We start from the raw sequence: 141410 nt of genomic DNA on the forward strand, positions 1-141410 counted from the left end.
AACTCTCTTTATTCTGGTCTCCCTCAATCTTCACTATCGATTGCAAGTTGTTCAGAATGCGGCTGCAAGACTTTTGACTGGGTCTAAAAAGAGGGATCATATTTCCCCTGTTTTAGCATCCCTTCACTGGCTTCCCATTAAATTCAGAGTTGATTTTAAGATCCTTATGTTTGTATAAGGCGTTGTCCGGCCGTGCAACAAGGTTAGTGGTCTTATTGTGCCATATTGTCCTGCTAGGGCACTTATCTTCCAATCACTTCCTCTTAAATGTGTCTCAGTGTCGCTACAAATCAAAGGGTGATCGGGCCTTTTCTGTGGCTGGGCCCAAGCTTTGGAATGGTCCCCCTTTTCATGTGAGGTCTGCTCCTTCATTGGACATCTACTCTTAAAACTTTTTGAAAACCTGTTATTGTTGTTGTATTGTTTGATGTATTCTGAACAAATGTTGTAAAATCTGATAATCTATCTGATGATTTCCAAGGAATAGTCATCCTCAAATAAAACTTAACAGGGCTCCGCCCCTAGTCACTCCTTCCAATAGTATCCTCCTGTTTAGGTGCAAACAACAACACATGCATTTAAAGAGCAACAAATCCCCCATACTTAGATATAGAAACGAATGTAGCCTGCAGAAGATACCAAGAGCTGCTTAAGAAAACAGGATGACAGAGAAAAAGAAAGGTAATAAGATGACACTAGAGACAAATTGTAACTTTTCAACAATATCATAATGAAAAAGCAATATGTCAAGCTTAAAAATAGTTCTGTTGGTAGGCTATTTAATTTTTTTAATTAGCAAGTTTCTAAATGTAAATTATTTTTGTTTTAAGAGCTTTAACCAACCAATTAGTTTACAGTAATTTATACAATACAATTGTCAATAAATAAATAGATTATATTATGCGCCAGTAATATGAAATTATTATTTTTCGTGCAACATTGAAGAATCTGAGCTTGATAATAATGTGCGTAATGTGATGCTTGAAACGAAACTGTCCAAAACAGTGATTTTGACAGTTGAGCAGCGGCTGCCTCTAGTGGCTATAAAGCGCTATTGCCGTCAGTGAGTTGAACAGCAGGAACGACTAAGTTCGCGAATCGGTTCTTTTGAACCGAACAAAGAACCAGTTAAATTCTTATGCAAATTACATTTATTCCGGAGTGACTTTTTTGATGCTGTACTGTAGCCTACATGTATTGCGTTTTTAAACTTCAATAAGGGTGTTTATTTTCATTTCATGTGTCCCATTTCAGGTTGTTGCAGATGATTCATGTTAATTAGAACCTTAATATAATTTGCATTTACATTAAACAATAGGACTACTGAATTTAAGTTTAATCTCTCTGCGAAGATTGCCTTTGGCTTGCTCAGTTGGGGATATTTTGGGGATATTTAATTTTATTCTATCAATCAATAAATTCCACTAGAAACAAACCTTGTTGTATTATTTTATTTTAATTTAATACTGTGAAGCTGCTTTGATACAATCTGTATTGTGAAAAGCGCTATACAAATATACTTGATTTGATTTGATTAAGCCCTTATTTCATGTGTGTAATTGATTGATAAAACTGTCTCGTCGTCGTAAATGTTTTGCCATTGAGATGACTGGGAAAAGTGTCCCAATAAACCTGAATTTACCCTATATTTCAAATAAATTCTCGGTTCAGTGAGAATTGACTCGAGAAACGCTCGAGTCCGATCTTTGGACGAGTCGTTCGAACCTTTTCTCAACCGGTTGATTCTTCTCAAAAGAACTGATTCGCGAATCGGACGTTCAGGAAAGTCCTGAGCAAACACAAGTTGCAAAAAAGACATGAATCATAACAGAAATGTCCACAACACACCGCGTGGTCATTTAGATATGAATTTAAAATGACAAATCCTTTATTTCTTTTCCAGAGAAAGTGAAGTGCGTGTGTCACGCGCACGGGAGCCTGAGAGCGATTTGTTTCCACTCAGAAGTGAAGGGTCCTCTGATAACGCTGAGTGACGGGGGTCGTCGCGTGACCAGGGACGGTTCGTCATTCTGCCACGGACTGACGTTCAGCGGGCGACAGGTGAAGATACAGGAGAAAGTTTCCCTGAGAGTCGAGCAGTGCGTGCGGGGTTGGCACGGAGCACTGCGGGTTGGATTCACGCATGTTTTACCCGAGCAGACAACTTTACCCCCTCTGGCCATCCCAGACTTGACCCACTCTCCACTGTTCGCGGCGGTGGCGGTTCCCGTGGACAATTGTCGCCCTGGCTCAGAGATTCAGTTCTGGTTTAAGAAGAACGGCTGTCTGTGCATACGGAGTTCTGATGGCAGAACACACACAGAGCAAACCGCTCTGAACGCCAAGTGGCCCGTCTGGGCGATGGTGGACGTCTATGGACAGACCACGTCAGTGATGATGCTTGGTGAGGCTTCAGATGTATCATATTTGTGTTCTGAGGGCATAAAAAAGTTTCTTTTTTGTTTGTTGTTGAAAAAACTGGTTATTTTTGTGCTATATTTTGATTACTTCCAAAATGATATACTGTAGCACAAAAATAACCTGATTAGGATCTCATATCATTGCACCACCATAACACTTTTCTGTTAGAAAGGTTTTTTTTTTTTTTTTTTTTTTACTTTACTTTTTGATGTGTAGGCTATATATATAGAAACGCTCGAGTCCGATCTTTGGACGAGTCGTTCGAACCTCTCTATATATATATCATTAGTATCTTAAGTGCACGTGTTATTTGACCGTTCTAAAAATACATTTTGTAAAATCTTTTTTTTTCTTTCAAGATTTAACAGAACCCTTGTGGCTCTGAGGCTTAAGCAAACCAGGGACACAAATATATGCCTAGTTCTTTTTCCCCCTGCCTAACAGTGTATGTGATCTGTGTATCTGCGTTATAGGCTCCAAAAAGAGATGTTGCATCTTCACCAGGAGGTCCTGTCCTGCTCTCACACACATCAAACACACTGAAGATAAAGAAATGCTACAAATAAAGAAGGAAAAAATGAGCACGCTGGAGCAGAGAAACCTGAGAAACCCTAATCTCGTCAACACAGGTAAGAATCTCATAAGTGCATGACAGTCATTGTATGATCGAGCACATGGAGTTTCAGCTCCTAATCTCTTCTCTTTTCCCCCTCAGATCATGAAACTCCTGACTGTGAGGAATGTGTAGTGTGTTACAGTGATGTGGCAAACATTCGTTTGAGCTGTGGTCATAAATGTGTTTGTACTCCGTGTGCCATGAGGGTGTTCATGACGTTTGGGACCTGTCCTCTGTGTCGTCATCCCTTGGGTTCCTTACAACCATATGACTAGTTTCATCCCATTTAAACTGGTGGCCTATGGCCTGTTTGTTGAATGTATTTTGCACAATTAATTTCAGAATTGCTTTAATGTACAAATCTATCACTGCACTGTGCACATGTTTTTTATTTTTATTCTCTCTAGTTGCACTATTTCTCATTTGTAAATTATTTTACATTCTGATTATTTATGAATATATTTGCGAAAAAATAAAATATATATGTAAATATGTATGTAATAGGATTTAAATATATATTTGTATGTATTGTAAATATGTATGTATGTAATATGAACAATGTTTTTTAATTTTGTATTAAATGCATTTTATGTAAACAGTTTGTAGGACTGACTTTTTATGCACTGCTGAACATTTCCGCCAGGTGTCAGTATTGTGTAGGAAAACAAAAACTCCCAACAACACAGAAGAAACTGACAAAAGTTTGGTTAGCCGTTATTCTAATTCTAATTCTTAACAACGCTCATGTTCAACATTTAATATGTGAGGCTCAGTGCTGGAGAAGAAGTCTACATATAAAGTGGGTGAGCTCTTTCCTTTAAAAGAGTAGCGTTAGTTGAAAATATTCAGGAAGGGTGGGGAAGAGGAATTACGGATTTGGGCGTGAGAAATGCAGTGTAGGCTAATAAGAGAAAGTGCTATATTTGGTTTCGTTTGTTTGCATTTTGGCTGGCTGTTAGATATTAAAGTCTAATAGTTAACACTATAGTTTTCTTTTAATTTTACTGAATATGGAGAAATACTGAATAAATGAGGAGGAATTTGATAGTATAAATCTACATTGTCAACATTGTGATACATGACATTTCAACCTTAAAATATAAAAATACGGTAGTACCGGGGCTGGTTGACACCAGTTGACACCACTCATAGTTTTTGAGTTTTTATTTGCACTATAGAAGTTGGTTTATTATTTTCAAACATCTAGTTCAAAACCCTCTTAAATTAGAATAATATTTGTGAATCATGTCCTACAAACTACAATTCCAGTATCATATTTTTGTTTTAGCTGTTGGGTTAAAAGTGAACTTAATAAAACCACACTGACCTTCACACAACAGTCAGCTATACCTGAAACATTTTAATTTTCAAAATTAAAGATTAAAAGTGCGTTCTCAGGGCAAGACTTTTCCCACAAATGTTTAGGCCTAGTATTAAAGGTATATGTATTTTTATTGCATATACAATTTTCATTCATTCGGTCAAATTGTTTTAATATAAACTAATAAACTGGGGCATATATTTGTCAGAAATATAACCAAATTTATAGAATTTAATGAATTATATCTCACTTTTTAAGTGTCCGTAAGTGTTTTAGAATCTGTATTGTTATTTTTTTTAATATTTCCATTAACGAGCAGTTGAACAGATAGCATTAAAGTGGCCGGTGATATGATGTTATATGATGAACCAAAACATTATGACCACCTACCTAATATGCTGTTTGTGCTCCACCTGCTGCTAAAACAGCTCCGCCCCACCGAGGCATGGACTCTAGACCCTGTAGGTGTCTTGTGGTATCTGGTACCTTAGCAAGCAGAACCTTCAAGTCCTGTAGGTAGCGATGTGCAGCCGCTGTGGATCAAACTTGTTGGTCCAGCACATCCCACAGATGCTTAATTGGATTGAGATCTGGGGAATTTGATACCTTGAACTCTTCATCATGTTCCTCAAACCATTCCTGAACATTGTGTGGCAGGGTGCATTATCATACTGAAAGAGGCCACTTCCACGAGGGAACACCAGTGTCATGACGGGGTGTACCGTGTACCTGGTCTGGAACGATGTTTAGGTAGGTGGCATGTGTCAAATTTCCTTCCACATGAATGGCCAGACCCAGGCTTTCCAAGCGGAACATTGGCCAGAGCATCACACTCCCTCCATTGGCTTGTCGTCGTCCCACAGTGCATCCTGGTGCCATCACTTCCCCAGGTAAATTGCGCGCACATACATGGCCCTCCACGTGATGTAAATGAAAATGGGACTCATTGGACCATATGACCTTCTTCCACTGCTCCAAGGTGTAGTTCTGACGCTCGTGTGCCCATTGTAGGCACTTTTGATGGTGGACACTCTGACTGGTATGTGACTTGTGCCATAGCAGACCTTCTCTTGGCTCGGACCAGACAGGATAGCCTTCGTTGTCCTCATGCATCGATGAGCCTTGGGGGCCCAACACCCTGTCACCGGTTTGTGGTTTGTCCCTTCTCAGACCACTGTTGGTAAATTGAGAGCAACCCACAAGCCTTTCCATTTCAGAGACACTCTGACCCAGTCGCCTTGCCATAACAATTCGGCTCTTGTCAAAGTCGCCCACGTCTTTATTTCTGCCCATTTCTCCTGCATCCAACGCATTGATTTCAAGAACTGATTGTTTGTTTACCCTCTACCCAGACATTGACATGTGAGTTTGTTAGGAGGTGATCAACCATATTCGCTTGACCTGTGACTGGTCGTAATATTTTGGCTCATCAATTGTTACCGTACAACCATTTGTTACCTTGGAATATTTTTGTGTTTCCATTTTTACTGCGCAAGTATAGCAGAAAAAGCTTCAAAATAGGTTGTTTAATGGCCATTGTGCCATCGTGACAACTTGCATAGTGTCACAACAACATGCCCCACAATTGGAGAATGTTTTTGCTAAATTAAAATATAAGCATATGTTCAATGAACTATGTTTTTTTACTGGGCAATAATGGCAGAAGTGTTCAATAGCTTTTTTGCAGTCGAGATTTTTTATGTCAAGAAATGCAGAAGTGTTCTACGGTTTGTCCAAGTGTTGGGTACATCAGATCATCAGAATGAATCTGAAATTCACAGAGGGTCATTAGTACAGTGGCCTTAAATGAAGCGAAATGTTTACTTAATTCTAATGGAAATCTTTTGTACGTTTTCTTGTATAGAGTGGTGCAGGCATGACGTCAGAACCTGGAAGACTAATTAATTTGCTGCTGATTCCTTTGAGATTTTCCTATTGGGTTTTATAATGTTTTTTTTTAATGTATGAGTAAAATAAAGCCTGTGGTAAACATAACTTGACGATACTTTGATGTTTTGTTTTACAACATACAGCACACTGCACACACTCACTCCCCAAGCTGTCTTATCTGGTTACTTATTAAAAAAGTTTGTTTTGAAAAATGCATCAAAATGGCATTTTCACGATGGGAGTGTGTGAATTTACGCTGTAGAACAAAATGTTTATGTTTACCACAGGCTTTATTTTACACATAAACCAAAAAACCCCATTATGAAACCCCATAGGAAAATCTCAAAGGATCCATTGGCGAATTAGTCTTCCGGGTTCTGATGTCATACATGCACCCGCTCTATAACTTGTTCCAGTTGGCTTCTGCAGTGGGCATTGAGTCCAGTGAGTTGTTATCAGCATTAAATTACATTTACAGTAACACCCCAGAAATCTAATTATACGAGTGGGAAATTCATAAAAAATTAGAGGGAGGAGAATGGCGTAGTGAGCAGTATGTGACCTTTGATTGTTGATCACGTTATCTGACTGTTAAATATTTATTTTGGATGGCAGAAGAGAGCTTGAGGAAGAAGAAAAGAAGCGAGGAAGGGCTTACTAAGCCATTGAGTCAAAGCCGAGTGGGGGGGGGATAGAGAATGTCTCTGAGTGAACTGAAGATTGCACTTAAAGGCTGCTCAGCTTGATGAAGAAAACAAACATCCTCATCATCAGCAGACGTGCAGCACGGTAGGTGTCCTTGGCTCACTACTAAACAGTTCCTCCAGTATTTTTGGTCTGAATGTCTTACAATGGTTGATTTACCCTAAACTACCATTCAAAAGTGCAACTATATAATTGCAGTAATTTCCCATCTTGAATGACTCTTCATTCATTTGAACGACATTTCAACCACTCATTACATACTGTTGTGAGATATCAGAGATATAAGGAAAGGAAGGTGGTTTAGTTAAATAAGGATGAATGATCTCATCCACGTCAAGCTGCCTTTACCTGAAATAAGACTGTGATAAAGGGTTCTTCAGAAGTGTGCATTACTAAACATTACTTTTAATGAGTCACTGTGTGTAATAATTCGTTTCCAAATAATTATTTCCAACAAGTTCTCAGAATAAAAAGCAAAGTCATTGTTTTACAGTTTATGCTCAATTTTACAGTTAACCTCAGCTCTATCCACATTTGTACAAAACTAGCTCATCAAAAGAGGCATGTTTTAACATCACCATATGCTGATTACTCATTTTGTGTATATCAGTGCTGGTTTAAACAGTATTGCAAGTGGAATATTTTTACAACCTAAAAGATCCGGCATTGTTTATCTTTACTGATAATCTTCCAACTGCAAGTGGATTATTGAGTTTAGTGATTTTTACACAGTTCAATGAAAAGATCTGACTCATTCATGAATTGAACATTGCCACTTCAAAGAAAGCAGGCGGATGTGAAGATTTTCTTTTTATGCAACCATAGACAGTAATTTGAAATGTGTTTTTTAGGTTGATGTTAATATAGAGTGTCTCATTTTAGCCAGTCAGCCCAGTAGTTTAAGTATCCTCTAATTTAATGGACATAAGTGGTCACTAAACCTCATTGCCTGTGGAAATAGTCAGAAAGCATGTTGTATGGCTGAACTGGAAGGACATCGTGATGTTATTTGATTGTCTCATTTCATGCTCTAGCAGAGGGCACATCTTCATCTCAGGCACTGACAGTATGACTGGAATAAAGGAAGCCACAAGGCTGTGTTCGGTTGAATGACAGAAAAGACATGAAGGCATGAGATAATTGTATGTCAGAGAGAGAGAGAGAGAGAAAGTGATGATCTGTCCTCAAGTGAACAATGAGCTGATGTATTTGCAGATCAAACATGCCGTCTGTGTGTGTGGGAAGGGAAATGCACTCATTTGTTCTTTTGATTTTAACACACAAGAGGGTGTTTCTCCTCAGCCTGCATGGGACTTTCTATTATTTCCAGCTGTGCATGTGTGTGTATATGTATGTGAGTATGGGATGGAAACTATTACGGAGCTTTGGACTCGTTAGGCGCAGAGAGTTTCATGTATGATCCTGGCTTGCCCAGAATGGTGTATTACACACGCACACACATACACACACACAAAGGCTGAGTCACAGAATCGGAGTAAATTGCAAACGCCCTCCCAGCAAAAACAGAGCTGGCTGTAATCTGTTCCCTCTCTCTGCTTCTTTCTGTGCTACTCATTCCAGGGAAACATCTCCTCACGGTAAATACGCCTCTTTCAGTTCTCTTCAAACTTCATGACTGTCTTTTACTCAACAGTATGCTTCTGTTCTGTTTTGAAGTAAATATTTAGGTGATCTTGAACATGAAACACCTATAAACTTTTCTGTCACTTTCCTTCTTGCTGTAACATTTGTGGAGACGCATGCTTGACGGTTTGCACCCAGGGAGTGAAATTCACACCCACCAGCCATCAAATGTTGGTACTTTGTGTGAATTGGCTGGTAATTTCGATTAGTAGCCTGTAAGACATCTTATTCTGCTAAAGTGATTGGTACTAATGTTGACCAAAAACAGATCCACTTGGGTCAGCGACAAAGTGAATGCAAAGAGAACTGGGGTTTTATATTATGGTTCTCAGGATTCTAGGGTTCTTTGTCTTTGCATGTTCGTCCAACTAATATAATGTACAGTAAATATAAAAATGTAAATTCAAAAATCTGGCATTAACCAGCTGCTGTGTTTTAGTGGGCAAAAAAGTCACCTTATTTAGAGTACATAAAGAAAACATCCAGTTCTCTGAAGTTGTAATATTACAATTTGCTGTTAGAGGTGTTGTCCCATGAGAAGCTGTTGAGCCTGATCTGCTAGATTCCTGTCAGACTGTGTTTCCTGTCATAGCCTACTTCCCGTGTGACAGGTTGATAACGGTCATTTATTCATAAGGTAGATACAGTTGGCAAGGAGGCCTTGTCCACAACGTGGGGGAAAACAAATTTACTCATTTAAGGAAAAATTACAAACACAATCATGTAATTATCATTCATCTGTTGATTTTTTAGATAGAATAGCATATATGTTGGACAGGAGGTGAAATGGGAGAGAGAGGACCATGAGCTTGGATTTGAACTGTGGTCGCCTGAGGTGCGATTATGCTACAGTACATGTCCAAAAGCTGCTGATATTTCGCTTCTTTTTCCTCATAGAAATGGGGTAACTATAACCATGATTTGTTTTCCCTACTCTAAACCAGTCCATGTCTCCACTGAATGAGTCTGTGTCTATTGAAGCATCAGATGGATGTGCTATCTGGAGCATTGTCTGTTGCTGTTGTCGTTTCATAGATTTGAGGCTGCTTGAATGGTATAGGCTGTAGTTCTTGCACTTGTTTTAATATCTTGCACATTGTATGCACAGTAGCCACCCCTTGTTCCAGAACATTCAAATGTTGAGGTCACAAAGCAATCAATCCATTTTAATTGAGTGTTATATTTCAGCAGTGCGGTCTGAGACTTGTCAAGAGTAAATATTTACCATCGTGGTGAACTTAGTTTCCTCTTACGCAACACTGAGTCATGCCAGTCATGCTGTTAATCAGCAGTGGTTAGCTGCCATTCACAGTATCTCTTAAGCCCTTGGTTATATTTTGTCAGTATTGGTGCAACATGTTTACTCTATAATTTAGTGTAGAAGTAGTTGACAAATCACAGCCATTTCAGAGTGTAGTTTCATTATAGAGAAGGATTTGTGCTTGTTTGGGATGTTGTTTAAAGTAGGGGTTGACAATCTTTTTTAGGCCAAGGACCCATCAGAGACATAGCAGAAGACCCCCTGTTATATTATATAAAATGTATTGTATAAGTCTGTAATAACATGTATAGTACTATATTAATGCATTTACTTTACTGTTACTTTACAATGTAATGTTTTTGAAAGAAGAATCTTATATTCACAAAGGGTGAAGTTATTTGATCAAAGATACAGTAAATAAAACAGTAATGTTGTGAAATATTATTACAACTTAAAATAACAGTTTTTTTATTTGAATATATCTGAAAATATATTTTATTTGTGTAATGGCACAGCTGAATTTGCTCATTTGGTGCTCAAGAAACATTTTTTAATATCATTAATGTTGAAAACGGTTGTGCTGCTTAATATTTTTTGTGGAAACCATGATGCATTTTTTTCAGGATTCTTTTGATAAACAGCATTTATTTGAAATATAAATATTTTGTAATATTTGTCTCTGCTGGCACTTTTAATCAATTTAAAGCATCCTTGCTGAATAAAAGTATTAATAAAAGTATTAATTAAAAAATCGTACCGACCCCAAACTTTTGAACGGTAGTGTACTTTTAACATTTCATTCATATTATCATTATTGATCTACAAAGCCATGTACTTTACTGTAATGCACATTACAGTTACATTTTTCTTGATACATTAAATGTAGGAGGGACTCTGAAACATTAAACTGAACTTTAGCTGCTTAACACTGGCTTTGGTTGAAGTATTGTGCTTTTTTAATGCAAATGAAATTTTTTCACAAATGCCTGGTTTAAAGGCCTTTTATGTGCTTGCTTTCTTTAAATGGGGTTTATCTCTACGTTTAGTACAGAACTGAAAAAGAATGGTAGATTGTTTATCAGGTTATGATGAGGTTTCTTTCGGTCCAGTGATCACCATACTGGCAGACAAAAATATCTGCTCGCTGCAGGAGACCGGCCATTAATAACATGCCTCTCATTTATTAAGCCCTCTCTCCTCTCCTCTATAGTTCATCACTCACTCTTCTCTGCCTTCTCAATGGTTTATTTCTCTTTCCTCAGTCTCATGCTGAACTTTCATTCCAGTATAAGACCTCTGTATTCTCCTCTCCTCTCGTCTGGTCTCACCTCATGCATTCTCCTGTTTAAACTGTCAGTTGTGAAATGTATTTTCTTCTCTCCTCTGTTTTGCAATAGTCTGGTTGCTGCACACACACACACACACACACACACACACACACACACACACACACACACACACACACACTGTAAGACTATACCATTTAAGACTGCTTTGCCCTACTGAGCCAAACCAATGAATTATTAAGAATGAGCTGGCTTCCCAAGATCCAGTGGAAAAAAGCCAGCAATGGAAAATGCCACACATGCATAAACGAGTTCAGGTAATCAAGAATTCACTCTTTAAAATTCATAAAAAACCACACACAGAACTAAGGCAGTTGTGCCCGATAAATTTTATTATCGTTTTGTTGCTTTTTATGATGGTGGTGTGGCTTAGTGGTTAAAGACCTGATTGTAGGTTTGAACTCCATAAGGGGTGATTGAAGAACAATAACCGTTGTGCTCTTGAAACTTCAAGTTGCTCCACTGAGACTTCAGATCAATACGATAAATTACTACTTATGAATGATGATATGATAACGTAAAAACATCTCGTTACGACTGTAACCCTGAGAAGGGAACTCAGCACTGCATCAGAATGTTGATGCTATGGGAACACTTCTGCCTAACTACATCTGAAGCACGTGTGAAATCAGTGTGAAAGAACGTGTGAAAAGTCCTGGGACAGATGACGGTGCACCGTTGAAGCTATAAAGTATTGGCTGAAGTAGATCACTCTCAGGTATGCAGGAAGTTATGGCAAAACAACACAGTTTCTCGTTCCCTTCTACAATTGTTACTGAGACGTTCCCTTTTGAGGGAACTCAACACTGCATCAGAATGTTGGCACAAACGGAATGTTCATACCCACTACGCCATACTGAACAAATGCCTGTCCAAGTGTGAATCATAATAAAGTCACAAGCATTTGAGATCCTGCTGTGGACTCTATATCCTGGCTATAAAATCTGATGAAGGCATGTGGAGAGGACCAGCCTACCGCATCACAAACCTCTTGAAGGGAAACCCCTGATAATAATGCTGTAGAGGGAGCCATACTTCTCGTAGAGTGGGCTCTTATGACTAGAGGCAAAGGAAGACCACGCGTCTAAAAAGCCAGAGAGATAGCATCTACAATCCACTTGCTTATTCTTTGCTTAGATGCCAAGGAGCCCCGCATGGGTGAACCAAATCAGACCAACAATTGGTCATATTTACACCACTGAGATGAGCAGTGGATGTAACAATTAAGTGCAAAGCAAATTGAGCTTCTCTTGGTCCTCCATCTGAAAAGGAGGAGGGTAAAAAGCCTGCAAAACATAAGTGTGTTACATTTGTAGGCACATTAGGCACATAACCTGGTCAAGGGTAAAGAAAAGCTTTTACCATGCCGGGAGCAAACTCTAGGCAGCAGGAAGCAACAGACAGCGCCTGCAGATCTCCTACCCTTTTCAGTGAAGTAATTGCAAGTAAGAACTCCATATTAAGAGGAGTCAGAAATTTCTCTGACGCTGACTCAAAAGGCTCAAATGGTGCCATAGACAAACCCTCCAATACAATTGACAAATATCATGCTGAAACTCTTGAATGACTCCACTTGAATGCATACAGTTTCCTCATGGAGGGGAGGTAGAGGGCTGTAGAGTTTAGTATGGTTTCAACAACCTTGGTTGAGAGGCCAGAGTTCAAGATTTGGTCCCTTCAGGGGCAAACCCACAGATGGAGATCCATATCGCCAGTCAGGGGTGATAAATGGGGCACCCCAATGGGGCACCATCAACTTGAGACAGAAGATCTCTCCTGAGGGAAATCTCCCATGGAGAGCCATCCAGGAGAGACATCAGGTCTGAGAACAATACTTGGGCTGGCCTGACCGGGGGTATAGTAGCAGATGAACCTTGTCCTGGCAAACTCTCTCCTGAACTCCCAGGAGCAGAGCAACCGGGGGAAATGTGTACATGTAAGATATTTTGGATTCAAATATCCCAAAACCACTAAAAAACGTATATACATTTGTTGTCTACATTATCCCAAATGTTTCTAACAATGTTTAAAGAGAGTAACGTTATAACCGCTTTCAACATACTCAAACATATTTAGTATGATTGTTTTGACCAAGTAAAACAGTGCTGCGTTACCCCACAATTTTAATTTGTCAAATGAAGTGACCTGTAAGAGTAGTTCTAGACCGTGTCTGTCGTCTCAGCCCCCTAAAACTATAATCACCTATCTGAAAGATCGGGCCAGTTTTGCTTCAAGAAAGTTTACAATTTTCACATATTTTTAAGTCTTATCAGTTTAAACATTCAAGTGATTTTAAGCCATTCATGCGTGAGATGCCGTGAAAGTAACTTCAATTGGTATTCGCATGCTGTGATAAATTGTTTCTGTGCGCACACACAGAAAGCCACCTCTGAGACGACACGTGAGTACACACAAAATTATGTCAAAATGCCTTGATGAGTATCCACGTAAACACAGTCGGTTATGTCTTAAGTGAACGAAAACGGTTAAGGAACTATCGGATGTGTGTCAATATAACGGATCCATGCATTAGGTCTTAGAGTGAAAGCAGCCTCATAATATAAGCTAACTAGCCTACATGGTTTACGGTTAGGTTTAGGGATAGGTTCAGGGTTAGTACCTAATTATAACCCAGTTATTGTAACTGCTATATTAAGTACATAGTATGTACATGGGGAACAGGACTGTAAAATAAAGTGCTGCAGTTTTCTTGTATTTACTTGTGCTATTGCATTTGTTATTATTTTATTATTGTCTTTTATGTTTATTATTGTCATTATATTAGTTAGGCTAGTGCTAGTTTTTGCTTGATCTGACCTGGCCAGAAGAAAAAATCCTTAGTGTTGAGCCCTGAGTCCATATTTTTGTTTTTTAGCTAGTTAACAGAAATACTTGTTAATAATAATGATATGATGACAATTTTCTGTAAGTCAAACCTAAACGTGTACCGATTTGAACTATATTGCAGAAAGATTGGTGTCATTATGTAATTTATAAAGTTTTTGTATTGACTTACTGGTAGGGTACTTTTGACTTACTATAAAGTAAATTAGTACTGCCAATTTAGAAGGGCATAGAAAGAAGGGCATACGGCATTATAACAACACCAGGGTGAGTAAATTATGACTTAAATTTATTTTTAGGGTAAACTATCCCTTTAAATCTTGTAAATCAAATCATACTTTGTACCTGTACTGTGATAATCCACAATTACCCTCAGTATATCTTTTAGCACAGTTCCTAAGATGATGACAGGACATGTCTATGTACAATGTCTAAGTAGTCATTTATATAATGATAAGGTTAACATCTATAAAATATGTTTCTTGAGAACCATATCAGCATATTAGAATGGTTTCTGAAAGATCATGTGACAATGAAGACTGGAATAATGGCTACTGAAAATTCAGCTTTCCCATAACAGGAATTACATTTTATAATATATTAAAGTAGAAATCAGTTCTTTTGAATTGTAATAATATTTCACAATATTACTGTTTTTACTGGGGTTTTTTTATGGTGTGCATAAGTACACCATAAGTGTACTCAATACATTTCAGAGTAGGCCTACTTTTTTCACAAGTTAGGTTTTCCTGTAGTTTGAGACCATTCCACTAAATCTTACACTTTCTTGACATATTGAATTGGGCATGTTTCTCAATTCAAGCCCTCTGCCTCAGTTTATTTGTCAATTATCTGTTCAAAAATTTCTCAAGCATAAGTTCACTATTCACTTACTCACTTCTGTCCTCCTCTGGTTGGCCATGTATGGCCAGACACACATAAGCAGTGGCTCGTAGAAAAACAGTGGGGTGGGAGCACAGGAAGGACAGAACAGAGCGAAATGAGAGGAGAAACGTCAGGAGGTGGATGTGGTTTGGTCTTTGAATTCTCCAGTCTTTAACCCCGTGCTGTGAAATATCACCTTATGGCCACAAAAGGCTGACTGCCTATTCAAATGCTCTTTAGTGAAGGCAGCCAAAAGTGAGCCAGGCCTCTGCACACAGTCTGTATGTTACCATAGTAACCCTTGTCAACCAGGAAGTCCTGTAGTGGTGGAGTGAGAGAGAGCGCGAGAGAGAGAGAGAGCGAGAGATCGAGAGCATGTGTGTGTCAGTATGTGAGAGGGACTTAACAGAGGTTATAGACGGGAGCAAAAACCAGTGAGGGAGAGAGAGAAAGAACTGACCTTAAAGCAGACAAAAAGAGAGAAAAAGTACAGAAAGAGCAGGCTGCTTCTACAAAGCAGACCAACCAGCACGTAGGGAATTGTGTGTGTCATCCTGGGAAATCTGTGCGTGTCACACACATACGCACCCACACAAACCGGTGAGTTGATTTTTTCCATCTGACAGCCATCAGCCTGTTAGCGTGAGTATTGTAAAACAGTAAAATGATATTGTAAACCAACTCATTTATTCATGCAGTTCTTTCTGGCCCAGTTTTGGCCCAGGGTTGTGTTGAACTGGTGGACCGCTTTACTTCTGAAGTTGATTCTTAACTCTCTTTGAAGGATTAAGGGTCTTTGGTGCGAGTTTTCAAAGCAGTGGAAAAGAGCATAAATGTTGTAGAAAAGCCACAATGTGAAGTCCATGGTGTTCTGTGTTTACACTGATATTTCTATGTAGCCTATATGTTGGAAATAATTTGGTTTCAAGTGGCTGGACCTTATTGAGACAGAGGTTCCTGCTTAGAGAGTGGTGTGATTTGATTGACATTTTATTATTGTAGTTTGACCCTAAATGCATTATGTTCAGAGTTTGTTGTATTTACGATGAAATGAAATACTTTTGTACATTTATTCTGTTTGATGTCATGATTTAGTGTTATTAAATCATGCAATCATTTTGGATGCACAAAATGCAATTGGTTTATGTTATCCAACATTGAAAGACTGGACGATGCGGATAAACCATTAAAAATGAGGTGATATTTAAAATTCTATACTATTTTATATAAATTAAAAATAAAACACCGAAAATTTAAATTGTAATGTATTTAAGTGAACTTCAGCATCACAATAGCGTATTACAATGTACAGTATGAAAAGTGGATTATCATTCTGAGATCTTCTCAAGATTACATTTAACAGTAGGCTAAAAAAAAAAATAATACAAAAAAAAAAAATATATATATCTCGATTATAAACAATTATAAAATGTCGATCTTCAGTGAAATGACAGACTTCTTTATTTAGTCTGCTTAAACCCTTCCCTTTCTTAAAATAGACTTCAACCTCGCTTTCATATTTGTCTCCATCCAATCAAGTCCCTGCCCTAAATTAACTTTTTCTTTTTCGATAACCTGTTACTTGGATGTAAATCACAATACAGAAAAAAACTGTACATTGTGTTACATTGCAACTTTAAGTGAGCGTAAGATGACCAAAAAATTTTATAAATGTAAAAAGGGGGAAATGATAATGTACAATATCAACTGATATTGATGAATAAAAAAAATAATTAAAAAAAACAAGATCTCAGATAACCAACATATTGTGGTGCAAATATATTGCGCATCCATAGTATTGGCCTTAGAGATATATAATATAATACATCAAGATATCAAGCTAATATTAAGACTGAAATAAATGTATAATTAGTATAATCAGACTGCTTTTCTCAACCTCACATATTCCCATGCTATAGTTAATGCTAGTTAAAGATATTTTCCCAGAGTGCTCCTCAAGTCAGTGACTGACAGCTTAATCTCACTGAATATGTCCTGCATTTTTACACGTCTATCTGGGTGTTTCTCACCGTTGTAAGGCAAATGAGTGCAAACTTCAGTGTCAGCTCCATTAGTGCGTGTTCCAGTGACAAAAGCATGGAGGGAAGGGTCTCCTTTCTTCCCTCTGAACCCGTCAGGTCCATGAGAATGACCTAAGCAACACACACTGATCTCTCTGAGAATATTCTCACATTGTATGTGTGTGCGTGAGTGTGTGCACGTGTGCTTTACATAAGCATGACATTCTATGGGGACCCTCATAGTATGGGGCATTTCCCAGCCTTTGATACATAAGGGTACAAAAAATTGCTGATTTGAATCATCTTCAACAGGTCCAGACAGGGGTTTCACAGTCTCCACACTTTAGAGTGTAGTTGATTTTGGATGGTGCACAGAGTCCATCTGGAGGAGCCCATGTTGACTCATCGCTATCAAATTGTTTGTGGGATCCATCCCTCCTGAGTCGAGCGATGGACGACCATACATGGTGATCAGATGGACCCGCTGCTGATTAATGTGTGTATCATGTAATAACAGGAGATTGTAAACAGACGCACAGCAAAGCCTTGTATGGCGTCTGCTTGCATTCATCAAGAAGTCAAGAGCAACAGACCTGTAAAAGAGAGAGAGGAGAAAAGTTAGCAATGAAACATATGAGGGGGTCATTTGCTTTGTTCTGCTGTTTTTGTTATTTTTAATTTTAGAAAGCTTTCCCTTATTTCAGCATGTAGAGACTCCCTTGAAATGTGTAACTTAAAGTCTTAAATAGTCAATAATTGTATCCTTTTAAAACTCATCTTTGATCACCAAAATGAAATTTTTAACATTTTTCCGGTGAAAAAAATGCATCATGCCTTAACATAGCTTGAATGCAACTCTAGACCCTTGCTTCATTTAGTATACGCGGATCTATGAATATGCTAATTAGCCCCGCCTCCACCCACGCCAGCTCACAGATTCACTCGGCCAACTCACTGAGGTAAACGCTGCACAATGGTATCGCTCTTTACAACGTCGGACACATAACGGTTATTAATATGATTAGCCTTTTGCTTGACTATTTTATCATCCAGCTAATAATGTGTTGCTAATGTTACAATCTAACAATCATCAGAAACACTTTGAACAACTCAGAACATCAATGGAGAAAGGCATATAGTTCATCATAACTTTGTAATATACATCATACACCCGCTATATTGCTAAATCCACCCGATTTTTCATATCAACAAAAAAATATATCGGGATAACCTGGCATCTCTCAAGACTCCCCTGCTAGTTCGCTGTTAATGATATGCTAAAGCCTGCCGGCACATTGACGTGATTGGTTACAAGGAAGTTTGTGACGTCAGAAACACCAGCGATTTCGAAACCGCGTTTTTGAGACTGTCTTTTTTCACTGCAGTTTTAAGGAGAAAATATTCAGGAATGGTGCTGACTTAAGAATTTGCACATGGTTTGTCTTAAAGCACGTTAAAAACCACCACATAGACATTTTAACAACATTAAAAACTTGATTTTCACCAGAGGGGGACTTTATCTTCATACAATATCCCTCATCTGTGGCTTGGGTTGTCTTCGTTTCATTAGGGACTGTTTGTTTGGACATTTCTGTGTTATCTAAACATTGTTTGCTTGAACATCCAAACAGCCTAGCACAGCAACAGCTTGGCCAATGAAGTGTTTGGGGTGGGGCAACCTGTTTTTTCAACCAATGGCAGAAGTGAGGAGTGTTAAAAAAAATCTGTCTGAAAACAATCATTATTTTTGCAATTATGTTATGCACTGAAATGACACTTTTCCACTTTAAGTGTGTGTCTTTAGATTTTGTCTCTGTCTGTGTTCTTGCCTTAGTTTCTAAAGCCCAAATCGTACTTAAAGGGTTAGTTCACCCAAAAATGAAAATTCTGTCAGTAATTACTCACCCTCATGTTTTTCCAACCCCGTAAGACCTTCGTTCATCTTCAGAACACAAATTAAGATATTTTTGATTAAATCTGAGAGCTGGATCACTCCTCCATAGGCTTCTAAGACATTATAACTTGCTGGCCCAGAAAATGTATTAAAGAGATCGTTAATATAGTCCAAGTGACTACAGTGGCTCAATCTTAAGTTTATAAAGCGACGAGAATACTTTTTGTGCGCAAAAAAACACACAAAAATAACGACTTAATTCCACTTTTCATTTCCTTCTCTCTGGGCCTCGAGTTTTTTCACGTAGTGTAACTGCGCAGCGCGTCTGTGTTGTACGTCACACGTAGGCTCACTATTGGCCGACGCTGGTCATGTGTGTGATGCGTGTGATGTGCAACACAGATGCGCTGCGCTAAAACACTACGTGAAAAAAGGAAGGAAATGAAAAGTGGAATAGTCATTATTTTTGTTTGTTTTTGCGCACAGAAAGTATTCTCGTCGCTTGATAAACTTAAGATTGAGCCACTGTAGTCACTTGGACTATATTAACGATGTCTTTAATACATTTTCTGGTCCAGCAAGTTATAATGTCTTAGAAGCATATGGAGGAGTGATCCAGCTCTCAGATTTAATCAAAAATATCTTAATTTGTGTTCCGAAGAAGAACGAAGGTCTTACGGGGTTGGAACAACATGAGGGTGAGTAATTACTGACAGAATTTTCATTTTTGGGTGAACTAACCCTTTAAGGTTTGACAGAAATGCTAGTAAATGCTTTCAATACTTTAGTTTAATGGTGTTCACAAACACACACACTAGAAAGTTTCATCTTTGTCTAGTTTTTGTGCTATTTCTTTCCAGAAGTCATGAGCAACAAAAAATCTCTATGTACACATTTAAACTAGAGTTGCGAGTAACTCTTAACCACTCTGCAACATGGTCATTTAATGTTATTGCGTCTCCAGTAGTTTGTTGTTATCGTTCGATCTCATCCGTTTCTTTTTCAACATCAACGCAAGGACTAAAGTTTTGGCTGCGATGTGTTCAGTTTGACCTAACTGGTTGTTGATGTCGCACAATGTGCCATTGATTTTACCCAAGATCTCATTCATATCGTCTAGTCAGATTCGATTAAGCGATATAATCTAATCATGATGTTGAATCTTTTGGCTCAATCTCACCTCATACTATGCTTTGTCTGTCTACTCTCTTTTATCTCTATAACCTTCACGCACACATAACATCTCTACAGAAAAGCTCTCAGACATTTACCTTTTTGATTTGATTAACAAAGTAGCAAAAGATTGATGTGACTCATTCAGATTTTATCAGACAATGAACTATGAGGATTAATAAAATACATGAATTACTTGCAATGAAATAAGCTTTTATTAATATAGTCTTTTATGTCTATATGTTGCTGTAGCCTATTCTGTATAGAGTGGCCACCAAAAACTATTTGAATACTTAAGCCACAAGTAAAATGTATGAATTCCATTGTGTTACATACAAAATATGATCTGCAAATTCTTTCAGAGCTTTCTATAGTATTTTCTTATATAATGCAAAGACAGTGATAGATTTGTATATTCTGAGCGTCCAGATCGTTTTTGGGGTCACTGAATGTAGGATGTAGATGTGTATGGTATAAAATATTAATTATATAATAGATGTGAATCTAAATGTGTTCACCGAATTGAAAGGCACAGTTAATTACTCATCATGAAAGTATGCTACATACTGTATCTGCTGATATATTTATATAAACTACATGATTGAAAAGTCATTTTCCCCATTGCAACAAACAAACCCGCCCACGCTCAGGACATTTTCCAGATGCCGTTGTGAAAATAAATGGAGATGCAGGGTAGAGTTCATTTGATCACTCGCTGGGGAATGGTGTGCAAGCGCTCTTATTTGGACAGTTGGGATTCACAAAAATGGCCAAAAATGTACTGAGCTGAGAGAACGTTCTTAGTTAAACAAAATTGTAATTTCATGACGACTATAAACTGTAGTTAAACACATGATTCCAATGACTCACATTAATCCAGTGACTGAGTCTGTTAATGATTGAATGGACACTTTTAAAGGCTCTGAAGATTTCTAAAGGCTCCCTTACTTTGGTACCTTTCCAATAAGAACAATAAGGTGTGGTCAGTCAGTTTAATTCTTGAATCAGATCTATTTTTAGTCATTTTCAGTGTGCATTACCCCCACATGCAAGTCATTTCCAGTAAGGGGTTTTCTTCTCACACCAAAGAATGAACTTGCTATTGTTATCAAGGTCAGCCGGACAAATTTGACAAGTTTTTCCTCAGCATTTTGACATAGAAACATGAAATCTTGTCAGTACAGTTCTATCTTCGGCTTGTCTATTTTGGCTTTTGATAAAAAGGTCTGTGCATAAATTAAGCTTGTCCTGAAAAGCAGAATGTTTAGCCTCAAACTGACCTGTGTCTCTTTTGACCTTTGATCTTTAGACAATGATGTAAAGATCCAAACTGCTGCCAACAAGACAAATGAATCACCATTCCATCCCCTCACTGATCATAATGCTTGCATGTTCAACGTGCTTCACTGCAATATAAGCATTTTAAGTTTTAGTTTAAGTGTACATTCTTAAGTGGCCTTTTATTTAATTAATATTATATTATCTGCTTTCAGCATGATTGAGGCAGCAAAGAGGAAAATAAAGAGCTGGATCTAATTACACATTTTCTTTAATAAAACAAACTCAAAATAACACTTCTTAGGGTAACATAAAACCAAAACACGATACGATTTCAGACTAGGCTAACTAAGGCCTTGTTCACACTTTCGTTTGAAAACACATCTTTTTCTCTCTGTTTTGGCCTTCAGTCCACACTGAAACAGCTCTCAAACTTGAATAAATTTGAAAATGAGGTGTGGACTGTGAAAACAGAGGTATTTGAAACCAATGCACGTTTAGTCATGTAACACATATTGTACAAATAGGTATTCATGTTTATACCAGTATTGTGCCTGTTATGTGCTATTTACTTTCACACAGTTGCTAAAATGTTACTTTGCACACTCTTCATACCTGCAAAGATGACAGAATTTACTCGCATTTGCTGTCCTGCGGCAAAACATGAAAGCAGTTTTTGACCAAACAAGTGACTGAGTGCAACCTGGACGCATCAGTGAATGGTGAGATATTTTTCTAAATGAAATGATCCTGCCAGAAGAATTGCGTGATAACTTGATTGTCTTGTTCTGTCTGTATCATCTCAGTGAGGGTTTAAGCATGCACAGTTAGAAGAATTTAGCATTTTTCGACGTTTCAGTATGAGCGAGAAACTTTTGGAAAACGCTTGAAAACGCTAGAGTGGACTGAGAGCGTTTTGAAACGAAAATGCCGTTTTCAAATGTATCCGGATTAACGTAGACGTAGCCTAAGTGGCTGTTTACACGACACCATTTTCAACTAAAAACGTAAAACTTTTTATGCGTTTTGGCCATTCGTTTTACACAACAACGGAGTTTTGGGTGCCTGAAAACGCAAGTTTTTGAAAATGGTCTCCGTGTAAATAACAAAAACGCTATCTCTGAAGATGATGACGTCATGCACATGTGTATTACGTGTTCAGTCTATAGTGTTTAATTGCCATTCATTCTGGCAGAAGAATACGTTTTTAGTATTTTTCGCGGATCCATATGAATGGGGATCGTTTTGAGAATGGTGTCATCTGTAGACTACATGGAAAAATCAAAGGAAAAACGTCTCAGTTTTAAGTATATCGTTGTTGTGTAAACGTACCCTAAAACTGAGGGAAGGTAATTAAATAAACACAGGTTTGACACATAAGGGTAAATCAAAACCATGGTAACAAAAGAACACAGACAAAGAAAGGAAACAGTGAAAACCAACTCAAACACAGGCCAAACGTGACATCTGCAAGTATAGTTTTTATATACAGTATATATATATATATATATGTATATACTTCAAATTCAACATCACTCAAATTTAAAGTATTCTCAGATATTCTGGTTCGTTGAAACAAGTAGCTTTAAACACGCAGGCCTTGATCACTACACAAATTACAGATTGTCTTTATCTTATCAAATGCAATCATGTGCAAATGTGCTTGTGCATGCTAAAACAAACTGTCACGTCACAGCTGGCAGGAGCACTAGCAGTCATTATGTTTGAGGAATGATGTGTCTCCTACAATAAATTCAGTTTGCACTCGCCAAAATATCATGCTGTCTAAAATAAATAATAGATAAATTGATAAACATTGGCCAAAAAGCATCTGTAAAACCGTATCATACATGTGACTCAGTATTATGTAAGAGCTGTTCACATGTGTTTACACTGTAGTGCACTCCTTCCCTACTGAAGTCAGTGGATCTGCTGAGTAGACGGGTGGAGCTCGTTCATAAATGTTCCATAGGTCACTCCCTCATATCAGAGACTGGAACTACAAATACCTGGTGACGTTGCCTTTAAAGGATTATTCAACCAGAAATGTCATCATTTACTCATCCTCATGTTATTCCAAGGTTTCTGTCTCCAAAAAAGGAAAAATTTACTTCAACATGCAGTTACAATTAAGGGGGACCAAAGCCTTAAAAGCTTCAAAAAGGACCCAAAAGCACCATAAAATCATCATAAATGTGGTCCAGATGACTCATGCACTGTATTCCAAGTCAAACTATAGTTTTGCATAATAATCTTCCAATGTGTCATTAAATCTGAAAAGATCCAACTCAAAAGAATTTGAATCTGACATCGCTACTTCTCCCAGAAATCATATTCCATCAGAAGACTTGATATATAACGCATATGAACTACTTTTATGGCCATTTTGAAGCTTGACGGCACCCATCCTCATTTACTTTTATTATACTGAAAAAAATAATGTCTCCAGGATTTCCTTCATAAATTCACTTTTTGTGTTTCACGGAAGAAAGAAATTCATATGCTTTGGAACGACATGCGGATGAGTAAATGATGACATAACTTTGATTTTTGTGTGAACTATCCCTATAAAGTTTCCTGTGGAAAACATGATTTCACTTTTCTACCTATTTCCTAAAAGTCTTGGAGTCTTCTCAGAGTTTGAGCATGTGGATAATTTTCAATGCTATTTAAAAAGATATAAAAGAAAGGCCATAAAAGAAAGATGTAATAAGATTGGGTTTTCAATTGTTTTCTCTAAAATAAAACCACCCGAAGGCCAATGTAACACAGGGATCGTTCCAGCCATGATGTCATTGGGAGTATGTGCTTTAGAATTGACTACAGACAGGAGAATGCGAACGGATACTGTTCTGTCAGAGCTTGTCATGGGTCACTATGAACATCTTGAATTTGTTGCTTAATATAATACAGCGTAGATGAATCAATATAACATTGCATTGCAGGGCGAATGCAGGCTATGGGTTTAGTAGACCATCTCATTGATGAAAACTAATTCGAATTCAATTATACAATGAATGGAGTTTGTGCTTTATAAGGTTTTATTAAAAACAGTCTGACTAAAGCAACACGCCTGAATAGAGCATCACTGCAGCTTGATTTATCATCAACATGTGCAAGTGATTTGACCGCAGTAATTAACTTGCTGACCCCTGCGGTCTCCCAGACATTTATTAAGCAGACTTTGTGTCCTAATCAAACTTGTTTCTCCTCACAGATGGTATGCATGTTCGCTGCTTGGAGCAAAAGGCCGTAATACTTAATAATGTTGGTGCCGGAACTCTTAGTGGATCGTAAAAAGCAGAACCCTGATTAAATGTTAATGATTTTTCATTTACGTGTCACAGATTTCCTGCATGTCTGTTCCTATAAAACAAGATGAAACGCAGATAAGAACTAAATTAAGAGCAGAGTAACAGTGTTTTGACAACTCTTAAATTGCTCTTTTCCCATGAAACAGGCCAGCCTTTAACCTTAGAGCAAAACTTTGGTTTATCCTTGAGTAGTCGTAGCCCAAAAGAGATATTTACTCACCTTCATGTCAAAGGTTTTTTTTTGCAGAACACAAAAGAAGATATTTTGAAGAATGGTTCAGCTGTTTTTGTACATTTAATGAAAGTCAATGAGGTCCATTACAAAATTGGACCCCATTGACTTTCATTGGATGGACAAAAAAAAAAGAGACTTTTTTTTATTATTATTCTTTTGTGTTCCACTGAAGAAAGAAAGTCATTTGGTTTTGGAACAAAATTAGGGTGAGTAAAAGATGACAGAATTTAAATATTTGGGTGAACTATCCCTTTAATTGGACATTCACAGACTGTCTGATACATATTGCACACTTCAAGCTTTTCTAAAATCAGAAACTCTATTGTAACAGGCTGGCTCATGTACAGTTTTCCTAAAAGTCAGGATGCACTGGTGTTTATGTTGAACCAGGATCCACTTTACTGTGTATTGCAATATGACGCTCCCTTCCTGTCTAAGTGGACGATTGTCAATTTTTAAAATCTATTTTATCTATCTAAACCATATAAAGGTTTTTAAGACTTTGAATGGCCAAACTTTGTTTAGATCATCCCTAGTAAATATTGTGAAGGTGACAAACACATGGTGCAATGTGAAGCTTCAAAGACTTTTCAGATCATTTCTCAGAGGACAGGCCAGTGGTCCCGTCTTGTGCCAGTGACCTCAAAGTTGTGGGAAGCGTGTGTGATGTCATTGCCAAGTCCTCCGCAGGGACATTCCTCATCCCACTTCTCCACATCATTCCAATACCTCCCCCCTTTTCAGTCCGTACTGGCTGTTCCAAGCAAAACTCAGAATTGTGTGTTGTATACAATTATACATCACTGTTCAAAAGTTTGGGGTCAATATAATTTCTTTTAAAGAAATGAATGTTTTTATTCAGCAAGTATGTATTAATTAGATCATTATCGACAGTAAAGACATTGATAATGACAAAAGATTTCTATTTCAAATAAAATAGAAGTAGTTCTATTCATCAAAGAATCATGTTCATCAATTACTGTTGTACATTTCTGATCAAATAAATGCAGCCTTAGTGAACAAAAGATTTTTTCTTCTTTTAAAAAATCATACCAACCCCAAAGTTTTGATCGGTAGTGTATAGTACAAGTACAAGTAGCTCTGATCTACTGAACTGCTATCTAAAATCAGATTTTTTTCAATATTGATGAAGATGAATATTGTGGGAAAGCTAGTCCCAGATCAGTGATTTAGTAGATATATACTTCTAATGTATGCTACACCTTACACAATCCAGCACAGTATTTCCCAGATGAAAACACAGGATAAATCAGGCCTGTTAGTCTGCAGTCAGAAGAATGTAGCATTTATGCATCGCAGATGCTTGTTTAAATTTTGTAATCTGAAAAAATTGCTTGGAGCGTAAAACAAACAACTTTAATGCTCAACGTGTTCTTAGGAGGAATCTGAACATATTTTACCAACGGATATCTGAGAGACGTGACCGTATTAGGTTGTGTTTCAGGAGTCCTCTAACTATTCCAGAGAGAATGTTGTTGGGTGCTCTCTCTCTCTCTCTCTCTCTCTCTCTCTCTCTCTCTCTCTCTCTCTCTCTCTCTCTCTCTCTCTCTCTCTCTCTCTCTCTCTCTCTCTCTCTCTCTCTCTCAGAGTGCTCATTTAGGTAATAATGGTCTAAAGTGCCAACAGCATAGTTGTCCAGTATACAGTCTCTTCACTCACATGTCAAGGTGTAAAGTAAACTGTTTTGATTTAAAGACTTTTTGTTTAAGAATTTCACATTTACTTACCTTGAATTTACTAGTCAGTAAGTTTACTTAACAACTATTTGACTAATTGGTCTTTAGGAAGCCCGCATAATTAGTCTGATTGTGGGTTTACCTGAACATGATCGGTTGTTTGTCTTGGGGGAAGCTTATATTAGACACGTTATTGTGTTAAGAAACAACTAACCTTCCAAACACACCTCTTCCATGAGGGGCCTCAATAAGTCTTAAAATAATTAAATTGTACACTACCATCCAAAAGTTTGGGGTCTTTTTTTGTGTGAAAGAAATTCTTTTAAAAGAATACTTTTATTCAACAAGGATGGATTTAATTTATCAAAAGTGATAGTAAAGACATTTATAATATTTAAATATTTATTATAATTGTTTTAATATTTAAATTATTTAATATATATATATTTTAAATCTAAACGACCCCAAACTTTTGAATGTTAGTGTGTATGGCTGCAGCAAGATGGTTTTAGAGTGCAAACTAAATAAAAGAATAAAAAGGCACTAAAAAACCTCTAAAAAAAAAAAAAAAAAAAAAAAAAAAAAATATATATATATATATATATATATATATATATATATATATATATATATATAAAAATAATAATAAAATAAAGTAAAATAAAAAATCAGTAAAAATATAAACTAGTCAAACTCAATAATGACCACCATGACCCATCCCTAGTTTAGTGTGGTATTATGTGCAGGATGTAGTTCAGTGACAGGTTCATACACATGTATAATTACACACACACACACACATACACCCACATACACAAATCTCTTTGTTTCCTCCATACATGTGGAGACATACAGTGCAATAAATCAACACTCCTTCACTCTCTGTTGTACCGTTTCTGAATTGGCTATTGAGTGTCATGATTCTTTCTTTTATCTTGACTAAATAACTTCCCAAAGCACGCCAGTCTGCAACAAAAGCTTTTCATATTTTTAAATGCAAAAACAGGCAAAAGGTTGGGCGTCCTCATCTTTATTCTAAAACGTGCTATATGAATGAATGGCCTTAGTGTTTAATTCAATGAACTGAAATATTTTACCCTTTTACAAACTGAATTAAATTGACTGCTGAAGAGAATGAACATGAATAATTTGTTTGTAACATTTCAAATACATGTCAAATACAGCTGTGATCCTTGCGTGTGTCACATGACCTCATGAAAGGAAAATAGACACACTGGCATACAGGGTATTTGGCGTCTGCTATGCTAATTTATTTGTTTTTTCAAATGTTTTTGTAATGTTTTATGTTCACCCTCACATTCCAAACCCACATTCCTTTTACTGTGTAACACAAATGGAGAAGTTTAGCAGAATGTCCTGGCTGTTCTTTTCTATACAATGAAAGTGAATGCAGATGGATGCAACCAAACTCCAAAAATGCTTTAGAAAAGTCTTCTGAAGTCATATGATAGCTTTGTGTGAGAAACAGTTAAAAAAAAAAATGTATTTCAATGCCTTTGCGTTCTCTCAGAAAAGTGTTGTGTTCCCTCGCGAAAACTTGTGCGTTCCCCATAGAAACTTTGCATTCGCAAAGAATTCAAAAGGTTTGCAAGTGAACACAAAGTTTCTTGGGGGAACAAAAAACATTTGAGAGAGAACGCAAGGTTTTTTGGTTGGAACGCAGAACATTTGTGAGAGAATGCAAATTCTTTGGGGGAACGTAAAAAATTTGCAAGAGAAGGCAAAGTTCCTTGGGGGAATGCAACACATTTGCGAGAGAACGCAAAGTATCTCAGGGGAACGTAAAAAATTTGCGAGAGAAAGCAAAGTTTCTCGGGGGAACGCAAAACATTTGCGAGAGAACGCAAAGTTTCTCAGGGGAACGCAACACATTTGTGAGAGAATGCAAAGTTTCTCGGAGGAACGCAAAACATTTGTGAGAGAACGTAAAATTTCTTGGGGGAACGTAAAACTTTTGAGAGAGAACGCAAAGTTTTTTGGGGGAACGCATAACATTTGCGAAAGTATTCAAAGTGTCTCGAGAGAACGCAAAATGTTTTTTGGGGGAATGTAAAACATTTGAGAGAGAATGCAAAGTTTCTCAGGGGAACACAAAACATTTGCAAGAGAATGCAGAGTTTTTCGGTGGAACGCTAAACATTTGTGAGAGAACGCAAAGTTTCTCGGGGGAAGAAGAAGAAGTAATGCTGAGGTCCAAATATATACTTAAGTATGGTTGTAAGGTTGACTTGTTATTTTTCCTCCCATCTCATATTTTTTTCCACCACCATGAACCTTTAGGGGCTCTGTATGATGGAAGTAAAATGAGACTGAAGGAAAACGTTATTTTAACGCAAAGTTTGTTGGGGGAATGCAAAAGTTTTGTGTGAGAACGCAAAGTTTTGCGAGTGATCGCAAAGTTTCTTTGGGGAATGCAATAGTTTTGGAAGAAAATAAGTTCCTTGAGGGAACGCAAAACTTTCACGACCAAATGCAAAAGCAGTGCAATATCTTTTTCTTTTTTTTTCAATCAGATGAGGTGAGATGAATAAATGACAATGTAATTTTTGAGTGAACTCTTTCTTTAAAGTTTAATGTATTTCACTTATGTCTCAGATTTCACTATCACTAATTGATACAAGACATAACTATCTATGTTAATAAGCAAATAAACACACCCCCATTGTGGGACCCTCACATACCGAGAGAACATTGTGAAGCACACATACATAAACCCACACTCAATTGTTGTTTTCTCTGTTATGTAATGGAGCTCATTCAAGACTGGTGAGTCATCTGGGCCAAGAGAACGAGAGACCAAGAGAGAGAAAGAGAATAACCCAACATATAATCCCCTGTGTGAAAAGCCCAGTGTTCATAGCAGTGGATACAACATTCTGGAAACTGACGGCAATCATTATGGTCTCCTGTTCATAGTTAATCATCTCACATGGAAAACACATCTCTAGGAGTGCTGGGTTTAGGGTTTTGCTCTCAGAGCGGGAAACATTGATGTCAAATGGAAAGCTAAAGTCATGTGAAATATGACAACTCACCGGTTGCTATGATAACTAAATTTTTTTGTGGTTTATAAACACCGCTTTTTGTAGAGCAGCACATTTTCTTATTTGAAATCATTTTGCTTGTTTTAAACATTTTTGGTTCAGTTGTTTGTGAGGTTTTTTACACCAGTTATTTTGATGGGTCTTCTCGTTGTGGTTTTCACACGGTTATGGCTTGTTGGAAAGTTTGACCCCTGGTCATTGTTTAGTTATTCAATTGCCACAGCAACAGGGCAGGAATGTCCACATCGTTGGTTTCAAAGTCCTGGGGTTTTTGTAGTTGTTTCAGATTTTTCACAATTAATTTTTATCAGACAAAAAATACTAAAAAACTAAGGGTTGAAGCAGTGAAACAAACTCTAAGAAGTCCACGCCACAGATTGAGGTTGAATGGTTGTACATTGAGCACAGAGTGTGAATATAACAAAATCATCACAAAAAGCTTCCGGCCAACCAAATGCTCAAGCTCTTTAAAGCAGGATGGATTTATTCATCAGCTGGGAAAATTTTTCTGAAAGTGATTCCCACAATATCATTTCACTGTACCATTTTATTATGGTTATAGTTGTGGTGTAGACTCTTAGACTCTATTCTTTTATATTTAGAATGATTTGAGAGCTATTTTAGAACTCTTTATTGTTATCGCTATAGTTCACACATCCTTGGTGTGAATGGGCCTTAAGAGTGCAAAACATATATATGACATAATATATATAAAATATATAATATATATTAAAAAACATATATAAAACATATATGTAAAATATATAATACAGAAATATATATACAAATTTTAGTGCTGTCAAAACAATTAATTGCGATTTAATTGAATCTAACATAAAAATGTGTATATATATGTACACACGTATATGTGTGTGTGTGTGTGTACATATATATTTATAAACTTTCATGTTAGATGCAATTAATCGCGATTAATCGAATCTAACATAAAAATGTGTGTGTATATATAAATTAATTGCTTTGATCGAAATTAATTGATCGATTAATTGCTTTGAACATAAAAGTTTATAAATATGTACACATGTATATATATATATATATATATATATATATATATATATATATATATACATGTGTACATATTTATAAACTTTTATGTTCAAAGCAATTAATCGATCTGACAGAATGCAAATACAACACAATGACATGCATATACTAATTATTGCATGACGTCATCTATAGCAACTTTTCGAGCAGACTTTAGCTACTTTCCATTGAATGTAGTTAGCAATAGTTGTAGTGATTTAATTATTTTATGTAAATAACAGGACAGTTTGAAAAGTATCCCAGTTATTAAATGCTGTTGTCAATCACTGATTTAAATCAAATAGAAAAAAAGAAAAGAAAAAAAAAAGTCGTTTTCCCTCCCTAAACGGTGCTTCATCACAATATGTATTTGAGTTGAAGTGTGTACATGATGGCTGCATTGTCAAGGAATAACAGTATTTTTAATGCATTATGATGTAATGTGTGTTGTTTTTAGGCAGCAAGTCTAAGATCTGAGAGATTACTGACTAGAATCCCTGCTGATGACATGCAGTCTCAGGTAAGACAAACTTTCAAAGCATCTGTTGAAAATCAAAGCTTGTTCTCTGCATTTCTCTAACTGCTTAACTTGTGTTAATGTGAAGTACTTTGCACTTGTACCTACTTATGATCCTTGGCAGCTCCTGGGCCGTTCAGCATCACCTCGAAAGATGCCCAGGAAACACAGAAAGAAAGAAACGTTACAAACAACCCATTACACAATGACAGGAGGAGAGAAAGAGAGAGCTATTTATGGACTAGACTTGGATTTCCATGAAAAAGCCCCAGTCCCTGTTCCCCCAGCTCACAAAGGCATCTCCATGATTTAACAATATACAGTTTCACCATCTGTGAGAACACGGGGATCTTCCCATGACCCCTAGAGTTCAAACAGAGAACAGGAGCATTATTCAGGTCACAGAGAGAGCAGAAAGTGAGGTATGGTGGGGATTGAGTCAAGAGGGAGAGGAAAGAAGGTCAGGCAGACATTTGGGAATGCAAAATATATCCAGAAACGCTAACCTAACCTGTTATCACCACTCTGGTGACCTCTTCATGACCGTGTTGGTCTAGAATCATTCCTTAGTGAGATTGAATGAGGGACCTCACTTAAACAGGGCATTATAATGAGGTAGTAATGATGTTGTGGCACCTCTAACGAAGACCACAAATGGCCCGTTTTCTGTAAGAAGGTGTCTTAAATGGTCTTAAATCTAAAATGGACTTGGATGGTAATTTCATTTTGATACTTAGAAAAGGTAACAAACTGACAAGAGAGGATTTTTTATGATTGCTAAAGTTTGGCCAAAATCTCAAAGCCCTTCTAATTGGTCACAGGAAAAAACATAATAATAAATATTACATAACACAACATAGCACAACATGCACAAATGCTAAAATTTTCTATATATCCTAATCATTTGTTAACAAACCTGTATTCATTACTTCAATGAGCTAATTGTTTCTGCCTTAAATTAATACATTTTTAATGTATACATAAATACATTATTAGCTAACTGTCTGATTTGTATATGTACATTTCTGAAATGCATAACTAAGACAGTTACCTCTGATAACAGATCACTCTAAATTGTAATGTAGACATGCATTTTCTGTAAAGCTGCTTTGAAAAAATATGTATTGTGAAAAGCGCTATACAAATAAATGTGAATTGAATAACATAACATAGCATAACATATAGCATAGCATAGCATAGCATAGCATAACATAACAACATAGCATAGCATAACATCACTTAACATTTAAATAGCTATCAATAGTAGTGATGCACAGAAATGCCGAAATTAAAGTTTCACTAATTAAATTGGGGTAATTAAGTAACTTGGGTGATAAATTAAACCAGTTCTTCAGCAACAAACTACTTCAATATTCCAGTCAAACATATTTTACTATTGCTTCTGTAGCATTATTTTAACAGCACAGTGAATTGTGTCCACACTGCTGACATGTTTACTTGTTGTATACTGTAAAAAATTAAACCGTGATTTTTACGGTAAAAAACCGGCAGCTGTGGTTGCCAGTACTTTACCGTCAAAAATACGGTAGCAACATTATTGGTTTTACAGACTTAACTTAAAATTTACAGTAATAAACCATAATTCATTATCTGATATAATGTGAATTTACCGTCCTATTGAAGTATTAATATCTGTTTTGTACCATTGTAATACACTGATAACCAACAATCACAGCAGTGATGAGAGTCACATGATCAATCAAAGCTCATCAGAAGCAGCTCTTCCACAAGAAATGTAAAACTAATAGAAGCTGCACGGTGTCATTCACACAAACATTAAACACCATCACGGTAATTTTAAAAATGCAATAAACATTAAATGTAACATAAAACCCTAATGTACATAACTGATTAGAACAAACTAAGAAAACTATGAAGAAACATAGTTATTTTAACAAAAATAGATCAAATGTGAAGTGTCACGCAGGGAATTGTGGGAATGTCAATTTATGGTTTTTCACTGTAAATTATACAATGAGTTGTTCTTTTTCACTTTCAAAAACTGTAAATTTAACGGTATTTTACAGTAAAATTATATTAAATGTACCATTAGATCTATCACAGTTATTTACCGTATACAGTACGGAAACTTTCTGTTAACCAATTAACAGTTTTTCTTTTACCGTTAAAATCACGATAATTTTTTACAGTGTAGCATTTCCACATTGTGTGCATAAAATAGACACTGAATGTAATGCTTTCGGACACTTAGGGTGGCTTAATACTTGTAGTTCAGTTCTCTTGGTTGGTTATTTTGATCCAGACTAAAAAAGAAAGAGATACATTTAGTCCATTTAGTTCGCTTAGCGTTCACACTGTCATTGTTAAAACCAAACCTAAAAATACAAAACAAACAAGCAAAAACAAAAGGCGTATATTTTTTACGACAGAACATCCAAAACAATGCTGTGTGCTGGGCTAAATGCCCTTGTTGTATGTGCGTACATGTGATGATATTTTTTCAAGCTGAGAACTCATAAAGTAAAACCCAGGTATGCTTGAGCATTCTGTCCTCTTTAGGGTCGCATCTTGTGTCATCACATCCTGTTTTTGGTTTGTTTAGATGTCTTTGGTCCATGCTGCATTCATATTTCAGTCGATCCGTACCATAGTTTGTTTGGAAGTGGACTGAGACCAACCTTTTCTCAGTCCGATTGTTTTGGATGTTTGGAAGGTTTGGATGGCAGCGTTCACACTTATTCAAATGACAGAGCAATCGTACCAGAGTTCGCTGTAAATGTATAAATATGGTAAAGTGTACAGCCGAATGTACTAACCAGCACTAAAATATACTTTAATGTTATTTCTTTTGAAACTTGTATGTCATGTATTTAAATATATATTTAATTGCACGTTTGTAACGATTAAGTAATTTAGTACAATTGAAATAGTTTAATTGTAATATTGAATAACATTTATAATCTATTATAATCAAGTATTTACATGTGCTTTAGTATGTTAGTCAACACATGAAAATAAGTGTGCTGCTTTAAAACATGACAAAGGATTATTAAAGCATAATGATTTAAAATGTACTTTCAAAATAAAACTTTTAATTTGACATTATTACTTTTTTAAAAGTACTTAAGTGTGTTAAGAATCTAACTTAACTTAATTCTTATATTATAATATCTGGTATAAAGTAACATTTTTGAAAAATACACTTTTAAGATTTGGTAAACTACATGTGCACATTAAGTGCACTTCTTTTCCACAAGTGTAGTCAACAGAGGAATAAACATTTAGCCCAGAGAGTGGTGTAGTTACAGTATCTACCAGTAACTGCTGAAGATAATCAGCTAAACCTTCACTTCATGTTTTTAAAAAAAAGACTGAGGGCCCTATCTTACACTCGGCGCAATGCAGCGTCAAGCGCGACGCAATTGTGTTTTGCTAGTTTCAGCCCGACGCAGTTATCATTTCCACATCTTGTGCCATGTTGTTTAAAGCAAATGCATTTGCGCCAATTTGTGGTGTGTTCAGGCACATTGTTGGCGCGTTGCTATTTTGAGGCAACTGAATAGACTGCGCCATTGACCAACTGAAATGACGCAATATTTATTTTGTTATTTAAAGAGCGCGTTAATAATATGAGCCTATAGGTGGGTCCACAACGCATGTACACTCTGCTTATTACACACACAGGGTCACGCAGCAGCACACAAACTAGCCAAATATTAAAAATAAAAGGATTACAATGTAAAAGATTATTATTGTGTACATAAAGATATGGTGGAATCTTGTCCCGTAGATGGTCTGCTTGCACACTTAAACCTCGCGCAAGAGCAGATCCGTTTGCGCTCTGGAGAAGCGTTCAGTCTTTCCACTATCAAATTCCGCCATGTAAATAGCGAATGCAACTGGCTTTTAAAGGGAATGGGAGATGAGACTCTGATTGGTTTATTGCACGTAAAGCCCAAAACACACCCATTACTCATTAAGAGAATAGGGACAACCCTTTTAGATCATGCGCCGGGCACGCCGACCATTTTCCCCGTCGTTAAACTAGCAAAAGTGGATTCAGACACGCCCTAAGTGAACTTGCGCCGTGCGCTTTAGACAATGCGCTTAGATCGTTAAAATAGGGCCCTGAATGTCTCAGGCATTATTTAATTTCACAGAAATTGTGATTCTAGGTCTCTGAAAAAATGTTTTGTTCTTCTCTCAGAAAAGTGTGGAGGTCTATGATCATCTAAATGGCTCGCGGATCATCTTCTCAGATGAGGCTCTTCCCAGCAGTGGATCAAGACAGCACTTCATGACTCCGGATATGAGCCAGGAAGTAGTAGTAATCTCTCCTGGTCTTCCTACACCTCCGTTAAGTCCGTTCCACAACAGTTCAGCCTCTTCGTCTTCATATCACAAGGCAAGAGTACATCCGTAACACATTACTGTTGCAGACTTAATGACTTATGTGTGTTTGGAACTTTACTATTCATATACACTGAGATGTATTGAAAATCTAGGATTCAAAATCTAACTTAAACATATATATATATATATATATATATATATATATATATAGTACAGGTCAAAAGTTTGGAAACATTACTATTTTTAATGTTTTTGAAAGAAGTTTCTTCTGCTCATCAAGCCTGCATTTATTTGATCAAAAATACAGAAAAAAATGTAATATTGTGATATATTATTACAATTTAAAATAATTGGTTTTCAATTTATTATACTTTAAATTATCATTTATTTCTGTGATGCAAAGCTGAATTTTCAGGATCATTACTCCAGTCTATCACATGATCCTTTAGAAATCATTCTAATATGATGATTCATTAACAAATTTGGAAACAGTTCTGCTGCTTAATATTTTTTCATAACCTGTGATACTTTTTTAGGATACTTTGATGACGAGTAAAAAGTAAAAAAAAAAAAAAGAAGCACATTTTTTAAAAATAGAAATCTTTTGTAACAACAATATACACTACTGGTCAGTAATTTGGGGTCAGTCATTTTTTTTCTTTCTTTTTTTGAAATAAATCAATACTTTTTATTCAGCAAGGATGTGTTAAATTGATAAAAAGTGATAGTAAAGAAGATTTATGTTGTTAGAAAATATTTTTTTATTTTGAATAAATGCAGTTCTTTTTAACCTTTTATTTATCAAATATATTAGGCAGCAGAACTGTTTCCAACACTCATAATAAATCAGAATATTAGAATGATTTCTAAAGGATCATGTGATAGACTGGATGTCACATGTGACACTGAAGACTGGAGTAATGATGCTGAAAATTCAGCTTTGCATCACAGGAATAAATTATTTTTTAAAGTATATTCAAATAGAAAACTATTATTTTAAGTTGTAATAATATTTCACAATATTACATTTTTTTTCTGTATTTTTGATCAAATAAATGCAGGCTTGATGAGCAGTAGAAACTTCTTTCAAAAACATTAAAAATAGTAATGTTTCCAAACTTTTGACCTGTATTGTATATATATATATATATATATATATATATATATATAGAGAGAGAGAGAGAGAGAGAGAGAGAGAGAGAGATAGATAGATAGATAGATAGATAGATAGATAGATAGATAGATAGATAGATAGATAGATAGATAGATAGATAGATAGATAGAAATTGAATTAAAAAATATATTAAAAAGCAAATATCTGACATTGATCATAGATTGTGTTTATAGATTTTCTTGTTTCCATTGAAGCACAAGATGCTCTTTAAGAACATTCTCAAATTATTCTGGAGAACATGGTCAGGTTTTACTCTAACATGTGTTCATGCTGTCATTAAAGCAGAAAAGAGACATACCACATAAAAATAATTTCTTACACTAAACTGTTTTTTTGTTAATTGAAATAAAATATAAATACTAGATGGAAAAATGTAACTTAAAAACCTTAAATAAAAATAAAATATAATAAAAAATAATATAAATGTTTTAAAAAGAAACTAATAAAATGACAAAGCACATAACAAAAGTAAACAAAAATGAAAACTGAAACTATGAAAATAAAAGCTAATTTATAAAATAAATACTATTATAGTAAATAAACAATACCAAAAAAATCACTGCTTTGACTGTTACAAGTTGACTTGGACTGAAGGTTTTCAGGCACATCATTTGTATTGTTCTGCCCCCTTGTGGCATTAATTTAAAAAGGACTCTTAAGATACAGAATTCATCCTTTTTACAGTTTTAAAGATAGCACAAGCATTTCTTTGCACACGCCACTTGGATTGATATTTTATAATGCAATGAAATTCAGATATTTATAAGTGCAACTTAAGTGTCCAAATGTGTTATGATAACACATTAAGTGTTACTGATTTAATGTTTCCTATTTACCTGGATTCTCTTTAATTTACTGTTAATTCACTGTAATTTTAATATATCCCTGACTGTGAACTAATGTTTCATCAGGTCTCAGATGTCAATGGAGGTGGATTCCCGTCACACAGTTTCGGATCCTACTATGGAACGACTCAGACAAATGGTAAATAATCTACTTGATTACAAGACTCAATCTGTCATGTTAAGTGCATCAAAACATTTGATTAGTGTTGGTGTTGACTGAATTAAAATAATTATTATGTGCATCTTATCTGTGGTGATAAGTACATATAAGAATAGGTTTCTGTCCTACAATTAGAGTTGTAAAATTCGAATTTAAATTCGAAATAAAATAGGCACTATGCAATTCCATCCATGTTTAATTCATAATCTCTCGTCCCTTTCAGTTGGATTGTCCAATGGTGGAATACAGAGTGGAGGTTCTGCCACATTGCCCAGGACTTCTGCTACCCGAGAGGAGCGCTTAATAAAGTTCTCTGGAATCGGTCCTGTAGATGAGACGGGCATGCCAATCGCATCCCGATCTGTGAGTCTCACCCAACATACTCTCTCTGAACCACTGCAATCCCAGAATGCATTCATGCTTCACACCTTCAGGGAGCTGATAATTACAATAAAAACACATGGCCATTTTATCCTGTTGTACTGTATGGCTGTATAAACCAGCCATGCATGCATGCATACTAGTTATCACATCCTTAAACCAAGACTAATGTACTTGAGAAGCAAAACTGTGTAAGATAATCTAAGGTAATCTTTATCTGTAGGTGTAGATATTAAGAACATCTCTTGTATATTGTTTATTTTTCTTAACCCATTAGCAAATTGTTTGTCTTGTTTTAAATAGAAATCTTACTGACAAGACATATTCAAGATATAAAATTATATATAATATATTATATAGTAAAAATATAGTATTCTGAAGATGAATGGTAATATTTTATGCAGTTTTGCTTCTTAAAGGGGCAATATGTAGAATTCAGAAGGCTTTGTTATTAGCGACACCGGTGGCCGTTAAGTGAACTGCAGACAGCAAATTATTGCTTGTGCACATGTACAAGAGACTGAACATGATTCAGTGTTGTCCCGATATACTCACGTCGACGTTCCTTTTCATTCTTAGCTGAAGTAAAAAGAATTTGGAAATACATTTGCAGCATTATACTGTTAGCAAACATCCAGACGCCATCCATGCTGCTGAGAGCGACGTTTAGTTGAATATGTAACGTAAATGTGACCCTGGACCACAAAACCAGTCACATGGGTCAATTTTTTGAAATTAAGATTTATACATCATCCGGAAGCTGAATAAATAAGCTTTCCATTTATGTATGTGAAATGTATGTGATTGTTGTTTGAATAGGACAATATTTGGCCGAGATGCAACTATTTGAACATCTGGAATCTGAGGGTGCAAAAAAATCTAAACATTGAGAAAATCGCCTTTAAAGTTGTCCATTCATGTTCGTGATTGTGCTGCATTCACTCACAAAAATAAATGTTTTATATATTATGGTAAGAAATTTACAAAATATCTTCATGGAACATGATCTTTACTTAATATCCTAATGATTTTTGGCATAAAAGAAAAATCAATAATTTTGACCCATACAATGTTTTGTTGGCTATTGCCACAAATATACCCGTGCGACATGTGACTGGTTTTGTGATCCAGGGTCACAAATACAGTATGTGCTGCACGCTTTCCTCTCAGTAACAAAATAAACGCACAGCAGAGAGAAAACAGCAGTTCAGAATGTGTCAGAACGAAAGTGAGGCTCTCAAGAGCGTGCCTAATCATATCCTGGCCAAAAATGAAAATCAGTCTACAGGCAAACCTATGAAATCGGGGAAGGTCTCGTCTTTTTAAAGTTCAATTACAAGCTGTGATTAATACATCAATTCTTACATATAGGCCCTTTAAATTCATTATTTTAGTTTTAAAAACAATAGAACATTGTTAAAATAAATGCATATGTTGCACTATGCATTCTTTATTTTAATACTCAAGTATTTGATGTTTAGAACTTTATTAGAATGCATTGTTGAGCTTTTTTTATTCTGTTGAGACATTTTACTTGTAAACAATACAAAAACGTTAATCACAAATATTTTTTACAGAGTTTATGCCATTTATATGTTTTATTTTGAACAATGCATTTTTGTCTCTGTCACCAGAGCGTAAACAAGCCTAAGGACTGGTATAAGAGCATGTTCAAACAAATCCACAAGAAACCAGAGGGTATGTGCTCTCACTCTCTCTCTCTCTCTCAGAAACAATGAGGAAATTCCTCTCTGTTATTGTCTGTCACATTTTACATGGTCCAGAAAGAATAAAGCCAAACTCTGGCTTAGAAATGTTAGACCTCATTTCTCGAACATTGTTAAACCTTTCACCACATGTGGAACTCAATGAGAAAGTGCACAATCGACCCCTTTGAAAGTGGAACCAGATAGGCTTTACTGAGCATGATGGGATTTAGGATATACCACACTGTGCCTCTCCTTCATCAGTGGACATTCTGAGTTAGAAGATACCGATTTCAAACTCTTAAAAATGTAAAGAGCACAAACTATAATTGTAAATAACAAATAAAACAGGACAACAGCAAAAGAACAGCATCAGAAATGTGGAGTGTTGCTGTAACACAAACTCCTGCTGAAATTTAGACTGTGCTTTACCACTAATTACTGTTACAAAACTTCACAAAAACCCTCTAGGATATTTGGCCAGAGTCCTGAGCTTGATTAATGTTCAGAGGTTTGCTGTTGCAGTTTAATAACTGGAAAAGCACCTGATGTAGTTGAGTAATTATGAACGGCATAATGCAGTGTAACACAGCTTTCTCAATGTATTTCCATAGACACGTTGTTTGACTCAGACTTATTGAGCTTATAGAGAGAAAGAAGTTAAGAGCGGGCTGTCATATGATAAGCTTATGGTATCTGGTCTTTAAATAGTACAGTAAGTAGTTCATTGAAATGACACTTTTATCCAAAGAGACTTACACTACAATGATTACACAGACAATCTGCCTTGTGATAGTGGAAATAAATCATGGATTGCTCTGTGCTAACCTATTGCTTAAAGCTTATGTCACTACACCACATCAAACCTTAGATTATTTTAGCTAATAACTATAAAGATAGTACAGATAGAACATGTTTTCTTAGTTTCATGCATTTAATTGATTATAGGGATATAGTGATTTGGCATTCAATATAATAATTCTGGCATGTTTCATCTTTTCTTTTTTCTTTTTTTTTGTTGTTGTTATGGCCAATAACTGATACACAATTATGTTAAAATTCTATGCTAATCAATCTATGATACCGGTCAAAAGTTTAAGGTTGAGGAGGTTTTTTAATGTTTTTGAAAGACGTCTTTTCTGTTCACCAAGCATAAGAGATTTTATTTGATATAATGCATTTATTTTATAATGCTGCATTTATTTAATCAAAAAATACAGTAAAACTAGAATATTGTTAAATATTATTCGATTAAAATTGTTTTCCATTTATAATTTTTATATTTAAAAATATAAATTATTCCTGTGATGTCAAAGCTGAATTTTCAGCATCATCACTCTTCAGTGTGATCCTTCAGAAATCATTTTAATATGCTGATTTGGTGCTCAAAAACATTTCTTATTATTATCAGTGTTGCAAGCAGTTGTGCTACTTAATATTTCATATATTTGTAATTTTTTTCAGGATTCTTTGATGAATAGGAAGTTAAAAAGAACAGCATTTATTTGAATTTTATAAATTATAAATACTCAGTTTTGATAGATTTTCAGTGTCCCTTTTATACATGTTGCATGTACTAACTATAGTAATAACAGTAAATTATGCATAATTAAATACAACTAACATTAAACCAAACCTATAGTAAGAACAAGTTGTTAATTAATATTATTGCTTAATTATATACCACCTTAAATAAAGTGTACCCAAAAATTTTTAACAGTAGTGTATACAATTCTATACTATTTTGTCTAAATAAATGTAAAATAAGTTTAAACCTAAAGATTACATTGATATTAAATCATTAGTGTTTTGTAAAGATTAACTTTGAGTGTTAAAAGACAGCAACGCTAACTTAAATGTAGAAATAGGAAAAATTAGCCTTTACTATTTAATATCAAATTTAATATAATATAATACCACTACATTTTAAAAATTAAAATATCGGCTCATAACTCATTTTTAATTTCTTCTAATTTCATTTTGTATGTTTTTACTCCTGTAGAGCCTGAGCTTGACTGGAGAGAAAGTAAGTAGCAAAATAGTTATATTTTATATGAAAACCCTATCCTTATTTCCTGTGGCCAGTTGCATAAACTGTTAAGACTAGTCTTACAAGTTAGTCATCCAATTTTATTCTTTAAAACTGTTAATAACTTTTTAAAGTCAGTAACATAAAAACGTAGATTGGTCTAATTTGACACCGAACAGTAAGACTGATTACCCCTAACTAACTTCTAGTTGATCATACTAGTTCTTAAGACACAGTCTTAACATAATGGCTATGTTTATGCAACTGGCCCCTGGGCTCTGTATTCTGTAACTCAGCCAGACCGAAGCCTGAATTGGGCTGCAGTGTTTTACAGTTATTTGTGTCTAATGAGAATGTTAAAGCGTTCTGTTTGATGTATTCGGATAAAAGACAGTATTCTTAAATTGAATAAAAGTGTGAACCATCTATTAGCTGTCATTGATTCGCATTTTTTAATGCCTACAGGGAAGCTGTCATCATCATCATCATCACCTCCCCCGGATTCTGCCCAGCAGGACGTGCGCTCAGACCCCTTCACTCTCACCCCTCACGGAGCCCTGCCTGACTGGTGAGAGAGAGAGAGAGAGATAGAGAGAGAGATAGAGAGAGAGATAGAGAAGTTACAGAGACACTGGGCAGGTTAGAATCTGTTGCTGCAAGAACCAACAACGATTGTGTGTGTGTGTGTGTGTGTATGGGGTTTTGTTACAGGGCTGATCTGGGCGATACAGGGAAGCATCCAGAACCAAAGAGTATTTTTGACTTTGAGCCTGGAAAGGGAGAAGCGGTAGAAGATCGTAACAAGGTAAGATCCAGCTGTCATCCACCATCACCTGAGCATTAATGCAGTTTAACAAGAAATATTGTCATTTAAACGTGCAAAAAGACTGGTGGGGTCTGTAATGATTTCTTGGAAAAAGTATCCTGATTTTTTTTAGTTTGCCAGTTCGTCCACAGCATTATTGTGTCTGTTGAATGCCTTTTTGTCACTGTCCATTGGTATTTGTGAGTGGGTTTGCCTGAACACTAGAAGTGGGAAAAAGGGCGAGAAGGTGCTGGGGAAAGTACAGTAGTTGTGACTGTTTTGCTGGGCAGAATCTGAGTGAGGAGATGATGACAGCTTCCCCAAAAGCATTAAAAAAAGACAAACTGTATCAATTGCCCCTTTCAAGAAGCAATCCTGGTATATTACCGTAAAAATGACCAGGATTACTTTCCCGGTTAATACATACGCTGTTCACACAAGCCTTCCGTCTTGTTCCAGGTAAGATTCCATTCACACGTCAGTGCCAAAATACCGGTGTTGTGGGTGTTAAAGTAACCCAGAGTTAATTAGATACTTAAGTGATTAATTGAGTGATGATTGTTTGATTATTGAAGACACCTGATGATAATGAGCAGAATCACACAATTAAAGTTGCCAATTTATTGGACTTTCTATAACAGTGCTATCCATGTGTTCCCCTTGCACAAAAATATATAGATTTGTTGTATATTCCTCAAAATGCATAAACACAATAAATCAAGTCAAGTCACCTTTATTTATATAGCGCTTTATAAAATACGGATTGTTTCAAAGCAGCTTTACAGTGACAACAGGAAAATTATTCAGTGATGCAAACAGAGTTCATTTCGGTCTAAAAGAAAATAGTGTCAATGTTCAGCTGAAGTCAGTTAGTGTTGATTCCGTTCTGTTGTAAATATCATCAATTATTCAATTAGTTAATTTAATCTATTGTAAAGAATCCACTGGAGGCAAGTGTAAATGAGAACCCAAGTGCAGTTTATTATAACTAAAACAAAACATGAAACAAAAACATGGCTTGGCATGAAAACAAAAACCAGAACATGAACATGAACTTACACTACAGCAGACTACAGGACACAATACCTGACAAAGACACATGGCAAACATGAGGGCTTAAATACACAGACTAATGACAAGACAAGGGACACCTGTGAACAATGATCAGACAATTAACCAATGACAAGACACATGGCAGGATCACATGACAAACAGGGAATCACATGACAGACATGGAACCATGACAAGACACAGAAGCATGACAAGAACAAACCCAAAATCGTGACAGAATCCCCCCCTCTAAGGGCGTCTCCCGACGCCCAACAAAATCAAAAGACAACATAATACCAGGAGGGTGGTGGAGCGGAGGAGGTCTTGGGGGAGGGATGGTGGGCCAGGCCCATGCAGGGGGACAGGACATGGGTCGTGGCATGGCGTGGACGGGCCGGGGATGTGGCAAGGCGTGGGCAGACCTGGGCGGGCCGGGGATGTGGCAAGGCGTGGGCAGACCTGGGCGGACATGGGTCATGGCAAGGCGTGGGCGGACCTGGGTCATGGCAAGGCGTGGGCGGACCTGGGTCGTGGCATGGCGTGGGCGGACCTGGGTCATGGCATGGCGTGGGCGGACCTGGGCCGTGGCAAGGCGTGGGCGGACCTGGGTCGTGGCAAGGCGTGGGCGGACCTGGGTCATGGCAAGGCGTGGGCGGACCTGGGTCATGGCATGGCGTGGATGGGCCTGGGCCGTGGCAAGGCGTGGGCGGACCTGGGTCACGGCAAGGCGTGGGCGGACCTGGGTCGCGGCATGGCATGGGCGGACCTGGGCCTTGGCAAGGCGTGGGCGGACCTGGGTCGTGGCAAGTCGTGGGCGGACCTGGGTCGTGGCAAGGCGTGGGCGGACCTGGGCCGTGGCATGGCGTGGGCGGACCTGGGTCGTGGCAAGGCGTGGGCGGACCTGGGTCGTGGCAAGGCGTGGGCGGACCTGGGCCGTGGCATGGCGTGGGTGGACCTGGGTCGTGGCATGGCGTGGACGGGCCTGGGCCGTGGCAAGGCGAGGGCGTGGGCGGACCTGGACGGGCGTGGGCCGTGGCAAGGCGTGGGCGTGGGCGGACCTGGGTCGTGGCATGGCGTGGACGGGCCTGGGCCGTGGCAAGGCGTGGGCGGACCTGGGCGGACCTGGGCCGTGGCAAGGCGTGGGCGGACATGGGTCGTGGCAAGGCGTGGGCGGACCTGGGCCGTGGCATGGCGTGGGCGGACCTGGGTCGTAGCAAGGCGTGGGCGGACATGGGTCGTGGCAAGGCGTGGGCGGACCTGGGTCGTGGCATGGCGTGGACGGGCCTGGGCCGTGGCAAGGCGTGGGCGGACCTGGGTCGTGGCATGGTGTGGGCGGACCTGGGCCGTGGCATGGTGTGGGCGGATCACATGACAGACATGGAACCATGACAAGACACAGAAACATGACAAGAACAAACCCAAAATCGTGACATCTATAAAGCAGTTCTGCATAAAAACAGTGATGTCGTCTTCCAGCTCAGTTCACTTCTCATCCAATAGTGTCAGTGCAGTCAAATCAATAAAATTGTTGAATACTGAGTATCCCCAACTAAGCAAGCCAGTGAAACCAGTTCTTCTCTGGCCAATGAACGAACACAGTGCGTTTATGATTCAGGCTGCATCACAAGTCAGAATTCAGATTGTGGATCGGTAGCATTCAAATATTTAATTTGAATGCTAGTTATAAATGTACAATATATGAGTTATTTTTAATGTCAGGATAATATGACACTATAGCCGGTTACAAAGTAATTTGTTACTGTAAACAAATGACCTTTTTAGTAGTGTATTGTAGTAGAGTACATTTTAAATATCTGGAGACTTCAGTCTTGATTACATTCACTCTAAAGACACAGAGGTCTATAAAGTGGTGTCATTCAGGGGCCATGAGAGAATTGGGATTATTAAATTCTCCAGAAATTCTCAGATTAAGATGTTTGTCAGGACTCCTGATTGTTTATGACTGACTTTATGTCTGGCTTTGTGTGAATAAGAGAATAAAAGAATCTATTGTTTCATCTCCAGTTGTGGAGCTGTGTGTAGGAGGGCTGTCTTGTGATTCGTATTAAACCTGTTAACCGCTTGTGTGATTTAAAAGCACCAAGTGCTGTTTCTTCTTTTCATTTTCCCTCATTTGCCTTAATGTGACAGCTATCATCTCATTTACTAAAGACAGCTTTGCTTTGTTAAAGTCCCCCTGTGTTGAAAATCCAACCATGTTTAAATGTCTATGTTGTGTTTTTAATATGCTTTAAGACAAACCATGTGCAATTCATAAGTCAACACCATTGCTGAGTATTTTCTCCTTAAAACTGCAGTGAACCAAAGACGGTCTCAAAAACGCGGTTTGAAATCGCTGGTGTTTCTGACGTCACAAACTACCTTGTAACCAATCACGTCAAGGTGTTATGGTAAACGAGTGGATCTCTGAGCTGGTGTGAGTGAGTGGAGGCGGGACTAATTTGCATATCCATTGAACCGCATATACTAAATGAGGCAAGGGTGTAGAGTTACATTCAAGCTATTTTTTTTTTATATGTCATTTTGGTGATCAAATATTCATTTTAAGGGGGACAGGGGGACTTTAACATATTTGAAAGATGCATTACTTATCATGTCTTATGGTGTTCTGGATGCCTGACTTGGCTTTAGTAAGGTTGTTAGCTGCCATTCAATTCTGCTCTTTAGGTAACAATTAAATGTGTCTAAATGTGGCTTAATTGCATTTTATGATGTTGTAGTCTCAGTTGGTATTTGATTTGTTTTTAGTCTCTGAGGTCTGCGTCACAACTGCCTTTATATCACACCCCGGTTAAACCTCAACCCAGATCTCCATCTATAGAGGTGAGTGTCTGCACTTCTACATCAGACATCAATCTGAACACATCTCGCTTTCTGTTATTATTATATTAATAGCGAATCTATTACAAATAAATGTAATACTGTTAATATGGTCATTTTTAGAGGTACTTTTGTTACAATACACAAACATGCCCATCATTTTCTGATTAAAGGTCCATGATCTGGTTAAGTCTTTATTCTGAAGAAAATATTTTCATGCTGTCGGACTATTCCTGTGTACTCAGCATAATCTGAATAAATGAAGGCTATTCCTTTTCTGCCATTCTCTTCTGCAAATACTGGAGACGCTCTTTATCGCCAAATACCTTGTGATTTTTACACTGTCAAAGTTCAATTACCATGAAATCGTATGAAGTCCCAGATTACATTTAGATTTGTGTGTTACACCAATAGTTTTACATAAAATATAAATAGCACACCAATAGTTTTAAATGTCATGCTGTTGTCCAGGCGACACTGGTGTCGGAGCTGAACCGCTTTGAGGCCGAGCTGGACTCAGACATTCGTGGTCTGGAGAGGAAACTGTCACAGAAGCAGCAGCGGCGAGGCAGGGGTGAGGTACTGACTCTCCATTCTACGCATTTATATATATATATAATTCAAAAAAGTACAACCAAACAATTTCAGTTCAACTTCATGTGGTTTGTGGCCTGTTCATTTCAATACAAAACAAATACTTTTCTCAAAGGTTTAGAGAGTGAGCGTCAAAGAAGAACAGACACTGCTGTTAGATAAGACATGGAGATCATTTGAGAAGTTGTATTTGGCGTGCTGTATCAATCGCTCTAAATGGTTTTTAAATCTTTTGGACTTCTAGTCAGACTTTAGTCATCCATTATGACCTCACCGATTTCTTAAAAATTCCCCCACCCTTCAGACAAGGTATTAGTCTTAAGCTCGTACTTGTTGTGCCAAAAAACACACAAAAAAGTCAAAGGCTTTTTCTGTGTTTCTGGCCACTGCTGTTACCTTCCTGCCAGCGTGCTTCAGGTCGCTGGATAGGCCCTACTCTGACAGCTGTGCATGCTGATCCTCTCTATCACTTCCTGTCATGCTGAACAGACAAAGTCTGCAGCCGCCCACCGCTGATCTTGCCTTTGAATCACGCCAGCCTGCACAATGTCTGCTCTTTAAATCCCAGCCGTGTTTATTTAATCCTTTTCTTGCCATGACTCTCTTTCTGTGATTCTTAAAGAGACAGTTCACCCAAAAAGGAAAATTATGTCATTAACACACACACGCACGCACACACACACGCACGCACACACACACACACACACATAAATAAAATACAAATTTGTGCTGGGCAACGATTAATCGTGATTAATCGCATCCAAATTAAAAGTTTGTGTTTACGTAATATAGCCTATGTGTGTTTACTGTGTATTACTGTGTAATTTGTAACACATGCATGTATGTATATATTTAAGAAACATGTGTTATTTATATATAAAATATTTATATTTATATATAATATACATTATGTATAAATATATATACAGTATATATACAAAATAATTATACACAGTACACACACGTATATTATGTAAACACAAACTTTTAGTTTGGATGCGATTAATCGTTGCCCAGCACTAATAAAAATACATAAAAAACTAACAAAGACACATATTAGACAATATTAATAGACATAAGTTCTCTATATCATACAATAAAAACAACACTGAATCAGTTACAGCTTCAAAAATAACAAAATATAAATCCATAGATTTTATGTGAAGAATTTAAATTGCTGTTCGCTAAAATTTGAACAATTCATTTAATCTAAAAGGAGCTTCTGGCTCAACGAATTCTGCACCTTTAATTGTTTAAGGCTTTATGATTCCCCATGTGCTTGTGAATTACAAACTGTGGAAATCTTAGCTGATGACCTCACAATCACCAGTTCCATCTGATTCAGATTTACAATAGAGGTCTAACGGGCTTTAAACTGAAACTCGAATCCGGCCCTCGCCCGAGAGCGTTTATCCCCACCCGACCGGACCGGTACGGTTACTTTTTGAGCTTGAACCCGAAGTCCGTTTCTCACAGCAAATACCTTTTTATAATATGCTGTATTTTAGGATTGCATGCAACGATTAGTAAACAAATACATGTAAACAAACACAGTTTCATCAAGACACAGTGGCCCCCTCAGCAGTTAGCAGACAGTCTAATTTACAATTGCAACCTAAATATATGGAGTATAGGACCCAGGGGAGCAGTGCAGCTCTCTGTTCAGGAATGGTCACCGCCTCTTGAGATTGCTTTCGAGCTACTCCCAAATACTCCTGTTGAACTGTGTCTTGAGGAGAGTTCATGTGTGTTAGAGGTGAATGAAATAGTGATTTCTATTTTCAGGGAGCTAAAGCTAACACAGCAGCCAAAAGAACAGAAGAGAACAGACAAGAAAACAGGTAAGTCTCTGAGTTTACTTAATTATACTTTGGGGGAAATCTGGTCCGAAAAGTCAACAAAATATAACAAAACCTCATAAAAAAATAAATAAAAAAATTATTGAAAATTCACTCTTAGGAGATAGGGTCAGTCTTAATCTATAGTAATAGTATAGCTTTATATATGTTATATAGCCATAAATGGCTAAGTCATGGAAATATAAGTAATGTTTGAAGTTTTAATATAATATAATATAATATAATATAATATAATATAATATAATATAATATAATATAATATAATATAATATAATATAATATAATATAATATAATTATTCTGCATCATAAGTTCTCTGTATCTGTCTTATATGTACCATTATGTTACAATATTATGTGAACAGGTGGAATGAAGTAGTTTAATCTTTTGACAAGGCCAGAGTTACAAGTTTCGTCTTTGGAATGTTTTGTAGAAATAATATCTGATAATGTGTCTGTCTAATTAATTATAATACAGTGTGACAAATGCAGCAGATTTCCCTGTTGTTTTCACTCTCTTATTAAGGTCATATGACATGCCCGGCCTGTCTCCTCGTCTGATTGGTTAATTGTTGACTCTTTGGCCGTCGGCCCACATACCCGACCCCATGCTGAGCTCTTTGTGTGCCTGTTCATGTGTTTGTGTATTTGTGAGAGTGTCTAAGTGTGTGTGGCATTCAAATTGAGGATGTCTCAGTCTTTACTCACATGCTTGACCTTGTTCATCCTGTTAATAAAGTGGTACAGTATTGGTTCTTAAACTGTATTAGACACAGTTTTTCTGCCCGCATCGCTGCTCCACAAGCAGTTATCCCCCTCTTTATGTGCTTTGACACAGCAGAGCTATAAAAGGCAAAGTTAGCTCCCTCCAGGCCTATACTTCAGATGTTCATGCCCATTCTGACACCTTAAGGTTCAGTATTTGCTCGCCAGGGGCCCATATCTCACTGGATCTGACACATTCTTGAGTTCTCCCTCTGTTTTTCTGTGGCATGTTGATGTTTTCTGCCCCCTTCAGCCCCCTGCTGACTACCCCCCCCCACCCTCAAAATGCCATAAATGCTACAAAAAGGATACAGAGTGAGGACAGTTTTACAGCTTCCCTCTTTCTGGAATGATTATCAACCCTGGGGCTGAAAACCTGTTAACTGGTTGTTGGGTTCAAAAATTGTTATGCTGCCATTTCATCAACATCATTTTTTTTATATATATATATAACACATTATACAGTTCATTGTCAAACATTCATCCCCACAAGAGAAAAAAAAATCAGCAATATGTAGAAATATTGTTAAGAAGGCACATTTACTTGAGGAAAAGTATGATGTTTATGCTTAAAATGAGTAAAACTATTTGGGATACATGGGATAAAAACAACTTAATTCAAGAGATATTTTATATATACAGTGTTATCTTGCACCGTATTATATTTTAAAGATGTTTAGAGCAGCAGAAACCTCTACCATTAGTTAAATCTCTCAGGTCTGTCACATATTCATAAATATTCCCATAATTCTGGGTCCTCATAGCTGAGACAGACCATCTGTTGTGTTTTATGGAATTCTTCCTGTCTTCCTTGAGTCTCCAATGTAACTCAGAGGAAGGTTTTTTTTCAAAGCTCAGGAGACTGAGATGTGTGTTGTTCATTTGTGTATCAGTGTTGTCTCCATTTATTCATTTAAAATAGGAATAAATATGAAATTGTTGAATATAGTGCTGTAAAATGAGCGTGAATAGCTTAAATTGTTGATGACAAATGTTGGAGTTCATGTTCATCTCGATTGCAGATTTTGGTGTCTTGCATGACAAATTTGTTGCACATTTTGAAGCATTGTTGAGATTTAATCTGAAGTCACACCTGAGATTATTGGTTTGTTTCTTTGGGGGAAAAACATGAGGAGACTATAGAAAAGTCTCTAATTAATCTCCATTTAATCTCTGCTGTCCAGGCAAAACATCTGAGACGTGAAATAGATCTTGTTATCTTTCTTACATACTAATAACTAATAATTGTTTTTAAGGAATGAACTTTCACCTCACTGTTTTTGACTTCAGTGTTCTTCATTTAAATGGTATAGATGTGTCACATGATAATTTTGTTTTTCTTTTCCAGCTATCCCATAATCCCCTGCTCAGCTGTAAAGCAGGGCACAACAGCAAGCTTCATGCATGCTGATGGTAAGATACAGTCATCTTCCTATCCCCTCCTGTCCTCTATTTCCTATTTCCTTGAACTTCTCGCCAATCTTCTCCTCTCCTCTCATTCCCCAAGGCACAATTTGAACAATTAATACAAAGTAAACACGTTTCTGTGAAATGAGGAAAACAAATGAAGTCAATCACTATTCATCAGGACAGGAAATGTGTAACAAGGAGCAGGATGGAGGTCTTGATTGCAGATTAGATTTTTCCAGTTGTTTTTCCTGGAGATTAATGCAGAATGAGTCTGCCACACTAAACACATTAACGTGCGCAGAGCTGGAGGCCCATTGAAATGGTCAATGGGCCATTGAGCAAAAAAAAAGTTAATTTGGATTAAAAAGAAGGCCCTGTCCCAAATGGAACCCTAAGCCCTCATGATCTTCCTCTGAGTTCGCACTTTCGTGATGTAATTGCGCTTTGATTTTGGTATATGATGGGCTGATATCTGTTCCTCTACAGGTCGCACATCCTCAGACATGGATTTCCCACCTAAGAAAGAAGAGAGAAAGGTACAGCATTTGATCTTTTTCCTTGAAGTTTGGATGGAAAGTACATATTTGACACAGACTTTGAGAAAGAACGGCTGTTTTTTTTCTACACAGATGAAAGCAGCCCGAGCCAAATTTAGTTTCCAAGCACAGTCACCAAAGTAAGTAGAAACAAAAGACACAACACAGATTTCATTATTCATAATTATTTTCAGAACTGGATATGGTAGAAGGTTACGGGGAAGTCGTAAAAAAAATAAAATAAAGTTCTCTGATTTGTTGTTCAGTATGATTAGTTTTATACATTTTACCACATTTATAATCACACACCCTATCTTCCCTAATCCATTATTATTGTCTCTGACCTGTCATCCATAGGGAGCTGACCATACAAAAAGGTGATGTTGTGTACATTCACCGACAGGTGGATGCCAACTGGTATGAAGGAGAGCATCATGGGAGAGTGGGAATCTTTCCCACCAGCTATGTGGAGGTTTGTCAAGTCAAGTCACCTTTATTTATATAGTGCTTTATACAGTACAGATTCTTTCAAACCAGCTTTACATGGGATAAACAGGAAAATGATGATCAGTGATGTAAAGCAGCTCAAAAAAGACAGTGTCATTTTTCAGATGAAGTCAGTTCAGTATTGATTCAGTTCAGTTCAATAACTATGTAAACTTCATTACTAATGAAATGAGTTCAATTCAGCAATAAAGCAGCTGTGTAGAAAACAGTGATGTCATCATCCAGCTCGATTCAGTTCAAGTTTATTTCACTTTCGGTAGTGTCAGTGCAGTCAAATCAGTGTATGCAAATGAAACACTGCGTCTCGTCGTCTCTTGTCATTAGCATCCCTTCCTATCTTTTCTTTCCAGATTATTCCTCCAACGGAGAAGCCCACTCCAATAAAGTCTCCTACCATCCAGGTGTTGGAGTATGGAGAGGCTGTTGCCCTGTTCAACTTCAATGCCGACCTGCCTGTGGAACTGTCCTTCAGAAAGGTGCCATACATATCACACACTCTACCATACACTACAACTAATTTATCATGTTCAGTTCATTATCATAAAATATTTTACTACAGGCTAATTTTCTCGCTTTTTAAATGAGCCGTGGAAACCTTATTAATACCATTTGCAGCTGGTTTGAAATGTATAAACAGTTTGTGACCTTTCATTGCCTTTAATCATGCTCTTGTGTTTATGGTATTTCAATCATGAACAAATCTGTATTTAAAACAAATGTAATCAACTTGAATCACTGTAATGAATCAAAATCCCCATTGCTAGATGTTAAAGAGATAGTTCGCCCTGCCCCGTACAGGTTTGGAGACATGAGGGTCTCCAAACTTAACAACTTAAACTGTCGTAAATCTTTGAACGCTTTAGAGCACAGACTTGAGTTTGATCTCTTTTTAAAGACGACACTTGACAAATTATTGCTGGTGAAAAAAGTTTAATAACGTGAACTTAAAAAAAAGTTCGAATTTTATGTTTATTATAAAAATATAAAAATGCACAAAAATACTATTTTTTCAATTTTGAATATAATATAATATGAATATATATTTTCAAAAACACATTTTACTCTAAATCTGCACTGAAAACTAAACAAGTTGTGTTCCAAATTTGAAGGTGATATGAGCTTTCAGGAAGATTTTGTCGGGCGCAGTACCAAAAGTTTTCACTAGATGAAATTCGTCTCCCATTCATTTCCAATGCGGTCATTTTTGACTGCAAGGAGTACAGGTGTGACTATTTTTTTCAGGACCATTTAACCTTTTTGAATCATGCCCATGTTTTTTTTGTGTGTTCACATAGCAAGTGCCAAAACCTATACAAAGTAAAAAAAATAAAATAAATGTTGGTCAACAATGACCAAAAAGCACCAGAGGGTCAAACAGTGGTCCGGGGCCCACTAGGGGTCTCAGCAACATTCGAAGGTGACCTCAAGATGACAAAATGAACATTACAAATATAAAATATCTTTAATTAACACCCTCAACCAGTGTTTTTTCTTTGAAGAACCAGGAGTCTTGAAAAACTGAATATATGAAATAGCCTAATTATTAACCTAATGTATATAAAACATCAATCAAATTTAAATATTAAAATCCCTTTCCAGTAAATCATGCTTGGATGAGCCTTGGAGTCAAGAAGGCTGAGAACCACTGCTTTAAGGCTTAAGTTTGGTAACTGGCGTAATGAATCTTAATCATGTCATGTTCAGACATGTAAATCAAGTCTTTGTGTTTGACTTCCAGCCCTAACTAGCACAGCTTTGTAGAGAAAATGGTTGCTTGGAACAATTATAGTCAATTATACAGTTTCACCATTATACACAAATATCCAACCACAGAACGCTACAAATGACCAATCAGAGTCAAGAATTCCAAAGAACCGTGTAATAAGCGATGAAACAGCTTCAACAGCTTTCTTCTCTCTTCTGTTCGGTGTCTCTGTCTCAGGGCGAGATTATCTCAATCGTCAGGCGTGTTGATGATCACTGGCTGGAGGGTCGTATCGCCGGCACCACCCGAAGTGGAATCTTCCCCATCAGCTACGTCCAGGTCAACAAAATGCCCCGCACTAAAAGCAGTGATGACTTTCCATCTTCTCCCACTCTTACCCCAGAGCCCCTCAGTCCCGGCCGGCCACAGCACTCCCCCCTGTCTCCCCTGTCACGCTCCCCCGAACCCCAGCTTTCACCTCACAAACACTCCAGCCAATCACGCTCCCCTCTGTCACATGCACAGCCCATCTCTCCAAAACCATCAAACCACTTTTTGTTCTCGCCTGGCCCCACTTCATCCATCCCACCCAGCAACAACTGGACGGGATTGCAGCACCCTCACAACCCACTGGAAAAGGACACCAGATCACCTGTGTCACCCTCCAATCATGTGCTGACATCTCCGCAGGGCCCGGGACTGTCAGCGAACACCGGCGCAATGCCAGCGCGCCCTTCGTACATCACACAGGTTTGTGCAGAGAAACAATACTATACTGTATATTTACATGTATGAACTTCTGTATCAGCCAGGCCCTATTAAAGCAGATGTTTTGGTAACACTTTACAATAAGGTTCATTAGTTAACATTAGTTAACTACCTTTGTTAAACATGAACTAAGAATGAACAATACTTCTACAGCATTTATTAATCTAAGTTAATATTAATTTCAACATTTACTATTACATTATTACAATCAAATGTTGTATTTGTTAACATTAGTTAATGCACTGTGAACTAACTATTAACTTTTAACTAAGAAGATTAACTAATACAGTAACAAATGTGTTGCTCATTTTGTTAGTTCATGTTAGTTAATACATTAACTAATGTTAACTAATTAACCTTATTGTGAAGTGTTACTGATGTTTTTTTTAGTAAATACTTAGTATTGTGGTAAATAATGTGGCCGATGTACAATACATTGGTACACTACCGTTCAAAATAAACCCCATTTATTTGGGGTCAGTACAATTTTTTTAAGAAATTAATATCTTATTCAGCAAGAATGCATGAAATTGATCAAAAGTGTCAGTAGAGACACTTATGTTACATCAAAAAATCCTAAAAAAAAGTTATTAATCCAATAAAAAATATAAAAGGTGCAGTAAGCGTTTTCAGAGAAACACTGTTGATATATGAAATTGACACCCAAACAAACCCCTCCCTTCATTTCTCCGCGCCCAAAATAACAAACACACCATGCAACACCAGCAACGACTAACATCAGACATCTCACGCAAATATGCTGTGATTCAACAACAACAAAAGCATAACTTGGTTCTGTGAAACAGCAAAATAACCAATAGCTGTTTCTCAATTCCAACTTAGAAAGCAAAGAACGGACTTGTGTTAACCTTGAAAGAACGAACTCGGGAGGACGCAAGGACACAGAACGCATCTTTGTGAGAATTGAGATGTGCTGCGATCTTGCTGCTCAAGTGACCGTCCCAGCTAATGCACAACAAATACAACATAACATCACAAACAAGCGTCATAACCTGATAAAACATTTCTGTTCTTGAGAACTGGAATTGAACTTCAACGGTTGATGATGTGTTCTAGTTTGAGAACACATAATTAGAAACAGCCAATGTTACTCTAGTATCGAGCAGAAACAAGCAACCTTTCTGCTCTCTAATGTCGCTCCAGCGCTGGAAAGCTTTTCTAATATCGTAACCCTTCCTTTCCCAATTATGTTCCTCTGACATTGTCTTCTTTGGTAATATCTCAGCCATCTCTCTTTCTACAAATATCCCGCTCTCTCACTTTCTCTCCATCATGAGCAGATACGCCCCCTAGTTTTTTTTTTTTTCAGCACACACAGAACAGACATCTAGCAAATAGTCACAAAATGGTTTGTTTGGTTGTTGATTTACAGTGTTTCTCAGCATTCACTCACTGCTTTGCTCTAGAATGTCACACTTTTTAGCAAAATATGATGTGCATTTCATAGCATTTTAGCTTTTGACAACAATTTGTAAGGTGAAGGACTCTTGTATTATCCCTTAATTACAAAAACATGATTCCTGTCTTCCACTGAGACAGGTCACATCTGTTTGTTCAATTCTCAGCCGATTTTCACATGTAGGCTATGACATTATTTTATGCCTAATCCTGATTTCAAGGTTTAGAATTATGGCCAGTGACAGAATAAAATGCAATCACATCCAAACAGTGACAGGAAAAAAAATCTTATTTATAAATTGGGTTTATGTAAAGTTCTTTGCCATTAAATGGGTATTTGAGCTTATTTTTCCATTGCAGATTGCAAAAAGATAAAGTCCCCCTGTAGTCAATAATTGTACCTCTTAAAACTCATCTTTGATCACCAAAATGACACATTTAAAGTTTTTTCCTTAAAAAAATTCTTCATGCCTTAAAATAGCTTAAATGTAACTCTACACCTTTGCCTCATTATATGAATATGCAAATTAGCCCCGCCTCCACTCACTCACTCACACCAGCTCAGAGATCCACTCGTTGACGATCACACCTTGACCTGATTGGTTACAAGGTTGTTTGTGACGTCAGAAACACCAGCGATTTCAAACCCCGTTTTTGAGACTGTCTTTGGTTCACTGCAGTTTTAAGGAGAACATAGCAATGGTGTTGACTTATGAATTTGCACATGGTTTGTCTTAAAGGTGCCTTGTGTCAAAAAAAATACATTCATACTGCACATTCCATACCAGATGGGGGCAGTATACCTCCAGAAAGTGAGTTGGTCTACTCTAGAGTATGAATATGACATCTTCAAGCTACTCCCCTTCACCTTTACCAGTGAATATGTTCATATTCGTTTTGTTCATATTACATTTTTATTGTTAGTTTGAATTACATTAATTTGACAGACAGCATTCGCTGATGTTGACCAAGCTAGCGCCAACGCAACCAGAGCTGCCAACTCTCTCGCATTCACCGTGAGACTCACGCAATTGACACTTCACACGCTCTCACGCCACACATCAATTTTCTCACGCACAGAAAAATCGCGAAGCAAAGAGGACACGGAGACCGACAGACTAGACAGACAGAGCAGGTTAGTTATGATATAAAAAAAAAATCTCAGCTCTCAGATTCTGTCAATTTTATTACGCAATTCAAACAATACCGTTTTGGCGCTTGTAAATGTTACACGACAGATCCCTAGCGCACGTGAACCGATCATCTCTACTAATAGTAAAAAAACACGAACACTGTTAAAAGATACAGTAGGCTACAACTTACCAAAATGTATTCCTCATACATAATATCGACCAATCAGTGTTTTTTATCAGCGTGAAGAGGTCAATAACACAGTTGGAGAACAATTATGTCAGATTTACCTCAGGAAAGCCATTTAATAAACATAATATAGGTCACGTAAGTTAGTTGGCAAGAAAAAAAGAGCTATAGAGATTGTGCTATATATGTCAAGTCAAGTCAAGTCAAGTGTATTTATATAGCGCTTTTCACAATACAGATTGCATCAAAGCAGCTTCACAGCATTAAACCAAAATAACACAACAAGGTTGTTTCTAGTGTAAATTTATTGATTGATAAAATTAAATTAATATCCCCAAAATATCCCCAAAATATCCCTTTATAAAAAACACATATATGTGTACTATTACAATACTATATTTATGTACGTTATATATACGTTTATCGAACAGCCTTCAATACATTTCTATGTTATAACTTCCCGAAAAAACTACACAAACATATAAAACAAACTTCTAACGAAATACTAACAGCATCTTACTTCCCAATCCAAAAGAAATGTTGCAAGTTAGGAGTCGAACCTCATTTCTTTCATGTCCATTAGTTGTCTCCAGCGATGAAAAGCAGTGCCAATGTTTACTCTGGTTCTGTTCCTTTTTTTTATCAGATTTTATTTGAATGTAGTAGTGGACAGTAGGCTACTTTCCACACGATTGACATCAGGTTCAAGTATGCCCACAAGCCGTGCGAGTTATTCGTGTATTGCATGTTTGACTGGTGGTTATGTTGCCCGCATACCGCCTCCCATGGCCGAAACTGGTATTACGACACCTGTCGGGCCGTGGCTAGTAATGCTAATGCTAATTCAGGTTGATATCTCTGCAGCACTATAACTTGTCATTTTTTTAATGACATCATTGCCCTTATTTCTTCTCATTCTTTTGATGCGTGTAGCTCATTTTTTGGATATTTTTACCTCAATTCTGACACATGGCACCTTTAAAGCATATCAAAAACACAACATAGACATTTAAACAACATTAAAAGCTTGATTTTCACCACAGGGGGACTTTAAAAGATTTTGGATAGCCTACTTCTTTTTGTCATTAAACTTTTTAAACTTTGTCACGGTTTGGAATTTTTTTATTCTATTTTTAGTTTGTGTTTCTCTGCTCCATTGATTATTGATTATCTCCTCGTTTGTTTCTATGATTACGTATAATTATCACCTGTCAGTTTTGTCGTTTTGTATGTAAGCCCCCTGTTTTGTTCAGTCCCTTGTCGGTTCTCATTTCAGTTTATGTGGTTTGTGTTTTTGTCTGTGTTTCCTGGATATCTCCTGCGTATTTATTACTTGGAATAAAGACTTTGTTTGTTAACTCGGCGTTATCGCCGTGCGTGCTGCATAACATTATCAATTATAGGCTGTATAATACTAAGAAATGTTTCTTAAGCACCAAATCAGCATATTAGAAGGAAGGATCATGTGACACTGAAGAGTTGAAAATTCAGCTTTTCTATCACAGGAATCAATATGTTTTCAGAATATATTAAAATAGAGAACAGATATTTTATAGTAAAACAAAACTAAATTTTAACAATCATTTTTAGGATGGGACCAGAACACAATCTCCACAGCCCAACGCACAGGTTAAGATTCCCTCCACATCACGGTCTCCTGTGAACAAGGGTCATTCACAACAACTGTGAGTACATTATTCACTACTTCTGACCTAATTCAAGCAGACATAGATATATCATTTATTAGTTACATTAGTTACATATTACATTTATTAGTTTTATGATTGATTAAAGGGAGAATTAAGTCAATTTCCTTATTTACTCACCAACGTTGTGAAAGAAAGTCATAGTTTGCTGAGTAAAACATGACAGGATGTTAATTTCTGGACGAACTGTTCCTTCAAATATGTGCAAAAAACTGTACACAAATCCAGCTATATTGTACTGATATCATTCTTTTTCATTCACTCTTTCTCTTTGCATTCAGGTATAAAGCGGTTTACAACTATAACCCCCAGAATAAAGACGAGCTGGAGTTGAGAGAAGGAGACCTGGTTCAGGTCATAGAGAAGTGTGATGACGGCTGGTTTGTAGGTAATCGTCCTTTAAGAAAACTCTACTTACACTATTAGCATAAAGTCTGCTCCACTTTACAGCTTATTCTGGCTACTGTTTTACAGGTAAAGAGACTAATCATAGTTTCTAGGGATGCATGATACATTTGTATTATATCAACTATAGCTTGTATTATAGATCAATTATATTTGATAGATATATATTGATTATAAATTTTGCAATGCAATGCCTAAATTGAGTTCTAGCATTTTAAACTATTGATATTATTTTTGTGTTGTAGAAGAGAATTGTAGGTGCTTTTTAATCTGAAATTGGCAATAATAGAATATTATACAGTATTATAGAATTTTATTATGAAGAATATAAATATAAATATGTGTCAGAATTTACAGTCCAGAATTATTATAAACACTACCGTTCAAAAGTTTGGGGTCAGTAAGATTTTGTAATGTTTTTGCTGACTCTCTTATGCTCACTAAGGCAGCTTTTATTTGATTAAAAGTCACATGATCTTCTGAAATCATTCTAATATGCTGATTTGGTGCATTTCTTATAATTATCAATGCTGAGCAGTTGTGCTGCTTAATATGCTCATGGAACCGTGATACAATTTTTCAGGATTCTTTGATGAATAGAAAGTTCAAAAGAACAGCATTTATTTGAAATATAATTTTTTTGTAACATTATGGGCCCTATCACACACCTGGCGCAATGCAGCGTCAAGCGCGACGCAAGTGTTTTTTGCTAGTTTCAGCCCGACGCAGTTATCATTTTCACGTCCTGCGCCACGTTGTTTAAATAGCAAATGCATTTGCACCCATTTGTGCGCCCATGGGCGTTCTGGTCTGAAAACGAGGTGTGTTCAGGCGCATTGTTGGCGCGTTGCTATTTTGAGGCAACTGAAATAGACTGCACCATTGACCAACACAAACCTGGTCTAAAGTCAATGGTGCAATATTTTTTTTATTTAAAGAGCGTGTTAGTAATGCGCCTATATAGGCGGGTCCACAACGTGCGTACACTCTTGTCGTAGATTTTTCCCTAAACCTAACTAAGTCCTATCTCATCTGACTTAAGTCTACCTGGGCCTATAATACTTATACTCTAGCGCGTCTACACATCGACGTCGGCTGAGTACAACCCTATACTCTAGCGCGTCTACACATCGACGTTGGCTGGGTGCTAATCCTATACTCTAGCACGTCTACACATCAACGGCGGCTGAGTCTAATCCTGTACCCTAGCGCGTCTACACATCGACGTCGGCTGGGTGCTAACCCTATACCCTAGCGCGTCTACACATCGACGGCAGCTGAGTCTAATCCTGTACCCTAGTGCGTCTACACATCGACGTCGGCTGGGTGCTAATACCTGTTCCCGTAACTAGCTTATTTCCTGCGCAGGAACAATCGACAAACAGACCTTAGCAAATGTCCTTTAAATGCTTTAATCACGGCCGGAGGATCTCTCGAGCAGTTCTCAGAGAATCTCCCCCAAGAAGAAGTAAGGCCGGAGGATCTCTGACAAATTCCATTGAGAATCCCACCAGCTAACACGAATACAACAGTTTTTATAGAATAGGGAGGTATGGCAAAATGATATGAATTTGATTGGTTCTTCACATGCAAACCCTTCTGTTACTAGGTAAAGCAAACTTTGTTTTAATGATTACTTCATTGTTAATCACAAGGTTCAAATTCAGTCATCTGTCTAGTTTCAATTCCCAAATGTGTTATTTATACACTCACACAACCAAAGTAAAAGGGGTATGGCAACACAACATACAGCATTCAAAAACACAGGACAGAACGTTTTAGTACATTGTGTTTCAAAGTGTTATCATGTTAGGCCTGAAAAAGGAAGTAAGGTTAGATGTTAGAGACATGGTTAGTTTGATATACAGTTTACTATTTTATCTATTAAAAATCCACCACACTCTGCTTATTACACACACAGGGTCACGCAGCACACAAACTAGCAAAATATAAAAAATAAAAGGATTACAGTGTAAAATTGCGCACGAGCAGATCCGTTTGCACTCTGGAGACTCGTTCGGTCTTAGTTTCCACTATCAAATTCCGCCATGTAAATAGCGAATCCGCCATGGCGCCAGCGCATCTGGCATTTAAAGGGAATGGGAGATGAGACTCTGATTGGTTTATTGCACGTAAAGCCTAAAACACACCCATTACTCATTAAGAGAATAGGGACAACCCTTTTAGATCATGTTTTCATGTAGATCATGCCGACCATTTTCCCCGTCGTTAAACTAGCAAAAGTGGATTCAGACACGCCCTAAGTGAACTTGTACCGTACGCTTTAGACAATGCGTTTAGATCATTAAAATAGGGCCCTATAAATGTCTTTACTGTCACTTTTGTTTAATTTACCGCTTCCTTGATAAATAAAAGTTTTAATTTCTTTCAACAACAAAAAATCTGAACCCAGATGTTTGAATTGTAGTGTATATAAATTGTTGCAGATAATAACACAGCGGAATATACAGTTCTACTCATAAACAGCATGTGACAAAACTGAAATATGTATCTTTTAAAGACTTTCCCTGTACTGCCCTCTATTGGCCAATTGTGACGTTACAGTAACTTCCACCATCGGTGCATCTCATAATCAACAGATTCTTTTTTTTTGGTATGTTTTAAGCGGTAGTTATTTGTGCCATCTGTTTTCTTGCTTAAATGACATTTATTTTCTCTTCCTGTCAGGTACGTCTGGAAGGACCAAAGCTTTTGGAACATTCCCTGGCAACTATGTGGCACCAGTTTAAGAGCTTCCACCAATTCTTCCTGGCAGATTCTATTTCACTGACACTACAGGCTCAACCACTAATCAATGCAATATACATTCTGTCTGTACTGTCACTGTACACTATTTACAAAACTACTGCCCCTCTTCACACACAAATATATACTTACAAATTCTTCCTTCACATCATCCACCAAGCATGTGCACTCCTCACCTTATTACTATGGTGCCCATGTTTCCCATAGTAACTACTCTTACAGATGTTGGACACAGATGGGTTTGTCACAGTATGATCACTCACATGTGTGTATTTGTGATGAATCCACCAACACTATTGACGTTATCTTAGCTTACTTACCCAATGTCTTTGTAAAGTTTACCTCCATTTTGGTTTCAGATTTGCTATGAACACTACATATCCTGAGGATCTGGATCTAAGACATGGTTAAAAAAACATCAAGGTTCTTTTTTTTTTAAACGATCATCACAGTTGTCATTTACCTGCTGGCTTAGCTGATCACCACATCATATTATTAACACCGCCGCAGCCTTTGCAATCATTATCAAGTGTATGTAAACGCTTAATGCAATTGCCTCCAAATGTTTAAACTGGTTCACGTTTATTGTGTAACAAACCCAGCATGCAACATTATCTTAAGCTTTAGGAGAGGGTTGAAAGTGTTGAGGCAGTGCTGTTTCAAACTCTTTTGTATGGATAAGTCTCCTGCTCAGTGAAAAATCAGTGGTGGGTTCCATCCAAACTAGATTAAACATGGTTTCTGACTATATAAACTATTTTAATCCATAGGGCTATCTAAAACCATATTCAAATGAACATACATTAATGCAACTGAGGGCAATTCACACCAATGAAGTTAACTATAAAGGCCCGTTCACACCCAGGATGAAAACTATAAAGATAACGATAAAGATATTCTGTCACTTTAAATACTCGAGCTTATTACAGCAGGATGGATTTATTTATTAAAGGATAGCCTCTTGAGATGCAACATCTCATTGAGGCTATCCTCAATGAGATGTGGATCTCAGGATTCTGATTGGCTGTCAGTGTTTTTATCGTTTATCAGCTGGATAAAATCGTTCTGAAAGTGATTGCAACGATATCGTTTCTCTGCTGTTATCATTATAGCTTTATTGTGAACTCTGATATTCTTTAATACTGAGAACGATTTTTAGAACTATATCGTCATCTTTATGGTTATCGTCCTTGGTGTTAATAGGCCTTAACGATAAAGATACAGTTAGTTATAAAAATCGTTATATATATATATATATATATATATATATAAAAGAATAGCAGAGTCACGACAAAAATGGTAACGGCACAGTAAACGATATTGTTGGAATCACTATTTGAATTGTTTTTCCAGCTGATGAATGATAAAAACATTGACATCCAATCAGAATCCATCCGGCTTTAAAGAGCTCGAGCATTTAAAGTAACAGACGACAAAACTGCAGCGCGCGCATAGTATAAACAGACCACTATCGTTTGCTAGTGTGGACGCTAATAAAGTTATCATTGTCGTTATCTTTATAGTTATCGTTCTTAGTGTGAACGGGACTTTTAGTCTTGATCAAACGAACATCATGATTTGCAGTTAGTCATTCACAGTGCAAAAAAAGAAAAAAAGCCGGTGTTCATTCTATTCATTTGAATTCCACCATTAACTCCTTTTGTCTTCTGTTTTAATTTTTCTGGGAACTGAAGTAGCTGATTGCATTTTGTTGTACAGATTGTTGAATCGTTATCGCACAGTTATCGAATAATGGGAAAAAAAGATAATATATTTTTATTGACACACAATGTATTGTAGTAGCCTATGTAAGGTACTCACAGATTTTGATAATGATCAAATAAATAATGAAAAAAAAAAAAAAAACATTGGTTGCTTGTTACTTTCATTAAGAGCTTAATTCGAATCATTGCAATTATTTACACAGTCCAATCTGAATACCTTTCAGTGTCTGGTCTACAGTAAATGGTTCTGCTGTTATTCATAAGCTGTCTTTCATTAGTCAACACACCTACGGAACAAATTACATCATTAGCCTTGAGAACATGATGAGAGACGTCTATCTTTCAGCGAAAGGCAATTGTAATTTTCCAAAACACATACGCAGATGAACAACCTTAACTTAATGTGTTTTTGAGATTGTACTGATTGATTTAGAGTAGACTGATTTTATGAGATCTGGAATGCCGAATGAAACATAAAGCATGTTTATGTTACAAAACAGACAAATAATAATACATCTTTTAAAAACTGCAGTTTTTTTAAAATACATTTTGGTAGATTTGCGACGCTGCTCTGATAAAAGCTTTATACTCAGCCCTTTTTATGATGCCATAACCAACTAATTCTTGACATAAATTTATATAAAACATAGGTTTTAGTACCTTAGATTTGTATAAATAATTATCAAATTATTGCAATTAAATAAAATTACTAACATATATATGTTATAATAAAACAGAATTAATTCATTCATATATATATATATATGTATGTATATATATATGGCTAAATACACACTGTATATCTACTGTAAATCTGTCTGTCTAATCTATCTATCAAACTTTAAGCTTCAAACTACTTCATCTATATTATTTCTGTGATGCAAAGCAGAATTTTATGCATCCTTACTCCAGTCTTAGTGTCACATGATCCTTCAGAAATCATTCTAATATGATGATTTGATACTCAGTTATTATCAGTGTTGGAAACATTTGTGCTGCTTAAAATTTGTCTGTGTAGCCTATATATATATATATATATCTATATATATATAAATATATACACACACACACAAAATAATATATATACAGTGCGTGCAGAATTATTAGGCACGTTGATTTTCTGATCATATTTTTTTTACAGGTACATTATACCAATTCCAAACCACATTAACTACAATTAATTTTGTATTAAATAATTTATAAGTGATATATAATTGTTCATGAAGGCTGGAAATGAAAAACGCCTTATTTTCAGGTGTGCAGAATTATTAGGCACGTTTTCTTTTACAGATAAAATAAGCCAAAAAAGAGATTTAACTCAGACTGAAAAGTAAAAAATTATTAAATGCCCATGAGAAGAATGCAATACTAAAGCAATACTAGAAATTGAAGTTAAGGCATGACCATTGGACAGTGAAATACTCATTAGGTCAGCAGGGTCAGACAAAAACAGGTGGAGAAGAAAAGACACATGCAAATGAATGAAGAATTAAGGTGAAGAATTAAGTGTGAAACCATCAGGAACCCTTTAGTGTCCAGTGCCACCGTTTTCAGAACTGCAACCTACCTGGAGTCTCCAGAAGTGCAAGGTGTCAGGAAAAGAATCCTAAAAATGACCCCCACTTAATAAGAGTCACAAGCTGAAGTGTAGTAAAATACATGAAGACTGTTTTTTATAGGCTTTGTAGACAGACAGATTGAGAGTGACTCTTGAAGGACCAGCACCACATCCTCTTCTACCACTATTTGAAGAATTCATCTTCCAGAATACGTTTTAATAAGTTTTGGGAGTTTATTTTTAGTCCATCTCCTACCCTGAAGTCCATTTTGCAGAGATGGACTAAAAATGAACTCCCAAAACTTACTGTCAGATTCTGGAAGATGAATTATATATATATATCAGGCTTGATAAGCATAAGATACTTAAGATAGTAATGTTTCGGTCAAAAGTTTGTGACAAAAATATTTTTTTAATGTCTTTGATTGAAGTCTCTTATGCTTACCAAGTTTGCATTTATTTGAACAAAAATACAGTGCATCTTTACCAATAATGAATATACATTCAAATATAATTTATTTCTGTGATGCAAAGCTGAATTTTCATTAGTCATTACTCCAGTCTTCAGTGTCACAAGATCTTTCACAAATTATTCTAATATGATGATTTATTATCAACGTTAGTTCTAACAGTTTCTAAACAGTTGTGCTGCTTAATATTTTTTATTAATGATGACTTATAACATGACTTTTTTAAAATTCTTTGATGAATAAAAGAACAGCATTTATTTAAAATATAAATATTTTTTAATAGATATATTATATTTGTATACACACACACACACACACACACACACACACACACACACACACACACACACACACACACACACACACACATATATATATTCTGCATATATAACTATAAGAAGCCTTTATAATCTTAATTCTAAATGTTTATTAGGTATTAAATCACTGTATTTTAAACAGAGAATAAAGCACATTTCCATTTAGTTATCATCGTCAGCAGGTGGCGCACTAGCACTGAGTCTCATAATAATTGCTTTTAAAATCATATTTCTGTTTCATCCCACCTACTCGACCCGCCCCGCGTGCCACCCTCGCGTGCCCACCCCCAGCCTTTATTTTGACAGCAACACGTGGCATGTGAGTGAGGACCGCGCGCATGATGCTTCATCATCTCTACAGCGGAAACATTCTTGGGAAAAGTTTGAAAAAAACCTGGGCGGTGTGGGAATTTGGTCACATGGAGTGCACAGCCTAAAAACTGACGCGCTGAAAGTGTCTCAATCAGTTCTGCATTAGGAAACTGACAGAGTGAGACTGTGCAAGAAGAGCGGCGATTCTCCGCGCTCACACAGAACGCGTGCGTGTTTTTGACGTCATCCGCACAGGTGTCAAACCCAGCGTTGTGATTACACTCCTCACCGCGCGCCAACTCTTTACCAGGTAAGCGCTTTTCCCCTTAGGTTCTTCAAGTTTATCAGACATATACCGGTATTATGTTGTATTTTTAATATTTAGAAGTGCTATCTATGTTCATACTGTGCATTTGCGTACTTCAGGTGAGAAACATGGCATCAGTTCAGCATCCTTTAGTCTTTCACTGTTACCACTGCAGCAACGCAACTGTTATTGCATCCGGAGTTTTTTTCTTGACAAGTCTAACTATCCTACGCAGAAATGGTCGAAAAACTGAGTGTTTCAGCTTGTTTAAGTGATGAATTGCGTCTAATGTGCCATGTAAATGTGGACACAACAGCTGTGACACTGCAGCTTGATTCAGAGGAGTATGAGCATGTAGTTCTCCATCACTCAAAAGCCCAGTTTTCAATGGGATTCTTTACGGTTTGTAGACATTTTTTAAAGCAGATTTTTAAAAACTTCAAAATTAGACCAAACTACTGTACATTTAATGAGATAAAACTAGACAAACTTCATAGATACAAATAGTAAATGGTTCAAAGGTTTCTTTTGTCTTGCCCACTATGCTCTCACAAAGACCAAAGAGAACAAATAAGACTATGTGGGTTTTAAACTAGTTAATGGAGGTGGAGGTCCTAGTGGATTGTGAAAAACCTTGGGACACCCTTACACTTTGAACATGACTAAGGAGTTGACTTTAGAATATAACCAGATGTCATTCCATCTAAAGCTTTAAAATGTGTTGCGTTATAATGGACTCGGATTTGAAACAGTAGTAAAGAGAGACTATGTATGTATGCATGTATAAGTATTAGCATTTTATTTTTATTTTTTGCGTGATAAACATTGAGATTCTGTATGTCAGTGTGCACTGCATTTGCTAAGAACATTTCATTTGTTCTGCCTATGATGCCCAAAAATGTTGTCAGGCAGCTCATTTGGTTTTGAGACATAATTTCTTCAATTGACAGCGTTGGGAAACGAGTGTATACACAGTTGTTTTTACTTTTTGAGGGTATGGAATTTCTTGTATCCTGGTTGAGGTTTTACCCCAGGACAGACTGGAATAATTAGGATTCAGTTATGCAGAATAATGTGAAGGGTTACAGCTTAACACGTCAGTCATCAACACTGTCCAAAGGCGCATGGTATAGCCTCAGAAATGAATATAGATGTCTGGCTTGTATCAAAAAAAAAAAAAATCACCAGTTTCTACCAGCTGCTGTTGTATTGTTGCTATAACACAGCTCTCTGTAGGTTTAAAGTGAGCAGAAAGCAGTTTTGAGGCTGGGCACTGAATGCGAATGATGACTGAGCAGTGCTTTTGAATGGATGGGGGGAAAAAGCCAGACATGTTTCTGTATTCACATGACCAAACCCATTGGAAGTGCTTTTGTACCTCTCTATTGTCTCCACCTGTGCAATTATTCTCTGTCATCCCTCGATTTTACCTTCTCCCTCTCTGTTACTCTACCCAATTTCCATCACCTCAAAACACACATTCTTCTTATTCATTTGTTTTGTTTACGTTTCAATTCAGTGTACTTTTTTTGGCGTGGCAATTAATTGGCACTGCAAACAACAGTGTAAATTTCAGTCTCGGGATTATCGTTAACTACTTCATTTTTCTTAAAGTAAAAATCCGGGTATTTTTTGCTGTGTACTGTGAATTCGGACATACTATTTTTGTCACATACTGTTTTTTGCCTACTATACAGTAGGGAAGTATGCGATTTCGGATGAAGCCTATGTCTCTAAACCCCTCCCTTTCGTGAACCTACTCTGCTCTGATTGGTCAGACGGTCCAGTTAGTTGTGATTGGTCTACCACTTACAGCGCATATCAGAAACGAAACGCCCATTACCAAACCTGAATTTCTGCTCCGGAGGCTTTCTTAGTGAATGATGCACAGTGATATGAACAGCAACAATGGCATTGTTTTTTTTCTGTATCAATTCCAGCGTCGATCCTTATCCTTTTAAAATGCATGGAAAGTGGATTTGCAGGGCTGAAAACAGCGATTTCTTGACATTTCGACAACATGAAACCAAACTCTTTCAGGCATCAGCTACAACTAGTGTATTAGGGTGGGTCAAAGTAGACGTTTACCAGCAGTCAATGAAGACCATTGGCTGGCATTATGCAAATTTGTTACATTGTTACGTAGGTATGTGCTTTGTTCTTTAAAACTCTCCAGACCTTTTATATTCATAAACCGCTATATGCTGCATGAAAGGTAATAATCAAAAAACATAATTGGGCACTTAAATGGTAACAAAAAACTAAAACAAATAAAAATTATGAAATAAAAAATAAGCTAAATAAGAATGTATAATATAAAAATACTAGCTAATTGCAAATATCAATACAACTGGTGATGCATGCTAAACTAGCTCAGTCAGTAGTGCTAAAATAAAATGAAAAGTAACCATACAGAGTAAACTTAAAATAGCAACTGGCATATTTCTACCAATAAGACTTCATTAGAGGTAAAATAAATAATATTTATTATACATTTCATCTGGTGGGTCAGACCTAGACTTGGGACTGGATTCCCACCCAGTGAGCTTGTTTTTCTTTGAGAATGATGCCTCCTTGCTCTTGCTCTCTATGCTGATGTACTCAGTGCTAACAGGCTGTGGAAGACATAACATCCACAAACATGTCTTATAATTGCACTCAGCCTCTGCACTAAAACCCTGTCAACTGTACAGTAAATCAGCCGTGTACAGAGACCGCTAGGCACTAAGTAGTGCAGTACCGCTTATGGTTTTGATAGTCAACTGGACCACAAAATAGCATCCCATGCAAAACAACAATTCCATACAGTTCCATATTCAGATGGTTATTTCATAGTGGGCAGCAAACGGAGCGTTTTTTCTTTGAAAACTGCGGTTCTTGGATGTTTTCAGCATGCAGTATGCAAAATTTTGTGTCTCTCTTTGGATTAGCAAGAATTTGCACCATGTGTTCAAATAGAAAGGAAATCGCACACTCTGATATGATCTGTTATCTGCTGTTGATGATGAAAACCCTTTTTCAATTCATAACTGTCTTTTCTTTTATGTGCAGAAAAGTTTCTCACGCAAGGAGGTGCACAGGCACAAATTTGACTTTAAGCCTTGTTCTAAAAGTGAATAATCCAGATTATACAAAGGTGCGTTCACCCATAGGCCTATGCTTTGAGCAAATGAAGCTCGCAAGGAATTTGACATCATGATATATCACGACACTCTAGGGATATTTTGTAATAAATCACAAATAATAAATTACAAATGTGAAAATATACCATCTACTTTCCCTTTAATCAAACAGGGTAAATGTTTGAGATTTAGATTCTCATTGACTAAACATCATCTTGCTGTGTGAATTTGCAAGTCGCGATTGCAACATAGTTGAACTTTCGAAGACGAGACACTTCTTTGCATGCCTTGCATTTCCTCTTAACTGTGAAGTTAAGTACGAGTGACTGCATCTTTAATGAGGGTGCACAGTTATTAGCATAATATACGCCCAAACGATCTCCGTACAAGGGCAAAAAAAAGATGCACTCACTGAAGATCACACTCTGCATGATGGAGAGTTGTTTCTCATTTCTAGTACTTTGTTGTTTGTGCTCACAATGTGGTATCTTGTTGCTGGTTGTCCGTGTCTCTTACCACATTTCCTGTGTGCCGTGTCTCTGTTTTGTAGCAGTTAAAAGGCTGTCTATGTTCTTATTTAAAGTCTGTGAACAGGATAATATGGTAGTCGTAATGATGGCGTGTCTGTCTGCACCACCACAGTTTCTCTCTTCAGGGAAAAATCTACCCTGTGTTTTCTGTAATTGAACTTGTGCTCTATTCCAGCCATACTTTACCAAAAACTTCTCCTCTTACCACTTCCTCTGCAAAAAGAGTCACGACAGTTTAACCACTGCCTATCATTGCTATTGAGACCGTTCAGATGATCTGAACTCATGACTGTGTCTGCATATATAAATCATTGCAATCCCTTCCTTAAGCTTAAAGGAGAAACCTGAACACTGGATCTGGATTGAGATTTGATCTATATTGTGGTGAGCTCAGTAGTCACTATTGTTTTAAGTTTTAACTTCTAACCCTTGGTATTCAACTTTAAATGTAACTTAATTTGAATTAAATTTAACTTTTAATGTAGTTTAATTTGATTTAAATTTGATTTAGCACAATTACCGTTTTAGTCATTATACAGTAGCATTTTATATATATGTATATGTATATATATGTATGTGTGTGTGTGTGTGTGTGTATATGTGTGTGTGTGTATATGTGTGTGTATATGTATATGTGTGTGTGTGTGTGTATATGTGTGTGTGTGTGTGTGTATATGTGTGTGTGTGTGTATATGTGTGTGTGTGTGTGTGTGTATATATATATATATATATATATATATATATATATATATATATATATATATATGTATTTATGTGTGTATATATGTGGAATATTTGAATGTTGTAACGAGAAGTGTGAAATCTGACTGTATTGGAATAATATTTAGGCTACTTGTTGGTATAAACTACTGAAACTTTGCTGTCGTGACAGTCTTACATTATGCTATGTCTTGTAAAGCAAAGGACCACCATTGTAGCCTATTAACTAATTTTCTTTTCTTTTTTTAAAGCTTTTTGTGACTTTGTGGCCTGTGGGGAAGAATGTATCATACTTGTCAGAACGTAGAGCTTGTGAATACCTCCTGCTCTTGAGTCATGTTCATAATATCTTTCTTGTTCTGTTTCTATGACAGCCAAACAAAACATAACAGCTGAGGAGTGAATCCTTTAAGCAACCAAAACCGAAAATTCACCGTAATTAGCCGATACTGGAATGTGGGATTGTAATGATTCATTAGGTGAAATTTTAAAATACCAAAACACAGTCCATTATTCAAACTAGCTTCTATTGTTCGTCCCCAACCAACGCCCTTTGCGTTCTTTTCTTGTCTACTGTGTTGTTTGATTTTTCTACATCATTAAGATGGAAGGTAGCAGAGTTGACTCACTGACATTGAATGTGAGGAATGTTTTATTTTGGCTTTATTTTAACCAGAATGGGGAGGTGTTGATGTTGCTGTACTGACTGGGTGTGTGTTGGGCAGGTGTGACTGTTAAGCTCACTCATGGGAGTGGATCATGTGAGAAAAAGCACAGTATGTTCAGTAGGTTTTGTGTGTGCTGCAAGACTAGAATCACTGTATGGATTTGCTACTGTACTGCTCATTCTTTAAATCTTTTTTATTGTAATACTAAATATGTCCTAAGTCTGTAGAGTAATTTCAAACTCAGAACACACCCTGGTCACATTGTTTAAAGGTGCTAGCAATGCAAGGTCATGAACTTGAATGCAGTGTACAGTATGTTGCTTAGGATAAAAGCATCTGCCAAATGTTTAACTGCATTTAGTTGACACACTTTGCAAGTGAGACTTTGAAAAGTCACAAATTAGCCTGTGGTGATGGGAGGGGAGTGTGTAGTTTCACACTATTTCACAATTCTTGATACCAGTTTCACATCAATAGCAAGAGCTAGGCTAATAGTATTAAGTTAAATATTAATAAATAATGGCAGTCAGTAATAAATAGAACAGGAAAAATTAAAGCTATAGAACAAATCCTCTATTATCACAAAAACAAAGTAATAGCAAATCAACATTTAGGAATTGAAAGATTTAATCAAATGCAAGATAAAACTACTTATTGACTTAGTCTTCATTCCCCATTGCATGACTGTCAAATGTAATAAATTGCTGAACGTTGTTGAAGTTGGAGTGAGAAGCAGGTCTGTAACTAAAATAATTTGTAAAGTAATTTTTCTTAATTGAATTTAATGCTAAATTTTGTGTTCATGGTCAATTGTAGGGGACTTATTAAGGTCTTTGAAGTTTTTCTGCTAACAGCAATGTTTTTAATATTAGAAAAACTGTCCACTTCCTTAGATGGTCTGAATATGATTTGTTCTAAAGTTAATTTAAAAGCCAAAATTTATGCAAACTGCTCTCAGTCCCAGTGAAATGAACCAAATTAATAGTGATATCAGTTTGAGTCGAGTGTAAACGAAAAATTCGGGCTATTTTAGAGCTGTTGGAGGACTTTGAGTTGTGTGTGTGTGTGTGTGTGTGTGCGCGTGTGTGTGTGAGAGAGAGTGAGTCTATGCTAATACACCATGCCATATCTAATTTTGATCATCTCATGTGGTATTGTTATACTGGAATTCTCTTTCACATCTTCCACCAGAATTGTTTAATTGTAATCCAAAACAACTCCAGTCAAATGAGGGCAAAGTTTAGGAATAGAGCCTCGCACAGGCACTCAAGCACCCACTGAAGACATTCACTTCATTGAATCAAAACTGTTATATAACTGCTTCCGATTTAATAACTTTCCCACAGATCCGAATACTGAAATTGGCATCTTTTCCCGTTACTCTTGGAGAACAGCTTTTTTAGCCCATGATGAGTCACTCAAGGTGTTTACTGTGTGAAAATAGAATAATAATTATGCTTTATTTACCATGTCACAACTTTTTTTTTAATTAAATGACAGAGATGTACCTCAGGGTAAATGTGTGCCAATTGCAATGCACAACAGTTTCCTGAACTCAACACTAATTTAACTTGTTTAAACAGGATGCTATGCTTTGATTTGGGAGAGCATTATGATGATAACATGAGGTGAAAAACACTTTTTGCAAAAGTATCTTGGATAATTTCTGATGACTGTAGGCCATAAAGAAGTTTCAGTTGGAGCGGTTGCAGGAGCAGTAATTACTGCAGAACTAGGCGTTCAGACTTACAGGGCACCTATTATGCCCCTTTTCACAAGATGTAAAATAAGTCTCTGTCCCCAGAGTGTGTATGTGAAGTTTTAGCTCAAAATACCCAACACATAATTTTTTACAGCATGTTTAAATTGTCACTTTTTGGGGCTCAGAAAAACACAACGTTTTAGTGTGTATCCCTTTAAATGCAAATGAGCTGCTGCTGCCTGCACAGGGGGCGGAGCCTCACGAGACCCCGCTCAGTGTCAGGACAATCTCATCTCACGCAATGATATTATTAAAACATAAATTCTCAGTAGTGGTGTTCATTTCGACCCGGAGTCGAACAATAATGCCCGCAGAGCCAGAGAATAAATGCTGTATGGAGATAGAACAGGTATAGATTAGTTTAATTACGGTTATAACTTATTTGTCATCTGCTTTTATCCACTATTAATACAAGCCTGCTGTAGCAGACCCCGTCCAAATGATGGCCAAAAATATACTGATGAGTTCAATGAAGTGCATTGTACATCTCACATAAGATGAAGCGTCAGTTTTACTCCAGAAAATCACCCTAAGAGATGAATAAACACTGTATAAGAACTGTAAAGCCTTATCCATAAACACTCTCTCTCTCTCCCTTTCATTGTCATCAACATACACAGCGAATCACACAAAACACTCATTACAACTAACAGTAAACAAATATATACACAGCTTTTCAGGGGGTGCTTAATAAACCGGTAAACTTTATATCCATAAAATGACTCAGATGAACTGTAATAAACTGCCGTGGCCAGTAACGTTAGGCCTATCGCTCCGGAGACTGTAAGCTGGATCACGAACAGTTGGTACAGATCCATCCTCGAGTAACAATGAGAGTAAATGAAGGCTGCTATGTTCATTCTTACATCTTATAACAAAACACCTTAATCGCTTAGGAAACATTCTTGTCTACAGCTGCTCCGGCGTCGAAACAATGGAGGACTGTGTGTGTGTGTACTCAGGGCAGGTCTATGTTAAAACTGCAGTGTCAATCAACAGTCGTGGGAGGGGCTTGTGCAAAAGTACGTCACACTGCCCAGAATCTGAGAACGGGTTGTTCTGAGACAGTGCTTATGATTTATGGGGATTTTAAAAAAAGTACTGGGTGGATTTTTATCATTATAGGGTGGTTGTGTACACACACACTGCCAACACACATTTATGTTCAAACGCCATGTAAAAGTGAATTTTGCATAATAGGTGCCCTTTAAAGCACTAGATATGATGCTTGCAGTGAATATATAGTTCATTTCAGTTTCAGCCTTATTTGTTTCTTTTTAGAGTCTTGAGAGCTTCCTGGCTGACCTTACTGTCTGGTCACTTAGTTTTTACTGTAAATGAATCAGAGTAGGATTTCTGTAAGCATTTCTGAGCAGCATCTGAGAAGACTGATTTGCACCAGGGTGGGAAAGAATTAAAAAAGCTTGACAAGGTTTTAATTTAGAACTAAATGACAAAAAACTGTAGATGGGGAAATCAAGATAATATGGATTAATCTCACAGAATTTGTATTTTCAAAAAAATATATTTTGCTTAAAAGATTATTATGCATGGTACCATTACTTTCATGACAGTTATGCAAAATTAGCAAAATTTCGTATCTAAATCTCATTTAATTCATGCAAAATAGCATTTGAGTTTTTTCGTTCCTTCTCACAGTTGCCTTTGGCTTGCATGCTAGTGGACAATAGAAGTTACTGTTACTGAACAATGTACAGTGTTTTTATTATAATTATGCCATGGCAATTAATAATCTCCTCAGTTACTTAGAGGGTTGTGATATTATTGAAATTTTAACCCTGTCATTTATATGCATTATTTAACCGTGGTGGTGATATAAACAAATAGCAATTAGGCTTGTCACTACACCAGAAAAAACGTCCAAGTTTCATAACCCTCAACATTACCACATAACAAACTAATACTTCCAGCCTACAACTATAAGCAGATAACTTTACTAGTATACATACTGTACTGTATCACAAAGCGATATATCAGAATATCTCAGCTGCTTGATTGTGAACCATATAATTGCAGTTGTAATCTGCTAAACCATTGTTCTAACCAGACGCAACACGACAAAGCAACACAAGTTATCTCAATCAGATTTTTAGTCCTAAACAGCTGTGACTGCGATATGCAACAATAGACCTATACTCTGTTTAGAAACTTTTTTTTTTTTCTGCAATGTTGTGGGAACAACACGCAAAGTATGACATTGATAATACTAGGTACTGTTTATGTGATTTATTTAATGTTAAAACCGTCTAATGTGAGTTTAAATATCATTTTGTGTGACCTTTATGGTGGAAGCAACAACGGAAATTCCACCTCATATCTTGAAAATAAATGGAAGGAAAGAAGAACGTTCAATCTGTAAACCTAGTGTGAACAAACAAGTATATTCTATGACAGATTGTTTGTCACTCAGTATGTATTTTTAGTCTATTTGTTCTGAGAATTTCACAATGCAAAACATCATTAGTACTAAAATAGGCTTAAAGGATTAGTTCACCCCAAAATGAAAATTTCCTAATAATTTACTCACCCCGATGCCATCCAAGATATCCATGTCTTTCTTTCCTCAGTGGGAGAGAAATTATGTTTTTTGAGGAAAACATTTCTGGATTTTTCTTCTAACAATGGACTTCATTGGTTAGCATTGTTTTTAAGTCCAAATCAATGCAGTTTCAAAAGTCTTTGAAGTGTTTAAACGGGCTGTACGCGATCACAGCTGAAGAAGAGGTTGTTATCTAGCGAAACGATAGGTCATTTTAATTTTTTTTTAATAATTTATAGACTTTTTACCTTCAATAGTTCGGATTGAGCTGATCAACAAACGGACAGGGAACTACGTCATCATGTTGAAAGGTCACGCCGGCGCCGGCGGAAGTACCGCCCCACTGTTTACAATGCGACCGTACGTAGGAGGATAGTTCAAATAGTATTGTTTGCTATTATATATATATAGTAATAGTATTCAGTGAATATGAATATGAATAGTATATGAATAACATTCTGATGAATATGAATAGTATAGTTCAAATAGTATTGCCGGCGCCGGCGTGACCTTTCAACGTGATGACGTAGTTCCCTGTCCGTTTGTTGATCAGCTCAATCCAAACTATTGAAGGTAAAAAGTCTATAAATTATCTTTTTTTTTTTTTAAATGACCTATCGTTTCGCTAGATGATAACCTCTTCTTCAGCTGTGATCGCGTACAGCCCGTTTAAACACTTCAAAGACTTTTGAAACTGCATTGATTTGGACTTAAAAACGATGGTAACCAATGATGTCCATTGTTAGAAGAAAAATCCAGAAATGTTTTCCTCAAAAAACATAATTTCTCTCCCACTGTGGAAAGAAAGACATGGATATCTTGGATGGCATTGGGGTGAGTAAATTATTAGGAAATTTTCATTTTGGGGTAAACTAATCCTTTAAGTTTCTTTTATTCTTTTGCTTTTGGGGTGAAATACGACTCCTTATGAACCTTGACAGGTTTTGTGAGATTCTACCCTTTCTCCATCCTCAATCTAACTTATGATAGGTGCTAAAAACTAACGTTTGCTATATAATGTTTCACTAGCTCTTTAGCCTTTCCTCAGAAATCCTCTGACCTTCTCAAGTTTAAACTGAGTGCCAACGTACCATACAAAAAAGGCAGCTTTATGGGTTCCAACACCCCCTCACTTGGATGTGAAAGGGTTGTAACTACGCAAATGATTTTGACTTATGTCCTGTGAGATTCAAACTTTCAGCCTTGGCCAGTTCCTGCTCAGAATGTTTTCTTTCTTCATGATGTAGTTCAGAATACAGACCTCCAGGCACTGGTTGATACTTAGAGCTTGATGATGATTTTGATTTAGGGATGCACTGAAATTTCAGCCATTGTAATTTAGGTTTAAAAAAATGCCTTAACTCTCTACTTTGAGATTTTAAATTGGATTACAAAAAAGGTTGAAAATATGAGCAGAAAAATACTAGATTACAGAAACTTTGAGTTTGAGGAGACGGTGTCTATTCTATTCTAGATGTCTATTCCTCACTATTTCTTTACCTGATTCTGACATACTACCTTAACATGGTGTAAGCCGAATATTTTTTGTAAACTTGAACTTTTTTTGTTGTTGACATTTTTATGTATTTTATGTATGTGTGTGTATTTTTGTTTGACTTGTTTGTTGCATTGACTGCTTCAAATTTAGTTAGAAACTCTATTAAATTGCATGTATTTGTTTAGGTTTTGTGAATTACTAAAATAAAAATGTTTTTTTGTAAGAGATTTGTGATATAAGGGAAAAAATAGTTTACTACTCATTTATCCAGAATCATGTGACCATTAGACTAGTCAAGACTAGACAGCTTCTGCAAGTCAACACTTACATTGTTACATTGTCATTTACAATGTCTTTTTTGCACATTTTTTACTTTACATTTTTACAAAGGCTATTTTCAAATTATTCTTGTGTTGATGTTACAGTTTAAAATGCATTATTGTAGGCTATATCTGTTTTCAAACTGGCATATGACAATCATAGCTTGCTTATAGGCTTGTTATACTACCAGTTGTAAGGGAAAATAGCCTGCTGATATAAAATTTTATACCAATTTAAAGGGGAACCATTATGAATGAAACTACTTTACAACAACAGCCTGCAATGTGTTGTACAGGTGTTTTTCATACACTTTCAAACCTGGATGCTCTAACGGTGGTAACGAACAACAATACCTTGATGTACCTTGAGTGACTAACTTTTATTTGAGGCATCCTGTTCATAATAAGCTATTAAGTTTGTATTAATTTGTCCTGCATTGATTCAGTTGATTTTAGTTGACCAAGTGAACACTTAAGTTTAATGTACAATAATCATAATGCCAATATAATGGAATAATGCCAATAATGCCAATAAAGGAAACATAATGCCAATGAAAAATATATGCCATTCTTTATGGCATTTGACTGTTTGATTTCATAGATTAAGTAGACCAATTCAAATGGATTGCATATTTTAGTTTCGATGTTCATTTTAAGAATTAAATTTATAGACTGAAAATGAAATGTATGGATAATATCTATATCTATATCTATATCTATATCTATATATATACACACATATACACACATACACACACATATATATATATATATATATATATATATATATATATACACACACATACACACACACATATATATATATACACACACACACACACACACACACACACACACACACACACACACACACACACACACACACACACACACACACACACACACACACACACACACACACACACACACACACACACACACACACATATACATGCATATATATACATGCATATATATACATGCATATACATACATATATATATATATATATATATATATATATATATATATATATATATATATATATATATATATATATATATATATATATATATATATATATATATATATATATGCATATCGCAACAGCTTGCAATAACTGGGGTCATGAGTAAAAGACAGAAAATCACTGATTGCTCTTAGCTGAATAACTTTTGTAGCTTTAATAAGAATCAGTGTGTATATATATATAATATTCATACAGTAAAAACTAAGCAGTGTTTTATTTTTAAAACACCTAGGCCTACCTGAAATCCTAAACCCCTGGTTTACACTGATGTTAAAATAACACTTCTTATGCTACAATAAAACACTGCAGCAAAAAGAATGTGAAACATGTAGGTTATAGCATTTTAAATATATTTGAAAGATAATTTGTTTATTTTACACACTTTAAGCATTACCATATCGCATATTGAATTTCGCATTATTTAATGAGATATCACACTTTTCTTCAATATCGTGCAGCCCTAATCACTTGTACAACAACGTTCTGAAGCCGTGATTCATCCACATCACCATTCCATTCCGATCCTCTCACTAGCTTTTAAATATATCAATTATGTTTATAAACATAATTGATGTAGTTCTGAGGTATTTTGATTTATCCCTGTATTGCCATAGCATTATGCCTCACTAATAAAAATGTCATAACACTGGCCACTGTGAGTAGTCTGTGAAAGCATGAAAGATGTGGGAAAGTTGGCAGTGTCATTTGGCCAGTTTGAACCAGTAATACCAGTCTCTGATGGCCCTAACCTGTGATCTTTTGTTTGTGGTGGAATGTGTCGTATTGTCTGCTAGTTTAGATGGGCTCATGCTGACATGAGCAAAATCAGACGTGTTGTTAGGAAACAGCTGCTCAATACTCAAAAATTTGCCCAAAGACGACACAATTTCCTTTCACAGTTAATAAATAAGAACAGCAAGAGGATCAGCTTAAATCCAGTGTGCCGTTACTATGTATTTAAATGGCACAACTGCACATTACAGGTTCGTTTGCCAGTTTTCCGTGCTCACATCTCCTTAAATTTCCTCCCGCTGAAAAGCCAAAGAAACTTAAACTAATGGACTTTCGGCAAATGCCAAAAGGGGAAAATGGAAACATGGACTCCCCTAAACTTGCCATTTATTTTTGAGATGCAAATACTTTCACTTTCCCAGTCAGCTGAACAATGTCTATTTTTATCTTGCATAGTTACTCTCCCTCCCTGCCTTTCCTTCCCTTTGTGATTGAAAATGACTGATTTGAAAAATGTAACAGAAAAACCAGGTACATAATCATGGTTGTTGTGGATTCCCCCCCCCCAAGTGCTAAAATCCATTTGGCAACAGCTGTCAGACTAACTTTTGTGCATTAGTTTACGTACTATTTTAATGCATAGAACATATTGATTATTCATATGCGGGAAAATTTCTAATGGTCGGCTCAAATATACAACCGCTCATGTGTCGGGTTGGTAAGATTTTGTAATGTTTTTGAAGGGAGTATTTTATGCTCACCAAGACTGTATGTTTTTGATTAAAAATAATAGTTTATAAATGTAAATATTAAAATTTAAAACTGATGCAATCAGAACAATCCAGAAGAATTTGTCTTCTACATCCAGTGCAAAAAAAAAACATGATAAAAGTGCACTGATTGTATGTGAATTTAGTAATGTTCTGTTCTGTTCCGCTGGTGCTAATGAGAGCAGCCGAGGATCCACTCTAACATGTTGGATTAATTGAGGTTCTGAAGGGAGGGAAATGTGGCTGCCGCCTCCTCTGTGATTACATAAAAACTCAATAGCTACGCAGAGCGGCCCGAGTCTCTGGAGCCCACAGTAATTAAGAGAGATCCTCCCGAACAGAGGCCTCGTTAAGGCTGCTAATTGCCTGGAGAGCTAATGATGGGGTAGATTTGCATTCCCTCAGACCAAACTCTCCAAGAATGCAGCGACATCCGTAGCCTCAACTGGGTCATGGTGGTAGGGGAGACTGCACTTGGTGTGGGTTTATGTTTGTCCCGTGAATGGAGCCAATTTCAAGCTTTCACACACTTTCTCCTGTTGCTATTAAATTCAGGACAGTGTGACACAGACGGTGACCTATCTACGGTGTTTACATGTCCAAATTCTTTAAATTCCTCCTTTAATTACATCATTCTCAGGGTTGAATGAACCATGTGGTCCTTTCAAACCCCAGTTGATACTGTAAATGCAATAAGGTCTGGTTTTATGACACCATATGCCGTGTAACTTTACAAAGGTGTCAGCTGGTAGAGATTATGCTTATTATATTACAGCTGAATATACTGGATTTGGTGTATGCCATTAGTAGTCATCATAACTACTTTACACGTAAGAGTACAAAGATACACAATACAAAGGTGTGTTTCAAATGTTTTAGAGTAGTTATATTGTCTCTTAGTTTGTAACCATTCTTTTTAAAGTATTATATTTAGGGATGCGCTGATAATTTAAAGGGTCATGATATGGATTTTTTTTTTAAAACTCTTTCAATTATTTTGACATGTTCTTTGAGGTTCACTTATGTTATTTTTTTGCACAAAATATATAAAACAAATATATATGTGGAAAATATATCTTTATGAAATATATCTTTATTTCACATTCGCTTTTAAATTCACAATCACACGTACTCTGTGTATAGGCCTATAATTTGCGGGCATCAGGGAGCCGCTATCAGTATGAGTGGTATTAAAATGCGTGCTCACTTTTTACTTACATTTTTTTCCGATTTTGCGAACAAGTGTCAGCTTCTTTGTGTATAGGCTGAAACAACAACAACACATGCTTATGTAATGTGAAACATTTTGCTGTGGAATTTCCAGATAATTATGATGTATAAGATAAAAGTGCTAAAATATTTGTCATAGCTCTCCTAATGTACAATATCAGATACAACAATATCAGATCAGAATAAATGGCCGGTTTAAAATATGTATGATGGACCGGCCCTTTAATGACTGGAGTGAGTAAGCCCTGTAATCAGGGTGAGTAAGCGGACAAACAGGGAGAGATAAAGACTGTAAACCTTAGTTAAGTATCAAAGAAACAGTAGTTTTACAGCGTATTCCTAATCTGAGATACAGTATTTACAATAGCTAACTACTTTATTTTGCAACACAGAAGTAAGATATTTTCTGTGCTGCACTTCTGAGTCATTAGCTGCTATAGGTCAGTAACTAGAGGAATAACAAAGTGCAGTACAAGTTATTTGCAATACAAACCAGTACGTTTTATAATTATAACAAGACATTAAACCAGGAGCCTCGCACATTTAATTTACAAATGGCTGCATCTGCTATTGCATTAAAAACAAGGTTGATAAAACAATTATAGATAAAATTTCAGAGCCAATATGCAAATAACAAATCCGATTCTCATACAGTACGTCACTTGTCTTGGTTTTTGAAGCGTCCAGGCATGTTTTAGCTGTAAGGTAAATAGTTCAACACCTTGGTGAGATCTTGTACAAGGCTGCTGCAGGCCAGTGCTTCACTAAGTCTTCAGTATTCTTTAAGGGATCATACAAAATTCTTAGAATATTTCTTAAAACAGTGTTTTTGTAACGTGAGCCCTGGGTCCCTAGTGCCAGGATTGAAAACCACTGCCTTAAACATCATTTAATCCTGTATTAAAGCTACAATGCACTCCCATTGCAGGGCTCGACATTAAGCCTTATGTGCTTTTTATTTGGTGTAAAAAAAAATAAAGCAATATTCTTATCAGTAATCTCTATCGGCTCTTATTTGCCCCCTTGAATTGATTTCCCAAGCATCTTTAATCTTTTAAAGGAGGGCTTTTTCCCTAAATGTTATCTTTCATGTCAAATTCTTAAATTTTATTATTAAATTCAATTAGAATAAGATGACACTATTGGGCTCTTTCCAGTCAAATCAGTACTGAAATCAGCATCTTTCTACTTTAGAGGAAACAGAAGCTGCATTTGAAGTGGCGTTTAGATGCATTTAGATGTTTAATGAAGCTCAAGAGACTCCATAATGTTTTGAGATTTAATATTTTATATATTTTTTTTCAGAATACACAAATATGAAATATTGGAATGATACTTTTAAATGAAGTTCTCGTCACGAAGCTCAGTGCAAGTAGTCCATTGCATATTGAAGGGCAACCGGGAGCAGTCTTGGCCGATCATGGAATTTAATTTATCCTTTTATGTTCTATGGAAGAAGGAAAGTTTTGTGGTTTTGGAACGACATGAGGCTGTGTAAATGAAAATAATCTGCTTTGGTCCCAATGGCATTCAAGTGGGAACTATGAACCATCATGTCTCCAAAGAGCTCAACGTTGAATGTTCAAGATTCAAGATGTTCAAGAATGTTCAAAGATGTTCAAGATCAACACTAGGGCTGGCTGAATTTTTAATATGAATGTTTGCTTTAGCTGCAATATTATTTTGTTGATATAACATTGCGAACATTGCGACGAGTATGGTTTAATGCACTTTTATTTTGCCATGAAGTTTTCTTGATTGTGTAGCTCTGTAGACATTCATGTCTATGAATAAGTACATTTAAAACGGATTTCATCTATTTATGTTTAAAACAAACTCTAAAATGGATTTATTTTAACATTGTAAATCTACTTTGAGCTGTGTCAGACTACTTGATGATGATGGCTCATCAGTGGAAAAAAGGCTAATAAATTAATTAATACACATTTTAACACTCAATTATCTAAAATAGTTGTACAAACATTTAAATTACACGAGGCACTTTTTATATCAACTTTTTATAGCATAATTGTTTCTACTCCAGTTTGTGAAATATAAACGTTTAAACAACAATAAACTGTTATAACTTGTTTTCATGACAGATTTATTCAAATATGAAGACATCACTAACAGATTAAGTAAAAATATGAGTATGTAATACAGTGCATATAGCCTATTTAGAAAAATGCTCTGAGTTCATGGACATTAAATAGCTTTCATGAGGAAACAAACGTTAAGTGACATTGTATAGCCTACAAGCTGTTTTATTGATGTCTTTCCCCAGTTTAAACACTGATTGAGCGATTACATGAGGCAGGATTAATTTTGGTAAATTGTAATGTATCTTTCAACATACATATTGGTGTTCAGCCATGTTTATTTCGAGCTGTAACTAATAAAGAGATGAGATGATCAGTTCATTTATGTTTGATCCTTGATGATGCCACTTAAACTGAGGCGCTGATCTGTCACACCATTTTAAAGATCGCCAAAAAGACATTTGTTTGAATTTCATAAAATCGTCAATTTTAAAGTTGAGACTACTTATTGGATGGCAGGCTCGCTACAAATGTTTAGTGAAGTTTTGTTCACGCATCAACAGAAAACAGAACAGACTAAAAGGTTTTCGATATAAGAAACCATATCATTACAGATTAAAATCAATAAATTAATATTGTCATATTGACTTTGATCTTTTTGTGAGTGGCAAAATGACAAAGCGTGGATATAATGGTTTAATAAACGAAACTACGGTAGGCTACACACACAACTAAACTAAGCAAAGATTGTATACAGAATCAAGAAGTAAAGAAAAGTGAAGAAAGAAAGAGAGAGAGAAGAAAAGAGAATGGCAATATTACAATCAGTTAACCACAACCTACAAGAAACCTCAAAGAATCAGGGTCACCTTAAAGGGGCACAATAACTTAGAAACGCATCTAAAGGCTGAGAACGGGTACTTGCATTGACTTCGGTTGCTGAACAAGTCCAGATGCAGGAGGTTCTCGAGATCCTTGATGATTTTGCCAGGAGTGCGCTGAAGCGTTTGTTTGGGTTCTTGGGGTGGTCCACGTTGAATCCAAAGAAGTTAACTTGAAGTTGCCGGAAGGAGACAGGAAAATGTTGTCTCAAAGAGATTGAGCAAAGATCTGAACTAATCAGACACTATTAAAAGTCCAATCAGTTCACACCCATTTGGTGAGGTGACCAATCAAAGATGACGGAGAAAGTCTTTGTTCCATCATATCCCCATTTGCATGTTCATGGTGGCATGGAGAATCTGTGCAGTCTTTACACAAAAGTATGGTAAAAATACACATTATATTATGCAATTTATCATAACACATTGTACACCATTGATTATAAAATCAAGAGGATTCTTTTGATACCAAGAAAGAGGGGAGTTAAAGACATTAAAGCAGTGATACATCATCTTTGGATATCAACATTTGAAGTTACTTATAACTAAAGAATCATAACTAGGCTAATAAAACATAGGGACATGCATAAAACACAGGAGAAATACTATAAACATTTGGGAAAGATTGTGGGTAAGAATGGAGTAAATGTCCTTGTGTATTGGAAGTTTATCTCAATGGCTAGTGCCGTCTGGTCTTCTCTGCTGTCTTTGAGGGTTGCAGACACAGTCTCTTGCTGAGATCGTTCAGGGAAGCAGAGGTGATAACGGTCCTTGAAGAGAACTGGTTTGAGGGCCAATGACAACGGGAGAGGGGGAAGGTTTTATGATGTCTAGAGCATTTTGAGCATCTATTCGTTACACAGCTGACTGTTGTAGCTTATCTATGAACAGTCAAAATGTGCCATCGGAGAAGCGCTAATTAAACATCCGTTTCGGTCATTGATTCAAACCATTTCAGTTGGCCGAAATTTCAGTGCATCCCTAGTTAAAATGATTTTTTTTTTTAATCATTAATAATGAAGACAACATTACATTTTAGGATTAAACTCAAACTGACTCTAGAGTGCTTTCACATTCTCCTTATGGGTGTTACATCTTTAACAACACACTCCAGGAATGTCAGTCATGTGGCACCTTTCTATGATTCTTGGTTGCTTGCTACAGTGTCGGTGGATTTCAGCTGCAGTCATGTGGAATGGGATGAAAGGTGTTCTGAAGAACAGGTGAAAGCAGTTTACCTTTCAACAGCAGCCAGTTGCTCAGAGTTGTGGAAACTATGAGACACATCTGTCAGCTTGATGTCAAATTAAACTTGACTGAATCTCTGCATCTGTTGGTTTTTTCCACCTTTTTTTGCCCCTCTTCTCACATTCATTTTTTTTATCATCCCACAGCACTCCTGAGAGCATTGGGTAGCAGCCTGTCATCACATGATGCCATTTACAGTGAATTTGATTGGCCCGTCTCCCTGGGGATTCAGAATATCCGGAGGGCGAGACTTCAAGAAGGCCATAACCGTTTCCAAGGTAATTTTCATCCCTGTTTACCAAAGTTAACCAGTCAAGTACATGGTTCATCTCCTGGGTTTTTTTTTTTTTTGCATTAGTGATCAAGGCAATGAACCATCATACCTAAATGCTTAATATAACGTCTTACTTTGGGTTATTCACTGGTGTCTTACTGTTTTGCATTCTGTCTCCTTGACTCCTTCAACCAAACAAGAACGGGATAATTAAAGAGGAAGTTCCTGGTTATTGTATTGCGGATGGTCAAGCTATTGTTTTCCCCTTCTTTTTCCTTGCTGGTATTCTCCATTCTCTTTTTAGAATAATAGAAAATATTTTGAACTTAAGCTACAGTTAGGTTTAGCCACAGTATGAATCATTAGGTTCACATTTTTATGTGAATCTGAGTCTCTCACAACAGGTTTATCAATCCACTTTTTTGCGTTCAAGCTTTTAAGACTCTGGCATTTTTGAAAGACTGTTTTTCATTTGAGAAGTTTAGAATCTGCTGTACTTCTGCCACCTAGTCTGGAACCCATTTATTTTTGTTTTTCATGGGCTTTGGGACAGTTTTCCAATTAAATTAAAACAGTTCCTCTCAACAAAATTTTTTTTTTCTCAGTTTTTACAAAAACTAATGTTGTGATCCAGAAATACACCACAGTGTTTCTAATTTAAGGCAGCTAATGGAACCTTTCATTTCATATCCTGGTCACATCTGCACTGTAATCCAGATTACCATTGGATTTAAACTTAAACCACTTAAAACATTGAGACTTTAAAATGTTGTGCCTTTTCAAGTCATCTCTATCTCATCACATGATGCTTGAAATACATGCTTGCTTGATGCAATTTTCCCTTTTAGGTGAACTATCCCAAGTCAGAGTGTAGTGGCAGGAGTTTGGCATGGGCACAAATATTTTGCTCCCCTCCTTGCATTGTTTTTGTCTGAACTAACCCTTCCTGACCCTCCATGATTCCTCAAGTTTTTCACGTTTTGGATTGCGTGAGACAAACCTCAGAAACTGCCTCCTGAAAACTACCAATTGACTTATATTCCTATAAAAAATACTTGACAACACTGACAGTCATTGCATAATTCAAATTCTGCAGATAAGTATGAGGGTAATCTGTTTCTCAGGTCATTTTTGCCATCATACACTGAGGGCAAGTATATTCCAGAGGTATAGAGTACCTGAAAACCATACTTGAGTAAAAGTACAGATACAGCGAAAATGACAAGTCACTAATTCCAGTAATTCAAGTATGACAGTATGACATTAGGAATTATCGTGAGGAGAAAGATGGCAGCTGGCAAGTTTGGTGTGCTTGTGATGTTTTTAGTTTACATAATTATAAGAAATGTCTTAGACAATGGCCCTAGGAATGACATGGATGAGTGCTTACAGAGCAACTGTGTCCACCCAAACAAATTTTTAGTTACTAAACAGTTGGACCTGTTTAGTAACTAAAGAAAACTCTGTTGGAAACGTTCCTGCTGGTATTCAGCCAGGCGTAAAACAAAGGCTGGAGTTAAGTGGCAAATTAACGGCGGGGTTTTAATCATCTGTATGTGCCTGCTATTTTCTGGGGATATACACCAATGTCCCCGTCCGATGCCCGACTTTGGACCTAGGAATACGATGGAAAGTGCGACAGGTGTGATGGTATGTAGGCTTTCCAGTCGACGCAGTAATGGGCGCAAACATTTGTCCATGAGTGTAGATGAACTGGGTGGAGGAGTGCATGGAATCATTGAGAGAACAGAGCTGGGCTTGGGAAACACAACGGTATCCCTTGATGAGTGCAAACAACCCAGGAATTCAGACCCACTGCTCCGTTCAGTTCAGTCAACCTATGCGGTTTTGGAGGATGCCTGCAAGGTTGAGCCAAATGTGGATTCATTCCTTTCGATGAGGGGACTTCACTTGCTTCATTTTAACATCAGAAGCCTTCTCCCTAAAATCACTGAGATGCGTCTCCTCAGTAACAGCAATAAGGTAGGACTTTTTTGTTTTACCGAGACATGGCTGGACGACTCCTTTAAGGATGCCGAAATTGAAATCGAGAACTATTTTTTTAATCAGGAGAGACCGAAACCGTAAAGGTGGAGGTGTGCATGTCCATGTGAGATCGGACATTGTTTTTAATCAGAGAACGGACTTTAATAATGACAAAATTGAAGCAGTCTGGTTAAACATTCTGTTGCCGAAGAGCAAGCCTATCTTAGTTGGAGCATGCTTCAGGCCACCTGACCAGACAATGTTTTATGAAATTCTGGAAGAAGTCTGCTCAAAGTGTATGGACTTTGTCAAATCGGAAGTTATCATGATAGGAGATTTTAATACTGATACTCGAAATACTGACCTTTCCGGCTATAAGGCGTTAATTAATTTTTGTCGCTCATTTAGTTTACATCAGCTGATCAAAGAACCAATGCATGTATGTCCTTCCACTCAAACTATTGACCTTGTTCTAGTGTCAGAAAAGTCTAGGATAGCAGAAAGTGGGGTAATTAATTATGGACTGAGTGATCATTCTATTGTTTTCTGCTCTCGAAAAATAAGAAAGCAGTGCTTAATTGTCATAGCTCTATAAGAATCAGGTCGCTGAAAAGGTATAGCAAAGAAGCACTTGATGACTGCTTGAATTTAATAAACTGGTCTGCTGTGTTGCAATGTAAGGATGTTGATAAAGCATGGTGCTCTTTTAAATGTATGTTTTTAGAAGTTGTAGACAAATTAGCCCCATTTAAAGTAGTAAGAGTTAAACAGAGGACAGAACCCTGGATAAATGATATTCTCGAGGCAATACACATTCAAGAGAAACAAGGATGATCAGAATTGGGCAGAGTACAAAAAGGTGAGAAATGAAGTGAGTAGATTAGTGGTCAATGCTAAAAAAGGCCTATTTTAATGAGAAAATTGTGGAATATAGAAATGATTCAAGTAAGTTATGGAAGTCCCTCAAGCAGCTTGGCTACAGTAACAGGTTGAAAACAAAAACTAGTAACATAACTCTTGATTTTGGGAATAATGTCACAGCAGAAAAGGTGACTGGCAGATAGTTTTAACAACTACTTCTCATCAATTGCTAGTAAACTGGTGGAAAAACTACCTGACCAGTCAGGGCAGTACGGTGAAAGTCACATCTTTGACTTTTATTCTCAGCAAGAGGTCAAAGCAGATGGCTTCTCTTTTGAAAAGGTATCAGAGGCAGTTGTACTTGAGAAGCTTAAAAATCTAAATAGCTCGAAAGCCACTGGTTTTGACAATATTCCATCTAGATTCTTAAGAGATGCTGCTGAGGTTATCACCCCATGTATCACCCATATCATAAACATGTCTATTGAGCAAGGACATTTCCCCAATGATTTCAAGCTTGCCAGAGTAATTCCACTTTACAAGAAAGGGAGTAAATTAGACCATGGAAACTATAGACCTGTTTCTATCCTGTGTAGTCTGTCAAATATAATTGAAAAGATTAGGCTGTTTTTTAACAGATTGACAAATATTTAGCATCACACAGTCTACTCTGAGTTCCAGTCTGGCTTTCGTTAATCACATTCCACTGACACCTGATTATTGTATCTAACTGACCACATTTGAAGGGAGGTAGATAAAGGTCATTTTTGTGATATGGTCATGTTAGACCTACAGAAGGCCTTTGATACCGTTGACCATGGTATTTTGGTACGCAAATTAAAAGCCATTGGTTTTAATGACTTAGCAGTCAGATGGGTGAGTTCTTATCTGAAGGATAGGAAGCAGGTGGTGGATATTGGAGGAACAATGTCTCAGCCACAATGTATATAATGTGGGGTCCCTCAAGGGAGTGTCTTGGGTCCACTTTTTTTCTTTCTATATATAAATGACCTTAAGTATGTTCATGTGAACTTTTTTTATATGCAGATGATTCTGCGTTATTAGTTTCACATAAAGATAAGAACATATTTGAAAGGACTCTCAGTGTAGAACTATCGAATGTCAGCAGGTGGATGTCAGACAATAGGCTATCGCTTCACTTAGGGAAAACGGAAGCCATACTGTTTGGGTCAAAAAAACAGTTTTTACTGTTTTGTCTTGGATCCATTTAATATATATATATGGATGTGATGATTGATGCTTGATTTGCTGCCACTTGCTCTGTATATTCTTCAAAAAGTTCTCTTCAATTTAGCAGATTAAAAATAAAATAATGTTTAGTCAAATTAAATTAAAGCCTACTTGTACTGGAAGGTTTAGCCTCATTTGTCCTCATCTCGTGTATATAAGGGTGCTTTCACACTTGCTTTAATTCCCCCGTTGGATTGTGTTCACATTATATTATTTGGGTCCGAACCGCAGTTCATTTGCGTCATCAAAGCAGCAGCTTTTTACCCCTGTTGCTTGGTAACGACGAGGCAGAAGGCGGCAAAATGCATAGCGTTGCTCACATCACTTTTATATTTAGTTTTATCTTTGCTTTTGTTTTCAAAGCATCATTGCTGTCTCTATTTGCCGTGAATGTACTGCAAATAGTCTTAAGAATGTGGGAGTCTATTTCTGCGAGGGCGATAAGGGCGAGCATAAATGAGATATACATTATCTCTCTTTGTAGTGCATCAGTCACGCTTCTAAGGAAAGTGAGTGAGATGCACACAAACACACAAGTTGTTGTTTTTTTACCGTAGGTGGACTGAGAAGTAAACTCCACAGAGTATTCCGAAATACTAAAGTGAGATTAAATATTTAAGTGAGATTCCAATCCAAAGGGAGCGAACATGTTCAGTTCGAAAGGCATGAGTTAGGAAACATCGATGCATCACTTCACAGGAAGTGGAGAGTGAAAATCAACCAACTGTTTTTGCTCCATTGTTAGTGTTTGTTCAGACTGGTGACGCGATGTGCAGAGCTGTTGAAACTGAGTTTTTTAAACGGCTCTGCAATGGAGTTTACGTATGCATTTGAGCATTCATAAATATTTTATTATACAAACTAAAATATTTATGAATGGTTATGACGATGAATGGTACATGTGCGTATTCTATTGAATGAATAATTATGTAAACTAAGTGTTGAGGCAGCTGAGGCGTTGTCATTTTTTATTTAACTTTAATTACCTCAGGAATGTTTCGATGCAGCTGTCCGTGGGAAAGAAAGCGCACAAGATGAGACGGCTACAATTATTACGACCATTAAGAACAAATTTGTACATAGTTAACCAAATCAAAATTTATTTTCATATTGAATGACAGTTCAGCTTTAGTTTAGAATGACTGACTATTAACAGATTTGAATCTGTACTGTCAATTAATAGCAATAGTCAATTAAATATACAAGTAGTCAATGTAAATTGAAAACCCGAGATTCACAACCTGCTTAATGCAGTCACATTCGTAGCCTTTTTTAAAAGTTTAGGAGTTTTAATTACACTAATATCTTTGATTCTCAGTAAAACAACAAAGTAGCCAAAAAGATTTTCAAGTACAGTAACTAATTACATTTGCTCAAATACTTTACACCACTGGTATATTGACGCTCCGCGTGAAGCGAGGCATACTCTGATTACATAAGGCGCGCTCCATGCGTCTCTGTAGCAACAGTTAATTGGCACTCGAGCAGGTCCTCAGACATGGCACCTCTGCCCTACTGCTTTCAGCTAACATCAACAGCTGACTGGCAGTCCTCAAGGCCTCTCTGTGCCATGCTGTTTGAGTGTTTTGAGTCAGGCTGCTTTCCTCTTGTGCTACTAATGAGGTTGTGGCCTTATTGACTGAGTCTTGAGGGAATTCTAAGCTTTGCTCAACTGACACCAGTCCTTGTAGAGTTGTTTTTAAGATTCTGTCAACTATAACACAACTATAAGTAAGCCCATTGGTAGGTTGATATTGTAAAAGTAAAAAGTCTGTGGCGCTAAAACTAAATTTGCACACTGTAAAACAAAATACAATTTATTTTTTTGTAAATGTACACAATAAAAAACATTACTGATAATTCAACCCACATGTTGGTAAGTTACATATTGTTACCTTAGTATAAGCAGAATTGGCAAAAATAATTGCATATATTATGGAATACCTTATTGACACCAATTCAATAGCTTTCTTCTTATTGGGCCACATACTTTGAAGGTCTATTAGCTATTAGACTAAAGTCCGAGTTCTAATTGGTTGAATGTGTTTTTTTTTTTTTTTTTTTTTTTTCAAGGTGAATGCTGGCAGTAAGGCAGAGATGGCCTGTCTTCAGCCCAGTGACATCATCATGGAGATTAATGGAGTCAATACTGGCGAGATGCTGAATGTAGAGGCACAAAACAAAATCAAGAGCTGCACGACACAACTGCAACTGCTCGTAGAAAGGTAAGGGTCCCTTTTTTCTTTATTTACATTACATTTACATTTTTATTTTCAATACTTTCTCAGGTGGTCAGTAATGGGTATAAGTGCATTAGTACTGGACTGAAATGACAACAATGGTTGTATTTTGAAAAATCAAAATCTTTTCATTCAAAAGTGACTTCAGTACGTTCAGCGGCCATATTGTCAATTCCTCCAGGCAGCTCTTTTGGACATGCAAAACTCCTCTATACTTGTATTTTGGAATACTGAAGTCTCAAAAATGGCTTGCCAAACTCACATTTAAACAATGTTTTAATTAACTAATCGCACATTTTGCATGTGTGATTAATCGCACAGCGGTTCAAAGTGCACTTGATTTGACCCTTGTAAACAGTGCTTTAAGATGCTCTAACAGGTAGATATACAGAAATTGAATAATCAAACATTGCACAGTCTTTACTGCACAAATTATAAATTGAGTATAGATTAATCCTTATTAAAGGTAGAAAAGTTATTCAGTCAAGAGCAGTGAGCTATTTTCTGTCTTTTGTTCTTTGATTAATATATGACTGACAGCAGCAGGTTTATTTGGCTGCTGTCACTTTAACACCCAAGCGCACATCTAAGGATACTGACTTTTCGATTGGCAACCAGAGCTTCTAATAGCAGCTGCAGTGCTGTTAAGACTTGACCAATTGGCTCTTTTATTTAGGAGGCAGGACTTATTCTGCTGTATTGCACTTTCTCCCATTTATAGTAATCCGTCTTGGTATATATACTGTCTTTGTCAAAATTCAGTAACAACTGAATGTTTGAAGGAGCTAGAAATTTGTTCCATATGATTAAACTGCTCCTAAACACCAGTTCCATAAACACCCCCTAAAACACATTGGGGTCAGATGAACCCAAAGCCAGTCTTATTATGCAGGACTTTCTTAAGAGCAATTAGTTGACTAGTTTTTCAGTAATCTTACTGACTTCATCTTTAGATGCCAGCACCAGTAAACAAAGTTTTGGCCTCAATTGTACCTTTGCTCTTTCATACACATGTACTTTGTTCATGTGAGTACATTTTTCCCTTCTGACCTCATGTCTCTGACCAGGCCAGAAACAACACTGGGCCGACAATGGCACTCTTGCTGTGTGTGTGTGTGTGTGTATCTCCTGTAGCCCACAGTATTGGAGGAATAGGGTGTGTGTCTGCCCTAAGTTCAAATTAGTATACTTGGATACAGAGTTATAGAAGTTTCCTGCTCTACTTGTTCCTTTAGTTTTCTGAAAAATCCATCCTACCAAAAAACTTGCCTACATTATGTAATAGTGGAGGGACATTGACTCGTGTTTTGAATTCAGTTTGAAGAATTTGAAGAATTGTTGGCATGAATGAGAGTTTCCTTAAGCTGTTTTTAGAGTTTCCTCTTGCATATCAGACTGCAACAAATCAGTTAATAGCACACCTACTGAAACTCGCACAAAACATTGGCCTGAACACCATTAAACCTTTTTACTGCAAAAGCTACTGTACACTGTTTTGAAAGTATCTGAGCTACTTTCACACTACTGAAAAAATGTAGTTGGTATTGCTGTTAGAGTTGGTTTGTTACTCCCAACACTGGTCAGGAGGTCTTCATCTCTTTATTGTCACGAATAACTCTTGGCTTTGGGTTACAGAGTCTAGTATTAATGGCTCCTGTGCTAACTCTCCTGCTGGTGAAGACCCTTTGATGTCTGTCTCATGTGGTTTTACAGGGTTTTTTTCTTTCCTTTTCTTATTTTGTCTTACATTTTTCTGTGACATTCTTATGTAGATTCTATGTAATGATTTAATTTCTAGTGAGTTGAAAATATGACCAGAATGCTGCAGTACAAGTAGCGCATTAAGACGCTCTGATGCAACGCCTTCCAAAGAATAAATGTCTAGCAAGAAGTTGCTTCAGAAACCATGTTGCAATATGGAAGAATTTGCTAAGAATTTTGCTGGGAATTTCTGCATGATACTGTATCAGCCATGCTGCTGCATTTGTCTTTCAAAGTGTAGATCTTTGCACAGGAGCATCAGAAGACAAACTGTTTTAGTCCTCTTCAGCAATATCATGCTAAACTTTAGTCTGGGGCTCATATGTTGACACTCAGTCCTTGCTGACGGCCTTGCTGAGGACTGAACGGGGCACACAAGTGAATGTCGTCAGTGTAAAAATGCCTTGCTGTTCCAACAGAGTTAAAGCAGTTGGAACAGGATTGTTATTTTCTGATTTCACAGAATTATAGGGCTGGTATCGCTGTATGTATCTGTAGATTGTTGATTAGGGGTGTAATGTTTCAAATTACTCATGGTTCGGTTTTTATCACGTTTTAGGGTCACGGTTTCAGTACTGTTAGGTTTGTGCCATGTCAAATAAAAATAATGAAAATAAAAACAAGTAATCAAACCTCAAGTACAAACAGCACAAATAAATACAATAAAGCAAAAATATACAAATAAAATAACATGCTTTTCAGCTTTTTTAAGGTATCTAATAGTAGTTTTCAGGTACAGAAATTGAATAAAGTAATCAAATGTAAAATAACACTGCATATAATCTTCACTATAAATTATAATAAAGTCTTTTGTTGTTTGATTAACATTAAAACACAGTAGGAATATTAGGCTGCGGTCACTTTAAGACATAATGCATGGATCCAGTACACTGATACAGAACACATGCGCTGCCTTTCACGACTGTTTACGTTCACTTAAGACGTGTTTGTTAGCATACGCTCTAAGATGGGCATGTTGAGAGAATTTTAGTTAACTTTTCCGTTCAAGTGCAACTGTCTCTTCTCAGAATATCTCTTCTCCTGTCTCTGAAAATGTCTTTTTAATGGGGACATATTATGCAAAATTCACTTTTACATGGTGTGTCGGTAGTGTTTTTTTTTTTTATTTTTTTTTTTTTATCACATCAGAAACCATGGACAATAGTGTAGATTAGATAGACTGTGCTAGTATAATGGAAACCATTTAGTTTTGTAGTCTGATGTGCAGTCAGGCGGAGAAAGATTTGTGTGCATCAGCACAGTTCAGTGTTTTACAAGAGCTTCAGTCATGTTTGTAATGTATTCCCGTACTGTTTTGAGTCTCTTTTTTAAAAATACCTCCACACGCATCAGCAATATTTCTGCATTTAGATGCTTCCAAAGCTCAGCTACAGACCACCTCAGCTTTGAGCCAGAGACAGAAGAAACTGTGAAGGGGGAAAACGGAATATCCAATAGGAGGAAAGAATAAATCAAAGGGAGTTTGACATTAGGATGAAATGGAGTGAGACAAAGTAAGAGAGATAAAGCAATTGGAAGTAGAAGCAGCAAAAGGTAGAGGCTGAGTCAAATGTATGTGTCCGCCAGGGCTGTTCACGTCTTGTTTTTGCTGGCATCACTAGGAGGATGTTCTCCCTTAGCCTCGCAGTAAAACATCTCATTAACAGGAATGGAAACACTCCATTTCTTTAGTTCAGGATTAAATCTGACTGTTTAAAGCACTCTTAATGAAGTGTGGATTTCAGGAGTGTCAAGCATCTTCATTTGAGTTTCATTTAGTTTGATGCGGAAATGGTTAACAAATAAACCAGATTTGTGGCCTGAGGGAATCCATTTTCTTAATTGATGAACTTTTACTTTTAAGTAACTGGCAGAGTGAAGGATTACAAGTGCAGTGGGTGTTTTATATAGCAGAATTTTCAAGAAATAAAATGACACTTTCCCAAAACAGATCTTGGCTTCATGAGAAATAAAGCCTTCCTGGGTTTGACTGGTTTCTGAAGATGCAGAGCACCAGGTCTGAATCAGGCCCTTGTGGCATTCCTTGCTCATGAAGCTATAAAGAGCTTTCTGTAGCGAACATATGCCAGGGATTAATTTTAAGATAAATAAACGTTTTCAGACATGTGCTGCTTCCTGGTCACGAGTTCTGCTAATGTATTTAAACAAGTCTGTCTTTTCTCTGTTGAATTTCATCAACTTGTATTCACGCTCATTATCATTCTGCATTTTGTTAAATATACCAGTATCTGCACTTCCAGATGAGAAAGAAAATGTCACTACCTTTAGTTCCTGAAGAAAGGCAGTGGGGATTCCAATGTGGTTCTTTCAGTCAGTCTGTGTCAGATTTACTTGGTAGCCGAATAAGTCTCAGGATAACGTGAGATTTTCTTTCCTTTTGAAGGAAGTTTTAAGTTTATCCAGCTACTTTATCACAGGATCGTACTGTATCTGACTTATAAAATATGACTGCATCTCCTGGTTGTCAAATTTGTCCAGAAATGTAATCATAAAGCTATGCTTAGAAAGTGACCCAGATTAACCGTGCACTAAAGTTACAGATTTTGGTTTTAAACACACTGATCCTTTTAATAGTAAAATAAAATGCCTTGTATTAATGTTTGAATCTTTCCACACAGACCTGCTCCTCCTACTCCTGGTCAGACAAATGGAATCACAGAACAACTGGTTGGCCGCTTCCAGGTCAGTAAAAAAGCAAATATCAAAGGGTTTGTTTACCAAAATATGTGAATTCTGTCATTTACTCAGTCATTCCAAACCTGGGGTGCGTTTCCCGAAAGCATCGTTGGCCAACTATGGTCGCAAGTTCCGTCGTTACCAATAGAGTTCAATGGACATTGCGATGAACTTGCGACCATAGTTGGCCAACGATGCTTTCGGGAAACGCACCCCTGTATGACTGACTGACTTATGTGGAACATATGGTACGGTATACAATTCTTGCATAGTGTGCCTTTAAGAGGTGTGTGTGTCCATACAATGGAAGTCAAAGGGGACCAAAAAAATTCAAATGGTTACCAACATTCTTCAGAAAAAAGTCAGCAGAAGAAAGTCATACAAGTTTGAAACAACATGATTGAGTAAATCCAGAATCATTTACATTTATCCTTTTTGGGTGAACTATAACTTTTAACTGTTGATTTTTGACTCATGCAAAGGGGCTGTGCTTATGATCAGAGGTTGTAAGAGGGAGAGGAGTGGCTAAAATAATAAATTGTATTATTATTATTTAAATGTAGTTGTTCTTCAGTCACAGATTTGGTGTTCGCTTTTTGTAGTTTTTAATTTAAATTTAAATTTGTTCAAGTTAATCTTGAATATTTGTTTATGCCCTTGTGTCTTTATAATTATATGCTGGATTTAATTCTTCATCACCCACTGTTGTACTGGTAAATCAGAGGGCGATATGCTGCATTATATTTTCTTATCTTGAGGCTGTCTACTCTGGACGCAACAAAGCAACGTTCCAAATCCATTTGTCCTTTGTCCTGTCAGAAGTTGCGCGAGTGCTTGGAGTTCATCAGAATTGGAACGGGGCATCAGTTTACTGTCGCAAATTTGTCATGTCACCTCGCGCCGCATCCTGTAGACAGCATCAATGATAATGAAGGGTTTTATCTGCTTTGGTTCCATCGTACCGCTCAGTTCTGATGTTGTTTTGGTAGTTGTGACGTTTGGAGTAGATTCATCGTCTGCTTTACGTTTACCTGGCATTGACAGTCCTTTTACAAAATTGTTCATGCTTCGTGCAGAACCACGCATCATTCATTTGTATTCTGATTCTTCAATTGCGCCATCTAGTGGTCCATTCCACGACAACCAGAAATACAACTGATAATAGACTGCTCAAGCTGGTACTACGAGTCATCTTGAGATGATAAAATGTCAAGATGATGTAAAATGTCAAATTTTGTGCCACATAAGCAGCATAATTTCGCAGTCGGCTCTTATAAGTTTCTTTTCTATAGCAATCTGGTGACTGTACACCATCCCTTAGCCTTATCACGCCCCCATTTTTATAACTCTGCATGCACCGCATAGTTTGGAACCACTGACTTATACAATATTTTACGGTTCAAAAGGTTGGGGTCCGTACGATGTATTTTTTTTAAGGAAACTTATTAATTAAATTTATCAAGTTACAGTAAAAACCATTTATAATATTGCACAAAAATTCAGTTTAAAACAAATGCTGTTCTTCTGAACTTTCTATTAATCAAAGAATCCTGAAAAAAATTATTATGGTTTCCACTGGAATATTAAGCAGCACAAATGTTTTCAACATTGCTAAAAATAAAATGGTATGTTAGAGTGATTTTTGAAGGATCACTAAAGATTGGTTTAATGTCTGCTAAAAATTTCAGCTTTGCCATCACAGGAATAAATTATATTAAAAAAAAAGTTATCTTTTGTGAGACCGGTAGTGTATACTATATTGAAGTAGCATATCGTTTTCTTTTTTCAAAATGTTGCTTTGAGTGCAAGAAGCAACAAAACAGCAGTCCATCGCTGCTACAGGCCTGTCGTGAGTGTGCTACTCTACTAAACCACTGACTCAAGGCTTAGTGTTTGGATCTCTCAGATTTGAAGCATGCCTGGTATCTATTAAGAGAAGGTGGACCACTATCTGCTTATCAAAGATTTATAGTTTGAGCTCAAATAAGACACTTTTTCTTTCATTTTTTTCAAGAATAATTTTTCTTTTTTGTACGGCAATAATTCTGCATTTCTGACGTGAGAAAGGAACTTGGGAATGTTATAAATCAGACAGAGTTCCTGTCTTTTAAATGCTGAAGGGGCTGCTGACAGGTCTCTGTTGTAACAGATACTATGATCGGAAGGATTGGGAGCCCCATAAGTCTTGTAGTCCTTCCATACGATCATGAGAACTTGTAAAGAAAGAACATTGTGAAGGCACACATGAGGGTTTAACAATAAGCAAGACCTGAAGGCCCAGGGCTAGAGATGGAATGGTCATAATAGTCGTCACCACATCATGTTCACATTTGATCAACATATCCCGTGTTTACCAGTCAAAACTATGTGATTCAAAGAGGAGGATCTGTTACTGATCTGTGTTTTTCCCTTTGGATGTGCAGGAGGCTGTGCAGGTGAGTCGAGATGAGAACCAGAACTACAGAGAGTACACCATCTCCAGCCCAGCGTCTCTGTCTCCTGGCCCATATTCACCTGAGCCTCCATCCAGCCCCGACCGCAAAGGGGGCAGGATCACACCCACCAATAAGAGGTACAACTGAACAACTTTAGTAGAGTACTGAGGTTTGCTACTATAGCAGTAACACAATAAGATGGATTTACGTTTATACAGGATTGCTTGCTGGCAGTGCTTTTTCCAAACATTGTGTTTATATACTTGCATAGAGTTTTAGTATTGTACCTTGACCCACTAATGGACATTTAAATAAGCATGCTTTTTTTCTCTTTGTGGTCCTTCAGTATTATTAATGTAAAGGACAGCACTGTAGAAGCATGCGTAATGCAGTAATGAAATGCGTAATGAAACATGCATAATGCAGACTCCATTAGGATTAATGTTCCATGAAGATTCTAGGGAATCATGTTCTAGCACTCGGCTGATGTTTTCATGACTGATGCTTTATACTGTGCTTTTAATTACTTAATTACTTCAAATGTTCAGCTGTACAAACAGAGAGAGTATTTCTGTAACAGAAATGTTTGCTAAGAAAATACAATCCATTAATTAAGAGTAGATTGGATGACTGAAATTAGTTGACATTAAGACTTTCAGCAAATGTTTTTTTTTCTTCTGTTGAAAACAGAGATATTTAGAAGAATGTATAAGGTGCTTTATTACATGCATTGAAAGTGGATTGTAACCACGGCTTTCAAGCTCCAGGAACACTAAAAAAGTGTGCCAAATGACTTGTGTGCTGTATTCCAAGTCTTCTGAAGGTATATGTTAAATTTGAGTGAGGGATTGACTAGAGGTCTGCACAGGCTTTAAAATGAAGCCTGAACTCAGCCCGTACCTGAGATTGGTTCATCTGACTTGACCAGTACAGTTACATTTAAAGCCTGACACAAACCCGAAGTCAGTTTCTCACAGCAAATATCTTTTTACAATAAGCTGTATTTTAGGATTGCATGCACCGATCAGTGAACCAACACATCAAGTTTCATCAAGACACAGCACACTGCAAAAAAGCAACTGCAAAAGAGATAAAGCACATGCATACCAATTATGAAACTTTGATGGATAAACAGGTGTAAAAGTGACATAAATTCCTCTCGAACTCACTTCAAAATACATTTTGTTGACAGCAACGGTAAAACAGCAGTTGTTTTTCCACCAACCCATACAATATTTTCTCTTTAGTTACAGACCCGAAGCTATTTATGAATTTGAAACATTAAACTGAAAATGGGCATCAGACTGAAATTGAAGTCATTATTGACTAAAGGCCCTGGTATACTTAGGAATCAAAGAACAAACTGGTCTGATGTCATTTTGAACAAAATCAGTCCAAAACAGTTCATTTGTAGTTTTTCTAGAGTTCGAAATTGCCTGCCAAAGCACACTTTCCAGAAAAGTTCACTATCGCTGGTAAACACCTTCAAACTACCATTGGTCTGTGATTACGTAACGGGGCTCCGCATTTGATGTGGAAATCTTCTCTGGTTTAATTCTCCTGTTCAGTCCATCAAGGTCAGATGTGATTAAAAACATGAACACACTGGAGAGCTGCTTTATAGTTGTAATTCTACTTGACAGCGACATTGGTACGTTTTTTTTTTTCATGTTTAATACTATAAAGCTGCTTGCTATAAAGCAATCTGTTGTATAAAGTGCTATCGTGGTATCAATAACATCACCTGACTTGACTGGATAGTGCCGAATTGCAGAGCTGGTGCAAACATATCGCTGTGATCAGATGCTTTCTTAACAGTTGTTTTCTCACTGCTGTTTTTTTTTTTTTGTTGTTGTTGTTGTTGTTGTTGTTGTTGTTCTTTTTGTTACTGAGAGGAAAGTGCGCCGCACATATTTACTTATCTAAACGTTGCTCCGCAGCATTGGGATATTTGCTAACAGTATACCGCTGCTCAGTTATTTTTAGCGCAAAGAGAAGAGAGAAAAATAACTTTGCAGTGAGTATATTGGGATTTAATAATATTGCCTTTGACAACCTCTGTCATCATTCTCTTCCATTGTATGGAAAAGAGCAGCTTGGACATTCTCAGTCATACGGGTTTGGAATGGTATGAGGGCATGCAATTTGCTATTTTCATTTTTGGGTGAACAAAATAGATGCAGTTTCAGACAGTGCAGTTTTAAATACAACTGACAAAGGGAACTTTGATAAGAGCGTAAAGTTATTCTACAGGAGACATGTTAAGACTCCTCTGCTTCCTCAAGAAGTTCATTGTGGCGATTTTTTTTTTTGTACCAGGTTTCCAGTAGAGTCGGCACATGGTTGATGAATGGGTCATAGCTCAGTGCTTGACTGCAGGTGAAATGTTCGCTTGTCTGTTTCCTGAAGGCCCCCCCCCCCCCCCACACACACACACACATGCGCGCACACACACTCTCTCTTCACCTGTTCTTCTCAGACTTAACACTGCAAATGTCTGACCCCTGACAGACTGCACCACATTCCACATGTCACTGCTGATGAAGGCCATTTAATTAGATTTAGCGATGGATTATGAACTAGATTTAATGAATTTTGGATTAAGCAGGCAAATGCATTACAGCACAGCATGGTGTTGAGACAATAACTTGTTGCTTTTAATATCACCCAGCCAATAAGATCATTGTTGTACAGGGTGGGCCATTTATATGGATACACCGTAATAACATGGGAATGGTTGGTGATATTAAAGTCCTGTTTGTGGCACATTAGTACGGTATATGTGAGGGGGCAAACTCCTCAAGATGGGTGGTGTGTACTAATATATACTAATGTGCCACAAACAGGACTTTAATATCACCAACCATTCCCATGTTATTACGGTGTATCCATATAAATGGCCCACCCTGTACATTACAATTAACGCTGTATGATTTTTTTATTTTTTATTCTATCATTTCAAGGCTAAAGGGATAGTCACCCATTCTGTCATTTGCTCACCCTCGTGATGCTCTTTTAAGTGTGTATTACTTATTTTCTTCTGTGAAACACAAAAGGTACATTTTACTTAATGTACTTAATTTGCAAGTGCACTGGTACTAGAGCAGGCTCCAAAATTAGAAAAAAAGTCAGTAAAAGTATGACTAAAGTAATATTTATGACAAATGAGCTTGATGATCTCATACTCTTATTATTATCAATGTTGAAAATGGTTGTGCCTGCATCTTTTTTTTTTAAGAATTCTTAAATTAATAGAAATAAAATAAATTCACACATTTGAAATATAAATATTTTGTAACATTATTAGTCACTTTTGGTCAATTTAATATATTGCTGAATAGAATATATTTGTTCTGAATAAAAATATTATTAGAATTATTTTTTATATATATATATATATATATATATATATATAAACTTTGACCCCAAACTTTTGAATGGTTGTGTATATTATACAATAATTATGGTAGAGGTAAGTGCCTGTGACTCATGATTTTTCTCTAACACGTCTGTGTAGTTTCACATTCTTGTTTACTTCTCTTGAGTTTCTTGGTCCAGTTTCTGCCTGCTGAATTGTTTAAAAAACTTAAACTATATGGCTCAAGTTCATGTAACTGCAACCAATTTCATGTCAACTGTAGTTTGCTTCAAAGTGTTCTTGAATTCAACACCAGTTCAGAAATGCCCCATGTTCTTTGTAGGGTGTACTTTTGCTAAATTATGTTTGTTTTTCAGCCTGCAGCTCTATTCCTGGTCCTCAGAAGAGAAGAACGTACAGAGTCACAGACTGTCCCGACCCCTCTCTCAGGTACAATCACTCTCTGAACTCTTTTATATAAACCCAAAGAACAAATGACAGATGAACTGACAAATTAACCAATAATGTTTCCATGAAATGGTTTGACAAGTATTCTTTTGTGTTGATGTATGTCCTATTGAAACAAAGTCAAGGCAGGACATTCTGAAGGGCTTGTTCTTTTTTTAAATAGCCGGTAGCCTTCACACAAGTGAGGAGAGATCTGGAGCACTGATTGCACGATGTCTTAGGTTGTGAAAAACTGAGGGTTCTGCTTGTACCAGTTTCAATCAGACGTGAAAAAGACAACAACACAGTGACCTAAACAAACACAAACACAACACATATACATTTAGGAGGATGTGACATTCTCATTTAGAAGACTATTTTATTGGACAAAATGTGCATTTACACTTATGAACAAGATGAGTCATCAATATATTTTCTAGGATTATACATTGTTAATATAAACACATATTTTGCAGTTCATATTAAATTTTACTACTACTCGTGAATCTGTACATATAAGTTGTCAGAAACAAGCAAGTGGAGTTGGTGAGATGAGGTCTGATTAGTCTCAATGTTGATGGGATCTGCGGTGGAAAATTGATGTTAGTTCTGCCTAATGCTTCTGAGGGGCTTCCATGTGCGTTCATGTTCGTAGTACATAGTACATTGAGTCTTCTCACGGAATAGGATTGCTTTGCTCTGCTCCTGAAATGTGGCCCATAAATCCCTTTATTCGCTGCCTATATATGACTTCATGGGAAAAGCAGGGTTTCAGCGGTACAATTTAACTGGGATGCCTCTTCACAACAAGCTCCAGGATCGCACACTCAGGAAATGAGATTACGATTTCCATCCGTAAAAAACTTTTGCAATAAAAGGGTTAGCATTTCCAATATTTTCATAGGGGGCGGTGAGTACATAAACTCAAAAAGGTCACCTCACTATGCTGATGTTCATGGGAGCGCAACCTGGAAATGGTTAATCTAGAACATCATTGAAACAATGTGGTTGACCTTTCTTGTAGCTTCTTTTAACCTCAGGTTTATTAGCATCATAAGTAGTGCAGTGCCCATGAGATCTTTATTGTACTTATTAGTGCTGCCCCACTATTCTCTGCTACACTGATTCTGTAGCATCTTGCGGGATATATCAAAAATGGGATGGGAGAACGGGCAATAATCTGAAGGGAAAGCGTTCCAGAGCCTGTCCCAAAAACTAAAATTGAGTAAATAAAGTTTGTGGGAAAGTTATTGCGAGATATGTCAGCTATTTAGTAAAAGGCTCAGTCCCACAGATGTTTCTACAAGGCAGATGTCAGAGCAGGAAAAAACAGCCAGGACCTTTGATGGTTGAAGACATTCCAGTCATTTTATCATTGCAGTAGATGTTAAATAAACATACATTCATGACACAGCTTATTAAACTCAAAAACATCCCAATTCCCCTGTCAGAAATGTTTGGTCCTTCTAAAGATGACCGTTTGAATGCTTCTAAACGAAACTCATGGGAGGTCTGGGAGAAGCCAGCATGATGATAGTGAAACAGAGCACTGTCCTTTGTCAACAAAACGTCTCAATATAGATGCGTTATGCTGTGAAAATATCCTTGCAAAACTAGGCAGGGAGAAAGAATGAGAATTAAAGGAATAGTTTGTCCAAAAATGATAAAGCTGTAATTTACCTGTTCTCATGTAGTTCAGAGGGGATTGCCATCTCATTTGGATTTATACTGTCCTGCATGCGTGTGTTGCCAAGATGTCTAATCTATGAGTTTTCATCTGGACACAAGACACACTCAACAGATTTAGCAGTGTAGACATAACATGGAGACACCATTGCAATTGAAGTGGACCAAAAAAGAGATTTGTTCATTTTAAGGTCCAGGTACATGTGAACAGTGAGTCCAAGATCATATTTTTTTTATGACTAGTCAATACAGCTAATTCGAGTCTGAGTCCAGGACGATGCTCCTGAAAATATGGTCTTGGACTCAGACTTGAGATGGACTTAAGTCGGACGATGCTTCCCAAATGGCATATCCGCCATGTTGTCATTGTAACCTACTGCGTCAGTTGTGTCGCTTTACCGCCATTCACAAATCCACTCCTGTGACATAATGGGATATTTAAGTGTCCATTGAAAGCGCACTTCAGAATCTCGACAGAAGTAGTAAGCCATCCAGGTACTTTTCGCCTACTGTTTTCTTGGGGTGAAATAAACATCAAAGATGCTTTGCCACAAGCTGCTTCTGCCACTGTAGGAACTACACTAACTATGGTGATGCAGATCTTCTTCCAAGATGGTATTCCTTGGAGCATCCACATTGTTGGAACCCTTCCACATCATCAGCAGGGATCTCAGGGTCTCAGGTGTTTCGCCCCTTAACCTGAACACCTCGCCTGAGTGGGGCCATGAAGACTGCCTAGCCTTCACCTGCAGAAGGATTCCAACTGTGGGCTCTCTTCAGCCACAGCCATCTTGAGCTGGACTCGGCTGCTGCAGCTATGTCTCTGGTGGCTTTCTTCAGCTGTTTCGGCTCCAGGCCCATCTTCTGGAGGAAGTAGCGCATCGATTTTGCTGGGAACCCGCGGCACCCGACTTCAATGGGGTAGCTGGTTGCATGCCACCCCTTTAAAGTGGCTTCGTCGACCAGGTCTTGGTACTTGGCTTTTTTCAATTGGTGTGACGTGGCTAGCCTCTCTTCCCCTCTTTTCTAACTGTATGTGGACATCTACTCTGTTGGCGTATTGTTTTTCGCATACTGTACTGTTTGGGAAGTATTAGATTTTGGATGCAGAGTTGTCTTGTCTGAACTTGTGTACTACAACACTGAATGCAAGGAGAACTGGTATGTTTTGATTTGGTAGGCGTGAACACCTGTAAAGAGTAACTTTTTTTTTTTTTTTTTTTGAAAAAAGGCATTTCTTTTTTATTTAGCTTTTGCGCATCTTATTTCAATTTAGGTTTTTTTATTCTATTTTTCCTGGATTTTTAGACATCAGCAATATGAGAGGTTTATCATATTACAATTCAAACCACATTATATGACAAAATAATTGCAATAGGATTTTTGTTGGCACAATGGCACAGCCCTAATCATACATTCTCTGACAGACATCCCACCAGTGGACATGTGCTTACTGGGAGAGTGTGGTGTAGACGGAGCCTTAACCATCATGTTCGAGACACCCTACTTGCATGCCACTGTTGAAGTATGAAATATCTCAGCTATTATTTTGACCCACAGACATCCAAACTTTTGGCCTCCCAATAAATCTAAGCCAGCCATCCAGTTAACCCTACTAATTTACTGCCGAAACAAATCCAGTCCAAATTAGGGTCGTCACCTTCTGCTCATAGCCCTCAATTCTTTCTCATGCTCTCTCATAACATGTATGATATAGGGTACAGCAGCATCTGTTGTTTAGATTGTTTTGCTATAGAGCAGGCAGTTTTAGTGGAGGGATGAAAGGCTGGAGTTAGCCATGCCAAACAATGGATTAGATGTTTAAGGGAAATTCTGTATTAAATGATGCTGAAAGGCAGGAACAAGGAAGCAGCCAATGAGGTGTAGCAGCAGGGTTGATTTGCTGCCACGTCTGTGGTCAGATACACTGGACACACAAACATGCACATAAACAGTCGGCTTGCTCTTTACTATCAGTGGGCTCAGAGTCTTTTATGTTTGTCTGTCATGAAGGTCTGTTGTGGGGGACTCTAGTATAATTGTGGTATTTGTTAGATCCCAAAAGGCACTTTGATGCCAGAGAGGGTTAGGATCTTTGCCTCACATATTTCTACTGGAATTTTAAGATCTGTTCAAGCTCTCTCCTCGTTTTTCATCCTCAGACTGGAATCCCTTCAGTCCTACTCCTTCCTCTCTTCTTCTTCAGGGAAAACTTGCATTCTTCTAGTCTTGGGTTGCTCCAGCATTTAACACTGAGCGTCTTGGCATAATGTCTGTGGAAGGATGTGCTTTGAGTGTGTGGGGGTGTGTGGTGATCTTTTCGACATCTTACACACATTATTTTGAAATTGTGTGGCATGATTGGTGCAAAGAGTTCTTTCGTTTTGTGTGGTTTGGCTGTAGAAATGAATGGAAAGCACATTGTGCACCAAATGAGTTTTCTTTCTCTGTACTTTGTACAAGTACATGTTTTTAGCAGCATAGGAGGCGTTTCCTCCAAGGAAGCAAAAAAATTGGATGAGAAAATCCATATTGCAAAATTAAAACACAAATATTACAAAATGTGGTATTAAAAAGTGTATAAATCACATTTATTTGTGATTTATACACAGTCCAGCTGTGTTACAGTCCAGCTACCTTTCTGTAAAAGAAGTTAGCTATACTATGAGCTAATAACAACAAATACACTGAAGCTACTGTATCTAAGCACATTAAAGTGAAATTATGAAATTGCTGTATGCTACCTTTGAGCTGTTTTTGTGATTGAACATGCCATATCAGATGCAGCTTCTGTACGTCCTTTGCAATGTAAAGATGACTTTTGGAGATCATTTTATTGGCAACAATCTATAGTGTTTTGATTGAGTTAATTAAATAAATAAATACTATAATTTAATTATAAGACAACATGGATATATTAAATAAGGAAATTCAAAAAATTGCCCCTGTAAATCAAATATTGCCCCTTGATGGAAAAGTTCATTTCTGACCTTGCCACCATTTATTGGTCACTTAGTTAATCTTTAAAAAAACAAATGTTTTCTGTACTTTTTTTGTATTTTAATATGATACCTAAATTCACTTTGAAAAACATTGATTTTAGGTTTTAAACAACTTAAATACTGTCACGCTACTGAAATACTTGGTAGCGTCTCCACTTTTAGTTACTCCACAACACTGTCTGTTACATTCATACTCATGTATACACACATCTGTACACCAGTTGTGCCTGGCACAGGGGGTCTTTTTCCTCTAATGGTCCTTTGTGATCTTTAAGTGTGGTTCAGGTAGAGGTATAATCTCCAGAGAGTGAGCTAAGGGAGGAAAAGATAGCAGGAATATCCATTAGTCCTGCTTCGGGGGGTGTAGGGTATCCTGGGAAAAGTGGCGTGTACAATAAGGGCTCTGATGCAGATCGTTCGAGGTGTGTGGTGTTGGTTTTCTCGCCCTTCTGAGGCACAGGCTTGTCCTTGTCCGGCTGAGCCTGGTGGAGATGGGCTGAGGAGGCCTTATTCATCCCGTCTGCTTGCTGTCTCTCATTTTCACTTTCTCTCTCTCTCTCTCTCCCCCTCTCTCCCGCCTTTCGACACTGCTCGTTTTGGTCAGACCCTCCGCTCCTCCCTCCTCTCCTCACGTTCAGGCGGCTGTACAGGCACAGAGGCGGCCATTGTACCACTCTCCTCTTTTCCACTTCTCTCTCTGTTGCTCCCTTTTCGTCCTCCATCATTCTGTGAGAGTGATAGACGATGAGACATGAGTGAGACTAGAAGGGTTGTAAGGAAGGAGGGAAAACTGATCATGTTTCTGTTGAAAGACTGCACAAAGTGCCTTTGAATCTACTTCCTGTTCTAGCAGAAAAAAAAGTTTTCCAGAAGCTTGAACATAATGGCTACATCACTCTTAGGCCTGTTTTGTGTATTTATTCTGGCAACCATATTACCAGGTTACAGTATTCATGCTTCCCGTATGAGCAGAGTGGCGCTGCGTAGTTGGAGCACGTTTCAGCTGACTGTTGAAAATTATTAACCTTTTATTAACAGTCTTTTGCAACAGAAGCTTTTATAAAGCATCTAAAAATACTGGAGTGAACTACTCATTGTTTAAAGTTATCTGTCGGGTGCGATACAAGTGACAGCCACACAAACATAAGTTTCTGTTCAATAAATCTGACGGGAACGATATAAACTGCTTTAATTATCTGGATTCAATGTAAATTAAATGTAACTTTTTTTCCCTGAAAATTTGGTTTTACAATGATCAACTTTGTAACAATTCTTAGTGGCAAACGGATAATTATTTTATCCTTTATGGCTTTATAATAATTATAGTAGTAACCTATAGAAATCACTTATTCATCTTTTTATTTTTATCCAGAGCTCTGTTATGCCTCATAAATGTGTAGCTGCTATGTTTACATAAAACCAAATTGCAACTGGACTGATGACTCAATCTGACTTCATATTCTTCATGTAAACGTGATCTGTCTGAGCTCAATCCAGATACAATTTTGACAGTATTGGAAGGGGTGGTGTAGACCTGAAGAAAATGTGATCAATAGGGAGAAAAAAAAAACATGTAAAGACTGGAATCCAACTATTTTTTAAATCCGATGCACTCATGCACAGTGCATATAACACTGCAAAAATGCATAGATGCATTCAAGACTTGGTTAGTAAACACCCATATGATTGTGTAACAGTTTTTCATATTAAAATAAGTACTTGGAGTTACCACAGTTATAATTGACCAAGATGTCTTATGGTGTTTCGTGTAAACAGATTTATGAACATTGTTCTTTTTGGCTATTTATTGTTCATCCTTTTCGATTAAGTGAAAAAAGTATACACTATCATTTGCTGTCATGTTTTAAATTCAATTTAAGTGTAATGTCTTACTGCTGAAACAACAGATGTTGCTCACTGAATCTTTTATTCAGGATAACAGCAAATGGCTTAGATCAGAACAACAAAAGCAGAATTCTCTACATGCTTTTTATTCAGTATCTGATAATCCAGTGCATTAACCCCATACATGGCGAAACAAAGGAAAGAACAGCGAATCACAACTATTAAGTTTGACTGCGGCGCTACGGTATAAATACTCAGTACATCAAATTATCTGTATCAGACAAAGCAGTAGTGGTAAACTACACATGGTAAAAACACAGTTACACTTGAGTATTACGACATTACTGTCTGATCCAATGCATCTTTTATTTTAAGTCTCTCTGTAAAGCCTGTATCGAACTGTCTTGTTTAAAAAACAAATCCACACTAAAATGTAGTAGATAAACGGACAATGCCTTAATGTAATCTGACTGGAACTTCGTTAAAAATAAAGTTCTGTTTTGCAAAGAACTTTTTTTCCACACTTAGCACTTCAAAATGTCTTGTAATCCTCACAGGCATCTCTATGGTTTTGTTGCTGGAGTAATCCTGTGTACTTGCATCTCTTTAGTATTTACTACTACATGTGTGAATCAGTGTGTGGGGCTAAAGAGGCAATGATGTAGGCATTGATCTTCTGCAGAGGCAGTTTTTCATTGCACGCATCAATAAATAGCTGTTTTGGACTAACAAGAAAGTTTTGAGTTCTGAAGCTAATGGGATATTTTATAGTACAATGATCTTTTATGTCAAAAGATCAAAGATTTTCAATTCATGACCCCTATAATTGAAACATACCTACTGTGAAAGCCTATGACGAGCCTGCTGTTGTAGAAATGCTTTTACTTTGTAACCGTGAGAAAAAAGCTTTCACCATTTGCAAGGTAGCATGACCGTTCACTCGGTTTTGGAACATAGCTAAAGTTTGCTCAACTTTGCAGCTTATTTTGGCTGAGATCGTCTTTTTATGTAACATCTTGTGGAAAATTTAGACATGCACTTACTGAGAACAAGCAAAGCATATAGTTGCGCTGAAGGATGTCTGGTTTAATTTCTACTGTAGAAATGAACCTAGAGTCAATGAACCTTGTAAACTTTGTCAAATCTAGGAACACACTTTTTTTTTTTTTTTTTGGAAATGACCAAACGGATGATTTCAACCTGCTCTTGCCATATTTATGAATCATACGGTCAATAAACTGTTTGCTGATATGTCGAGTACTTTCTATCTACCATCTCTCCTCAGCCTTCCACTCATCCTTCCGAGGGCTGTCATTTGGGAATATTCCTGTTTACAGCACACTCACCTTGAGGAGGAAAACAGTGGGTGGAGAGAAGTGTTCAGTCCATCAGGATATGCCCATGCTGATTATGGTACTCTTGGGAGGGTGATGTGCAGCCAAACCTAGAGTGGCTTTGGCAACGGATCACTCCCTGTTCCATTGCTATTAGTGCCCGATCACCCAGCTGGGTTGCCTGTGGTGACTGTTTTGTGGTTGCTGTGGGTTGCCATAGTGGCAGGCCTCATCCTGTGAAAGGGCTTAAGGGTTCAGATAAAAATAAGCAATGCACCAAGCTGGTTTAGGCTGGGCATGCACTGTGCGATTTTCGTCCGATTTTGAGCCAAAATCGGACTTGTGCGACTCGTTGTTTTTTTGTTTGTTTTTTTTGAGTCAGGACGATTTTGACGTTTGTCGTGCAGTGTACAGAGGGAAGCGAGAGGCCATTAACCTCTCCCAACCAGCAATCGGATGGTCAGATGAATTTCTGGCATGTCCAGAAATTTTGGTCTCCCTTCATGAGGGTATCGCACAGTTGAAGCAGAGCTGCCAAACTCAGTGTTTTTTCCCTCACTGCACCTCCGAGAAAACAGAAGTTAAACCATTTCTTCTTTAATGCAGCAAGAAAGAAAATTTTAAAGAGGGAGATCTATAAACTAGCTAGCTGCAATTTACCTCCGGTTCGTGTTGCAAAATAGACAAACCATTACCCACGTCTTCCAAGCCAACTGCATGTACACCGGCGCCTCATTTATTCATTTACTTGATCAGTAATTTACTTGTTTAACTTTCAATTTTATTTACTTTATTTAATTTTATTATCACTGGAAATGTGAACTGTTGTTTATCATTTTGGAATTGGTGATGGAATTGTTCCATTTAAGCCATGAAGGCAAGTCAGTGGATATCACACAAGCAATGTGCAAACTTTTTAGAGAGTTATCCTGGTGAAGAAGTCTCTAACCCCAGTCAATTATTCACTACAGAAAGTGAAAGTTAAAACTGATGAGCTTTCGGTGCGTATTCTCTCAGAGACAACGAGAGAGATAAATCCTACCTCAACATATGCTGATAACGGTATATAACTGTCTTAATTTATTTTCTTAATATTTCTCGTGTGGCCCATATAGGCCTACGTAGTGAAAAAAATTTAAGATTATTTTGTTAAACAAGTAGTTTTTGAAATAAAGCTGCTCTTAATTGTCATTGATTACTGATTATTGCAGTGTTCAGACATATAGACTGATAATAATTTTGATTATAGGCCTATTATTGATTGTATAACCAATCTAAATGTTTTTAAATCATTTTCAAAGAGGAGTAAGCTAATCCATCTAAACTTTTATCTTTGCAGCACGTCGGTTATGTGCTATGAATTATTGTGGGGCAAATTAATTTTAATAGCAATTTAATAATAAAAGTAGGCCTAATCTTAATAACAATAATAATTGAATACATAAATTGGAAATGCTAAATCATCTTTATCGATAGCTGATGCTTTTGACGATATCTCTGGATATTCAATTTCATGGTCTATCAGCGCAACCCGTCACGGTGGCTATGGTGCATATTTCACACATTAGAGCAGCTCGATGATCGGGTTGTATAGTGTGAGCACACAAATCGTGAGGTTTGGCTTTACATCGTATGTGATCTACTTGTAGAGTGTGAGATGGTAACCTTGCTGAAATCGCAGAGTTTATGCCTGCTTTTACCCAAAGTAAAAACTGTGCACTGACAGTGTTGACAAAGGTCTGAAACTGCTTTCAAAAGTTGCGAGCTAAATTAATGTAGTTAAAAATAGATACAATAGTCATGTTCAAAGATAGCTGCAATATAAGCTACTGTTTAAAGAAAAGCTTTGTACATCATTGAAGTCATCTAACCATAATATCTTTTTAAGTATATACTTACAATCTAAGCAGTTTCTACAGAGCAGTATTTATCTGGAAAGAAAACATTTAACGTGACAGCACTGCACAAACTGAGAACATCATACTAAATACAACTGATACAACTAACATTCATTCTTAAACACTGTCGTCACCAGCTTTCGACTTATAGAATGATTGTTTAACTAAATATTTTGCACAAAAATACAATGTTAAAGCTCACTTGGCGACCATATTGCCTGCATATATACTATTTGCACGCTGCGTCTGAAATCAAATACTTCCCTACTAAATAGTATGTGAAAAACAGTACGCCAGAAGAGTAGTATGTCTAAATACATAGTATTCAAAAAACAGTAGGCGAAAAGTCCCATGACCGTAACAACATAGTGGATATAGTACGTCCAGATTATATTCATACTATAACGTAAGTTTTTAGCGGTCACAAAGTATGGACCTACTCAGACAGCACGTGATTTCGGACGCAGCGATAAACTTGTGCGATTTTGAGCCGATGCCAATTATTTTACAGAAAATCCGGTAGTTACAATCTATCACGGGTGCAAACGCATACTCTCTTAGCCATATATAATAAAAATATCAGAAGTATTTATATTCTCTTTACAAAAGTTCCTCTCTTAAATATTTTTCTCTCATTTGTGTCCACTCAGTGTGGCAGAATACTGGCGTGCTCTATCTCATCTCTCAATCAGTTCAGCTGGGTGAAGTGGCCCTACTCTTATAAAGATGGGCTCACCCTCTATTTTGTGTTTGATGACAGACCATCCAGTGTGTGTGTGTGTGTGTGAGCGTGTTTGTGCATGCTGGAGCACACTCACTCGGGGGGTGTGGCTCACTGGAGCGCTCGCTTGCGGTCTCTGCCTCAGAACACAAATAAAGGCTTGGCCCGCAGCAAACGGTCGATCAGTTGCTGTCCCAGCCTCAAAACAAGTCTCTTACCCGTCAGCTTCCTTAGACTGTTTCTTGGGAAAGATTTAATAAGATTTGCGCTTCCAGAGCACAGACTAAAATCATTTTTGGCTTGGTCTGTCTTCCTCCTCCCACCTCTCTTCCTTTTTCTCGCTTCCTGAGATGGGACAAAGTACTATTTCAGGTTGGACCTGAAAACATGGGGGCTCTGTGTTGAAATTTGCAAGTGTGGTAGACACTAATAGTCTGCTGTTGATAAATCTAGAGGTTTCTTACCATATCAGTGTCACCATACCGTCCCATGGCAACTGATCTGAAAGACCTAAACCTGCTGGGGTTTATGGGGCAGTTTTTGCTCGTGCCGAGATGGGGCCTGGTTTTTAGTGCAGTTTTACTGAATAGACCTGGATGGACTGGCAACATTCCATACATTGTCGAGGTAACCAAGAATCTTTCTCTTGCTCTGTCACATCAGGCTCCAAATATTGTTCCAAAAATTACACTTTAAAGAGAAATCATAGAAAAAATAAATAAACATGCAAATTTGAAACAACATGAGTATGATATTTTTATTGTCATACCCTCTCTCTCATGTTGTTTCAAACCAATAACACAAAAAAAACAGGAAGTTAAAACACTTTTGTATTCCAGAGGTTTATTATTTTTATTTATTTATATTAAATTAGTCATTTCTAAAGCCGTATATTAGTATATGTTAGTATTTCTTATACTGTTCAAGATATACGTATATTTTTACGTCTTATATACGTCTTGCCTGCATTCTGCTTCCGCCCGCAGACAGTCCGCATAATGTAATTTTCATCATAAGAACAGTACAAAATTTTAGCACACACCGTGCATACGCAGCTTACTTTTTGAAAACAAGGGACCAGGTTCAGGGCCTAAAGAAAAGTGACGTTAACCCCTAAAGCCTGCATGACAACATCCTTAGAAACGGTTACTATGACTGACTTTCTGTAGTAAAGAGGTGGAGAGACACAAACAGCAAATTAAACAGAAGGCAGACAGACAAAGTGATACTGAGACCAGTAGCAGAGAACAGGAGACACGGTTCATCCAGGTGGCTCCTATCAAGCAGTGGTTTATAAAGCTCACTAATTACTCCATAAACTCCATAAACTCCATCAACTGTCAGGCATGGTTTAGATGGAGATCATTATCTCTATTAGCATGAGTGATGCAGAGCCGCCGGCCCAGACTTTAAGCTTTAATTCAATAACTTCTTGTTTTTTGTCGTCTCTTTCCTGTTCATTCTTCATACTGTAGACCGTACAACAGATCATGCCTGTGTTTGGACGCATACCCTCTTTTCATTGGAATAAAAGCATGATACTATTTGTATCGCTTAAAGTGTATTATTTCAACTTTTAGGATCGTTTAATGGTACTTAGATTCTGAATGTACACACTTTAATGTCAAGACTTGATCTGACATTTAACGTGGATCAAGCTCGACTTACTATGATTTAGCTATGAGTTACATGTGAAGCATTTCGTTCATGAAAGAGTCCTAAAAACAGAAAAATGGATGAAAAAAAAAAATTAACTACCATCCATTTAAGGACATTCAGACATGGTAACTAGTGGTGACAGAGTCTGTCTCTGTCTCTGTTTTTGTCACTCAGTTTTCCTTTTTCTGGGGTTAGATTCAAGTGTGGAAAGGAGGTTGGGGGCCATAATAATCTTCATGAAGTCCACAGCTTTAACAAGGTCCTAATGATTACCAGATGCCTAATGAGTTTGATTCTCGGCTACAGTTGGACCACTTTCACATTTCTTCATTAGAAAAGAAGTGTGTGCTGGTATTGTCCAGCATGCTACGCACTCTGAGGCTGTTATGGTAGCACTGATTTCGACCACCGTGTGCACACTGAATTCCTTGTGGCGTACTTTGAAAATATGCCCTTGGCATTGTTCTTCTGTTAAGTTTTTGTGTATCACAGTTTCTGGCCACACAAATGCAAATGTCCCAGTTCACCTTGTTTACAACATGATGTTTTAGTCTTCTGGCAGTATTTATTTCTGAATGCGAGACTGTAAAACATGATTCACATAAATGGAAAAACTGCAATCCAGCTGGACACCAATAATCATTATGCATCAACCACCAAACCATTGTAGCACCATTTGACATTCTTTCCTTTTTTTTTCTTTAAAGAGTACTACTTTTGAGTATTTTGTACCCTTCACCTAATTCAGCACTTAATTTTGAACATTGTGTCAACGAGAAGTTCTGCCACATTTTACACTGGGTAAAATGGGTTCTTACACAGATCTGCACTGGGTCACTTTGCTTTTACCAAAATCCCATAGTCTAAGACAGTATTTGAAGGCCCTCAAATATATTTCTGGTACTTCTGTGTGTGTTCCAGGAATGTTATATTATAATATGCAGTAATTTTAAAATTAAATGGAATATTTTTAAATAAATAGATTCCATCATTTCAGAAGTTTCAATAACTGAATGTTTAACCTTTTTATTACCAATGAATTTACATGACTTTTCTAGTAGTTTGTGATTTATAATTTTTTTATATTATTATTAAAATAATTTTTACTTTCAAAACAATCCCACAAAACGAGTCATTATTGGAGCTCAGTTAGAAGCTTCCTGATGCCCGCAAATTATAAACAAATGTTATACCCTAAATCCACAAGGATACCTGCTGTCATCCTTTCTGTTCCTTTTTGCTATTGACTGGATTATGAAAGAATCCACGAGAGAGCAAAATAACTGAATCCAGTGGACCTCGTGGACCTAGCTCGATGACCTGGACTTTGCTTACGACCTTGCACTTCTCTCCCACAACAAACAGCAGATGCAAGAGAAAACGGATGTAGTGTCAACTATATCATCTCAGATTGGCCTCAACATTAACAGTGAATAAGACAAAGATCCAGTCACGCTGAATGGAAGTACCCTGGAAGATGTCCAGTCTTAATTTTGTAAACCTACCTGGGCAGAATCATTGACCAACAGTGTGGTACAGACGCAGATGTCAGTGCAAGGATTTGCAAAGCAAGAGTGGTCTACATACAGCTCAACAACATCTGGAACTCCAGAGACTTGTCCTCGGCAACAAAGATCTGCCAATTTAACTTAGCCGTTGGGAAAGGACTCACCAACTCCCTGCTGAGGAAGAAATCAGGAAAAGATGGGGATGGATAGGGCACACTCTTCGTAAAACATCAACCAAACATCAACAGGCAGGCATTGAAGTGGAACCTCCAAGGAAAGCGGAAAAGAGGCCCTCCAAGAAACCTTGAGGCTGACGTCACCAAGATGGGCTACACCTGGAACCAGCTGGAAAGAATGGCCAAAGACAGGAATCTGGAGATCTGTGGTTGGCGGCCCATACCCTGGCAAGGGAGACGGGCATAAGTAGTAAATTCACCCCCGCCCCCGGTGTTGCAAGTCTATTTGCCGGTGTGAAAATTCCCCCACCGTGACATGACTCGATGTTAAGATGTTAAGAATCTGTGAATCTGGCCTCTGGTTCTTGTTATAAAGGGCACAAATAAAAAATAAGAAATACAATGTCATTTTTATCCGTTTAGCTTATTTTAAAGCTTGGTAAGTCATCCCTTGGAAGTGTGCTTCCCTTGGTCATTCTTGCCCAGAGGAAGTCTCACTCCGTAAGTCTATACACCTTTGTCACCTTTATGTCTTGAATGAGTCTAGTGAATTTCCCATCTGCCTGTAAAACGGTCACTCTTTGGATGTCTTTGAGGTTACTGCATCGTTGTTTTTAAACTGTAGAGACCATAGTGTATAAAAGTCTCTGGAGGTCAGCCGTTTGTGCCCTACAGAAACCGGCACAGCTGGCATCAACTACCATCGCAGATTCAACTAAACATCTTAACCAAGTCCGCATGTGCTCGTTGCAGCTGTGTGATGCGTATCCTTTGGTTATTTGTTGAAATTGTATTTTAATTTTGACTTGCTATAGCCGTCATGCATAGTTGCTGCATAGTATTCCTCACATAAACATAATAACATTGTTGTGACACTATTGGGTCAGGACTGTGTCACGCTGTCTGGAGTAGCAACATGCAAACACATGCTTAGAATTTCTCATTCATTGTCTCTGTGTTTCTCTGCACATGCTGAACGTCTGCGTTTGATGTACTTTTAGTAAACATGCGTGTCCTTACACCACACTCACAAGCAAATCAAAAGCATCTGAATGAGTTCAAAGTCACATGTATCTGCCCAATGAAGATTGTCTGAATTAGTTTAAGGAGATAAGAAGGGCATGTGTTATGTACACAAACATCTACGTGAATCTAGGTTTAATTTACGTTTTTTATTGTAAATTACGGATCCTTTAACATTCCTGGATCATATGGTCAAATGATATCCTATTTCTGTCTTGATCAATTTCCAATGTTTTCTTAAAAAAAAAAAAATGCTTTTCTAACATTTCTAACGGACCAAAACGGTGACACAATCCCTTTTGAATCTCAACAGATGTTTTCGCTTGTAACTCAGATTCCTACAGCATACATGAATCAGATGGTCACGTGGGTTTTCTTTTTGGAATTTTGTTAATTTCATTTTCTCATACAAGGCCATTGGTCCAATTATTACAGCGTTTGGCATGTATCATTTAGAGCAGTGGTTCTCAAACTGTTTGACTCAAATCAGCGGGTCAAATAAAATAAATAACATTTCAAAAAATTGTGGACATTTCAAAATCGGGTGGATGAGAAATAAATTGTTGATTGTTGATTTTAATAAAGACACAGACCTCTCATTTTACGGTAAACCACAACGAACGCAAACAAGCTGTAAGTTTTGCTTTGAGTAAATGTTCATTTAAAAGCAGCCTTCAGCATAATGTTACCATATCATTGCACTTAACACTTAGAATTTGAATAAGAAGTCTAAGAATTACATTAAAAAAATTAGGTTTCCTCATATATTCATATAAAGTTCAAATAAAGTTATCTTAATTTTTAAGTCATCTTGAGGTCCCTTTTGAAGTTTTCTGACACCTGGTTAAGAGCCACTGATCTAGAGACGCTCTTGTTTTTTCTACTAAACGTTTTTCTAATACGTTTGGTTTGTAAAACTAGACTGTGGTGGTCATGGCCAAGAACAGGCAGGACCGGTAGTGAACGGATAAGATTTATTTCTTCCAACCAAAAGGACCAAAAAATAATATACAGGGGCAGATATAACGAAAGTCATTTTCAAACAAAGTCCACACAAAAAGATGGAAGTTAACTGAAACGAACAAAAATTAAACGGGCCTAAAAATAAATGAACACATTTTACAAACTTAATGAAACACAAGCAAATTTAATTCATTTCCAGAAAAATAAGTTGGAAGAAGAAAATAACCAGGAAATCCTCATTACTACTCTTTCCCCATCTGTTTCTCCATTAGTCTTGTGATGATCTTCCCTTGAGGTAGATGAATGTTAGCCGGTGATGATGTCATGCTCTGGGGGCATATGGACGATCTGAAACACCAGAACTAGTTTTCCTCATTTCCGCGTTTTTCATATCACTGTGATGCAGCTAAGGGTTTTAAGATCTAGGTGGGTAACCCTAAAGCTGTACTTAAAGTTCTTTTGAGAAGTACCCACAATTCATTGCTCCAATCAGACCAAACCATTCAGTGTTTCAAAATGAAACATGCTGACTACAGCATCTGTAAATCCTGATCTGCAGTGAGAGATCTTAACTTCTTCTAATAAACTCTACATCTCCATGAAGCTCTGCCGAAGACTTGGCTACATACAGCGAGTGTGCTAAACCCCAGTGCCTAATCTCAAAGTGAACAGTGTTTATTTTTCCCCCTGCATGTGCTGCACTGTGTCCTCTGATACATATTCATGCCATATGTACCACACAAAATTAATCATGCGGCAGGAAGCCCCAAACAGAGATGTTATGGCTCGTGTGTAGAAGGGAGTTGCCGTGCACAAGTGTGCCACAAGGGTGCTAAATCAAAATCATACGTGTGGTTTTTACATTATTATCTTAAAGAAACCCGTGGCACGTCACTATAAAAATACTCACAGTGATAGCTTTGGAAATTGAAACCATTATAAAAAGCAGGCTAAATCTAGTCGCATGCAATTGTGTGCACATTTTTGTATGGAAAAAGCAGAGAATAACTACTCGTAGAAATGAATGAGAGAAATTGTAAAGCTCAATATAACGCATGTAAGGCAGTCTAACCTTTCAGTTAAAAAGAGGCAATTATTTTTTGATTCTTTCCCCGTTTTTCATTGTGTAAAACTGTCTCTATATTGAAGCCCTGCAGCTCCCATGATGCACTGCTGACCGCAGGACAAAATCTAAAGCGTTCGTTGAAACTCAGAAAATTTGTGCCCTTATGCAAGAATAGGACTAGATAAACATCACTGTGCTGCAAGTGTAATCTTGTGCACAAGCACAGTTTTATCAGAAGAGGATATATGACACATTAGTTGCCTTCGCCTTATTTAGATTACAAAAAAACTGTTATGGTAACCATAGTTTATCAAAAAACTATAGTTACTAGAGATATTTTTGGTTATATGGCTATTTTTCTACATTAAAGACATTGGTTACTGTGGGAACATGGTATTTTAAAAAAAGAAATGAAACAAACTGACATGTTCTTAACACTGCTCGAAAGAGATCTGATAGATATTAACATCCTTTTTAACTATTGTATTTTTGTGGACACTGGTTACCATGGTAAATTTATTGTAAGTGTCCTCACCATACACACCCCATTGTAATTGTCTGCATTTGTTTTTTGGAAATGTTCTCATTTTAATATTAGTACATAATCTAATTAATAATCATGAGCTCATCCTTCACCATTTTGAGTAATCAGAAGCAGAAGCGCCACCGATGGTCTTGTAGATAGTCTGGTGCGTGTTAATGTTTGTGTATGTGCAGTGTTTTCCTGGGGATGTTTAGAGATCCTGATTACGGTACGGATGAAAGCTAATCAAGCACACTGACCTGTGCCAGCCAGAAGATAGACTTGAGTATGTGTGTTTGTGTGTGTGTTTGGTCTTTGAGGAAAAGCCTATGATTGCACATGGACTTCCTTTCCTTTCCTTCTCATAACCTCAGTCCAACACAAACACAGCTTACATCCTCACAGACACAGGGCACGAAGGGAATGCACCCCTTCCCCAGTAAAACAACACTTCACCAACACTATAAATGGTCAAGCACAAATCCGATTGACCTGTTTGGATTTTGGATTTAATTTCAAGTCAATTAATGGAATGGCAATGGCACTTTACCTTCTCTTCCTTCTGCCTCGATGTCTGAGTCTGTTTGTTTCTCCCATTCTGATCGTGTTTGGGTTTGACTGCATTCCTGGCAAGCTTGTCTAGATCTTAACTGTGTGCTGTTGATGGGTACCGTACCGCATCTATAAGCAGGCGAGAGCAGTGCCAGCTCAGTGAGTTACAGCTGCAAGCCCTCAGCGGGCCATTTGTGTCTAACACTGTTTTGGGGGGTAATCTTGTCATACCTGAGGCCTGGAGAATTCCTACTCTTTTCACCAGATCCATGTTATGTCCAGCTGTCAAGTCTCCCCTCACTGAATTTTAAGTGTGACGGACTATTGTTTGAACCATTTTGCAATATAGCTGTTTTAGGGTGCTTTCACACTTGGTTCGATTTCTTGGTCCAAACTAATTGCTCCCTCTCCCCCCAGTGTTTCCCACAGACTATGGGCAAGTGAACCTCAGTCCATCTAATACATTATGTTGTTTAAGTTGTGCTTTGAAAGTTCAAAATTGAGTGACCAAATTGACCAGAGAAAAAAGTCTTTGCATTGACTTCTACCTGGACTTTAAAGTGGACTCAAGCCTCTTTTTAGTTGTGATAGTGTCTGTCCACATTATATTTACACTGGTGTTTTTGAATAATAATAATAATAATATTCTCCCAAAGACAATGTATTACTGTTGTAATACAACTGCACTGTGAAATGTAAATGAAAAATGTATATTTCATAATCAGTATATTACTTATTTTACTTTACAGTAGTAAAATTACAATACTTATGTCTTAATTTCTTCGCTTTCATGCATTAAACTTGAGCTTTTATTTTGGCGGAAAACAGGTTTACAAACACGTCTAATTACAAATCTATGAAATTCTGTAATACAATAACAAAGTGCAACAATACATACAGCGTAGCTGGCGCAGTGGCATACGTTATGTTCCCAACGCGCTTTACTCTGAAACATGCTGTGCACAGACTTTAGTTTAGACTCATTTATAGTTAAATCGCAGCCTTTTGCAATTTGGTAAGGGCACTGCCCTGAGCATCACCCACTTTAATTTTCTTCATTTTCAAACTCTGTTGCATTGTTTCTCCATTACCTCATGGCAACCCTGCATCAACGCTCTGGACTAGTTTACTCCCGGTCTGTGTCGGTTTGACAGAAGTCCTTGGCACGGTCTATTTCCAGAGATTTGTGCCTGGGTATGTGTGAGGGTAAACTCGCTCTCTGCCAATCTTGTCAGATTGTGTTAAGAAACGGCAACATTGATCTGCTTGATTTTTAATTTAGGTTGACTCGTTTGTTTTAGGGTAGAACTAACCGATTGCTAACCGATGACAGGTGATTACATAACGGGGAAGGAACAAAGGGATAGGGTTGATGGATGAAAATATTGAAAACTAGAAAAAATGTGACTGGTGCCAGAGTATTTTTAGTGGTTGCACTTGATGCGAGTTTGAAAACTTAGAAAATACCACAAGTGTGCTTTGTGTGATTCGCATTGATTATTGGACCAGTTGACCAAGACCTATGAACATGCACTGAAATTAATAGTCACATACTTATTGTGAATAAAAATGAGAGAATGATGAGAGAGAGTGGGGGTGGGGGGAGAAAAGAAGAAAGCAACACAGTGAGAAAGGAGTTCTCAAATTATGGACATACAAAAGCAAATACTTTTCCATGAAGTTTGTTTGAATGCCTGGATGCCATTGCTGCCATCCAGAAGAAGTTTAGACTACAGGAAACTTTTGTTTGGATCAAGGGAAAATGGGCACTTTCCTTCTTACAACTTATCTAAATAAACTAATCCATTTTTTGACTCAGAGACATGTTGTTAGCAATGGGTTACTCATAAAAACCATAACAGTGCTTAAGGAAAAATTATTGGAAGTTGACTGTGTCCTCCTTCATAAGATTGATATTTAACTTGTATATGACTCCCCCTAGTGGTCGGATTCTTAATTTACACCTCTCTGCAGTAATTTACAACCCTCTCCTCCTGCCTTTTTTTCCTCCTCAATGTCAAACCGTTAAGGGATAGTGGGGCAAGATGTGTCAGTAGGTTTACCCCCAAAATGTATACATCTAGTCTCCCAATTAATCTATTAACAATCTTATGTATAAAACTATATAGGAATCTAATGTATAAACCTTTTTTTTTATTAATATAATACATTTATTAAGAGTTAGTAAAAGAAGCAATTCTATATAGATATAAAAAAAGTTTACATTTAAATATTTGTTTCACCTTATTGAAATATGAAATAAATTTTTTCTGGCTGCATATGAAAATAATATGCCGCCAATAAGACTTTGGATTGGGGTTGTGCATTAGTTCATTGTTTTCCCCGTTCATTTTTATTTGAAATGTAACTTTTTCCCACGACTTGACAGTTCACAGAAAGTAACACCGTTTACCTAATTTTTCTGTATTCTTACTTGCTAAATGTGACCCTGGACCACAAAACCAGTCTTATGGGTAATTTTTTTTTTTTAAATTGAGATTTATGCATCATCTGAAAGCTGAATACATAATCTTTCCATTGATGTATGGTTTGTTAGGATAGGACAATATTTGGCCGTGATGCAACTTTGAAAATCTGGAATCTGAGGGTACAGAAAAATCGAAATATTGAGAAAATCGCCTTTAAAGTTGTCCATTTCTATTGGCGATAGTGCTGTATCCATTCACAAAAATAAATGTTTTATATATTTAAGGTGGGAAATTTACAAAATATCTTCATGGAACATGATCTTTACTTAATATCCTAATGATTTTTGGCATAAAAGAAAAATCTATAATTTTGACCCATACAATGTTTTGTTGGCTATTGCCACAAATATACCCGTGCAACATAAGACTGGTTTTGTGATCCAGGGTCACAAATGTGTTTAAAGAATTTTTGAATGCAAATCTGTTCTCAGTTGAGTTTGCTTTAGTGTTTACCGCCAAAACTTTCCAGCAGTGTAACTGATCGTCACAGCAGCTGATAATTGCTTCAAGTGGGCGGAAATGCTCTTGGCTGCACTTTTGTGAAACTTGATGGATGGAGCCAATAAGCCCCAGGTGGAAGTTGTCATTTTGGAGCTGGCCTGGGAACAGACTCCTCCATTTAGTACAGCTGGTGTCAAAAGAGCTGCCCAGGACAACATCAATCAGCATTAGGGCCAAACATCTGTTAGCATGCCTTCTCCATCACTCTCATCTCTTTCCCAACAGTTCCGGTAGATATGCACGGCCATCAGGAACTCACAAGACCAGCACGAAAAACTTTCCACACAGCTGCTCCTCTTGTGAATGTGAAATCGATTGTACTCAGTCTCTGTGGCCAAGAATCCTGCTAAGATCACAGTCAAAGATTATCTGGACACTAAGACTAGCTGAAATGTTGACAGATCTGCATACTTCCAGCTTTAGGAATTAGGAATCAATTTTTCATCCTTTGTCCTGATGTGTGAGGAAAGCCATGAGGTGTTGGAAGTGTGTCTCGTGGTCTAAGGAAGGGGCGTTACACAGCATTTTCAACTAAAAACAGAAAACTCTTTATGCGTTTGGCCATTCGTATACACGACAACAGTGTTTTGGGGGCCTGCAAACGGGATTCAAAGCGTAAGTTTTTCAAAGCAATACCTTTATCGTTTCTGTGTAAACTACAAAAAAGCGAATTTGTGAAAACGGTGACATGCGCATGCGTGTTCGGTCTATAGGCACGTAGTGTTTCTTTACTAAGTGACATCTCCAAAAACTGACCTGGCATGAATAGAGCTTTGTAGTCGTTTCCTGGATCCGCGTGAAAGGGAATGGTTTTGACAACGTTGTCGGCTGTCAAACTTTTCCGGTTTTACATTGTTGTCATGTAAACATACTCAGGTCAGGTGTGCAAAACTCAGTTCCTGGAGGGGCCACAGTTCTGCAGGGTTTAGCTTCAACCATAATTAAAAGCACCTGATCCAGCTAATCAAGTCCTTCAGGCTTATTTGAAACCTACAGGTTATGAGTGTTGAAGCAGGGTTGGAACTAAAGGGCTGTGGCTCTCCAGGAAGTTTTGCACCCCTGGTATTAGGTATCAGTTTCTCCCACCTGCTCTGTTTTATTATCTTTGTCCCCCTGTTTGTGTTCTGTCTCCACATTAATTATTCTTTTAAACAGTCTCCAGAGTTTATCAAATCATGTTCCATGAGGAAACTCTTAGGAATTTGCCTGTACAAAATCTCACTCACAGATCTGAATGCATTTCTGTCCTTTTTGACCTTTGCATTTTTTTTTTTCTTATCAGCTAATGGAGGATTTTCCCCCCAGTATATTCTAGAACAATTAAAGCATTCTTCATTTTCACATGTGTGGGATCTAATCTGGAACACTTATTGATCTGGAATAGGGATCTCATCATCATCTTAAACATCCATTATGTGGATTTTGGTATAGTGTGATTTATGGTGTGGAATTGTGTGTGTGTGTGTGTGTATGAAGGTAACGTAAAGGTAATTTCGTAACTCGACCTTTTGTTGAAACCACAGACTTCTCTCTGGTGACGGATGCAGGACTTATCAAATCACATTGTCCGTTTAATGCCCTTCCCTTTCTTACAGTCACTGCAGATGTGCCTTCATCCAATCCACAACTAAGTCCACGCTACTTATATTTCATCTGGATTTTGAAATACATTTCTAATGTTCGAACTGTCACTCTGTTCTGGTGTGAGCTGGAATGTGATTTTCAATGCAATATAGATCTGGGTTGCTGGCTACTTGAAGGAAGAGCAGTATTTCACCCTACACACACACAGTGTAGAAAAAAAAAAAACGGTGTCATTGTACAGAAAACCCTTCAAATTTCCAAAATCAGTTTGCAAAACTTCATAAATAGCACTGTATCTGTTTAAAATATTATGATAAACATAAAAAATAGGCCTTTTTTATTTTTTTCCCAGAATCCTGTCTTTGAAAGTCTGTAGTAATTTTTTTTTTTTTTTAACCAAATTTATTTATTTTTTACCATTTTGAAAAGTAGGCTACTTTCTGATGCTGGTTACATTTGCACTTAAATATCTTGGTACTTCCTGGATTTTATCATTATTAAGGAAAAAACAAGGGTGGCAGTATTTCTGGCCTTTGGACTGAGCTTACACACACACACAAGGTTGCTCAACCCCAGACGTCTCTAAGCAGCTGCATGTGCCTCAGCATGGGGTATGAGACCGAGGGAAGATCCTGGGATTTTTCCGACATCTGCTGAGCAATGAGCATACACACACACAATCTTAGGGATGTACAGCTAACACTGCAAAGTGCATTATTCTGACCTGTCCTATGTTCTGTGTATTCTGTAGGAGATCTCTTCCATGGATTTCCGCAGTAACTCCGTATCAAGTCGGACTCCAACTCCCCCTGGACGATACTCTCCACACAGCCCCATTGAACGAGAGCCTCCTGTTTCCCCTCGACGCAGGTACATATATGCACATTTGACTTGTTTCTCCTCTCAGGTCACCCAGAAGAACATTTTAATCTACATTACTAATAAAATTATGATTAAAATTATAATTTTACAAATATGTATTAATATATTAATATGTAATATGGAAATAAATTGCATACAGTATTTAATTATTTATTTAAGATAATTTCTTTAAAATGAGAAGGTTAGGTCTGGTTCAATTGCATAGTTTTTATTGCATCAATTTAACAGTTCTCAGAACAGATTTATTTTGGCTCCTTCTGTCAGATGGCTAAATGACTCGCACTACATGGCCAATGTCCCAAAAATGCCTTCTTTCTAACTTTGTCTTGCTTTCTAGAAATTGATTATATTATTTCTGCCCCAAATTTCCCCCTTACCCTTCTCCCTCTTCTACATACAATGACCCCACCCCCTTTTTCTCAACCAATAAGAAAATGTCAAAAACTATTAACTACACCCCTTTTCTGCTGTCAACCAATACTAGGCAGCCTAAAGTCACACCTTTCAGACTGAAACTCTCAACTTTCTTACATCTCGTCAAGACTCAACAGAGAGGGGTGTGTGTGTGTGCGTGTTAGCCTGAGTTTTAGATGTGTGTATGTGTGTACAGTTGTCACCATAGGCTCTGTTGTTGTTCCAACAAGAGTTGAACTAGTTGGATAGGAATTTGTCTTTGTTTGCTTTTGAGGTAAGTCCAAACTATTCAGACATCTTCCTCGAACTTACATGGCAAATGACAGGCTAGTCTGCAGGGGAAGATGAAATATCGTAATGTGAGACTATGGCTATATGCTCCGCTCTGTTCTCTGCACTGTAATGTAATGATGCTGCGTCGACTGTTTTCACTTTTCAATCTGAAGCCTGTTTAGCAAGATTGTAATCATATTTCAGCTGTAGGGGGTTGCAGATGGATGGAATGTTCTTTCTATGCATATGTCGTCTTTACGTCAGTAAATGGTGCCGTTAAAATGTTCAGAATGAGAAACTTGAATACTTCCCCACTGCAGCACTCATTTATGTCAGGGGATTGTGCATGTAACACGAGGGGGACAACCGGTTCCTTTGACCCCCTATGATCCTCTATTCTATAACCTACTCTTTGGTCCCAGACAGTTGAGGTGGCGCACCCATAAAAATGTTGTCCTGTGCCCCATGAATTTAGCCATCGACCCTGTGGGGAACTGAGAGGTGCTGGGAGAGTTTTCAGTGGAAACTCAAACTCACTGTCTGGTTTCAATTTGAAGCATGTCTGCATGAAGATAGTGAACATGCCATTTATTTGGAGATTTATAGTGTCTTCAGATGCTTTTTCCTCAGTAATGACGATTCCAAATGCTCCTTTCTTTTAATTTTCGGTCATTTCTTGGACATGCTACTTTTTGTCCAGTACCATATGGTAGCACACATTCCAACACGCAAACAGTCATGTCAGTTATGAGATGCTGTCATGCAGGTTTCTTGTGACAACCACACCCAGAAACTCAAAAAAAACCTCATGACGGACACTTTAAATCTCATTTGACTGATTTGATTTTGTAATTTTCCACCTCTGTTTGACATTACGGTAATAAGCATTCACTCTTTGTCAGGGCAAGAGTCCTGTTGGATTGTTTTGGCTACTGGTTAATCATTTCTCACCCCATATCATGGCCTTTGCACAAAACAGAAATCCTGATAACATTTGTTTTGACAACTAACTCATTAGCAAACTATCACAAGGCCAATCCTGTCAATCCTGTTGTGTGCTTGCTCAAAAAAAAAAAGGAACAAAAGTAGGAACCAGATACAGCAAACATTTATTCAAACAAACGTAATATTAAATCCAGGCAAAACTGCTAAATACAGACATGCAGGGTTTGAAATGAACTTTTTTACCCACTGGCCAATTTGGCTTCTAAATTAAGTTACCGGCCATTCAGATCTTCTTCTAGCTAAAGAAAACAAAAAAGAAAAAAAAGAAATGAAAATGATTAACTACATCACAGCTTATATATGTATGTATGTATGTATGTATGTATGTATGCATGTATGTATGTATCGGTAGGGATTTCTTTAAGACTTCAAGGGAAGCTTGGCTTCCCCTATAATGTCAAAAAATTAATGGTCAAATATGTACTATTGTGTTAACATTTTATTGTCTAAAAATGCGTTAGAAAACGTTCATCTCAAAGACGAGTTCGTTCAGAATCAGTTACATATAGCAGGTCGGCTGACTCGATTTCCTTCTCATACATTCCCGTAGCGTCACAGTACATTTCCCTGTTGAAGCCCAGCGTCCATTGACTTCAATGGGGCTGCTTTGAACAGTTTTTTTCAGTGCTTCGAAACTAGATGGTCATTGGATAAATGCTGCGATTATGTCCCGCCCACGGACGCTCAGCGTCTCTGGGTGTGAATGAGGAGTGGGCTGGCCCGGACTCTGGGCTTCTGCGTGATGATTGGAGGGTCTGTCGAAAGACTGCATCTCCTTTTGATTGACACCGATTTCATACAATAAAAAGTCGCTGATGCTGAAGCTAGTTAGTAATGTAGATTAAAATTAGCTTTTTAGGTGGACAGACCAATACAGTACACAGAACATGTAGGATGTTGGAAAATAAAAATGTTTTTTTTTATTCTGTTAACCAAATGCTTTTTAATCTTTGCTATTGCTTCAATGCAAATGAACAAGCGCTCCGTTATTTGTTACGTAGTGACGGGCATGTTCAAGTAAGCCAGATATGTGCAGATTCTGCGCAGTACTCTGTATTTAATAGATCACGATGACTCACAAGTTGAGTCTTTGTGCTAAATCTGCACAGATTTGGCTTACACAAAATTCCCCAGCGAAGTGAGTAAACATAATAACACGCCAAATTGGCTAGTGATTTGACAGCGTTACTCGCCACAGTTGATTTTTACCCGCATTTGGCGGGTTGGCAGGTGTTCATTTCAAACCCTGCAGAAATGGACAAGGAATGCAAACAAAACCGACAAGCACACATGCAACATCCATAGAAGGACAACACCAGACAAAGAACAAACAAGCAAACAAGACATACCTAGGAACAATCAGGAGATAATCAGGGTAGGGTAACAAACAAGGCAGGCAAGACAACATTGGAAACCGAACACAGGAGTGAACACAGAAACAAATGGGAACATAGAATAGACTTCAACATAAGTCCTTTACAAAACCGCTCACTCTGCAGCCCAAGTCTTTACTCCATAAAAAATGCAGTGCAACCAAATGCGCCCCATTTCTCTTATACATCCACTGATATGCAGTAACAGTCTTCCCTGGCTTATTAAATGTTGCAAGAGCAGGTTTTGAATGTGTTAAAGAATCATGCCACTTAAAAAACACACCATATAAACTTGGGTGATATTACTTGTCATTTGGTGTATGTGAAAGTCTCTTAATACTCCCCAAGACTGCATTTATTTAATTAAAAATAAAGTAAAAACAGTAATTTGTTAAACATTTCAATTCAAAAAGTTCTATTTTACTATATTTTAAAATTAAATGTATTCATTCGATGGCAGAAGCTGAATTTTCAGCAGACATTTCTCCTTTCAGTTGTTTTAATGATTTGTTGCTTAAGAAAAAAATCTTATCAATGTTAAGTTTTTGCTATTCATTTTGTTAAAAAAAAGTTGAATCTTACTGATCTCACTTTTGAACAGTTGTGTATGTTTGTGGGTAAAGTGTTTATTCTCATGCGTGTATGTTTTCCACTCGGCTGTATAGTTTGTCTGTAAGGCAAAGGCTCAATATGTGTAGAGCAGTTATAGGATGCCCATGTGTACAAGAAAGCTCTGTTTATGACTGCATAAAAATGCAGCCATAAACCTCCCGCTGGACGGCTACTGTAACTGCACTCTAATCAGCCCATTAACCCTGTCATCATAAAACACACACCATTTCTCAAAGCCCCACTCACATTCTACCCCAATCTGCTGATTGCTGCATTCAGAGAGATTAGGGTCGACCACAGGAGTGAGGGAAGAACAATGGAGAGAAAAAAAGTCTTATACTTTGATGGAAACATCATGTGTTGAGATTTACCAGGCAGGAATGACTCTCATCCACATAAGTTTAGTTAATACAGAGATCTCTGCTACCCAGTAATGTGGAAAGGCCAATTTTTTATCTGTTTTTCCATAATGTAAAATACCTAATTATCTAACACACCGTAGCTTTTTAATATGAAATCTGTCATAAGGGATATTGATTTTGTAGTCTTTGAGAAGATTGGTTTCTTGTCAAGACTGTGAGTTATAATTTGCTCAAAATAGCACAGCAGACATTATACACTATCCATAGACTCAGAATCACTTATGAAGTTGCCATGAAAGCATAAGCACTTTTGCCTTAAAGGCATCTGTAATCATATCTCTTCTGTAGTACAAAACCAGGACTGATTCCTCCATAATGCTACACTAATATGGATATATTTTCTACATAATCCAGAGATGGAGATGGAAGAAGATTTCTGAGGCCCTTCATTCTTACTACAGATATACACATCACTGTTGGATTGTGTCTTGCTGGTTGGTTGTGTTTTTAAGGTGGTGTCAAGTTTAACTTGTAGATGAATAAACTCTCTTTCTCTCTTTCAGCTCAGACTTTGCCATGCAGAGGTTTGACAGAGAATCAGAGGTGTACAAGATGATTCAGGAGAACAAAGAATCGCGTGCGGCTCCTCGCCAATCCAACACCTTCAAGATGCTGCAGGAGGTGCTGGAAGCTGATGAGAAAGGTTTGTAAGACAGCATAAAAAGAGTGCTTTGGGAAATTAATGTCACAGGCTTAGACATTCAATGAACATCGAACAAAGTCTAGTTCACATTTCTCACAATTGTTCCGAAATTATTGAAACAATAATAATAGACCAACTTGGGTATTGGTTATAAAAAACAATCGAAAAAGAAAATCATCAGAAAGTGTTACGTTTTATTTCGGTTGTCAGAAGACACCATGGTGTAAAAGCTTTTAGCGCATGCTTAATGTTTTAAAGGACATTAAGCATAAATTGAAAACTGCTCAGTGAAGGTGAGCTTTGGACACAGGCAATGTGGGTGGAGGTAAAAGGAAAATGATGTTCCTCCAGGTGCTGTAATTTTATTTTTGTATTCACAGAGGGCGCCATCCTTTTTCCAAGCAAGTTGTCGCCAAGCCCTTCCAAGGTCACGTCCTCTGTTTCTGGAGTGCAGAAACACCACACCTGTGAAAAATGTGGCACCAGTATTGTGTAAGATAAAACGCCTGAATCCCTCAGTTTCTGCACACACTCCATTGTACTGTATGTCCTTTGCACAGGCACGCTGGGATTGCTTGAGTGGCTAATGAGCCGGTAACTTGATGAGTGTTGTGTGATGTTTAGCCTTTAGGGAAGAATCGTTCTCATCATCTTTTCATGCTTATTAAAGTTGATGATTGAGTACGACTGAGACAAAACCAACTCAGTGGTTATTCGTTCGTATATTTCAACACCTTCATAAAGTGAGATAAACACTTTTCAAAACCTAGACAGCATTTTAAGGCACCTTAGGTGCGTCCTCAACAAGAACGTTTTTCCAAAAGGTACCACCTTTTGACAACAATCTAATTTACTTCAGTGCCAGTACTTCAGTGCTGTTTAAAAGGCATCCCATAAAGCACCTTATGAATTTGGTTCACACACTACCAGACTTTCAAGTTATTCAGAACACAATAAATTAATACAGAAACATGTGCTTTATTGCTAGGAGATGCCTGTAAAATGAAAACAATGTTCTAAAATCAATTAAAAATATCAAACACTGGATGGAATCAGAGTTTGAAGCTAAAGAAATGGGTGTCTGTGCCCATCATACACTAAATCTGTCAACTCTGACTGCTCAAAATCTGTAGACTGGCTCTGATTTTCGGCAACTACCATCAACCAGACTATAAATCAGGCAAAAATCGTGTAGTGTATTTCAGCCTTAATGAGATAATGAGCTCTTCTCTGACTACTAAGTAGGCAGCTAAGTTATAGAACAGACCTTGTGTACAGTGACTTTAAAAATTAAATTTCTCCTTCCCCTTTCAGCACTCAGGCTGTGAGGATCACAGATGACTGTTTCCGTCATCCAGAGTGCTACACCTGTACAGAATGTGGACTCAACCTAAAGATGCGCGGCCACTTTTGGGTGGAGGACAACATGTTCTGTGAGAAACACGCCAGGGAAAGATACCTGGCTCCCGGCGGTAGCCCTCGCTCTGTTGTGTCCCCACACCACTGAGATGCCCAATCAGCCGCCCTCCTGACACCACCTCCAACTCCTCTAGTTGGCTAGGAGCATAGGGAGGAGAAGATGATTTCATTGTTATGTTGTCCAATGTTAGCCAAATAAGAGTGGTTTGGCAAAATGTCACTTGAAGCTTTGGGACCTGGCGCAGTTGAGTCTTCTCCTCCAGGTATTGTTACACCCAACAACTAGAGACTATTGGATTTGGAAGGGGGCGTCTGCATTAGAGTGTGTGCTATTTCTATAACAGTCAGCATATTACAGTTGAATTTCTACATTGCCTGCCACTTCCACATGTTGTATTATGCTTAGAAAACAGCTTGTTTCGATAGACATTTAACTTGGGTTTATCTTAAATAGTTTGTATTTTTGGCTGAAATTTGTAGAGCTTTTCCAAAAGCCGTGATTCAAATGGTTAGATGCTACAAGTGGGCATCAGCAGCGCTAATGCATACAGGACTGGTTTCCTTAGTGTGTTTGTGTGTGTGAATAGTTGCAAACGGTTTCATATATTTCAGTTTGCACCTGTTTGAAGGGTTTGATGATTACTTGGAAGTGATTCTTAGTTTGATGTATATTTCTCCCTTCATAAAAAGAAACCATCATCCACAACAAATCCTCCATCCACACGCATTTAGTTTATTTGCCATTTGCTTTGTATTAAATAAGGGAAATCTAAGAAATTATGATAAATGTGTAAATATGTTTATTTTTCACTTTAAACTGTATTTGGACTGAGCGGAGGGTTTTGCACGCACTTGTTTGTGTTCAGGGTTGCATGTTTCATTTTGACTGTATTGTGTATTTTTGGGTGAGAGAGGTTTGATCATGCTCAGATACACATCTGTGTCCTTTGAATGCAGGAGAAAAGAGTATCAGAGTGAAAACATCAAGCCAAGGTTAGATGAATCGTGAATCCTCACATTGTGTTTGTAGGGTTGCCTCTCTTTACCTTTTCCGTTTCAAATAAAAACTGATTATCAGCGGATGAATTGTGTTTTGTCTATTTTGCTTCATTAGGGTATTAAAAATGAGGAAGGGCATTAAAAATGAGGAACGAGTGTTCGTCTCAACCCCTCTACCTAGATATGGGACTTCCTGCTTAGAATGACGCAAAATGATGATTTTTACATCATTTTAAGCAGGAACTGCAACACTGAAATCTGTATTTCTCCCATCTCAAGGGAAAATGAGGGAATAATGCACGACCATTCAAAAATATGACTGGGTTTCTAACAATACAAAGCTTAATGCAAATGGGTGAAGTGTTTCTTTATTAAGACAAGTCATAAAGATTTTGTCATCCAAGATGTTCATGTCTGTCTTCAGTCGAAAAGAAAGATTTCAATGCATCTTCAAAGGGCTTGCTATCCCAGCCGAGGAATAAGGGTCTTATCTAGCGAAACGATCAGTTATTTAAAAACAAACAAAAAAACATTTATATACTTTAACCACAAATGCCGGTCTTGCTCTAGCTCTGCGATGTGTCACGCATTATGTAATCATGTTGAAAGGTCACGCGTGACAGGTGGAAGTACCGACCTAGTGTTTACAAGGCGAACGTGCAAAGACTAAATCAAACGGCATTTACAAAAAAAATATGAATGATTAAAAGGTAAACCAACGATTTCGGACGATTTTGAAGTTGGAGGAGAAAATGAGATGGAGTTTTTCGCCCTACAGTACCTTTTTGAACTGGAACACGAGTGACCTTTCAACGTGATTACTTTGTAATGCCGTTGATGCCAAAGCCACGTTTGAATGCACCGGGGACGTTCGCATGTGTTTGGAAGTTATTTGCTGTAGTTCCTATATTGAAAGGTGGAGATTCTCATGCTGTTAGTAATTACAGACCTATTAGTATTTTACATATAGTCTCAAAGATTGCAGAGAAATTGATGGCTGTGCAAATCACTGATTATCTAAATACTAGTTTATTTGCTATGCATCTTGCTATGTTAATTGCTATTGCATTAATGCAATTTGGCTTCAGAGCAAATTATTCAACTGAGATGGCAAATAGGTTTGTATTTATCTCTCTTAGACAAAGGTGGGGTTGTCGGGCGGCGTTTCTTGACTTCACGAAAGCTTTTGACACTGTAAACCACACATTTCTAATGTCTAAATTACTTGAGAGACTTTGAGGTGGATAAAATGATCGCATGCAGTATGTCTGAGTTCAGAATTATAAATCAGCTTCCTTAAGTATAGGTGTTCCCCAAGGATCTATTCTGGGTCCATTGCTATTTACATTGTATATCAATGATCTTCTGTCCGTTTGTCCTGAACACTAACATCCAAATGTATGCGGATGACACCGTTATTATGCACGTGAGCAATGTGTCACAAGTCGGAAATTAACCTACAAAATCCGTGGTTAATGTCACAGCTTGAGGGGACTGTATTATTCCTTTTAGAAAAAGTACATTTAGTCAGTCTGTATTTTCTTTTAAAGCCACAAGGGAATGGAACTCCATCCCACCAATAATTAGAAGACTGGATATGGTTCTTTTAAGTTTCATCTCAAAAAATGGTTACTTACCTACTCAGCACTGTAAACATTAGTATCTTAATATTCTGATTTTGTATATTAATATTACTTGTATTTTTTATTTAATTAATGTGATTTTTGTTTTTAGGGTGACTTTTTAACATTCAATCAAGGGTCTACAGATGAAAAATAGCCTTTTTGGCAAATTCTTTGGCCTTTGCCTTTTCACTTCAAACTGACAAAAAATAACCGTATACGAGTTTGAAACAACATGAGAGTGAGTAAGTAATGATGATATAAATTTAAGTGATAGAATTTGTTTTTGGGTTACTATTCCTTCAATTTTAAAGATTTGAGACCTGAATCTTTCTGATAATACAATAAAGGAAATGAAAACAGGCTGACTTGTGGGGTGAATAACCATGGTGAGGGCTATCACGCACCTAGTTCCCTTTAGAAAGGGAGAGAGAACATGCCTAGAGAACACGTCATCTTTTCGTCTGAAGGGACTGTTTTGTCTGATTTGCAGTCACCTGGAAAAGGTAAAGAAAACAATTATGGCAAGTGATAAGCTTTTCAAGAAGTGTGTGGATCCGTTTCTCAGGTATCTGAAACCAGAAGACACGCACAACTTGTGCGTTTACTGTCTGGGCGAAGATCACGCACGATCAGCTCTTGAGAGACGTGATTATGCAGAACCGCTGCCTCAATTGGAAGGTCGATGGTGGCCACGGAGAGACATCTGTGACTAAACCTAGCTGACATCAGGGAGAAAGAAAAGGGTTTTAAGCTTTTCTTTCTCCTCTGTGCCGGTTTCACCATCTGAACTTTTCGGTGCCTCCATTGAGATAGTGGTGGAAAAGTTCAGAGAGGTGAAGGCAAGTTCAGCGTCGCCTCTCGCACCCCTCCTCCTCCGAGGAGTAGGTCGCAGAGAAGGCGCGATTCGAGGAAGGATCTGAGGGAGATGATACAGCACAGGCTCTCTCAGCGTCAGTGAAGGATCCCCTTCCTCTGAGGGTGAACCCTCTCCTCTCTTCTTTCCTCTCCCCCACTTCTTCACCCCAGGCGCTTCTTACATCAGGCCTGAGGGTGGACCTATGATGATTTTTTCCTTCAGTACGGAACCCTTCTGAAGGTCTGGCGTCGGGCTTGGTAGTGAGTGCGCCCTTTCTAGCTTTAGGGTGGTAGGCCTTTTATTCTGAGAATGTTTAGGCCGCCGCTCTACGAGCAGCAGGATGATCCTGGGAAGGTCCAATTAAAAAGGTTGTTAAAACAATAGACCTCGGTTCCCTCTTTAGAAAGTATTAAGGGGTTTGTTTGATAGGAAGTTTATTATAGGATTACAATAGGGCCCTGAGTTCCCACATTATAGGTAGGCTTGCATACCTTTTCATAGGCCTTTTTTTTTTTTTTTTTTTTTTTTTTTTTTGAGTCGTCAGGTTTATGTAGTAGGTAGTGCCAATCTTTGGTCACCCAGTAGTGTACAGGATGGCTTCATCTCATAGAGAATTCTCTAGTGAGGCCACCGTGCAGATGAGCTTCAAATAGATAAATTCTGTGTAGTGTGAGATGGCTTCCTCCCATTTGGGGGTTATTATTCTGAGGCCACCACTTTGTATAAAGCTCCAGATAGACCAAAACACCAAGCGTTGGCCCTCGTCGGGCCACCTTGATAGCCACTTTGTATTTATATAGCACGTCTCCTCTCACTTTAGAGAGTCGTTTTAATGAGACTATAGCTTTGAACTTCAGACATATGATATTCAGGTGTCAGCCCTCGCGGGGGCCTCTTCAGTATCTGGCTTAGGCATGTGTACTAGGAGTTTTTGGAGGCGATCTGCTAGAAGCATGCCACGCCCCTGAGCCCCTCAGTATCTAAGCGTAGGCTCTTTAGAGCTACAGCCCTTCAGTTTATCTAGATTATCTAGTTTATCTATGTCTAGATTCCCCGGTACTGGTCTCCTCTTACTACTAGAATCGTCTAGCCTAGTAGATGTCAAGGGTAAGAATAAATAGCAGCATAGCTAGCAGGCTATCTCCTAAGCCTCCCATGCATGTATCTTCTGGGCAGTGTCAGGCCTTTCTTTCTCTGAAAGGAGAGAGTAGGAAGCAGTGTGCTGAGGCCTCCGCTCTTCAGAGCTGAATTAGTAGCTAGAACTATCCAGCTTGGCCATAAGATGGTTTCTCTCTAACACAGGGCCTCATAGCTGAGACCTACATTTCCTTTGGGCTTAGCAGAGAAACAATGAAACTGTCTTGTATTCACAAGATAAATAGGCCTAGACCCAGAGGAAAAAAAAATCTCACGGTTATGCTGGTAGTACTCCCCTTGTTAGTGTCATGATTAGAGTGCTTTTGCTACCCACAGCTTTAGTCTATTCACCCTGCACCACTAGGGCTCAGGTAGAGACACACTAGTACTCCCTCCCATTTGGGTTGGTTTGAGTACACTCCTTTAGAGCCTATGCACTGCCATGGGCTGATGCTCTTGGCAATTGAAGCTGTAGGCCTTTCTACAGGCCTCCTCGATAGTACTTCTGCTGAGTACACTGGCCATTGGCAATGTAAACTAGGAAAACCAGGCCCACAGAATTTCTCTGAGAACACCTAAAATGTCTGAGGCTAGTTCTGCTAACAAGTATCACTATCAAGTAGTCAGGCCCTCACAGGTCTCCTTGAAGGAGGCTCCACCAACGAGTTGGATGTTTAGCAATAACTGATCATCACGTTGCAGGCTCCCTTATAGCCTCCCTGATTCTAGCCAAGAACTTAGTCAAAATATATATACCAAACTAACCCTAAGTCTGGTCAGAAGATCGAAGAACTCTCACAAGGCCTCCATGTTAGATCATCCCTAGAGTTGGAGGCGCTCCCCTTATTAAGGTCCCTTGTTTAGAGTGCCCAGCCTCCACAATGCTTCAAAGCACTGTATAGATCAAGGATTGAGTAGAGTTTCTCCCCTCATTTGCAAGGGTTATAAAAGCGCTATGCTAAGTTCTGCTCTCCAGGATTGCCTGTCTCTATGATCCAGTTTGTGAGTGACTACTTCCACTATATGCAGTTCTCCCTATCGGATGCCTCCACAGGTAGAGGCAAATAATGTGAGAGACTCTGTTTAGGAAACAGACAGGTTGTTGGCAAGACTAGGTCAGTAAATTAGACCAGATCAGCCTCCCTGGTGGCATATGGGGATGACTTTAGTCCCCCTCAGAAAGTGACTGGACGGGACTCCTTTCGGACCCCCTGGCCATATTCCCTTAAAGGAACCCCTTCCATGGAAGCTGCTGGTTTCAAGCCTTTGAGCGGCCTTGGTAGGCCTTAGTTGTTTCTGAGGCCTCTTTGAGGCTTATAGCTTGGGCAGTGACCATAGGGAATGTGACCAGAAGGGGGAGTGTTTTTTGCCATTTCAGTGAAACGTTTGTCACAGCCATAATCGGCATGCACTCCCCTCAGCATGGTGGGTTTGTATATCGTTCCCCATAGCGTCAACGACACAGTGCAAGTTCCCTTTCGAAAGGGAACGTCTCAGGTTACGACTGTAACCAATGTTCCCTGAGAACAGGGAACAAGACACTGCGTCTTTTCGCCATGCCTCGGGGATGCCTGCTGAACAGTCCCTTCAGACGATAAGTGGATAAGACATGTTCTATAGGCACCACTTTTATACAAAAACGATTGCCGTGATTGGATAAGCTTTCAGACACCGGTTCACATGGAGGGCATTCCCCATAGCGTCATCGACGCAGTGTCTTATTCCCTGTTCTCAGGGAACATAGGTTACAGTCGTAACCTGAGACGTTTTCTATTATTTGAAAGCATTTATTTAAAGGGATCGTGTCATACTTTTTTATAATCCTGCTAAGATCCACTTCTAATGTTTGTCAAAAAATTTTAGCTGAATAATGGCATCACTGTCTGCAGAGCTGCTTTACAGCTGAATTGAACTCATTACATAATTTATGAACTTTACACAATTACTGAATTGAATGAACTATGAACAGCTGAATAATGACACTATTGTCTTAGAGCTGAATCTTAGAGAATTGAATTGTATTTTCATCATTGATCATTATCTTCCAGTTTGTCACCGTAAAACTGCAACAATCTGTATGCACTATATAAATAGATAATTGTCTTAACTTTTAAAAACAAACATTGCTTTATTTTACTTTTTTATTAAGACATAGCATGCTTATACAAAGAAAGAGACCAATGAAACATAAAATATAATGTTAATATATTTATAATGTTAAATATATAAAATATAAAGGAGAGGAAAAAACAGCAAAATATACATGTAATGACATAGTAGTGTAAAATCACACTAATATACAAAAATTGGTTTTAAAACAAAGCAAATATAATCAATAATAAATTATTTATATAGCACCTTTCAGACATAAAATGTTGTTTGAAGTGCTTTACATGATCAAATTGCACAGATGATCAGCTTTCGTTTCTTGTTCTAAGTTGGGGAGGTAAACCTGCATTGGATAATCTTAAAGTTCTTGATGGAATATAATTAATGAGAGAGCTAGTAAATATAGTTAGGTCCTTGTCTATTTCGAGCTTTGTACGTGATGAGTAGAACTTTAAAATCTATCCAAAATTGTATAGGAAGCCAATGCAGTGCAGCCAAAACTGGTTTTATATGTTCTCTCTTTTTCGGTTCTAGTTATTAACCGAGCTGCAGAGTTTTGGATAAGTTGGAGTCTGTTAATTGATTTTTGTGGGAGGCCAGTAAAAAGTGCATTACAATAATAAAGTCTGAGATAAGAGCTTGAATAAATTTTTCTGCATTTTCTGGTTTAAAAAAGGACCAATTTTAGCTATGTTTCCTAAGAGAATTAAAGATTTTGTTACCTATGTTATTAATGTGCGAGTTAAAACAAATCTAAAATAATGTCCCAAGACTAGTAACCTCTGGTCGTACCCGTGGAGACAATTTAACTAGATTCTTAAATAACAGTTCTCTTTTAGTTTTTGGGCCAAGTAATAAAATGTCAGTCCTCATTTAATTTTTGAAAATTGGTACTGATCCACTTATTTAGTGATCGAATTAATAGCCTCAGTGTCAATTGGCTTCACATAAATGTACAGTTGTGTGTCATCGGCGTAACTATGGCGTAACTATTCTCTGGTAATGTCACCAAGTTGGCAGCATGTACAATGAAAACAAAAAAGGACCAAGGCAGCTTCCTTGTGGGACTCCAAAGTGGGTTTCATGTTTCTCAGATACATGCTCTCTGATTTTAACATAAAAATGTCTCCCTTTATTATACGTTTTAAACCAATTTAACACAGAATCAAAAAGACCTACTAGTTTTTCTAAACGATTGATTAAAATGTCACGATCGATCGTATCAAACGCTGCACTTAAGTCTAAAAGAACTAGAATTGAGACCTTATTTTTATAGGAGTTTATTCTGGGGTCACTAATTATTTTTGTAAGGGCAGTTTTAGTACTGTGATAAGCTCTAAAGCCAGACTGAAATTCCTCCATAATGTGATTTTCTTTTCTTTTCTTTTCTTTTCTTTTCTTTTTTTTTTTTTTTTTTTTTTTTGGTGTTGCAACTACCTTTTCTAGTATTTTACTAACTTTGCGGAGAAAATAACTGCTAACCCACCACCCTTCCTGTTTTGTCTAACAGCCTGATAAAAACAAGTTAACTTAACAACTTAAGTTTAAGATTGTGTACACGTGTTGATTTATAATTGTTACAGTTTGTTCGACCATGCCACCTTCTATTTGAAGTCACTGGTATATTTGTGGAAATGGCATTGAATCGATCTCATCTCTGGTGGGTATGTGAATAATGATGTCTCTGACGATCATTGACTAGACTTCTGCGTTGTGGCTACGGCTACCTCTACTTGGTGAACATGGAT

General features: G+C 37.4%; 3 protein-coding genes across 8 annotated transcripts; all 3 read left to right on the forward strand.

Moving 5' to 3' along the window:
• Positions 1–561: 561 nt before the first annotated feature.
• On the forward strand, positions 562–3630 carry LOC311065783 (E3 ubiquitin-protein ligase NEURL3-like). Its single transcript, XM_084086530.1, has 4 exons — positions 562–681; positions 1904–2404; positions 2895–3050; positions 3137–3630. The coding sequence occupies exons 1-4, from the start codon at positions 663–665 to the stop codon at positions 3310–3312; spliced, it is 852 nt and encodes a 283-aa protein (XP_083942656.1). The 5' UTR covers positions 562–662; the 3' UTR covers positions 3313–3630.
• Positions 3631–3773: 143 nt separating this feature from the next.
• Positions 3774–64107, forward strand: sorbs3 (sorbin and SH3 domain containing 3). Of its 5 annotated transcripts, none has more exons than XM_084086929.1 (22): positions 3774–3836; positions 6864–7037; positions 31112–31174; positions 35361–35558; positions 37592–37664; positions 37909–38048; positions 39701–39764; positions 41775–41798; positions 42267–42369; positions 42513–42606; positions 46426–46500; positions 46969–47076; positions 48877–48932; positions 51062–51126; positions 51610–51659; positions 51753–51799; positions 52017–52131; positions 52517–52642; positions 54109–54621; positions 58969–59063; positions 59366–59472; positions 62178–64107. In XM_084086929.1, the coding sequence occupies exons 3-22, from the start codon at positions 31163–31165 to the stop codon at positions 62237–62239; spliced, it is 2127 nt and encodes a 708-aa protein (XP_083943055.1). In that variant the 5' UTR covers positions 3774–3836; positions 6864–7037; positions 31112–31162; the 3' UTR covers positions 62240–64107. The 5 variants fall into 5 exon arrangements, with proteins under 5 accessions (XP_083943055.1, XP_083943056.1, XP_083943057.1 ...); XM_084086931.1 differs by lacking the exons at positions 3774–3836; positions 6864–7037 and adding an exon at positions 8328–8551 and having other exon boundaries at positions 54109–54210; positions 54562–54621; XM_084086930.1 differs by lacking the exon at positions 3774–3836 and having other exon boundaries at positions 6791–7037.
• Positions 64108–66625: 2518 nt separating this feature from the next.
• Positions 66626–134018, forward strand: pdlim2 (PDZ and LIM domain 2 (mystique)). 2 transcript variants are annotated; one of them, XM_084086417.1, is made up of 10 exons: positions 66626–66946; positions 86200–86331; positions 92499–92650; positions 97066–97129; positions 99547–99695; positions 103294–103366; positions 126645–126763; positions 131378–131517; positions 131898–132009; positions 132832–134018. In XM_084086417.1, the coding sequence occupies exons 2-10, from the start codon at positions 86236–86238 to the stop codon at positions 133022–133024; spliced, it is 1098 nt and encodes a 365-aa protein (XP_083942543.1). In that variant the 5' UTR covers positions 66626–66946; positions 86200–86235; the 3' UTR covers positions 133025–134018. The 2 variants fall into 2 exon arrangements, with proteins under 2 accessions (XP_083942543.1, XP_083942542.1); XM_084086416.1 differs by lacking the exon at positions 66626–66946 and adding an exon at positions 70842–70979.
• Positions 134019–141410: the final 7392 nt, after the last annotated feature.

The sequence above is a fragment of the Abramis brama genome (genome assembly GCF_963993115.1).
Source record: "Abramis brama genome assembly, chromosome: 16".
Lineage (NCBI taxonomy): Eukaryota > Metazoa > Chordata > Actinopteri > Cypriniformes > Leuciscidae > Abramis > Abramis brama.

Excerpts from the sequence above, each read along its gene's own strand:
- sorbs3 (XM_084086929.1), top strand. Across the intron at positions 42,370-42,512 it reads CACGGAGCCCTGCCTGACTG|GGCTGATCTGGGCGATACAG; the intron begins GTGAGAGAGAGA and ends GTTTTGTTACAG. Across the intron at positions 51,660-51,752 it reads CTAAGAAAGAAGAGAGAAAG|ATGAAAGCAGCCCGAGCCAA; the intron begins GTACAGCATTTG and ends TTTTCTACACAG.
- LOC311065783 (XM_084086530.1), top strand. Across the intron at positions 2,405-2,894 it reads CACGTCAGTGATGATGCTTG|GCTCCAAAAAGAGATGTTGC; the intron begins GTGAGGCTTCAG and ends TCTGCGTTATAG. Across the intron at positions 3,051-3,136 it reads CCCTAATCTCGTCAACACAG|ATCATGAAACTCCTGACTGT; the intron begins GTAAGAATCTCA and ends TTTCCCCCTCAG.
- pdlim2 (XM_084086417.1), top strand. The coding sequence starts at position 86,236 with ATGATGCCATTTACAGTGAATTTGATTGGCCCGTCTCCCTGGGGATTC. Across the intron at positions 92,651-97,065 it reads CTGCAACTGCTCGTAGAAAG|ACCTGCTCCTCCTACTCCTG; the intron begins GTAAGGGTCCCT and ends CTTTCCACACAG. Across the intron at positions 132,010-132,831 it reads AAATGTGGCACCAGTATTGT|CACTCAGGCTGTGAGGATCA; the intron begins GTAAGATAAAAC and ends TTCCCCTTTCAG.